The sequence below is a fragment of the Trichosurus vulpecula genome, chromosome 5 (assembly GCF_011100635.1).
Source record: "Trichosurus vulpecula isolate mTriVul1 chromosome 5, mTriVul1.pri, whole genome shotgun sequence".
Classification (NCBI taxonomy): Eukaryota; Metazoa; Chordata; class Mammalia; order Diprotodontia; family Phalangeridae; genus Trichosurus; species Trichosurus vulpecula.
Genome location: NC_050577.1, coordinates 273,185,216 through 273,325,396, shown reverse-complemented (window position 1 = coordinate 273,325,396; position 140,181 = coordinate 273,185,216). Strand labels below are relative to the sequence as shown.

The 140,181-nt window shown below is 42.5% G+C and overlaps 2 protein-coding genes across 3 annotated transcripts; both read left to right on the top strand.

Moving 5' to 3' along the window:
• Positions 1 to 67,303: 67,303 nt before the first annotated feature.
• On the top strand, positions 67,304 to 110,978 carry ACVR1B (activin A receptor type 1B). Of its 2 annotated transcripts, XM_036759337.1 has the most exons (9): positions 67,304 to 67,465; positions 88,885 to 89,124; positions 90,351 to 90,593; positions 92,275 to 92,505; positions 100,963 to 101,130; positions 101,948 to 102,104; positions 102,991 to 103,115; positions 104,317 to 104,447; positions 107,636 to 110,978. In XM_036759337.1, the coding sequence occupies exons 1-9, from the start codon at positions 67,375 to 67,377 to the stop codon at positions 107,759 to 107,761; spliced, it is 1,512 nt and encodes a 503-aa protein (XP_036615232.1). In that variant the 5' UTR covers positions 67,304 to 67,374; the 3' UTR covers positions 107,762 to 110,978. The 2 variants fall into 2 exon arrangements, with proteins under 2 accessions (XP_036615232.1, XP_036615233.1); XM_036759338.1 differs by lacking the exon at positions 100,963 to 101,130 and having other exon boundaries at positions 67,330 to 67,465; positions 107,636 to 108,788.
• Positions 110,979 to 121,435: 10,457 nt separating this feature from the next.
• TAMALIN (trafficking regulator and scaffold protein tamalin) lies at positions 121,436 to 130,448 on the top strand. Its single transcript, XM_036761404.1, has 8 exons — positions 121,436 to 121,755; positions 124,567 to 124,616; positions 125,912 to 125,966; positions 126,105 to 126,207; positions 128,581 to 128,674; positions 129,260 to 129,326; positions 129,584 to 129,650; positions 129,976 to 130,448. The coding sequence occupies exons 1-8, from the start codon at positions 121,525 to 121,527 to the stop codon at positions 130,446 to 130,448; spliced, it is 1,140 nt and encodes a 379-aa protein (XP_036617299.1). The 5' UTR covers positions 121,436 to 121,524.
• The last annotated feature ends 9,733 nt before the right edge of the window (positions 130,449 to 140,181 follow it).

Sequence of the window (140,181 nt, the reverse complement as noted above, 5' to 3'; positions counted from 1 at the left end):
TATAATCCCTACAAATCACTCTAACTTCCCAGATCAGGAAGGAAATAAGCATTTATTAAGTATCTACTATGTGTCAGGCACTTTACAAAAGTGATCTCATTTGATCTCCACAACAAGTCAGTGATATATGGGCTATTTTTAATCTCCTTTTTACAGTTCAGGATACTGAGGCATTAGTTAAGTGTCTGAAGCTGGGTTTGAACTACGCACTGTGCCCTGCCCCCAACTACTTCTAGGTTTGAGGTTCTCGAAGCAGGTACTGTGTAGCCTTAGGTAATGCCTGGAAATAGCAAGCCTGGTCAAAAGGTTTCAGAGATGAGAATTTACATCCCTGTCTCTCAATAGAAGAAGCTGTTTTCCTAAGTGCATCCTTGAAGGACTCAGACTCACTTCAGCTGAAGGTAAGAATTGGGAAAATTAATGCTCAGAAATCCTGCCCTAAATGTCATAGGACTACATCAGAAATAAGGTGTGTGGAATGGGGGAAGTATAAAGAAAAGGGCAAGAAGTAAACTATAAAAGCTGGAGAATTTGAAGGATAGGGTCTCACTCCTCCCATTCCTTCAAAAAAAAAAAGCCCTCCTTCTAGTATAATGAGATTTTCCTCTTCTCCCCTTCCATTCTTTTTCCACTCTAAATCTGTGACCCTATTTTCCTATGATCCTTTATTAGGGAGGGATCTGTAACCATGGAGCAGCATCCCAGATCCCCTAGGAGAACTACTGCTCCTATCCCAAAGAACCTCTGCTCCACTCCAGAGCCCTCAAACTCCCTTTTCACTCCTGGAGTCTTTCCTGCAGCTTATCCTCCTCCAGGTCTGGAGCCCCTCTGCCCTCAAAGTAGGTGTTATCACAGTGGAATTAGGAGAGCCAGAGAAACACCCTTCGGGCTGCTATTGATTGAGAAAGCAGGAAGTGACTGACTCAGGACTATCCAGGGCTCGAAGGGACCTCAGAGGATTGTGTTGCCTCAACTCTTGCAATATCTCTCTGAACTAGAGGAACTGAAGGAAGAGCAGAACCAGAACCAGAATCATTAGCCTTCTTTGTTCACCCAGACTATCCAAACTTTTAGAATAGGGAAAGTGAATAAGGATGCATGGCTCTCCCCCCCCCCTCTCTCTCTTTCCTCTCTCTCCTCATTTTTTCTTTCTTTTCTTATTATCTCCAGCAAAGCACCTGGCACATTGTAGGCACTTTATAAATACTTATTGGATTGAATTGAATCTAAGCAGAGGGAAAAAAATTCTGTGCCAAGGATACAGGCATACCTCAGAGATATTGAGTGTTCAGTTCCACACCACTACAATAAAGCAAATATGGCAATAAAGCGAGTCACACAAATTTTTTGGTTTCCCAGTGCATAAGAAAGTTATGTTTATACTATACTGTAGTCCATATTGTGTGCAATAGTATTACATCTTTAAAAAACTCCAATGTACATACCTGAATTTAAAAACTCTTTTTTGCAGAAAATGGTAATCATCATCTGAGAATTCATTGAGTCATATATATATATATATATATATATATATATATGTATATATATATATATATATATATATATATATATATATATGATTTTTTGCTGGTGGAAAGTCTTGACTAGATGTTGATGGCTGCAGACTGATCAGGGTGGTGGTTGCTGAAGCCACTTTTAAAATAAGACAACAGTGAAGTTTGCCTTATTGATTGACTATTTCTTTCACTTGGACATTCAGAGGCCATTGCAGAGTTATTAAATTGGCTAAATTTCAATACTGTTGTGTCTCAGGGAATAGGGAGACCCAAGGAGAAGGAGAGAGATGGAAGAACCTCCAGTCGATGGAGCTGTCAGAACACACACAACATTTATCGATTAAATTTGCCATCTTATATGGGTGCAGTTCTTGGTGCCCCCAAATAATTACAATAGTAACATGAAAGATCACTGACCACAGATCACTATGTCAGATATAATGATCATGAAAAAGTTTGAAATATTGCAAGAATTATTCAAATGTGACAGAGACACAATGTGAGCACATGCTGTTGGAAAAAATGGTGCTGATAGACCATCTTGATGTAGGGTTGCCATAAACCTTCAATTGTAAGAAACACAATATCCATGAGAGAGAGAGAGAGAGAGAGAGAGAGAGAGAGAGAGAGAGAGAGAGAGAGAAAGGCAGGAAGGAAGGAAGGAAGGAAGGAAGGAAGGAAGGAAGGGGGAAGGAAAGAAGAAAGAAAGGAAGGAAGGAAGGAAGAAAAGAAAGAAAGAAAGAAAAAGAAAGGAAGGAAGGAAGGAAGGAAAGAAAGAAAGAAAGAAAGAAAGAAAGAAAGAAAGAAAGGAAGGCAGAAAGGAAGGAGGAAAGAAAAAGGAAGGAGGAAAGAAAGAAAGAGAAAGAAAGGAAGGAAGGAAGAAAAGGAAAGAAAGAAAGAAGAAAGGGAGGAGGAAGAAAGGAAGGAGGAAAGAAAGAAAAAGGAAGGAAGGAAGGAGGAAAGAAAGAAAGAAAAAGAAAGAAAAGAAAGAAGGAAGAAAGGAGAAAGAAGAAAGGAAGGAAAGAAAGAAAAACAAGATGCTGGCCGGAAAGCAGGGACTTGCCTAGGGCTCTCCCCCAGGACCCTCCAAACACCTATAAAAATGGCTCTGAACAAATTTTAGAACTGCAGAACCCATGAAATAGCAGGGGGAAGCAGGGTTCCAGCCCAGAAGAGCCTGGATGGTCGCTGGGTAAGGTCTATCGCGCTCAGAGCTGGGAGCGGAGGGGAGCAGAGCCTAGCGTGGGCTGCGCCCAGACCAACCAGACCAGGAGCCAGGGAAAACAGGCCCTAGTGCCCTGAATCAGTGAACTGTGGCAGTTACCAGACTTCTCAACCCACAAACACCAAAGACAACAGAAAAGGTTAGTGGAAAAAGCTGCAGGGGACAGAGTGAAAGGAGTTCACAGTTTGGCCACTGCCCTGGAGGCAGCAGAGGTGGTGCAGCTACAGAACTACAGCTGCAGTTGCTTCCAGCCCCAGGTCCACGTGGTGGGAGGAATTAAGTGGTGGATCAGAGCAGGAGTGCAGAGCCTACTTAAGATCTGAGTCAGGTCTGGGTTGGCGGTTCTTAGGGGAGGAGGAGCACTGCTGTAGCAGAGCTCGTTGTGTAGAAATAGTTCTGAAAACAACAGCACATCCCCTCAAGCTTGGAACAAAGTACTCTCTATTCTACAAGCAATCATACCCTGACAAAAAACTCAAGGGTCAAGTACTTGGCAAGGGACATGGCCAGGCAGCGAAAATGGACTCAGATTCAGACTCAGACTTTGGAATCTTTCTTTGGTGACAAAGAAGACCAAAACATACAGCCAGAAGAAGTCAACAAAGTCAAAGAGCCTACAACAAAAGCCTCCAAGAAAAACATAAATTGGGCTCGGGCCATGGAAGAGCTCAAAAAGGATTTAGAAAAGCAAGTTAGAAAAGTAGAGGAAAAATTGGGAAGAGAAATGAGAAGGATGAGAGAAAACCATGAAAAACAAGTCAATGACTTGCCAAAGGAGACCGAAAAAAATACTGAAGAAAACAACACCTTAAAAAATAGACTAACTCAAATTACAAAAGAGCTCCAAAAAGCCAATGAGGAGAAGAATGCCTTGAAAGGCAGAATTAGCCAAATGGGAAAGGAGGTTCAAAAGACCACTGAAGAAAATACTACCTTAAAAATTAGACTAGAGCAAGTGGAAGCTAGTGACTTTATGAGAAATCAGGATATTATAAAACAGAACTGAAGGAATGAAAAAATGGAAGACAATGTGAAATATCTCATTGGGAAAAACCACTGACCTGGAAAATAGATCCAGGAGAGATAATTTAAAAATTATTGGACTACCTGAAAGCCATGATCAAAAAAAGAGCCTAGATATCATCTTTCAAGAAATTATCCAGGAGAACTGCCCTGATATTCTAGAGCCATAGGGCAAAATAGAAATTGAAAGAATCCATCAATTGCCTCCTGAAAAAGATCCCAAAAAGAAAACTCCTAGGAATATTGTTACCAAATTCCAGAGCTCCCAGATCAAGGAGAAAATACTGCAAGCAGCCAGAAAGAAACAATTTGAGTATTGTAGAAACACAATCAGGATAACACAAGAACTAGCAGCTTCTACATTAAGGGATCAAAGGGCCTGGAATATGATATTCTGGAGGTCAACGGAGCTAGGATTAAAACGAAGAATCACCTACCCAGCAAAACTGAGTGTCATGCTCCAAAGCAAAAAATGGGCTTTCAATAAAATAGAGGACTTTCAAGTTTCTCAGTGTAAAGACCAGAGCTGAATAGAAAATGTGACTTTCAAACACAAGAATCAAGAGAAGCATGAAAAGGTAAACAAGAAAGAGAAATCATAAGGGACTTACTAAAGTTGAACTGTTTGTTTACATTCCTACATGGAAAGGTGATGTGTATAATTCATGAGACCTCAGTACTAGGGTAGCTGAAGGGAATATACATATATACATATATGTGTGTATATATATATGTATATATATTCATATATATACATATATATACATATATACATATATATACATACTATATATACATATTATACACACACACACACACACACACACACACACATATATATATATATATATAGACAGAGGGCACAGGATGAGTTGAATATGAAGGGATGATATCTAAAAAAATAAAATCAAATTGAGGGATGAGAGAGGAATATATTGAGAGGGGGAGAAAGGGAGAGATAGAATGGGGTAAATTATCTTGCATAAAAGTGGCAAGAAAAAGCAGTTCTGTAGGAAAGGAAGAGGGGGCAGGTGAGGTGGAATGAGTGAATCTTGCTCTCATCGGATTTGACCTGAGGAGGGAATAACATACACACTCAATTGGGTATTTTACCCCACAGGAAAGGAGGAAGGAGATAAAAAGGGGGGATGATAGAAGGGAGGGCAGATAGGGGGAGGAGGTAATCAAAAGCAAACACTTTTGAAAAGGGAGAAAATTGGATAAAGGGGAATAGGATAGGAAGGAGCAAAATATAGTTAGTCTTTCACAGCATGAGTATTGTGAAAGGGTTTTGCATAATGATACACATGTGGCCTATGTTGAATTGCTTGCCTTCTTAGGGAGGGTGGGTGGGGAAGGAAGAGGGGAGAGAATTTGGAACTCAAAGTTTTAAAAGAAGATGTTCAAAAAAAAAGTTTTTGCATGCAACTAGGAAATAAGATATACAGGCAATGGGGCATAAACATCTATCTTGCCCTATAAGAAAGTAAGGGGAAAGGGGATGGGGGGAATGGAGTGACAGAAGGGAGGGCTGATTGGGGAATGGGGCAATCAGAACATATGCCATCTTGGAGTGCGGGGGCGGGTAGAAATGGGGAGAAAATTTGTAATTCAAACTCTTGTGAAAATCAATGCTGAAAACTAAAAATATTAAATAAATAAATAATGATTTAAAAAAATAAAAAATAACATTAAAAAAAGCAACACAATTACCAAAATATAAAAATAAAATAAATAAAAATAAAACTAAAAAGAAAGAAAAAGGAAGGAAGTAAAGAAGGAAGAAAAAGATCAGTTTCTACTCTTAACGAGTTTATATTCTAATTGAGGCAGGAAACAGAGGGCTAAAGTCCTCCTGGATCCAGAGGTAAAACTTGAATAGCAATCACACAGTAAAGTGAAGTGCAATAAAATAAGGTGTGCCAGTATATAATTGTTCCAAAGTAATCTGACCTAGGGTAGGAGTAAGTTGCCATAGAATCCTGAGCTTCTCTTCACCCCCTAGACTATCCATAGACTATTAGAGTTAAAAGTGGGTTACCCCATCCTGGAAAAACCTCCCCAACTCACCCTCACAGATTGCAGGTTGGATCAAGCAATTGGCTTGCAAAAGTGCTGTGCTGGGTTCTAGGGATATAAAGACACAGAAGGAAACAACCATCCTTACTTATAAGATGGTTACTATATTCGAATGAGGAAGACAACAAGGGTATAAATAAGTATATAAAGAATAAATATAAAGGAATGTGGCTTTCTTCAGGTTCAAAGATGCTTTATGCATCTACTGAATGCAATAGCTCAAGTGCCCCCACTGGTTCACTTACCTTTAATATTCAGCCAATAGACACTGCTCAAAGCAAAAGCATTAACTGAGATGGCATGGTAAAAACTGTAGCTACAAAACATTCCCCACTGCAAACCTGGGGCATACTTTCCTACAAATTCACACAGTCTCAGAGGAAAGAGTGGAAAAGCGTACATTGGTAATGTGGCACACATACAGGAAACACATGTGGCCAAGGCAACAGGCAGTTGATGAGCTTAGGAGAGACTAAGGCTGAATACAAGGGTGTGCTGAATCCAGCTCAAATCAGCTTGTGAGAGCTGATTGTTAAATTTTCAGGGTAAGCATTTAAACCTCAGAAATAGGAATTGCTACAAATCAGGCCTTGATTTATTATTTCTTGATTTTCTAGAGTTGAGAGTGTTAATAATGCAGATTAAACTTAAAAGTGTGTACATACTTTTTTTTGAGAGCTCAGTTGTTCAACATTTACCACTACTCCCCTGTATTACTCTAAGAATATGCTTGAGATAAGAAGAGTACAGTAAAAGGCCCAGGGAGTGAACTCCTTACCACACTGGAGGCCTGATTGCAGACTAACAACGACAATAATAAAAATACCTGGCATTTATATGATGCTTTAAGCTTTGCAAAGTGCTTAACATACATCATCTCATTTGAGCCTCATAACATCCCTAGCTAGATATATAGATATTTGCATAATTATGTTATTTGCATAAGATGGCCATTGAACCCAGGGAAACTAATCAGATAAGCAAGAGAGAGGTTAGAGAGAAAGAAGAAAAGGGCACCCAGAACAAAATCTTAGGGTACACTTACAGTTAGAGGGTAGGACATGAATGACGAGCCATCAAATGGTGCAAATAGGATAAGAACCAGGAGAGAACAATCACAGAAACCTAGAGAGAAGTGAGTAGCCAAAAGAAGAGGGTGGATAACAATGTCAGATGCTGTAGAAATTTCAAGAAGAATGAAGGTTAATACTTGATAAATCACTGGCAACTTTGGAGTGAGCAGTTTTAGCTGACGATGAGGGCTGGAACCTCTGACCCCAACTTATTGTCTATCCATAGTGCCTTTCAAGTTACTAATAATGGACTGCCTGTTAAACTGCTTGTCAATCTGGACAATTTATGTTCTTTATCCACTTTATTTTTCCTTTGTGGATGCTAAGCTTCTTTACTGCATCAGCAAAGTACAACTTCTGGTATCTATTATTTCATTTGTTCATTGGCTGATTCATTGGTTGGTGAAAGACTTGAACTGGATAATGAAAGAATTATTATCCCTTCACTAGGAAGATTTTGAGAATGGTCTTGGTGACAGTCTGTGTCTGCTATCCAAAGACCTGCCTGGCTAAGTGTGAAGAGGCTTATCACCACTAGGTGATGAATTTTCTTTTTGGCCATAGTGACCCAAGACATAGATAAAAATATAAAATGGCCATTAATCCTGCACTTTCTGCTTCAATGATGACAGTGGTAGAATGGAAGAAAGGAGAACAGAGGTTTCACAATTTTTAGAATGTCTTGTTTTGTTTTGTTTAGTCATGTTCAACTCTTTGTGACCCCATTTGGGGTTTAGAATGTCTACAAACATTGATTTAACTGCTGCTACACTAAATGTGCATTCTTTTTTTCTTTTAAAAATTAATATTTATTTCCCAATTACATGTAAAAAGAATTTTAACATTTCCTTTTTCAAATTTTGAGTTCTAAATTCTCTCCTTCTTCTTCTCCCTATTGAGAAGGCAAGCAATTTGACATAGGTTATACATGTATAGTCATGCAAAACACATTTCCACGTAAGTTATTCTGTAAAATACAGACAAAAAACCAACAAGAAAAATAAAGAAAAAGTATCTTTGATATGTATTCAGGCTCCACAAGTTCTTTCTCTGGAGATGTACAGCACCCTTCATCATAAATCCTTCCGAATTGTCTTAGATTATTGTATTTCTGAGAATAGCTAGTTATTCACAGTAGATCATCACCAAATATTGCTGTCTCTGTGTATAATGTTCTCCTAGTTCTGCTCATTTCACTTTGCATTAGTTCATGTAAGTCTTTCCAGGTTTTTCTGAGAGCATCCTGCTTGTCCATTACAATTACACACAACTTGTTTTGCCATTCCCTAATTGATGGACATCCCCTCAATTTCCGATTCTTTGCCACAACTAAAAGAGTTGATACAAATATTTTTGTACATATAGGTCCTTTTCCTTTTTGTTTTGTTTTTAAATCTCTTTTGGGATGCAGACCTAGTTGTAGTATTGCTTGGTCAAAGGATATGCATGGTTTTATAGCCCTTTGGGCAGAGTTCCAAGTTGCTCTCCAGAATGGTTGAATCAGTATACAACTTCACCAACAATGCATTAGTGTTTTAATTTTCCCACATCCCCTCCAACATTTGCCATTTTCCTTTTCTGTCATATTAGCCAATCTGATAGGTTTGTGGTGGTAGCTCAGAGTTGTTTTAATTTGCATTTCTCCAATCAATAGTGATTTAGAGAATTTTTTCATATGACTATAGATGGCTTTGATTACTTTGTCTTAAAGCTGCCTGTTCATATCCTTTGACAATTAATCAATTGAAGAATGGCTCTTATTTCTATAAATCTGACTCAGTTTTCTATATATTTGAGAAAAGAGGTCTTTATCAGAGAAACTTGCTGTAAAAATTTTTTTGCAGTTATGATTACCAACTATGTATTTCTCTCCATCCTATTTTCTCCATATTTATCCTATTCTCTCTCCTTTCACCCTGTCCATTTCAAAAGTGTTTTGCTTCTGACTTTTACCTCCTCCAATCTGCCTTCTCATCTGTTAACATACCCCTTTAAATGTGAATTCTTGACATAATGCTTTTATGCTGCTTGCATTTTATTAGGGGTGTGTGTGTGTGTGTGTGTGTGTGTGTGTTTTACTGCATTATGATCTGAAAAGGATGCATTGACTATTTCTGCCTTTCTGCACTGGATTGTGGGGTTTTTATGCCCTAGTACGTGGTCAATTTTTGAGTATGTGCCATATGCCACTGAGAAAACAGTATATTCCTTTTTATGCCCATTTAGTTTTCTCCAGAGGTCTATCATATCTGCCCTTTCTAAAATTCTATTCACCTCCTTAACTTCTTTCTTATTTATTTTGAGGTTAGATTTATCAGGTTCAGAGAGGGGGAGGTTGAGGTCCCCCACAAGTATTGTTTTGCTGTCTATTTCTTCCTGTAATTCCCTTAACTTCTCCTCTAAGAATCTGCATGCTATACCATGTGGTGCATATATGTTAAGTAATGATATTGCTTCATTGTCTGTGGTGCCTTTTAGCAGGATATAGTGTCCTTCCTTATCTCTTTTAATTAGATCTGTCTTTGTTTTTGCTTTGTCTGAGATTAGGATTGCAACCCCTGCCTTTTCTACTTTAGCTGAAGCACAATATATTCTGCTCCAGTCTTTTACCTTTACCCTATGTGTAACCCCCTGTTTCAAATGTGTTTCTTGTAAACAACATATTGTAGGATTATGGTTTTTAATCCATTCAGCTATCTGCCTCTGTTTTATGGGACAGTTCATCCTATTCATATTCACAGTTATGATTACTATCTGTGTCTTTTTCTCCATCTTATTTCCTCCTCTGTTTATGCTTTTATTTCTCCCCTCTCCCTTCCACTCCTCACAAGAGTTTTGCTTTTGACTGCTGCCTTCCTCAGTTTACCCTTTCTATTAATTTCCCTCCCTTATCTTACACTTTTCCCCTTGCTAGTTCTTCCCTCCCTTCTGACCCACCCCTTCTTTCCCCTTACCCCTCCTACTGCCTGTAGGGTAAGTTTGATTTCTGTACTTCTCAGAGTATGTTATTCCCTTCTTGAACTAAATCAAATGGGAGTAAAGCTCAAATATAGCTCTTCTCCCTCCTTTCTTTCCCTCTACTATACTATGTTTTTGTGCCTCTTTGTGAGATGTAATTTACTCTTTTCTACTACCTCCTTACCTCTTCTCCCAGAGCCATCCCTTTATATCCCTTAGTTATGTTTTTTATCATTATATCAGTAATTTTATACTGACATCCACAGTCTATGTGTATCCCTTTCCATTGTCATAATAACTGTACTATTCTCAATATTGACAAATATATATAAAACAATATAATCCTATATGTGGATATAAAATGTTTGCTCTTATTGATTAACAAGGTTTTTCCCCCTGTTTACCTTTTTATGTCTCTCTTGAGTTTTGTATTTGAAGATCAAATTTTCCATTGAGCTCTGGCCTTTTCATCAGGAAGATCTGGAATTCTCTTATTTCATTGAATGTCCCATTTCCTTGCCTGAAAAAATTATGCTCAATTTAGCTGAATAGTTGATCCTTGGTTGTAGTCCAAGCTCCTTTACCTTTCAGAATATCATATTCCAATTTCTCCTGTCATTTAATGTAGAAGGTGAAAGATCCTGAGTGATCCTGACTGTAGTTCTGTGATATTTGAATTGTTTCTTCCTGGCTGCCTGCAGTATTTTCTCCTTGATCTGATAATTCTTAGAGTTTTCAATTTGGGATTCTTTCAATGACTATTTTGCCCTCTGGTTCTAGGACCTCAGGATGTTGTCCTTAATGATTTCTTGGAAGATACCGTCCAGGCTCTTTTTTTCATCATGGCATTGTGGTAGACCAATAATTCTTAGATTGTCTCTCCTGGATCTATTTTCCATGTCAGTCATTTTTCCAGTTAGATATTTCACATTTTCTTCTATTTTTTCATTCTTCAGATTTTGTTTGACTGACTCTTGATGCCTCGTAGAGTCATTAGCTTCTACTTGCTCAATTCTAATTTTTAATGAATTGTTGTCTTCATTTTGCTTCTGGGCCTCCTTTTCCATTTGGTTTATTTTACTTTTTAGGGCATCATTTTCTCTAACTAGATTCTGAATCTCCTTAGCCATTTTGCCAATTTTACTCTTTAAAGTTTTGTTTTATTGGTGAATTTTTTTTCCATTTTTTCTTTTACCTCTCTAATTTGATTTTTAAATCCTCCTTGAGCTTTTCCAGGAATGCTTTTTGGGCCTGAGATCAGTTCACATTACCTTTTGAGGTTTCAGATGCAGGTAGAGTGCCCATACTGTCCTCTTCTGAATTGGTATTTTGATCTTCCTTGTCTCCATAAGAAGAACCAATAGTCCTCAGTTTCCTAGAGTTCTTCATGTTGGTTAACTTTTTCCTGGCTTTAAAGTGGATTTCTGCTTCTGGGGTTCAAGGGGCTCTGTCCCAGGCTTCTTGTCCTGGGAATTGTGGGCATAGTTATTGGCTTTGTGTGTTATGGCCTCTGGTTTCATGAGGTCTGGGAGAGGGGTAGTTTGACTGCTGTAAGTCTCCTCTTCCCTTAGTGCTGTGGTACAGCCTTTTTCTGCACTGATGTCTGATGTCTGCCACTTCCCCTGGCTGTGTGAAGGCACATCTGGGGCCCTAGTGTTGACAATTGCTGGCTCCACCCTCCTGAGGCTCAGGAACTCCCACTGTTCTGCTGAGGTAGGGCCTGCTGGGACACTTCTCTTCCCACATTAGTCTCCTTCCATTACCATGATAGGGGCCCTCTCTCCAACTTCTCAAGCTAAAAGGCTACTGAAGCCCCACTTCTGGCTCTTCTATTTCAAAGTTTCTCCCAAAATAGTATGTATTATCTGGGTTAGGGAGGGAGGTAGGGATAAGAGCTATTTTAGTTGTCTGTTATGGCTCCCGGAAGTTCAAGAAGATGCGTTTCAAACCATTAGACTGCTGGTTGCAAGCCTCTGGAGTAGTTGTTCTCGTGGCCTCAGGTGCTGCGCTGCTTCCTCCTGTAGCTCCAACAGACTCCTGTCCTGTGCTGGGAGGCCTGGATATTGTCACCAGTTTTGCAGCCCAGCATTCTCCCAGCCTGGATGGCTGGCTGATTTCCACAGCTGCTTCAGCTTTGGTGTGGTCTGTTGAAGCTCCATGTGCCTGGTGCTCTCCCAGCCTACAGATCCGTCCTGTTGACCCTGAGAACTCTCCTGGCTTGGAAATTTGCCACACTCAGTCTACAAGTGACTTCTAACTCTCTCAAATATGCTCAGATTCACTTTTTTAGAGGTATCTGACAGAATTTGTGTGAGAGCTCCTGTAAGACGCTGTTTTCACATGGCCATCTTGGCTCCACTCTTTTACTTCCTCATCCCATATTTGTGCATCTTGTTCACCAAGATATAGGAAAGATTTGGTCAAATGCCTTGCTGAAATCTAAGTGTGCTCTCTTTAGACTGTAGAGCATTTTTGTAATCTGTTAGACTAAGTAACTATTTAAAAATAAATCTCACATTTACATAGCAGCTTAAGTTTTAGAAAGTGCTTTTCTTACAACAATTCAGCAAGGTAGGCCATGCAAATATGATTGTTTTCCCTTTAGAAGTAAGAAAACTAAGACTTCAATTATAGACTGTTGAGGTCACATGATAATTTAATGACATAGCTAAGATGAGAACCTTGGAATTCAGACCCCAAGTGACGTGAACCCATCATGGCTCCTAGTGATCATTCTTTCCTTTTCTAAGTGTTCACAAACCATTTTGTTGTTGCTGTTTTGCTTTTTGGTAAATGTTTCAAGCAGGAAGATATCTCAGATGCAAAATGTCCAAAACAGAACTCTATCTTTTCTCCCCAAAATCCTCCCTTCTTCCCAACTTACCTATTACTGTCAAAGACACTACTATCCTCCCAGTCACCCAGGCTTGTAATTTCAGTATCATCCACATCTCTACTCACATTCAACCTCACATAGTCAATCTGTTTCTAAGTCTTGATATTGCTACCTTCCCAATATCTCTCCTCTTTCACAGCTGCTATCCTGGGGCAGTCCCTAATCAACTCACATCTAGACTATGGAAATAGACTTCTGGTTGTTCTCTTTGCTTCAGGCATCTCCCCTACTCCTGTCTTTCTTCCAGTCAGTTGCCAATGTGATCTTCCTAAAGTTAGGGTCTGAACATGTCACCCCACCCCCTTCTCAAGAAACTCTACTGGTTCCCTATCACTTTCAGGATCAACTATAAAATCCTCTAGGTTTAAAGCCCTTCATAACCCAGTCTCTTCTTCTCTTTCCAATCTTCTTATCCCTTATTCCCTTCTATGTACTCTGTGATTTGGTGACATCAGCCCTCTTGCTGTTCCTTGCAGAAGGCATTCCATCTCTTGACTGGGTGCATTTTGATTGGCTGTACAGCAAGCCTGGAATGTTCTTGCTTCTCACCTTTACCTCTTGGCTTCCCTGTCCTCCTTCAAGACTCAGCTCAAATCCTACCTGTGAAGGAGGCCTTTTCTAGTCCTCTTCTGGCCCAGACCCCTCCCCACCTACTGGTAGAACTCTCCCTCTGACCTCACCTTCCACCTTTTTATCTTTAATGTACATAATTGTTTGTATGCTGTCTTTGAAGGGAAGGACTGTATTTTTGTCTTTCTTTGTATCCTCAGTGCCCACACACTGAGCATTTAATAAATGTTTGTTGACCAACTAGTAAATATCTCCAAATGCCAAATGCCTGAAACGATTCTCTTTGGGTCTACACTCTTGGAAGTTATTATTTGTGTGTCTTTGGACAAGTTAACTTCACCTTTCTGGGTCTAGTTTTGCCATTTACAAAATGATCACAGTATTTTTTTTAAAAATTATCCACTTTACAGAGATTATTATGAGACCAAAGACAGTGCTCTTGCTAGAGAGAGTAGCTAGAGAGTTGGCCTCAGAACCAGGAAGACTTGGATTCAAATTCTGCCTCCACTGCATACTGACTGTGACCAGGGGCAAGTCACTTAATTCCTCAGTGCTTGAAGCAAACCTGTTGTGTCAGAGGGAGTTCCCTCATCTGGGAATTCTCTATACTGATGAAATCACAGGTGTAATCCCAATCCCCCATCCCTATTATAAGAAACAGGAACATGTCAATAAAAACATTATGAAAAGGTGAGTGGGCTATACCTTAAGAAGCTAGCAGTTTACATCCCTAGCAATACCTGGGAGAAGACATAATGACTGGGCAGAGAGTTGCCAACATGATAACTAGGCACTGAACCAAATAGCTTCTAGCATGCTTAGCTCAGCAAGATCTGGGAGGAGGTCCACTGAGAATCCAGGGTACTCCAGTCCTTTAAGGAAAGACATGCCCCTGGCTTTCTTGGTGCTCATACCAGCTCTATTTTGCTCAGCCCTAGTTCCCGAGGGGATTGCTTCCCCTCCAGATCTCTTATTAGATTTAGAACAAGGAAGCTACCATCACAGCCTGAGCTTCCCATGCCAATGACCTATAGTCCCCTGGGGGCGGAGGTGATGGCAGAAAATCTTGCAACTAGTCTGGAGGGCTGGGGACAGAAACTAAAGCCATTTCTCTGAACTCACTGTTCCACCAGGATTTTTCTGGGGGGCCAGCATCTAGCTGCTTGAAATAGAGCCGGAAGGCCTCTTGATTTTGCATATAATTTGCATAATGTCATAGACATGCAGTCTATTTTCAGGCAGATTTCAGGTTAAAATGTTGTCACTGCTGCCCCGCAGGGTGTCGTGCCTAGATTCACTTCTCTGTTCTTTCTCACCCACCCACTCATCCTGACCTAGATCCCCAACAGTAGATGTGAATAGGAAGGAGGGTGAAGCAAGAAGGACAGGCAGATACACAGAGCCCAGAGAAATGGAAAGCAGGGAGGAAAATGGTCTGTAGATACCCAAAATCTCCCCCCAAATTAACCAACAGAGCCCAGCTGTCTTGCTAGAAACATATGGGAGGAGAAGGAGGGAAGACAGGCTCCTCTCTTTGTGGAATCTCCACCATATCCTTCCCCACACCCATAGCCTAGTAGCACAGAAGCAGTGACCAGTCTAAGAGTGCAATCATCATGAAAGTAGCTGAACTCTAAGCCTAACCCTGCTTGCCCAGTGATTTCCTTGTTTGGGAAAAAGTTGCCTAGGCATATGGTGCAGTGGAAAGAACAGTGCTCTTAGAAGACATGAGTTTGAATCCTGGTGTTGACATTTATTAGCTATGGGTCCCCAACCAAGGTTCTTAACCTCTATGTGCCTCAGTTTCTACTTTAATACTTACGTTTCAGGGTTATTGTGAGGAAAATGCTTTGTAAACCTTATAGAAGTTTCAGCCATTGTTATTAAATAACACCCATTCCTCTTCCTCAGGAAATTCTACTTCTTTCCCCCCATCCAGTTTTCCCTCCTAGGCATCATTAGTATCATAAGCATCATGTTCCAATCTTTTGTTTCTTTCCCTTCCTGGCCATGGTAGTGGTTGTTATCTTGGGGCCCAGGATCTCAGCTCAGATAGCCCATCAAAGCTCATCATAATTGCTATTATTAAGAAGCCTTCATCATGCACATCCACTCTCTAGTAAGTTCTTGCGAACAATGACGTACTCCTCTTTGTATGCTTCATGATACTAGTCATGTTAACCTACACATATGTGATGCTCAAGCAATGTTTCTTGAATGAATGAATGCCTCCATGTTGGTCTGGGTCCATTGATATAGGCATTGCTCTTAGGATGATAGGATATAGAACCTTAAGGATTGTTGTCTGTGGTAGGAACAACATATACAAACACTAGAAAGTCCATGCCACAAAAACTAGGCTATATTTTCCCTATAAAGGCAATTTTAAAAAGCAATGAAACCATCCTTAAGACTTAACTGGTCCAGAAGATTAAGGGGTTAAACCACTGGTATACATTCTGGAGGCTTGAAGGGTTGGCTTTCTGCTCTATACGAATCAACACATTCTCATGAGTTTTGTCCATCTGAAACCATGTTATGTCCTTGTTGGATATCCTCCCCCCTCCTTTTGAAAAATGTTACACAGTGTAAGAATGTCTCATTTTGCATTAATTCCAAACCTGAACCACCAGACTAGATTGAGTCTATACTGGCCTGACCCAGTTATATTTGGCATAATTGGCAAAATAGGGTTGGAATGACCTCATGACTAAAGTTGGGGAAAGAAGGGAATCCCAGGCATTTAGATAGCTTAATGTGGGACCCTCTGGCCACCAAGCTTCTGGTTGCATACCTCTCAATGCGACAAGAAGAGGCCCCCACTCAAACTGGTAGGATTAGAAGGCAAAATGTCTCCATACATTAAGCAATTAGAGACAGATATGTTTGTGATTCCCAGGCCTGAAAGCTGTGTAATGATGCTTCCAGTTACCCTGGGTAACACTGGGTCATCCTTTGGGTTTCCCAGCATGTTAAAGGGGTTGGGGTGAAGGAGGGAGGGCTGTGTCAGTATGAACAAAGAAACAACCTCCACTCTTGCTCTACAGTATGTAGTTTGATTTCTATCTCCCTGGGATGTCCTTCCCTTACCCTACCAGAAATAGTGACTGTTCACACATGGTACTTAGAGGACACATACTGGCTTTGACAAACCTGAGACTGAACTTCAACTTTCTGGCTGCCTCCTGAGTTTTGTGGCAACTTTCCTGAGTACAGATGAATGAATAGCAAACCCAATGTGGATATGTTAGTGGTAGTCTCAAGAGTTCAAGAAATCAGGAGTTCCTGAGTCTGTCAGTCTGTGAGATAAAAGCATCCTCAAGGCTTACTTGGTCCAGAGGACAAATGACCAGAGTGTAGGCAGAATAGTCAGTGCTCCTCCAGTTTGAAGGATTCCCTGCTGCCATGAGACTCAACACCCTCCTGATTGGGCTATCTACAAGACTGTGTCCTTGCTGAAGATCTTTCCCATCCTATATTATTATATTCTTTTTGTAAAATATTATATGGCCTATGAATATTTTATTTTGTTCTAATTCTGAGCTTGAACCACAGGACTAACCTGAGACCAGATGAACCTGGCCCAGGACAAAGTCCAGCCTCTCATTTTATAACAGTGACCCAGAGTAGAATTTGCCCAAGGTCATACAGCTAGTAAGTGGCTGAAGTGATATTTGAATTCAGGTTCTCTGACTATAAATTCAGGGCTCTTTTCATTACTCCATGCTGCCCCCTTATCTCTCACTCTCTGGGGTGTTCAGAATCTGGGGCTGACTGATCAGAAGAGACATACATCCAACCACCAGGGTGAGCCCGTGAGCGAGTTCAGAAACTGGTAGCATCATTATGTTGCCATGGTAGCATCGCTATAGTTATTCAATTTCAGTCAAAGTCATCTAGCTGCCTAACTGGAACACACATTATTTTTGCTATTTATTCTGTCTGATTTTTCTTTTTTCTCCTGTTCCCCTCTTCTGCCCAGTCCTTCGCCCTTTCTTGATCCTGACAAAGGGAGTGGATAAAATTTCCATCTAGACCCTGATTCCTACATATGGTAAAGATTCAAGAAAATCTGCTGGGGGAAAAACTGGAAAATAGTCTGGCAGAAAATAGGTTTAGACCAACACCTCATACCACAGGTATATTACATATTGATTTAAAGAAAAGTTCCAAATGGATATATGACCTAGATTTAAAAGGTCATATCATAAACGAATTGTAGAACCAGGGAAGAAGAGAGCTTTTTACTACTCTAATTAGTGGAAGAATTCTTGACCCAACAAGAGAAAGAGATAATCACATAAGAGAAAATATCTAATCTTGATTACATAATATTTGTTTCTGCATAAACTACAGTTAGAATTATAAGGGAAACACTGAGCTGGGGAAAAAATCTTTCTAGCATATTTTTCTGATAAGGGTCTAGTATTCAAGATGTATAATAAATTGATGCAAAAGTATAAGAACAGAGTTGTTCCCTCAATAGATCAAGAGTCAAAGAATATGAACAAAGGAAAAAAATCCAAGCTATTAACAATCATATTAAAAATGCTCCAAATCACCAATAAGAGAAATTCACATTAAAGCAATTCCATGGTTCCATTTCACACCCTTTACATTAGCAGAAATGACAAAAGGAAAAATTGCAAATCCTGGAGGAGCTATGGGAGGACAGACACACTAATGCACTGTTGGGGGATCTATAAATTGATCCAACCAATTAGAAAGCAAACTGAAATTATACCCACCCACCCCCAAGTCACTAAACTGTGCATCCTTTTAACCTAGTAATACCATGACTAGGTTTATATGCCAAAGTGATCAAGGCCAGAAGGAAAGGATCACTATGTACAAAAATATTTATTGCAGTACTTTTTGTTATAGTAATGGACTAGAAACAAAGTGCCTATTAACTGGGGGAATGGCTAGACCAATGTGGCATGTGAATATAATAGAATATTATTTTGCCATAAGAAATTATGAAAGGGACAAATTCAGAGAATCCTGGGAAGACTTATATGAACTGATATAGAATGAAATGAGTGGAACCAGAAAAACAATTTATATGTGATTACAACACTGAAAAGACTATATAAAAGACTTAAGGACTCTGATCACATACAATCACAACTGCAACAGACTTACGATGAACCATGTTTTTCACTTCTTGCAGAGAGGTGATGGACCAGAGGTACATAATCAGATTTATATTTTCAAACATGGCCAATGTATAGATTTGATTTCTTGATTATACTTCTTTGTTAAACTGGAAGGCTTTAATTGGGGGAGTGTACATACCTATGGGTGCAAGTGGAAGGAACTGATAGTAATGCCTTTCTATTCCTCCCAAAAAGAGGGAAAGAACATCAGTGAAACATTTTTAAAATATACAAACAAAAAACTCAAAAATATACAAAGGAAAAACAAGCAGGACAATATTGGAGTTAGCATGTAAATTTTCTTATATATTTAAAAATGAAAGCAAACTATACATAATATTCATGGTTTCATATACACTTCTCTTTTTCTTTTCTTCTTCGTATATAGGAATGATCATAGATCACAGAATTATTGGTTTACAGCTAAAAGGGACCTTCGAGGCCATTAAGTCCAACCTCCTCAACTGAGGCTGAAAGATGTTAAGTGGCCTGCCCAGGTCACACTGATAGTAAATGTCTAAGGTGGGATTTGGGCTCAGGTCTTCTTAACTCTAGGTCCAGCATCCAAACTACTGCACTATCAGATTATATTCATTGATAGAAGGTTTATAATTTTAAAAGAAATTTTAAAGAAATCATTAAGGTAAGTCAAGAAGTTATTGTCTGCCCTGCTTTTGGCAGACAGAGGGGCTCTAGCATGCATCTGGATAGTTAACGTTTCCCATTATAATTATAGCATGCCTCTTTACCAAACTTGTGGTCCTTTCCCTGAATTCATCCAGTCCTTCTTCCTGTCCAGGTGATCTGAATTACCACTGTCTCCTTGGATTTTACCTTCTGTGAACTTCTTAACTGCATTTTTCTTCCTTTGTACTCTCCCTATCTTCTCTGGAAGTTTTCACCCTACCAGACCTTTTAAAAATTATTACCATTTTAAGGCACTTTTTTTTATTAGATTTGTATGATATAAAGCAAATACATAATTACCAGTGCTAGGTAGATGGTCTTCAGCCCTGGTCAGGAGCCTGTCAACTTCACATTTTAAGCCACAGTACCCCAATTCAAATCTCATTCTTAGACTTACACTCCTTAGTCAGACAATGAACTCTTGTCTTTAGTGGGAAATAGTGAGAAAAACACAACCTGGGCCTTATAATCTTAGGCAAAAACTTAGTTTACCTTTGGCATACCTTTTATGCTATTACCAGAAATGGTTAGTGGTCATCTGTTTTAATGGCTTGAGAAGTTCTCTTCTATGTATTAGATGTATTCCCTGAGACAACAACAGACCTCTTTATTGCTGTTATCAGTGGGAGAAGACATGAGGTCCTCAATGGCACAACTGAGGAAGAGAATAGAAGGGGAAGGTACTGTGTTAAGCACTTTTTACAAATATTATCTCATTCGATTCTCACAACAACCCTATACGGTAGTATTATCCCTGTCATACAGTTGAAGCAAAGATAGGTTAAATGACTTGCCCAGGGTCACATAGCTAGTAAGTGTCTTGAGGCTAGATTTGAACTCAGGTCTTCCTGACTTTAAGCCCAGCACTCTATCTACTGCACTCAGCACTCCCTCACTTAAATACAATTCACTGGCATGTCATGGCATCACCTCCCTGATGTCATGGTCCTCTTCCAGAACAAAGGACAAACAGCAGCAAGCAATCTACCGCTCTACCTCTAAGGAGGATGGGAGAGTGGCCATGTTGGGAAAATGAGGAATTGGAAAAGACTGTAGCTTCACTATGAGGAAGCTCCATGGAGTATGATGTAGAAGGGTTGTAGTTGTTCTGGTTTCCCAAGAATAAAACTGCTGATACTCCTAATACTATTGTCCCTTACCTTGATATAGCTCTTGAATTGAGCTCATGTTCCCAATATTAACTTCTTTAAGAGTTTGCATGTGTTTTCAAAAGAAATTGGTTTCTCTAAAATATAATTCTGTGTGTGTGTGTGCATGTGCGTGTGTATGTGTGTGTTCCAGCAGGGATTAAATGTAGATGAGAGGAATGCTATGCTAAACCAGATACAAACACACACACACACACACACACACACACACACACACACACCCCTCCAGGATATTCTCTCCTCTTTGTGTTTTGTGACACTCTTCTCACTTGGTTCTTTTCCTGTCTGAAAGCTCCTTTTCCATCTTCTTTTCTCATCTTCTCTCTTTTCTCTCCATCTTTTTGTTTCTTTATATCTTTTCTTTTCTCAACCTCCATGTATAGTGTAGCCTCCAGGGCTACTATCCCAAACCTTGATTCTCACTGGCAGGTAGGACCCCCAGAAGTCAGCTGGAAACTTATCTCGTCAAGGTTCTAGGAGGTGGTTTTTTATTGCTATAGATCACGAACCCCCATTGCTGTGTTTCCCCCATTGATTACTGGTTGATGTCAATTGGCCAACCAGACAATGCCAGCTTTTAGTTAATGGGCATTTACCAAGACTATATAGTAAGAACAGTCAGCACAAAACACCTTCCCAAAAGCTGATGGCACACTGTCCCATCTGGACCTACAGAGTCTAAGGGAAAATGGTGCCAGGCTTAAAGCCTCTGTGGCAAAGGGAATAACTCACAGCAACCTTGGCTGCCTTTCAGAGTTCACAAGGTCACCTTCTGGTCAACGAAATGAAGGAGAAGGTTCCTCTTTCCCTGCCCCCACCAAGGGATTCCATTTCAGGCTTTTTGAGTTGGAACTGGTTCCAAACTAGTTTACTATTTTACACAAGACCCACAGGGTGTGCCTGAGTCTCCTCAACTGATCCCAATACGTTTCCTGTACAGTCTTGTTTCATTTCATCTAATGACTTTCATTCTTTCCAAACTTTTAGAGCAGGTTGTTGCCACTTAGTTTAGTGTCCCTGAAGGACTGATTCCATAGAAGTGTATAGGCTTTATTCATGTGTAGTTCCTATCTCTTATGGATTGATTCAATCGAGACATTTGGGCCCTCTAGAATTATGGAGGTAATGACAACATAAATGCATGTATGTTGTGCTTTAAAGTTTACAAAGAACTTTATGTCTATTGTCTGTGTGGTAGGTGCTATTATCATTCCCCCCTGCAGATGAAGAAACTGAGATGGGAGTTTGGAACACTTCTATTAGACCTATCACGTTCTTCAACCGTTGGTCTTCCCCAAGAGTCTGTCTTTTAGGCCCTCTACTTTTCTCTCTGGTAGTCCCTACGGTTTTAATATCACTGCTAACCAAATGACTCACAGATCTATATACCCGGTCCTCTTCCGTGCCTTGAGTTTCAGTCTCACAGCACCAGCTACCTATTGGATATTTCAGATGAGATATCCCGGAGATACTTCAAACCCTATATGTCCACTGTCTTTCCCTCGATCCCACCCCTCTTCCAAACTTCTCTATTTCTGTCACAGGTACCACCATCCTTTCAGTCTCCCGGGTTCATAAATTCATCCTCAACTCTTCCCTCTCCCTCATCCTACATATCCAATCGGTTGCCAAATCCTGTTTCTATCTTCATGACATCTCTTGCCTCTAGTTTCTTCTCTCTGCTCAGACCAACAAAACCTTCGTTCAGGTCTTATCGCCTCACACCCAGATAAATCTAACTTTCTCCTAAATGGTCTCCCCATCTCAAGTGTCTCACCACCCCAGTGTACCCTTCACCCAGCTGCCAAAATCATGTTCCTTAAGCATACTTCTGACCATGTCACTCTCTTACTCAGCCAACTCTAATGGTTCCCTAAGATCAAATAGACACTCTTCTTTAAAGCCTTTCACAGCCTGGCCCCAATCTAGCTTCCCCAATCTCCCCCTCCTGAATTCAAGATCCAGTTAAACGGGTCTATCTATTCCTCATTCCATACAATACCCCACCTCTCACCTCTCTGTTTTTGCACTAGCCACCCCCCATACCTGGAATGTACTCCCTCCTCACCACCACCTCATAGCATCCCTCTCTGCCTTCAAAACGCAACTCAAGCACCCCCTTCCATATCACGCCTTTCCCAGGCTCCTAATTGCCAGTGCCCTCCCTCCTAAAGTACCTGGTACTAACTACTTTGTATTTATTTGCATTTTTCTCTTTATGCTAATTATGTTTACACATATATGTACTTGTTGCCTTTCTCACTTGAATGTAAACAGATTTAAAGAACCCTATTCCCCTGGAGGCATGGAGCCAAAAGGGAGGACTAGAGAGAAAGTCATACTTGGAAGGAGGGGTAGGGAACTAAGTGGTGCTATGCAGGGGGAATGTATAAATGGGGATGGGGGAGCAGCAGAGAAAGAGGGTCTAGCTCTCCTCCTGAGCCAAATACCACCTACCCTCAAAAAGGTTAAGATCAGGTTAACAAGTAGCTGCCTTGGTCTCTGAGCCTAGAGTCATAACCACCTCCTACTCTCTCTTCCTCCTCTGACCCAGATGAGATGATCTTTCACCTCATCTTTTCTGTGCCTCTATTTTACTGTTCTTTTAAGAATAAGCAGCTGCTTCCTTCTCAGAGCATCCAGCTCCCTCCTCTCCAGGAAGAAGCTCAAATGTATTTTTTTAGTTTCAAATATACAATCATCTTTTTCCTTTCCTTCTCTTCTATGTGACTTTCCTCTACTCTCCAGCTTCCTGATCAAGTGTCAGGTTTTCCCTCTGCCACTCTGGATCCTTTCCTCTCCCTCCAACCCATTTCCTCCCTAATGAGGTCCTGTTCCTGAAAGATCATCCCATCTGGGTCTGAGGAAGAAGAGAAGAGTCGGAGGTGGTTAATGACTCTAAGCTCAGAGGTGCCAAGGCAGCTACTTGTTAACCTGATCTTATCATTCGTCTTCACATTCATGTTCTTTTCAGAAACACTTTATTATGCTTTTCAATCTGTAGTGTGGAAGGACTCCTCCAGTCCCTTTATTTTCTCCCCTAGGAGGCTGACCAGCCATGGGGCTGAATCTAATAAGATGAAGTTCAGTAAGGACAAATGTAGAATATCAAACTGGATGGTAATGCTCATGGAGGTTGCAAAGATAAGTTTGGTCCAGGTTGCAAAGAGCTTAAAAATCTAAGAAGAGTTTCTATTTGATTCTAGAGGCAATAGGGAGCTGCTGGAGTTGACTGAGTAGGAGACTATCGTGGTGATAACTAGGCTGGAGGAAAATGCTTTTGGCAGCTTTTGGAGGAGGGACTGGAATGAGGAGAGGCTTGAGGCAGGGAGACCAATTAAACAGCATTTGTTCTGAAAAAGACCTGGGGGTTTTAGTGGATCATAAGCTCAATAAGATGCCACGGTGTGATGTAGCAGCCCCCCAAAAGCCATTTCAAATTTGAGCTGCCTTCAGAGAAGCAAAGTTTCCCGGAATAAGAAGCTGGTGGTCCCACTGTTGCCCTTCATTCACTAAGGTGAATCTGGAGCATCATTTTCAGTTTTGGTTGCCATTGTTTAAAGATCAGTGATGATTTGAAAAGTAACCAGAGGAGGGCTGCCAGGATTGTGAAGGGTCTCCATTACATGTCATATGAAGATTGGTTGAAAGAAAGGGGAGTGTTTAACCTCAAGAAGAGAATACTTGGGAGATATGATAGCTGCCTTCAAGTGTCTGAAGGTCTGTTAGGTGGGAGAGGGATTAGACTTGTACTGTTTGGACCACAATGGCAGACTAGGAGCAATGGGTGGAATTTGTAGAGTCGAATTTAGGTTTGATGTCAGGAAAGACCTTGTAGTAATCAGAGTTGTTCAAAAATAGAATGGGCCGCCTCAAGAGATCATGGGCTCTCTTTCTTTCAGTGGGGGGGGGGGTCTCCAACCAGAGGCTGGAACCAATCAAGCAATAAACATTTATTAAGTAGGAACTATGTCCTGGACATTGTGTTAAGTGCTGGAGATACAAAAAGAGGCACAGACAGCCCTTGCCCTCAAGGAGTTTATAGTTTAATTGGGGGGGGGGGGGACGACAACATGCAAACAAATACATACCAAGCAAACTATATGCAGGACAAATAGGAAATAATTAAAAGGGGAAGGCACTGGAATTAAGAGGTTTGGGGGAAGGCTTCATGTAAAAAGGTGGGATTTTAGTTGGGACTTAATTGAAGTCAGGGAGGTCAGTAGTTGGAGCAGAGGAAGGAGAGAATTCCAGGCATGGGGGAAAGTCATAGAAAATGACCAAAGCCAAGAGATGTAATGTCTTGTTACTGAACAGCCAGTTGGCCAGTGTCATTGGATCCGAGAGGGGAATAAGATATAAGAAGACTGGAAAGGGGCTAGATTATGAAGGGCTATGAATGCCAAACAGAGTTTTTTGAGTGTGTGTGTGTGTGTGTGTGTGTGTGTGTGTGTGTGGGGGGAAGGGGGTGGGTAACATGGGACCTGTGTTTTAGAAGAGTCACTTTAGTGGCTGAATGGAGGAGAGATTAGAGTAGGGACAGACTTGAGGCAGGCTGTGCCAGTGGTATCCATATGGTCTATATTTCATCTTTCTCAGTTCCTGGTTCTTGCCACTCCATGGCTTCTTCATTGCACTAGTAGAACGAATGTAACTCCCTCCACAGGTCTCACATTTGTGCTATGAGCTCCTAGCCCTTGCCCAATAGCCACTGCCTTGTTCTCTTGCTGCCATAACCTTTGCTGGACCATGGAGTTCCAAGGACCAGCAGCTGAATCACAGGCATTTTTCTGCTGCTCTCCCTCAGAAGCCATTGCTCTTCTTTGTTCATGGGCTTCAGATCCATAGAGTTATGGGAAAAGCAAGTCTTTCCTTAGCACTGAATGCCTATGGCAATTATTATGTCTAAGGTTCCTTCCAGCTCTCAGGTTCTACAAGCCTACATTTCTTATCATTCCTAAGGGAAGTGTAAGAGCAGGAATGATTCTGTGCATTTTGCAGGTAGGGAAACTGAGGTTCAGAGATGCTGGCTGGCTTGTCTTGGACCACAAAACAAGTCAGAGGAGAGCCAGAATGTCTCTCAGTATGAGATCTAATCATCTCTTTTCTGAAACTCACTCCCTAGACTTCTAGGCAGGCTGTCCTTTTCTGTGCATCCAGGAATTCACTCCCCAAGTCAAATCAGAATCTGAGAATCCTTTACAAAGAGACCGATAAGTTGCCCTGTCCTGGAATCACACAAACAACTCAGTTCTAGCTGGCTGTGAACTCTGTACTACCCAGCCCATGGTGCTCCTTAGCCTCCAATCTTCCTGGATCGGCCTGATCTTTGAGGCAGGAGTTTCCTGCTGATAACAGGGCAAAGTCACAAACACAGATAGAGAGATGAAAGAGGAAATAGGTGGGCTTGGGTTTAAATGGGTATTTTTCTAGCCCCTCCCCCCATACAAACAGATAAGTTCCCTGCCTTCTATGGGCACTGTTTTCTACTTTCCTGGATGATGGCAGGTTTTTTAAGCCTTTGGAAACAGAGACTGGGGATAGAAGAGGGAGGGCCAGTAAGCTGCTTGAGTTGGTGCTGGGGAAAAAGGGGAAGAGGACTGGGGAGGGCAAATGGTCAGGAAGCTTCGGGTGCTATGGAATCACCGAATCCAGGGGAAATGTCAGGAACAACAGGAGAAAGGAAAGACAGGTCAGCTTAGGTCTGGCTCTGTGCTCTCTACCCCCCCCCCCCACCCCCACCCCCGCCATCATCCTCCACTCTGCTTAGCTATCACTTTTCCCCAGAGGCCCAGAGCCAAGTTGTGAATGAGTAACCAGATGTTTTCTAATTAGTGGATTTCCTATAAGAAGCTTAGACTTTGGATCATTTTGGCTTCAATGCCATTAAAGAAAAAGCTCATTAATTTGTACTCAGTCAGTATTCGTGATCCATCAAGAATAACTATTAAGTTAAAGACTATGTTATGTAGTACCCCATCTGTGATGATTCTACCCTATACTCACACTCAAAGTTTGGCATCCCCAGGAGGTAGCTAACTAACATTTCCCTTAGGGTTTTAGGGACTAGGGTCTCTAGTACTGTTGATTATGAGCCCCCATAGGTGTGCTCCCCATCATCAATCAACCAATTAACTCCATTAGCTTTTAGAAAAGGGATTTACTAGAAGGTATTGAAAAAAAATAGGTGGCACAAAACATTCTCTCCAACCAGAGGAGTGTACTTTTCCCTTACACATTCAAGGTCTCTGTAAAGAGAGGGCTCAAACTTTAAGCACAATGGTAATGAAGAACACATGAAGAGAATACATGTGGCAGAGGAGTAGCTCCTGAGTTTTGGCCCTGAAAATCTTTTTCTCCATTCATAGGATCCTCATGAAGTTTACATGGGACATGGTACCAGTAGTGGATGATTCAATTCTCCACTGCTACTAGTACTGTCTCCCTATTTCTCAAGTGCCAGGGGAAGAGAAGATGCCAGATCACCTTCTAATCTCTCCAGATCATGAAATGCTCACAAAGTTGCTACCTGGTCATGTCTTTTTTCAGGTTGCTGCTTGGTCACTTCCCAATGCCTATGGCTGCTACTATCAGTTCACGCAAGGCGAAGTAGGGTCCAATTGGTTCCCCCAATGTTATATCTCCTTCACCTTCAAAGGTTTCTGGGTAACAGTAGCTGCCACTTTCTTGTAAGATTTGGGACCACAATCTTAGCAGCTGCCCAGCCTCAGTACAGTGGTGACAAAATTTCCTTAGTATCCAAATCTCCTCATTGTTTAAATCCCCTCATCCTCCAAGCTTCACCAGTTACCTTTGAGGGCTCTCTGACCACAAGCATCCTGTGGGATTTCCCAGCAGGCTTACTCTCCAATATAAGAATCCCAGTCACCTGATGCTGGATGGGTCATTTACACAGCTGGTCCCTGGGATGCTGCCAGTTGCCACTTGCCAGTTGCCAGAGCCAAGCTGGGAGATTTTATCAAGGAAAATAGCATGGATGTCTTGAGACCTGGGTGGATGACTGGACCACTTGTTATACTAACTCCTCATTCCCCTAATTATCTACCCACTTCATAACACAGTTTAGTATAAATAAATGTTTTAGAAAGTGATTGTGTACGTTTGAGTGATCTGTCTCAGCAACCTAAAGTGAAGGGCATATCTATCGCTGTTACTAGATGTCCAATTAAAGGTTCCTCTTTCAGGACACCCTGCTAGGGTGACCCATAGGATTGTAGATTTAAAGATGGAAAGAATTTTCAATATCATCTAGTCCAAAACCCTCATTTTACAGATGAGGAAATGGAGGGGACTAGAATGGCTAAGTATCTCCCCCAAAGTCACACAGGCCATCAGTGTTAAGTCCATCATTTGAATGTAGGAACTCAACCTCCCTGTTCAACACACTTTGTGCTGGATCATCCTGTCTCCAAATGGACTGGATGTTCTGACTATCCCACATAAACCAATACCTGTGGTCTAGTGTTCTGCTAATAGTACTCTAGAACCTCATCACTATGGCAATAATATCTCTATGGAAATTTTTTCAGTTGTTTTTCAGTCATGTCTGACTCTTCATGACTCCATTTGAGGTGTTCTTGGCAAAGATACTGGTGTGGTTTGCCAGTTCCTTCTCCAGCTCATTTTACAGATGAGGCAAACAGGGTTAAGCGTCTTGCTAGTAGGTGCCTGAGGCCAGATTTGAACTTAGGAAGGTGAGTCTTCCTGACTCCAGGCCTGGAACTCTTTGTACTGTACCACCTAGCTGCCCCCTATGGAAAAATGCAAAATTTCAACTTGGGACAATAGTAATGTAGCTCTTCTAGAAGGAATAAAGACTTTCTCAGCAAAAAGTCCACAGTGTTGACTTTAAGGCCTGGAGGAGCATTTGTAGCACAGAGCAATTGAAGGGGAGTGGGGTGCTAACTCTCTAAGGGGGTGCTAAGAGACAGAGACTCTGGCATGAGGAACTGGGAGAGGGCTACTACTCTTTAGTTTCTCTAACATACACACTCATATTCTGAAATATTCCAATGGATCTGTGACTTCATTGATATAGGTATTCCTGCCAACTATATAGATTGAAACCCATCTGTGCCCACCCAGCCTATGAGACCCTTGTCTGTGTCCTCCCATAAATTTGCCCTGGGGGTCAACTCAATGTGTTGAGGTAGGGATCGGGAAGGGGGGAATCATGCTCACTTCCTTTTAATGTCCCATATATGGTCTCTCTATTGGTTGTCCTTCATTTTCACTGTGATCATATCATCTTTTTTCCTTATAACTTTCTTTGATGACAATTTTAACTTCAGTTCAGTTCAGTTCAGTTGCAACCACCGTCCACCTCTCCACTAACTTCCTCACATTCTACCTTTTTATTAGGTGTTAGGTGTTAAGGGGGTCTTAGAAATCCATAAAGGTCTTGATTAAATTTATTTGTATTTTAGAAAAACAGTAGACTCAGGCTTTGCATTTCATTATCAGAGCTGGGGATGTAGGTAAGGGCTTTGGAGTGAAAAATAGGAAAGTGCCTCTGGGGGAGGGCAGGGTAGGTGAAGAAATGGACCAGGGCCTGGGAATAGAAGGATGCTGAAAAGGAAACAATTGTTGGGATTGGGGATGGGAGAATGGAGTAGTAGCTTCAGGGGAGTTGCTTTTTCCTTATCCCTTTGTAGATATTGTTAATCCTGCCATCTTCTATTCCATCCTAGATTACAATTCTGGCCAAGTAAAAAGCAGAGATAGTATGTAGGAGGACTGGGGGAAGAGGGCACCATATACCATCAAAGGCAGGACTGATATAAGCAGATGATTTAGGCAAATCCTCAAGTAGAAGAAATCTACAGTAGGCAGAGAGCAAACATAAACTGAAGAGACAGACCAGTGCAAATATATCTGCTGAGTATCTGGGAAAACCAGTCGCAGGCAGGCACTCAGTTGTCAAGGCTCAGTGAATCCATACTAGATCAGGAAGTTAACTCTAGGGAGTGCAGGGAGCTGACTGTTTGGCTCACCCTGTATTCCCAAAGCAGTAGTCCTTTTGTGGCAGCTGCTGGTGTTCCTCTCTCCATATCGTATGACACATTGATGTGATCTGCCGCACCCCTACCTGAGTCACCTCAGCTCATCAAACTTTGGATTTATGCAAGGGAGAAATTCTAGGGAGTAAGGAGCCAAAGGGGAAGGGGAAGACTAAGGGCAGGGAAGTCCCAAGTGTCAGAAGTAAGGAGGGAAGGCCAATTCCAGTAACCATGGGGCTAAATAAAATAATTCTTCTGGGATGACTATTTGTGTATAAGAGATGTATGTGTGTGTGTATGTATATGTATGTATGTATATGTGTGTATATCTATCTATATTTCTCTTTATAGATAGATAGATGGGTAGATAACTAGGTTTGTTCTGAAAATGCAGCACAAAATTCCCTGTTAAAAAGGTAGATTGGGGCAGCTAGGTGGTGCAGTGAGTAGAGCACCAGTCCTGGAGTCAAGAGGACCTGAGTTCAAATCTGGCCTCAGATACTTGACACACTTACTAGCTGTGTGACCTTGCTCAAGTCACTTAACCCCAATTGCCCTGCCTTCCCCCCTCAAAACAAAACAAAACAAAAAAAACAACAAAAAAAGGTAGATGGATTGTATATATGGAGGGATGGGTAGTGGCAGTGGTCCTTCCTATGAGTTCCTGCTTTCCCACCTGGCTTTGGTTCCTGACCTAGCTATATTTGCATGCCTATCAGGAAGGATTTCAGGAGATTTGTAATCCCAATATTCCCTTAAGTCCAGCTCCTCTAGAGAGTTTTGGAGTAGAGTCCTCAACAGGTATTTGGGGGATGCATACTCACAATGAAGATTTAACAGTTAAAAGAAATTTCCTACTCTTAAGGCAGATACTTATCTGAGACCGTGGACCTTTAGTAGTCACTGGGGAGTGGGGGGGGGGGGAAGGAAGGATAAAAAAAATTAGACTTAATCTTAGCCTGTAAGATTTTTCTGGCTTATGTTGACTTCCTTACTGAGTATGGTGACTCTTAGGCCTCAACTATTCACTACAAGTATTGTACCTTTCCCTGCCAAGGAGAGGCTTTCTAGGCACTACACCATAGCAGACCATAGCAAATAAGAGATGATCCTGAAGAGACTCGGTGTTGAAGAAGAGGCTAATTAGCTGAAGCCACACAAATTATAGTAAAGAATAGCTCGAAGACTAGCAGAAATGTTGCAAAGAAGAAGGAAAACTTGGAGAAGAGAGGAGCATGATACTGTTGCCAGAGAACACTCATGGTTTTGTAGCATCTGAAATGCTAACTTCCCTAGCCACGCATGTCCCCTTGTAGCCTGTGTCCCTATGAGCTCCTGGTAAAGTGCCCCTTCATTCATGTGTTAGCTGAATATATGCCTTTCCCAACTGGTGGTAATGTGTAAGAGAATATACTTTATAAGTTAATGGAGTCAAATCAGGGGTGAGATAGAGATTCCTTTCTTCTCACTTTATTTGCCATGTTTTTGATTAAATATCTTTTACTTTCAACTAATATGTCCTATGTTTGGCTAATAAAACACAGCAGTAAGGACTCATCAGCAACGACTCAAAACCATGTCTTTAAGTGAGTGCTGACCCACAGAGTGCTGCTTTTCTAGGGGCTCAAGTGTGTGAGCAGGGCCCAGGGTTCTATTTATAAATTGGGAACTGATCATACTTCAAATCAAAAGACCTGCCTTAGGATTGTGAAGGAGCCAGGGCTAGAAGGCTCCAAGGGAGCTGGGCATCAAAAGCTCTTGCCTGTGTTCTTCCTGAGGGGAGAAAGGCCCAGTTGCCTACTTATATCTCATCAAAGGGCAGACATTAGTTTGTCTCTGTTTCAACAACCTGGCTAGCAGCTCCTGTGGCGGTATAAGATTCACCCACAGCCAGCACCCAGAAAGCTGCCAACAGCACAGGTTCTTCTGATCTGCTTAATTAAGGAAAGCAAGGTGAAGGGGTTGACGAGCTTACTTTTAATTCAGCATTCAAATATCATTCAGTTAGTTCAGGGAAAAAAGCCAGCACCTTGAACTTCGAAACAAAATGCAAACAAATTACAAACATCAACAGACTTTGTCTGATTCAAATCCCAACACATAGTTACCATAGTTCAACAAAGTCTCAGCATCCAGGTTTACAAGCTGGAGGGCTCCTTAGCTACAGCTGCCCGGAGTCTCCTCATCAACACCATCTCCAGAGCCCTGCACAGACATCAAACATCATCTGAATCACCAGAGCTCAGGCTCTGGTGATTGGTTCTTGAGTTGGCCCCTCCCCTTAGGACCCTGGGAGGTTCACATCCACATGGATTACATTAACATCTAATGGGGTTTGGGCCTGGGGCTTAGCACCTAGTAAAGCTCACTGAGATAAATTGAGTCACTCAAAGAAAACAAAGGCCATTCTGGTTACAGTCTCCCACCCCCCCACCCGGACTTCGTTCTTGTAAGCAGTGAGCTGATGTTTCTCACTTCCCTGCTTTCCCCAGTCTCAGCTTGCGTGAGGAAAAGAAAGTCAACTTCTGCTCCTGGCTTTCCTACCTCTCTAGCCAACACAATCTCTGTCCCCAAAGGAGGAGATTATTTACATTGAAGTGTGACACTGCTGGTGTTAATGAAACCTTTGGCTCTCTCTTTTTTTCTCTTTTGGTTTTTACTTTCCTACATTTATTTATTTTAAAATAAGGATTGGGTTGTTTTGTGTGTGTGTGTGTATGTGTCTTCTGCTTTTTATCACAGTCATTTACAAATACACCATATCCCTTCCTATCCTTGAAGCCTGCTTTATAATAAACAAAGTTAAGTAATGGAGTGGATATGTCTGGCAGTACACGTAACACATGGCCTTGTATCTGGCTGCTGAGAAGAGGGAGTTATGTCTCTTTATCTATTCTCTGGGACCCAGACTGGTCATTATGATTGCCATTCTTCCCTGTGCTGCCCGACCCCCTCCCCATCAGAAGACAGTTTCCTCCTCTTTCCTAACTCTACCCAACCTTTGCCACTCTTCTGATCAATGCTTCAGTCTGCAGGCCTATGAAGTGAGTTACGTTACATGGTTGCCTTAGCAACCGTCAAGCACAATCAGATACATCTGCTTTATGATGCAAAAGATCTTCCTGGAGGACTTGCTCTGTATTACAAAATCTCAGCTAATACCACAAACTGTCTTCTAGAAGGGCCAGTATCTCTTCCAGGAAGAAAAAAAAAATTAAAACAACATTTATGTAGAACTTAACAGGGTTTTAAAACAGTGGTGCAAAGTCATTTCAGAAGATAGGGGGAATGTTTAAAATTTTTGAGAAACTATTTTTAAACACTCTCAAGTGTTTTCCTGGAACACTCATTTACACTCAAACAATTTATATGCTAATTACAAATGATTCTCTTTATCATTGAAAGCTGGGTCTCTTGATTAGGGTGGTGCCTGGCTATATTTGAAGGGGACAGCTTGGGCATAAATTGGAGGGATGTCTTTTGTGTGCTTTTTTTATACTCAGGCATATCTGCCTGCTTTTTGCTGTCATGATAACTTGGAAAGAACACGTCTGGTGGGGTTTGGGCTGCAGTGGGGACCTGCATGGGGGGATTTGAGGGGCTAGGAGAGAGGGAGAGAGAGGTCCCCCTCAGGCTCCTCGACTAGCATCACACCTGCTCCAGTCCAGGCTTTCTGAGTGAAAATGAAGGGAAAAGAGTGGAGGGGGCTGGAAGGGCTTGGAGGAGGAGCTGCTTAGTCACACCTCTAAGTGCCAGAGCTGGGAATCAAATCCAACACAACCGACTGATATTTCATATCCATTATCAACCTTGACCCTCATAACAACCCTGAAGGTTGGTCCTACCGGCAATAGTATGTACTTTTTGGATTAGACCTGTGGTTTCATTAGTTTAGGGAACTCTCAGGTGAGAAAATTCAATGTAGGTTAGCACCTTCTCTACAACTTATGGTTGTAAAAAGCTGCCTGGAGACACTACAAGGTTGTGTGAATTGCCCTGGATCACACAGCAAGTATGTCAGTGGCTGAACATGAACCCAGGTCTTCCTGGCTTTAAGGCTAGCTCCCTATTCACCACACCACATTGCCTCTCATAATACAGCACCCCCTACCCCATGTAATGATGACTCTAAATTCACTCTCCCAAAGCAAGGCTAGCTACATCTTCCCCTCAGGATTCTAGAGTATTCCTGAAGAATAGGAGTGTCTCTCCCTAATGCTAGTGGTTTGAACCCCATTCTTGTGTTTTTCTTTCACTGTTAGCCAGCAGTAATTAGTGCACCTGCTCCATTTAACCAATTAACATCACTTATGTCCTACAAAGAGATATTTACTTTGAGAATACAAAAAGAACAGAATTATAAATATTTCTCCCCTGCACTTGGGGATATACTTTTCCCTACAGCACACTGGTCTCTGGAGAGCACACTTAGACTTAATGCATTTTCTACGAAGCATTCACCCTGTTGTAGTCTAGGCCTAGAAACACAGGGCAAAGGATTAGGGTCTGCCTCGAAAGAATTTGATAATTCAAGCCTTCTTTGGGTCAGAGACAAGGTTTATTGTGTGGCCAATAAAGACAAGTGGGGATTTTAAGAATCTTCACCATTTGTGACATCAGAGAACCAGACTTTAAGAATCTGAGCAATTTAACAGGGACAAGATGGACATTTTTATACAGAAAGACTGTGGGGAGATCTGGATAGGATTAAGGAGTGGCAAATAGCCTGGGGTGGGGCCAGGTGCAGACAATGAGGGCCACAATGCAAGGGTAGTTAAAAGGATTATTGACTGGGATGGGGGATGCCTCAGACTAATGCCAGAGACTGGGTTCAGGGGCTTTGGGGTCCAGGTCCCAAAGACATGGTTTTTTCCTTTTAGGGTTTCAGTGCAAATCCTATCCCCATCAACCCCACCAAGCTCATGTCCAAATGCAACCTAGCCATGGGATTAGCTTGAGTCTCAGCTACCATGAGGTTTGATCTTTCCTAAGGTCCTTAAAATCTGGCACGAATTCTTCTCCCAGACTTTCATGCAGTGGAAATGCATCAACCTCTCCTTTCCCTTTTCCCTTATATACCAATGAGGAAACCAAGGCTCAAAGAGGCAGCATGGTCACACAGGAGTGTCATATTTAGGATCTGAACTCAGGTCTTCCTAATTCCCACTCTAGTATCTATTATCTACTAAATCACATTTCCTAATTACCTAGTAAGATCCAGGTTTGGAAGGCACCATACACATGTGAGCTATTGTTATATGTACCTAAACTATCAAAATCTTTTTTTTTCTTTACATATTTCACTCATTCTTCATCAATTAGTGGTATCTGTGAAACTTAGCATTTCTATCAGATTCTACTTTTCTTTTACAAGGAAAGAAACTGAGAAGGTAAGTGAGTTCCCCTTAGTCACACACCTAGTAAAATGATAGATTTCAAACCCAGGTGTTCTGACTACAAGTCAGGAGCTCTGTCCACTGAATTTCTTATTAAGAACCCAAGTTAATACTGGTGCTATGTAGTTGACCAAGATACTCACCTGTAACAGATGCACAGGGAGAGACTCACATGTGTTAAGTTTAATAGGGGTCTCCACCTATAAAGAATGGGGAACTACATGTAAAGTCAGCTGGGTAACACAGATTCCTTCTTACCCTATCTTGGTTCATCTTTGCCTCAAGGACTTATTCCTACTGGGTCTAGGAGTCAATTTACATGTACCTTAATAATCTCGTTCTGATTATGACTCTCCTATGTATGGAAACTTATGTTGCCTTATGGGTACTGTGTGCCTCCATTGCATTTGTTGATTTCTGAGTAGCATCACTCTCTGTTCCTCCTCCCAGGCACTCCAGGAGTTCATACCAATGAAATTGCAGATCCAATCCTTCTCCTTCATAAAATAAGTTGATGGTTCTAACAAGAACGGAGTTTCTTCTCACCTTCTTCCTTTTTGTCTTTCCCACAGATTCCTCATAGATTCTCATAACCTACACATACTTTCCCTGAATCCCATAAGGAGAATTATTTCATAGAAAGACACTTCAATTGTACTCCTGACAGACAGCACAAATTGACTTTCCCACAAGAAAAGTCTATTTAACAGTAGATATGGTCTCAACTGAAATTATTCTATCTTCGATTTGTCTATCTGTCTGTCCATCTATCTGTCTGTATAAACACATATAAACACATATACGTACATAGTGTGAAACAGGGAGAGAGCAGTGAGCAGGGGGAAACAGTGTGTTTGAACAGGAATCAGCCAGTGTCTTATGCTGCTGAATGCAGAGACAGAATCCCTTTCTTTGCTTGAGCTCAACTCTTTCCCAAAGGGCAAAGAAATCATCTAGCAGTTTAACAGAGATACAAGTACTGCCTTATTTAATAGGTGAGGGAAGTGTAGTTTCCCCTAGCCGTCCTCTAGCTAAGCTCCTCTTAGCTTCCTACTAACATGTGCGCATCGGTTTTTGAATGAAGAAAGTGCTCTTTGCTCTCTAGCATGCAGTACCCATGGTCTACGTATGAGGAATGAGGCCTGGAAAGAAAGAAAGAGCCAGCACACAGAGATCAGAGTGCTCTTTCCTTTCTCTCTACATGATGGATAAAAGGAAGAATAGCTGCTCATTGCAACTTCCACCTTCTTCCTCTCTAAAACCCTCCAGAATACACACACAGTTCTAGAAATCTAGGTTTCAAATATGTTACCAACTGGTGAACTCTGGGATAGCCATCTGCTTGAGTCTCTCATCTCCATAGCAATACCGACATTCCACTGTGATGAAACTATGACAACAACAAAAAAAGGCTCAGACATCTAAAACAGGAGATTGGGGGCCCCACAGTCCAAAGCAGGACCCATAACTCATAGAGGGCATCCCCAAAGTCTCAACATTAGGATCCTCCAAGGAACTTAGCCTAGTGCTCTCTATGCACATACTAAGTGTTAAAAGAAATATTTGTTGACTGAATGGAGCAGCCTAGCCTTAAGAATATCCTTGATTATTTTTTTCTGGATGTTTCTCTATCTCTCTACAAACTTTACTGACTACTGACTCTTCCTGTTTCTCCATTGTCATCCCTACTCTGGCCTCCCAGGTATCCTAAGAGAGATAACTTACCTTGTCCCCTCATCCTGCCATGTCTACTGTACCTCAGTGTCTGGTTCCCAACATCTAATATATTTTTTCTCCTTTCATCTCTCCATATCTCTACGCACTCCAGAAGACAAAACTTGGTTTTCTAGGGTTTATTTGTAAATTTTAGAAACAATGTGCTATTTTCCTCATCTGCAAAACCAGTATGCTAATACCTGTTCTACCTATCTATCCCCATAGGGTTGTTGTGAGGCTCAGACAAGATTAAGAATGTGTGTGTGTGTGTGTGTGTGTGTGTGTACACACACACACACACACACACACATATATATATATATGTATATATATATACACACACACACATATTCAGTCTGTCTATATGTCTCTCTGGTTATCTATCTGTATAAACACATATAAATACATATATGTGTATATATATCTATAGATATATAGATATATATATGTGAAACAAGGAAAGAACAGTGAGCAGGGGGAAACTGTGTCTGAATTGGAATCAGCTAGTGTCTTGTGTATGTATATGTGTATGTGCATTTATACACACATATGCACACATATGTTACATATATACAGTTATATACACAAACAGGCAGCTAGGTGGCCCAGTGGATAGAATGCTGGGCCTAGAGTCAGGAAGACTCTTCTTCCTGAGTTCAAATCTGGCCTCGGACACTTACTAGCTGTGTGACCCTGGACAGGTCACTTAATACAGGACCTGTATGCGTCAGTTTCCTCATCAGTAAAATAAGCTAGAGAAAGAAATGGCCAACCACTCCAGTATCTTTGCCAAGAAAACCCCCAAAAGGGGTCATGAAGCACTGGACACAACTGAAAAATGACCGAACAAAACCAACATATACACGAATGCATGTAACTATATGACTATCTCTGTGTGTATGTATGCACATATGTACATATGTATGTATACACAAATATGCACACACGGTGACTTAGGCATTAAGTAAAGTAACCTTAGGCAAGTCGCATTAGGAAAGTCATTTCATTTCTCTTGGGTCTCATTCTCCTCACCTGTAAAAGGAGGGGTTTAGATGTAATAATGTCATTGTATTTATGATCATCATGGGCATGCAGGCATGTGTATATGTGTATACGTATAAATATAAAGTTATGTGCAACAGTATGTATGTATATATACATGTGTACACACACACATGCATATACCTTTACATGCACCATGTAATGATACACATATATATGCATATATACCTTTATGTATACATAAGTACACAATACATATATATGTATCAATTCCTATTATCGGTTATTATTACACATGCAATGACATTACAGCTAAACCCCTCCTTTTCCAGAGAGAAGAAGGAGACATTTGTAAGGTCACACAGGTAGCAACTGATTGAATCAGTTTTCAAACCCAGCTCCAAAGACTTTTTCTCAGCCCAGTCCCACACTGGTCTTTATTTATTTACTCATTTATTTCTTCATTTATTATTTTAGGGAAAAGGGGTGGTATACTTTGTTTGGACACAACAGATGCTTCTCTACCAACACCCAAACAACCGCCCCCCACCCACCCACACATACATAGAGTTATGCCTAAACTTTCCACCTGAATCTTTAACTAAAATTTCCCCAGGATTAGATTATTATTAGATAGATATTGTTATTAGTCAATAACAACCTTATCGAGGATCAGAACATGATGCCACTACATCCCTTGTGACCTCAGAAGACCTCTTCTCCACTATACCAACCTCAAACCCTTCAAACACATTTTGGGCCCATCTGTTTGCTGGCTCAAGCTCATTTTCCCATTTTACAATTTCAGGCTCATTTTAAGATAATCAGGAAAGCTCCCGATTTGAACAGCAGGTTTTTGGTGCTGTGTGACTCCCTAGATACAGACTGGGTAGCTAGGTGTCCAAGGGCACCTAGGTGACACAGTGGATAGAGTGTTGGGTCTGAAGTTAGGAACACCTGAGTTCAAATCTAGCCTCGGACATTTACTAGCTGTGTGACCTTAAGCAAGAAAGGCCTCATGGAGGAAGCAACACTAGAGAGGTACTTTGAAAGATGATAAGGATAGGAATAATATAGACTCAGAGGTGACCCTCAAAATTCACAAAAGACAGCCCCTTTCTTTAGAGAAGAAAGAGAAAAGAAGTTGGATATAGTGCAAAGACAGAAGCCCAAGCAGGATTGTCGGACTTAGGGTAAGAGCTCTTGAAGATCATTCACATAAATGAAGAACCTGAAAGCCAGCATGACAACGAGACTTGCCCAAGGTCACACAGAAAGTAAGTTACTAAGGCAAGATTCAAACCAGCTCCTCCAATCCCAAACAATCTGTTTTCCACAATACCAAGCTATGTCTTTAAAATCAGAGTAGTATCTACCTTTCCCACTGAACCCAGGTACCTAGTAGCAAGAAGACAGGTTCAGAAATCCCCTCCTGTAGAAGGGGTCTCAGCTGGCCCTGAGGCAGCTCTGGTCTTGCAGCCAGTGAACGGGTCCTGAGAACGCTCACTGTTTAAGGACAGGGTTATCCCATGGTGGCCCAATTGGAATGCTGGGCATGCTAGGGATTAAGGAGACTGACCCAAAACTGACCCTTGGAATTCTTAGGAGTGGGAATGACCTGGGCGCAGGCTGGTTTTCAGATTGTTATCGATGTGGGGGAAAAAACGGTCATGAGATGGCATAGATTTGATTTCTTGGCACTGGCTGAAACTCAACTAGATTTAGAAATGAGGGAGTGATGCCTAAGGTTCAGTGACCTGGGAACATTTAGAAAGTAATGGAGGGTGAAAATCCTAGGACCAAAGGGACTTTCTGGAAAGCAATGTGGAATTATGCATATAAAGTAGCTAAAGTGAACATTCCTTTTGACCCAGAGATTTCACTGCTTGACAGATATCCTGGTCAAGTTACTTAACCCTCCTCAGCCTCAGTTCCTTCATCTGTAAAAAAGAGGGATTTGGATTTAATGATCTCTAAGGTCCTCCCCAGATCTAAATCTGAGGTCATTAATAAAAAGAATCCATATGTAACAAAATATTTACAGTGACATTTTTTGGTAGTACCAAAGAATTAGAAACAAAATAGATGCTTATATTGATTGGAGAATAGCTAAACCAGTTGTGGCCCACAGCTGTAATGGAATATTATGGTGCTGTAAGAAAAAAATTAATATGATGAATTCTGAGAAACAAGGAATAGCTTACATAAACTGATGCAAAGCGAAACAAGACGAGCCAGGAAAACAACATAGAAAATGACTATAATGATACAAACAAAAGAACAACCAGAAACAATCAAGTAAATGTTACAAAATGGCAAAGGACAAGTTTGATTCCAAAGAAGAGACATGAGAAGATGCCTACCTTTCTCCGCTCCTTTGTAGAGTTAGGTAGGGGTGGAAGAGAGTCCTCTGGGTGAGGAGCATTAAATATACAGAAAATTCTTACTTTACATACGTGAACCATTCTGTAGACCTCTACATAAAGTGATTTTTACATAATAAGGATTTGCTCCTACTCACCCACTTCACTTAGTCTATGTAACAAAGGCATATACAAAATAATATCTTTATGCAAGTCATAAAAGGTACTAAAATGCAGACATATTAAATATTGTGCCATGATAATAAACGGAATTATGAAATGAAAGGTAAAGTTAATGATAAAGTAGTGAAGTACTGTACAGTAAAGTTAACATAGATGTGCACTATGTTGCCCCTTCCCCACCCAATGCACTCAGCCAGTATGGTTGGGTGTACAACTTTTTTTATGAAGCTACCAAAAGATGTTTAGACAGTGGCTCTCATTTTTTCCTCATACATCTGGCAATAGCAAGCAACATTATCTTTCAGAATTCTTTACATAAAGTTGAATTTGTGTAATGCAAATTTATGTAAAGCAAGAACTCTCTATAATGTCGGATTTTTTTCAATGTATTGATCAGTTTTGCTGAATTTGTTTTTTTCTTCCTCTTTTTTTGCTTTTTAAATTCTTTGTTATAAGGACCGACTTACTGGGAGGACCAGTGGAAAGGACATGGAGGGGCTGGGGAAGGCACAGAATCTAGGAGATATAAAAGATATTTTAAAAATCTTTTTTTAAGTGAAAGTTTTTTTTTTTTTTAAAGAAGGTGAAAGTCCCAGGGCTAAAGGCAAAAGGTTCCTTTGATGACTTCCAAGTAGAGTGGTTAATGTTCCAGAACACTGGCAGAGCTCAGGAAAGCCTAACCCCCCAGGGCTGGATCCCTCCCCCATTCCCTTCTCACCCTCCCAACTGTTTTGCCCACCCCTTCTGTAGGTCAACCTCCCCCACTGTGGGTCCCTCTCCATATCCATCCTTATCACTGACCCTATCTCCTAAACATCTGACAGCCCACTTAGCACAGGGCCTGGCACGTAGAAGTGCTCAATAAATGTCTACTGACTGACTGACTCCTGCACACCCGTTTGTCTCCCCATGCTCTACATTTAAAGATCCACCTCCCTGGTCATGCTATCCTTCTCCTTAAACCCTCCCTTAATCTCACTGTCCCTTCCACTGTCCACTTCTCCCATTCCTTCACCACTCCTGGTACGTCCTACCTTTGACCTCTCCTTGCCTCCATTTTTTTCCCCTGCTTCCCTTCTTCCCTCTATGATCCTTCTGGCTACCCTGTCAAGCCCCTGCTCATTTCTGTCTTTGTTTATACTGTTCCTCTGCGTATAATGCCTTCCCTCTCTTTGCCAACCCACGCCCAGTATTTCCTCTCAGGCCCACTTCTTCCAACCCTGAATATGGAGCCATAAGTTTTCAATAAGTTTTTGTTATAAGTTTTTGCTCATGGTGATAGTGATGAACTCACCCCAAGGCAACTTTTTAAGTCTCTCAGGACTTAATGTAGGTATCCTGTAGAAGCAAGAGTACTTAAAGTCAGTTGACCTGGGTTCAAATCTGCCATCTATTAACTATTAGTAATTATTAATTTATTGTTATATTAATTATAAATCTTTAATCCAAGGCACGTTACTTCTCTCTGAACCTTAGCTTCCTCGCCCTGTGATTTCATCAGATGAAGAATTCTTGATTCAGAAACAATCTCAACCAATGAGGAACATCAATTCCTCTTTAATTTGTAGTCTTTTAGAGCTGCCTTGGGCATTGAATGGGTGAGTGATGCTTCCATGGTCATGAAGCTATCACATGTCAGAAGCAGGATTTAATCTCGGGTCTCCTTGACTTGACGGTAAGGCCGGCCATATTGTCTATATTCACATAGCCGTGTTACCACCATTCAGACTTACACACGCTCTCCTTTCCTCATTCATAAAGTGGGAGGGATAACTTTGCTAATCTATCTCCCCAAACTGTTGTTAGAAAAGTGCTTTGCAAACCTTAAAGTGGTTACGAAACACGGCTTATCATTCTTTCTTCCAAGTGGATTTGGAATAGGTGTCTAGTTGCTTTTGCGGTATAAATCGTATATGGGGAGGGGGGCGGCAAGGATGGCAGTTTCTACTTCCTTTGTAGCTCCCAGTGTGTTTGCTATAGTGCTAACATTTAATAAATCCTTGTTGAATGAATGGAGAGAAAGAAGTAAATGGGACAGGGTTGAATTTTCTTTGTTCAAGGGGAAAGGAGATAACTTGGTTCACCTCCCCACCTCCCAGGAGAGAAGCCAATGGGATGTCTCCATATTGGCTATGGGAACCAGCCTTAACCCTCTTTCCCCACCCCCTCTTCCATATTGTATTCCTTAGCTCCCCCCTTTCCTCTCTGTTCCCATACCCACAGGGACATGGCAGAGTTTAGTACCATTCCCTGTTTTCTGAAAATAGAGAAACAGAAGGCAGAGAGGGTGTCTTGGTGTATAAGTAAGAAGCATCTCTTCACTGATTCAATCAGGATTCCCCAGAAAGGTGGCCCCAGGACTAATCATCATTCCTTAGTTTGGTGCATCCCAGCCCAGCATTACAGCTGATTTAAGCAAGGAGCAAATTGAAGGCCAGAGGACAAGTACAGAAGGGAGGCAGAGAACACAAAAACATTCCTCCAATCTCTTCTCCCCCTTCTTCCTCACACCAGCCCTGCGTGTGTGTGTGTTTCTGTTGTCAGGAGACTCATTATGTGGGATGGTGGAAGGGGGGAGGGGAAGATGCCTAAGGGGGTGGTGGGTTGAGCCCGTCTGGCTCTAATCCAGTCCCCCTCTCAGGTGGCCCCCGTGGTTTCCCATGACAACACTGTGCCTGGGAAGGGCCAGCAGGGAGAAATAGAGCTTTTACTGTCAGGAGAACTTGGCCCCAAGCCAAAGGCAGGGAAAGCCAGAACAGAGGACAGGAGTGGGTCAGGAGTAGTGTCGAGCATCGAGGAGCTGCAGAAGGAGGGGAGACAAGGCTGGGCCCAGTGGAACCATATTTGTAGATGCACATGAACCCAAGTGATAGGGCTTACGAAGAGAAGTTATATCTGCCCAGCTATGTGAGAGGAAGGGGGAGGAGAGAGAGAGCTTCTAGCTAGTTTTTTCTTCCCTTAGGTTAATGTCTCCATCATGGATTTTCCCCTTGTTCAAATTCTCAACTTCGCCCAGAAGCTACCTGGCAGAGGCCACCCTCCCAGGTTGAGAACAGGCATCTGATGCTCACACTGGGTAGCCTCATCTTCTTTTACGTGTACCCATGCAATCACCCTCCTTGTTGGGGAGAGCTGAAGCAGAGGCCCCTCACCACTGCGACTCACTGGGTAGGGCCCCAGAAGAGAACAGATTCTAATGGGTATCCTGTGCTTCTGCACTCCCTGAGAGAGGAGGGAGACCCGAGCCACTGGACACTCTTCCTTATGGGAATTTGCTCAGTCTGCCTTCTTAGACATTCTCCTCTGCAGTCCGTATTCCTCAGGAACTAGGTTCTGGGATGAGCCTGACATCGTAGTCCCTTATCTCTTTACTAGACACATTACTTGCCCTTTCCAAGTTAGTTGTGAGACTCTAGATTGCTTTTCTTTTCAATTCAGTGGACCTTTATAGAGAAAAATGTTTGTTAGCAATGCCAAGTCACAATAATGGTCACTCCTTGATTTTTAGTATTCTCTTTCTCCTCAAATTACATTCTCCTGAGCACAATGAGTAGAATAGAAAACCCTTGAGGGCAGGGCTCACTTTTTCCCTTTCATTTTGCCTTTGAAATGAGGGTTACATGGGCAGCATCATTACATCTCCAGAGCCTGGAACAGTGCCCTGCACGTAATTGGCACTTGATAAATGCTTGTTGAATTGGATTTTTTTTAAACAGAGAATTATTGGCAAAGAGCACAGACCTACAAGCATGCACACCCCACCTACACACTCCTCACAGACACCCTGTAGGAGAGCAGTTGCCAGGAAACAACTATAGGGAGCACTCAGGCCTCTTTCCCAAAACGAGAATGAGGAGACAGACAAGGGGAGCATATCCTTCTGTTGACTCTCCTCCAAGATGGTGGGCTGGGGCAGTGGTGGCCCAGGAAGCAGGTAGACCTGCCATCTCTGCTCACTTTTAGCAGACCCATTGGAACCAAAAGGCCCCACACAAACTCCTTCCTTCAGGGAGGGACCTTTCTAAGCCCTTTACTGTGGAACTCAGTCTCAGTGGACTAAATGTTTCAGCCTCCTCCAGCCAGTCTGCTGATACCATCCATCCTGACCTAATTAGCACAAGCCATGTTTCTTTCGGTAAGGTGATTTGAAATTCAATTTCACCAGTCTTTTTTTCACCTAATGATTTTCCAGTGCTAAAATAGTTGACCTGGGACCTTTTCTTAAGAAACACCACAACCCCCTATATACAGATTCCAAAGAATAAGTGAGAAGAGGGGAACATGTACCTAAAAGAAACAGAAGATTGGTAAAATAGGGGAGGTACAGCAAGAAGATAGAAATTGGGGAGTGGGGTTGGTGAGGAAAAAAAATAGGCAGGCAAGAGATGGCCAGAAAATCGTGTTTACCTATCTTGTCTCCCACCTCTCCTTTTGATTGTAACCTCCGTGAGTATAGGGGTCAGGTTATAGGATGTTAGACTCAGAAGGAAATTTAGAGATTACCTACTCAACCCTGTCATTTTTTGGGAGAAGAAATAGGTCCCAGGAATTAGAATGATTTTCCCAAGGTTATCATATATGTAGTAAGTAGCAGAGTCTAGATTTGAGCCTCAGCCTCTCCTCAAAATCCATCACTCTTTCTATTATATCCCCATTCTTCCTCCATTATAATCCTGGCCCCCCCTCCATTGTGCCATCCAGGTCCCCTAGCCCATTCAGCATACACACTGTGGGCACTCAATAAACGCCTGTTTGAAATGATGGCAATCATGATGAGATTACAACGCAGTACTTTGTCTGCAAAGTCCAGACTTCTGTCTCTACCTCCCCCTGGGAATTTCATAAATAAATCACTGGAGCTGTTCCAGCAAGAATTTAAGGGCTTATGTGCATGCATGCATGTGTGTGTGTGTGTTTCCAGAAACACAAACGGCTTCTACATGATGCCTGCGTCTGCAAACGCCTAAGCAACCTCAGAGTGAAGGGGAATGGGGGTGGGGGCTTCGGCTGCAAATAAGAGACCAAGACAGATACTAAGCAATTTATACTGGCAGCAGGCAAGTAGAGAGCCCTTCTGCTGGCTGCAGGTGACATGAGCTCCAAAGACCGCCTGCCTCTGGCTCAGGTAACTTAGACTACACCTCCCCCAAATCGTCTTCTTTGTTAGTCTCCTCTCCCAGATGTTTTTTTAAGTGCTAGGGTCTTAGAAGAACACACAGGCCTGTATACACAGGTTCACAAACACACCCAGTTCCCCTAAGGCCTTTCTGTGGAGGTAGACACCTATGAGAACCATGGTAGGACACAGGGAAAGAAAGGTGGGTGGGGTAGGTAACCTCATGGGTCTGCAGTCAGGAGACTTGAGTTTGAACCTGGCCATGTATAGATTTAGAATAGAAAAGGACTTTATAAATAATTGAATCCAACTTCTTTATTTTTAAAAAATAAATTTTCTTTTTATGTCCTATTAACAAGCATTTATTTTCTCTCTTTTCTACCCCCACATTGGAAAAAAGAAAGGGAGAAAGAAAGAAAGAAAGAAAGAAAGAAAGAAAGAAAGAAAGAGAGACAGAGAGAGAGGGAGAGGAAGGAAGGAAGGAAGGAAGCTAGCTCTTGTAAGAAGTATGCCTAGTCAAGCAAAACAAATTCCCACTTTTCCATGTCCAAAGATATATGTTTTGTTCTGCCTCTTGAGTCTATATCACCTCTCTTTCAGGAGCTGAGAAGCAGAATCACCCCTGGAAGCCTGGTTAGTTATTATATTGATCACAGTTCCTAAATCTTTCAAAGTTGTTTGTCTTTGTTATGTTGTCGTCACTGTATAAATTGTTCTCCTGGTTCTATTCACTTGACTCTGAATTAATTCATACAAGTCTTCCCACAATCCCCTCATTTTACAGATGTAAGTATCTAACCTCATGAATGCCTGATGCCCTGTATTGGCATGATGTTAGTTGCAACTCTTTCTATGGATGGTGTTGGGGGGCTTTTATCTATTGGGATAACCAAGCTTTGCCAGGGACCTAACACAAGAAGAAAAAAAAAAAGAATAGGAATTAGCTCATACCTTCAGTCATTCCACAAGTATTTGTTGAACAGTTATTAATATCTAGCCCTATTCTAAGCCCTGGGGAGGCTACAAGAGAAATGTGAGGCATGGTGTTTGCCCTCAAGGAATGTATGATTTATGAATAATCAAAAGGAAAAGACTTATTAGCCATGTACCCTTGTGCAGAGGTCCTGTCCACTAGAGACCTACTCTGATGCCTTGCTGGGATCCTCCCCATTCCTGCCCCCTTTCTTCAAGAGAATAGGTACCCCTCATATGTAGACACCAAAGAGCAAAGGGAAAGAGGAGATGCACATCTCACTGTTTTGAAGAGATGGTAGGTGAGTAGATTCAGAATCATGGAGAAGATGGGAGGTGATAGGTGGGACAGAAAATAGGTAGGAGGTCCTACCATACTCCAAAGCAATAGTTCTTAATCCATCATATCTTGGTTCCTTTTGGCACTATGCTGAAGCCTATATGTCCCATTTCAGACTCAAGTTTTTAAAAGCATAACACAAAATCCATAGAATGACAAAGATGAGTGAAAATAAAGATGGAATTTTTTCCATCCAATTTCATGAACCCTTAAAATCTATATACAAACCCTTTGAGGACTGCCTTGAGGGTCCATGGGCCTCAGCTTAAGAACTCCTGCTCTAGAGGCTTCAAGGGAGGGAGCAGTCATTCATGAAACCCACTGTGTATTGGAAGGGAAAGGGAGAGAACAAGGAAGGTAAGTGAGACCTTTTGGTGGTACAGTACCATAACTCTGGTATTTCTGGGTGGCTTTCTTTGTGTATTTGTGTTCCTGGTATGTGTCCATGGGGAAGTTTTCTGTGCTTCTGCATATAAAAGGTCTAAACTCTACGTTTCTCAAGGTCTTGGACACAGAAAATCTTGAAGGACTGGTATCACAAGGCCTGTCTCAGCTATGTCCTTAATGATAGCTTCTGAGCTTGTCTCTGGTCTCTCAGAAGCACCCATGTCAGAGGTTATAGGACCCTTACAGTCAGAGGTCCTAGGACTAGACAGACAGAGATATCACTCTTAGGTCTATACCCTAAAGAGGTCAAAGAAAGAAGAGACAGACTCATATGCACAAAAATGTTTATAGCAGCTCTTTTGGTAGTGGCAAAGAACTGGAGACTAAGTGAATGCTCATTAACTGTAGAATGGCTAAAATAAATCAAGGTATATGGATGGAATATGCTGAAGAGGATGGTTTCAGTGAAGCCTAGGAAAATTTGTATGAACTGATGCAAAGGGAAGTAAAGAGAACAAGAGGGGTCTATACTTGTATAACAACATTTTAAACACAAGCCATTTTTAAAAGATTCAAGAAATTTGAGCAACCATTATTCCAGAGGATCCATGATGAAGAATGCTGCCTACCTCCTGACATAGAGGTGATAGACTAATATGCAGGATGAATCACATATTTTTGGACATAACTAATATGGGAATTTGTTTTGACTATACTTATTTGGTACAAGAGTTTTGTATTCTTGAGTGAGGGGGTGGAGTAGTTGAGAAGAAAATAATAAATGCTCAACAATTTTTTAAAAAGAAATTTATTTCAAAAAGTAACACCCAGAATAGCATCTTTCTTTACTGTCATATTGGAGGGCCATGTAATCATCATCATTGACATGTATATCATAGGATTAAAGATAGAAGGGAACTTGATTTCCATCTAGTGCACTATCCACTATACCACACTGCTTCTCCAGGTAGTATTTTAATGGCTGGGGCCCTTGATGAAAAGGGGGTGCCCTTTGCTGAGGGGATGTCAATGTTCTGAGGGGAAGCAAAGATTATGGTTAATTGCCTGACAGGGGATACTTCAACTTTAACAGTAACTTTAATCAATCAACAAACATTAATTAGTTGCCTATTATGTGCTAGGCTTTGTGGATACAAAGACACCAGTGAAGCAGTCTGTTTTCTTGAAGAGCTTATGTTCTAACATTCAAGACTGCGAATAAGACTATTGCTTATATACATAGAGTTGTTCCACCAATTGAGGTCCCTTTTGGTCTGGGAGGAGGTGGGGTTGGTGGAAACTTTCCCAAAAAAGATTAAATGAGGACCTCCAAGTGACAGGGACTGGGAGGGGGGGGGTGCGGAGAGGAGAGGATGCCCCTCCATAGAGATTGGCATAGCTGACAAAATGTTTTCATCCAATTTCATGACTCCCTGTTAGACCAAGATAGAGGAACTCAGGACTAATAGGAGCAGTAGGTACCAATGGATGGGACAAGAACACCCTGAGACCATGCAGCTGGGGGTCAGTGGGTAATGGCCGGGTTCTTGGAGATGACCATATTGGGCTTCAAGTGTACTACTGGCAGGCCAGGGGCTGGGACAATAGAAAGGAGCCTTGTGGAGGTTGAGAAATGTGAGACTAGGCTAATAGAGGTGAGCCAGAGCCTTTAGTTTCCTAGGGCTCAGCAGGGCTGGATGCTTGGGATGTGGTGGCCCGGGATACCTAGACTGATTTGTCTATAAGGCCTTGGTAATGTATTTTTTTTTAGCCTGGGCTCTCAAGAGAAGCTTTCCTACCACCCAAGACTCCACTGTACTGACAAGAATCCAAATCTAAGGTCAACTAGTTGGAGGGCCAGGGTCTCACAGATTTCATGAGAGTTAAAGTGGGCTAAATCATTAAAGGAAGCTCTCCAGCTGAAGGGAATTCCAGCAAGATTGGACATTGGGCAAGGAAAATTTACATGTGCCCAAGAGGCCTTCAAGGGATAGAAATTGGGCTTCTTTTTCTTTCTAGTTTGGACCCTCTCATTTTGTATGGCATTGAACCTTGGACCTTGGTTATCACTGGTCTCCTCTGCATTATATTTTTTGGTTCTGACCATGTTCTGATTCAGATAGAACCTCTTGTCTCAAGCTCTCCAGCTTCATATTTTTTAAATAAATTTTTATTGATAACTTTTTTTACATCACCAAAATTTTGACCAGTATCCTTTGCCCCTCCCCCTTTCAGAGAGACACCACATTTAACAAATCATATTTTTGAGGACAAAAAAAAATCAGCAAAACTGATCAATATACTGCAAATGTCTGAAAATGTGTACAAGACATCCCACCTCTACTAAGGAGTTGGGGTAGGATGTCTTCTCATATGTCTTCTTTGTGTTTTTCAATATTTGCTCTTGAGTATGTGGTTGAGTGTGTGGTTGTTCTTTCCATTTACGTTGTTGCATTCATTATGTATATATGTTTCTTGACTCTGTTTACTTCACTTTGCATCAGTTCATTTAAATCATTCCATGTTTCTCTGTATTCATCAAATTTATCAATTCTTACAGCACAGTAATATTCCATAATATTCATGAACCATGACTTTTTAGCCATTCCCCAGTTAATCAACCTTTATTTTGTTTCCAATTTTTGCTATCACAAAAAGTGCTACCTTAAATATTTTGGAATGTATGGAGACTTTCTTCTTATCAATGACCTTCCTGGGGTATAAGCCTAGTAGTAGAAGGGTCAAAGAGTATGGACATCTCAGTCACTGTATTTGCATAATTCCTAATTGCTTTCCAAATAGTTATATTAATTCACAGTTCCACCAATAATGTACCAGTGTGCTACTCTTCCCACAATCCCTCTAACATTGACTATTACCAACTTTTGTCATCTTTGCCATTTTGCAAGGTATGAGGCAAAACCTCAGGGTTGTTTTGATTTACATTTCTCTTATTAGTGATTCAGAACATTCTTTTGTATGGTTGTTAATAGTTTGTAATACCTTTGAGAATTGTTTGTTCATATCCTTTAACCACTTATCTACTAGAGAATGGCTTTTGGTTTTATACACATACACACACACACACACACACACACACACATTATTTATATTTTGTGGATCTCTCTAGCTTCTTAACTTGTCCACCCAGTTCTTGAAGCTGGCCTATTTACATAGTGATCCTGACCAAAGTAGACATAAGAACTTCTTGATTCCCCCTTTTTCCCTCTCCCCAAACCAAGGAGGTCTGATCAACACCAAGGGCCTCAGTTGGTCTTGCCAGAGGTGTCCTGATGTCCAATATTACTGACTAGCATTCTTTTGGCTATAAACAGGCTGGAATGAGTGGCCTTGAGTCACAGGAGCTGGGAAAGGCCTCTGAGGGATAAACCTTTCCAAGTTTAGGCCCTTCTTCAGATGAAGAGACCACAGAAAGAGAAGATATGAGAGCCAGCTTTTCTCTCTTGAAAACAAAACAAAACAAAATAAAACAAAAGCCAAAGATACAACTGGATCAGAGGAAATAATTGGAGTAGTCCTTGGTTCTGCTAAGCCTCTTGGAAAGACAGGAAGACCAGACAAAAGAAAAGCCCTCATGTTAGGTTAGGACACACTGAGACAAGGTTATGATAGTATTTACGAAGGGTATATGTACAGAGCCAGCCTCTTAGAGGGAAGAAGACCAGGTTCAATTCAGTAAGCAGAGAGAAGTATTTACAAGTCCTAGCCACTTTTCCCAAACCTCTACCCACAGACACATTCAGAGGGGCCCCTCTCTTATGGGAAGAAATTAAAAGGGAACAGGAGTTAGAGGTGGAATATTGTTCAGGGGTATGCTAGAGCCACCTTGAACCTGTAAGAGCTGATTGTTAAATTTTTAGTGCGAACACTTACATCTTTGTAATTGGCAAACAGCTACAATTTAGAGCTTCAATTGTTGTCTTTTTTTAAATTGACCAGACTTAAGAAAGTGATAAAGAAAATGTTAATAATGCAGATTAAATTTAAAAGTGTGTTGTGCATGTTTTCTTTTTTTGGAGAGCTGGTTGTTAAACATTTACCAACATACCTCTGACAATATAATCTCAAGGAAGGAGTTAGAGCAGTTGGGTTATGAGGCAGGAAGATCGAGATTTAAGGAGGAAAATCACCTTCCTTCTACTCTGAGGTTGTCTGAAGGCAGCATGTAAAAGCAGAGAGAACCAAACCTCAGTTTAGTGTGTGCTATCAGACTTGCGGAGCTGTAAGCCAGAGAGAGGGAGAGCCATAGAACCAGGTGGGTTTCCACTCAAAGCAGTGCAGCTTCGGAGGTCTACTATAACTGCATAGCTTTCCTTACATGTCTGTGTCTCCCTGTAGTATATGAGCCACCAGGGAGATTTTATGTACTAGGCTTTACTGTCAGTTGCCCAGAGATTTGGGCTGTAGAGCACATCGAAGCACAAGAAGCTGATGACTTTGGCTGCCTCCTTGACGATACTTTCTGAGCTTTTCCATATTCTCTTTGATGTACCAGTGCCAAAGGTTGTGGGATCCTGGCAGCAAAAGGTTATCGGATTCTCGGAGTCTATTTCAAAAAATGCTATAAACAGATAGTAATAAGGTCCTGTACTAGGGAAATGGCAATTAAGTATTTATTAAGTACATACTGGGCAGCAAGGGGACAGTGGATAGAGTGCCCACATAGAGTCAGGAAGATTTATCTTCCTGAGTTTAAATCTGGCCAAAGAAATTTATTAGCTGTGTGACTGTGGGCAAGTCAGTTAACCTTGTTTGCCTCAGTTTCCTCATCTGTAAAATGAGCTAGAGAAAGAAATGGCAAACCACTCTGGTATCTTTGCCAAGAAAACCCCAAATGGGGTCACAAAGAGTCAGACACTACTGAAAAACAACTTAATGATAAAAAGTACCTACTATGTGCCAGACATTGTGCTGGGTTCTGGGAATACAAAGACAAAAATTAAACAATCTCTGTTCTCAAAGAGCTTATATTCTATCAGAGGAAGAAGATATGTAGATAGATAGATAGACAGATAGATAGATAGATAGATAGACAGACAGATATAGATATATGTAGATATATAAGCATGTATAAGATAAATACAAAGCAATTTCTACAGAGCAGGGTTGGGTGAGATCAAGAAAAGCTTTGTGTAGAAAGTGGTGTTTGAACTGAATTCTGAGGGAGTAAAAGAGGCAGAGGTGAGAGAGAGTATACTCCAGGCATGGGAGAGAGCCAGTGCTCTCTCCAAGTCCCTCCCAGCATCCCTAGTGTTTTTTTTTGGTAAGCTTTTTTATTTTAAACTTAAATACAAAATACACAGCAGATCAAAAGAAAGGATTCAATATAAAACAATAAATTTCGATTTCAAGAAAACCTATATAATAAATACTACACATTATTTTCAAAGCTGCCTAGCTTTTCTTTGCTTCTTTGTTGGTTTTCTTTTGTTCTCTGCTGTGTACTTTTTACTTTACTTTTTTCCCCTCCCTCTCCCCACCACCCTAAAAAAGGCTACAATTATATGTAGATGTATATACATATACACAGATATCTACAAACACACACATATATACTCGTACACATATATGTAAGACTATACAATGTTTATTTCCTCCTATCATCTGTTACTCTGAAGGTGGACAGCATCTTCCTTCATAAGTCCAAATCTTTCCATGTTTTTATAAACCAACCAGCTCATCATTTCCTATACCACAGTAATATTCCAACCCAATCATATCCAATCTGAGAGACTGTCTATGAAAGTTCCCCCCCCCAATTTTCCACATTCCTTCTACCCTGGCTACATAGGTTTTATTTATATAAGAAAATTTTAATTTAAAATAACTGCAATTATCCTTTTAACACTTCAACAATGCTCTCATCTCATGATATAGTTGAAGGTCTGATACTGCTGAATCTATTTCCTTTACATCTTTTTTCCCTATTTTTTAAAGTTCTGACATTTTGTTCCTCCAAATGAACTTTCTTATTATTTTTTAACTCTAATTTCTAGCTAAATTCTTTCTAATTGTTTTAGTAACTTAATTGGGATGACAGTGAATAAATAGATTAGTTAGGTAAAATTGTCATTTAAAAAATTATATTGGCTCTACCTATTATTTCAATTATTTAGATCTGAGTTTATTTGTATAAAAAGTTTTATGTTTGTGTTCATATACTTCCTGTGTCTGTTTTGGCAGGTATGTGATCATGTATTTTATACTGTCTAGGTATTTTAAATGGCCTAAAACAATATTGAATAATATTGCTGACACATAGCATAGTTTCTCTATTTTTCACTTTTGATTAAATCTATTTTAACTTTAACTTTGTCTGAGATCATGATTACTATTCCTGCTTTTTTTACATACTAAATTCTACTCCTGCCCTTTATTTTATTTTTGTGTGTATCTCTCATTTTTATAATGTTTCATGAAAGCAACATATTGTTGAATTCAAACTTTTAATTGGCTGTTTCCATTTTATGGGTAAATTTGTCCCATTCACATTCCAAGCTACAATTACTCGTTGTGGTTTTTTCCTCTTTCTTTTTTCCTCACTATCTCTCTCACCTTATTTACCCTATCCCTCCTCAATCTTCTGCTTTATTTCTACCACTATCTTGCCCTCCTTTCCTTAACCCACCCCTCTAAAAGTCTCTCCCTTATCCTCTGCACCCACCCCATCCCCTTGCCCTCTTATTTCTTTCTGAATTTTTGTATCAATTTTTCCTTTTATGCTTCATTTGTATAATTACTCCTTTTTATCTCTCCCTCTACAGTTTTATTTTTTTTTAGAATCACTCCATCAGGGAGCCAAGATGGCAGCTGAAAAGCAGGGACTTGCGTGAGCTCCCCGCCAGGTCCCTCCAAAAAACTATAAAAAATGGCTCTGAAAAAATTCTAGAACTGCAGAACACACAAAATAGCAAAGGGAAGCAGGGATTTAGCCCAGGGCAGCCCAGATGGTTGCTGGATGAGGTCTATCGCGCACGGAGCAGAGGGGAGTGGAGCTCAGCGTGGGTGGCGGCAAGACCAACCAGACCAGCAGCAGGCTAGAACATGCCCTAGCACCCTGAATCAGTGAGCTGTGGCAGTTACCAGACTTCTTAACCCACAACACCAAAGACAACAGAGAAGGTTAGTGGGAAAAGCTGTGGGGGACAGAGTTCGAGGTTCGGCCACTGCCCCAGGGGCACCGGGGGAGATGCAGCTACAGAACTACAGCTGCAGTTACTTCCGGCCCCGGGCCCACGTGGTGGGTGGAATTAAGTGGCGGATCAGAGCAGGAGTGCAGAGCCTGCTTAAGATTTGCATCAGGTCCGGGTTGGTGGTTCTTGAGGAAGGAGGAGTCCTGGTGTGGCAGAGCTGGCTGTATAGAAATAGCTCTGAAATCAACAGCGCATTCCCTCAAGCTTGGAACAAAGTACTCTTTGCTCTACAGGCAGTCACACCCCGATGAAAAACGCAAGGGTCAAGTAAGTTGGCTGGGAACGTGGCCAGGCAGCAAAAACGGACTCAGATTCAGTCTCAGACTTTGGAATCTCTCTTTGGTGACAAAGAAGACCAAAACATACAGCCTAAAGAAGTCAAAGAGCCTACACCAAAAGCCTCCAAGAAAAACATGAACTGGTCTTAGGCCATGGAAGAGCTCAAAAAGGATTTGGAAAAGCAAGTTAGAGAAGTAGAGGAAAAATTGGGAAGAGAAATGAGAAGGATGTGAGAAAACCATGAAAAACAAATCAATGACTGACTAAAGGAGACCCAAAAAATACTGAAAAAAAACATTGAAGAAAACAACACTTTAAAAAATAGACTAACTCAAACGGCAAAAGAGCTCCAAAAAGCCAATGAGGAGAAGAATGCCTTGAAAAGCAGAATTAGCCAAATGGAAAAGGAGATCCAAAAGACCACGGAAGAAAATACTACCTTAAAAATGAGATTGGAACAAGTGGAAGCTAGTGACTTTATGAGAAATCAAGATATTATCAAACAGAACCAAAGGAATGAAAAAGTGAAAGACAATGTGAAATATCTCATTGGAAAAACCACTGACCTAGAAAATAGATCCAGGAGAGATAATTTAAAAATTATTGGACTACCTGAAAGCTATGATCAATAAAAGAGCCTAGATATCATCTTTCAATAAATTATCAAGAAGAACTGCCCTGATATTCTAGAGCTAGAGGGTAAAATAGAAATTGAAAGAATCCACCAATCTCCTCCTCAAATAGATCCCAAAAAGAAAACTCCTAGGAACATTGTCGCCAAATTCCAGAGCTCCCAGGTCAAGAAGAAAATATTGCAAGCAGCCAGAAAGAAACAATTTGAGTATTGTGGAAAAACAATCACGATAACACAGGATCTGGCAGCTTCCACATTAAGGGACCGAAGGGCTTGGAATACAATATTCCGGAGGTCAATGGAGCTAGGATTAAAACCAAAAATCACCTACCCAGCAAAACTGAGTATCATGCTGCAAGGCAAAATATGGATTTTCAATAAAATAGAGGACTTTCAAGCTTTCTCAGTGAAAAGACCAGAGCTGAATAGAAAATTTGACTTTCAAACACAAGAATCAAGAGAAGCATGAAAAGGTAAACAAGTAAGAGAAATCATAAGGGACTTACTAAAGTTGAACTGTTTTGTTTACATTCCTACATGGAAAGATGATGTGTATGATTCATGAGACCTCAGTATTAGGGTAGCTGAAAGGAATATGCATATATATATATATATATATATATATATATGTGTGTGTGTGTGTGTGTGTGTGTGTGTATACATACATATACATATGTGTGTGTCTATGTGTGTATATGTGTAGGTGTGTGTATATATATGTGTGTGTATGTATGTATATACACACAGAGGGCACAGGGTGAGTTGAATATAAAGGGATGATATCTAAAATATAAAATCAAACTAAGGGATAAGAGAGGAATATATTGAGAGAGGGAGAAAGGAAGAGATAGAATGGGGTAAATTATCTCGCATAAAAGTAGCAAGAAAAAGTGGTTCTCTAGGAAGGGAAGAGGGGGCAGGTGAGGAAGAATGAGTTAATCTTGCTCTCATTGGATTTGACCTGAGGAGGGAATACCATATACACTCAATTGGGTATCTTACCCCACAGGAAAGAAGGAGGAAGAAGATAAAAAAGCGGGGACGATAGAAGGGAGGGCAGATGGGGGGAGGAGGTAACAAAAAACAAACACATTCGAAAAGGGACAGGATCAAGGGAGAAAATTCAATAAAGGGGGATAGGTTAGGAAGGAGCAAAACATAGTTAATCTTTCACAACATGAGTATAGTGGAAGGGTTTTACATAATGATACGCATGTGGCCTATGTTGAATTGCTTGCCTTCTTAGGGAGGGTGGGCAGGGAGGGAAGAGGGGAGAGAATTTGGAACTCAAAGTTTTTTTTTTAATTTTATTAACCATTTATTGAGTTTCAGAAACTGTTTAACATATCTGAATAAAAATGAGCCATCAAGGCTTTCCTGGGACAACATGTCTCTTATGTGTGCATCAAATAACATTAAGACTCCATGACAGACATGACTAGAGAATATTTTGATCAGTGATCTGCTGACTAATAGGAACAAGCAAAATCCTAAACCTGGAGATACATTTTTGTTCAATTGTTCACCAGTGTCATGGAAAATGCCTTGTCTAAGGTCCAAAAGAGATGGATTTCCCATCAGTAGGTTCTTCAAATGTTTTTACTCACATCATACACATTCCTATGATGGAACTCAAAATTTTAAAAACAGACATTCAAAAACAACGACAAAGAGAAAAGTTTTTGCATGCAACTAGGAAATAAGATACACGGGAAATGGGGCATAGAAATTTATCTTGCCCTACAAGAGAAGAAGGGAAAGGGGGATGGCAGGGGAGTGGGGTGACAGATGGGAGGGCTGACTGGGGAATGGTGCAACCAGAATATACGACATCTTGGAGTGGGCGGGAGGGTAGAAATGGGGAGAAAATTTGTAATTCAAACTTTTGTGAAAATCAATGCTGAAAACTAAATATATTAAATAAATTAAATAAAAAACAGAAGGTAGGGAAAAAAAAAGAATCACTCCATCATACTCAGCTCAGTTCATGCCTTTCTTTCAAACTATCCAAATAACAATGACAATTATATGAGTACTGCTAATATTTTCACATATACAAAGTAAACTATTCGACTTTACTGAGCTCCTTATAATTGGTCTTTAATGTTTACCTTATATTTCTTCTGGATGTTATATGTCGAATTTTCCCTTAAGTTCTGGGGGTTTTGTCACAAATACCTGAAAGTCTTTCAGTTCATTAAATGTCCATTTTTTTTCCATTTAGGATTATACTCAACTTTGCTGGGTAAGTTACCTTTGGTTGTAACCCCAACTCTTTTGCTCTATGAAATACAGTATTTTAAGACCTACAGTCCTTCAATGTAGTAGCTGCTATATCTTGCATAATCCTTATTGTAGCTCCTTGATATTTAAATTGTTGTTTTCTTGTTACTTTCAATGTTTTCTCCTTAACCTGGGAGCTTTGAAACTTGGCTATGATATTCCTGTAAGTTTTCCTCTTGTGATCTGTTTTAGGTGGTGATTGGTGGATTTTTTCTTTTTCTCCTTTGCCTTCTTGTTCTAGAAGTTCAGGGCAATTTTTTTTGATAATTTCTTGTAATATTGTATCAAGATTCTTTTTTTCTTGTAATTTTCAGGAAGTCCAACTATTTTTATATTATTTCTCCTCAATCTGTTCTCTAGATCAGTTGTTTTTCTGATGAGATATTTCACTTTCTTTTCCATTTTCTCATTCTTTTGATTTTGTTTTATGATTTCTTGGTGTCTTAGAATGTCATTATCTTCCCCTCCCAATTCTAGTTTTCAAGGAATTATTTTCTTCCTTAAGTTTTTGATTCTCTATTTCCAGTTAGTTGACTTTCTTTTCATAATTTTCTTGATCTTCTTGGACTGTTCTTATTTTTTCCCCTAGTTTTTCCTTGTATTTTTTAAGTCCTTTTTAAGTTCCTCCAGGAACACTTTTTGTGCTTGGGACCATTTGACATTTCTCATTGAAAAAGGAGTGGCTTTTTTTAGCTCCATTATCTTCTGAATATGAACCAAGATCTTCTCTATCCCCATAGTAACTATCTATGGCTGGGTTCTTTCTCCTTTGTTTGCTCATTTTTATTTATTTATTTTTGTTTTATTTTGTTCTTAGCAGCTATTAGTGTAATCAAGTTGTAGTCCTGAGGTAAGAGAAATGATGTTCTGAGACTTCTTTCTGTTATTTTCTGAGGTCTGTCTTGGGGCCCAAACTTGGGCTCTTCTCTCCACTACTGAGCCATAGTTAGGGCCCCAGTCACACTGTCCCCAAAACAATCTTGCTCCCTGCAGTCTCTCCAGTGGCTGCAAACTACAGCTGTTCTCTCTGTCCTCTGTGCCCCAGAAATGAAACCAGGGACTCTGCTCTTCTGCAACTGTCCACAGCCACCAGGGTCCCTGGTACTTGCTATAACATTCATGAACTAGGTGCTTGCTTCTTCTCCCCACAGCCACAGCCCAGGATACATCTGGTCAGCACAACTGTGCTTGGAGGCCTTCAATAATGGAAGGTTCTTCAATCTTCTCCTACTCAGCGGTCAGACCCATATCTCCAGCGGATGCTGCTCCCAGGGCTAGTTTTTTTGTTGATTCTGCAGAGTTGGCCTGGGGGTGTTTACACCACTCAAGCCAAACCTCTGCCCCTGGAAGTTGAGTCTTAGGAGGACAACTGCTTTACTTCATTTCTGCTGCTCTAAAGTGATGCTTTGTCTTTTTTTTGTGGAGGAAATTTGGAGAGCTGAAAGTTTTCTGACTTACTCTGCCATCATCCCAGAATCCTCTCTCCTGTTCCCAGTATTTTAAGGTCTCCAGATACCTGGAAAAGGAGTTACTTGGAAATCGGTTACTAAATCCTCAACTTTTGGACTAAGCAAAATAAAGTCCATCATAGAGAAAACAGGATGGACTATGCAATATGTAACAGGACTACCAGGTAGTCAGACTGGTGCCAACAGGCATGGACTCAGTCTGTGGGTTGTGCCAATCAAGCAATATAACCAGAAGGGACCCTAGATGGACAGTTATAGTTATTTTCACACAGAATTTGAGACTTGGGAGGTTAGTCCAATACATGAAAGGAATACTCTCTGTAACATACCCAAGAAGCTGTCATTTAGCCTCTTATGAAAACTTCCATGAAGGAGGATCTCACTACTCACAGAAGCAGCCTCTCAGACTTTAAGACAATTCTAATCATTAGGAAGTCTTTACTGACAACCAGAAATTTGTCTCTTTCTAACATCTGATCATTGCTCCTACTTCTGCTCCGTGGGGCAAAACAACACAGGTGTAAAACATCTTTCACGTGACAGCTCTTCAAATACTTAGTAGCATTTGTCTTCTCTGAGTCTTCTTCTCCAGATTAAACATCCCCAATTTCCTCAACTTAACCTCATGTGTTATGGACATTAGGCTCTTTACCACCCTTCTTGCCCTCCTCTAGGTGTTCTCCAGATTATCAATGTCCTCCTTAGATCCCCTTCAAGGTTGTGGTGTCCAGGACTGAACACAATACTCCAGATGAGGTGTGACCAGGGCAGAATATATAGGGATTCATATTTAACATCACCACCTTAGTCCTTAAAGGTCTGCCTCTCTTAATGCAGCCCAAAATTGCATTCACTGTTTTTTGGCTTCTATAATCACACTGTTAACTTATAGTGAGTTTATAGTCCACTAAATCCCCTACACCTTTTTCAGAAGAACAGCTATTTAACCACGTCTCCCCCACCCCATCCTATACTTGTGAAACTGGTGTTCTGAATCTGAATGTAAGGTTTTGCATTTATATATTTAGTCTTAGTTTCATTCCTGAGTTCTAGTCTGGGATTTTCAACTGAACCACACCTCCAAACTTCCCTCTTATTGTTGAGGGCACCACCAACCTCCCAGTCATCCAAGCTTGCAATCACAGAATCGTCCTGGACTCCTCCCCCTCCCTCACCCCACATATACAATCCCTTGTGAAATCATGTAATTTTGTATTCACAATATCTCCTTGATATATCCCTTTCTCTCTCTCATATAGACACAATCCTGGTTTTGGGCTTCATCACATCTCACCTGAACTACTGCAATAGCTTTCTTGCCTTAAGTCTCTCCCCACTCCAATCTATCTTCCATTCAAATATGTAAGTCCTCTGTGTGGCATTTAAAATTCTTCGTAATCTATCCTCTTCCTACCTTTCAAATCTTCTCACATAACTCCCCTCCACATACTCTACAGTCCAGTGACACTAGCGACACTCAATATTCCTCCAACACAATACTACATCTTTCATCTCCATGCCATTGCACCATCTTTTCCTCCTGCCTAGACTATTTTGCCCCTTCACCTCTGCTTCTTAGTTTCCTTGGCCTCTCTGATGGCTCAGGTAAATCCCACCTTCCGAAGAAAGCCTTTCTTTGGCCCCATAGCTATTTATGCCTTCCCCTCCCTTGACTCTATATGTAATTTTGTACGTACTTAATTATTTGCATGATTAGAATGTAGGCTCTTAGAGAACAGATACCATTTTTGCCTTTCTTTGTATTTCTATTAGTCAACATATAGTAAGTGTTAAATAAAGTGTTGGCTGACAGACTCCATAAAAATATGCTTAACACAAGAAACTCATAAATCCATATTGACAAACAGAAGTAATTTTTACACTATGATTATGTTCTTCTAAGAGGCTGAAATTTAAATATCAAAATATGAAACAGGTTTAGGGAATGCAATTCACATTTCACCTCAGCTCTGCACTGTCCAAACAATTCCATCTAGGAACATGTATTTTGGTGGTCATCTTCTTTGAGAAAGGTATAGTTATAGAACACTTCTCCTGCTTCCAGTCAGCTCTAACAGGTGGATCTGTAAGTTCCAGACCCCTGGAACTCACAAGGTTGCCCCCACAGCTGGATATTTCCACTGTGGGTTTGTTGTTCAGTCAAACTCTGTTCAGTGAAGTGATACAAAACAGAAGAGGCGCCAGGAGCCCAAAGTCCAAGTCCTGGTTTGCCTAAATCAACACACTTTATCTGTCATCTGATTACAGCCTCCATGATGTAGAGAAAGGAAATCACTCCACCCCATATGTGGGTGTGCCCAGGGAAAGAGACTACTTGCTTTATGTTCCATAGGATGGAAGGAAGAGAGAGAGAGATCAGAAGATTTCTCTCCTTATTAACTGATGCAAAATCCTATTACCTACCACTTCCATTGGAGGTTTCACCCCAAAGTGCTAGTCCATTCATCACTGAACCATATGTCTACCAAACGATAGCCAAAGAGGAGCTCCAGGAATGATACAAGGAATGGCCCATCCACATTCATGTCCCATGTTTTATAATAAGTAAAGAAACAAAAATTAGCAAAGCTAGCTGATGCATCAACTTCTTCTCACAGTGTAAACTGTTCTTTACCTGTAGTCCCTACTATAAATGGAAGGCATTTTTCCTTATCAATTCTCCAGGACTGAGATTGTCCATGTGATGTTATCAAGATCTGACTGCTTTTTAGTGTTATTGTCATTTACATTATTGTGTACGTGTGTGTGTGTGTGTGTGTGTGTATATCTTAGTTCTGTTTATTTTGCTGTGTATTATATATAATTTTGTATGATTGTATAATAATATTAACAATAATAGCTAACAAGGTAAGTTGAAGAGAAAGAAAGCACTCAGAACTGTGGGGAAGGATTGGGAGTGGGAATCAGGGAGGGATCAAGAAGAGGGGACACCTGAGCTAAGTCTTGAACCAAGATAAGGAGTCTGAAAGCACAAAGAGGGAGAACACTTCAGGCCTGTGCAATTGTATGTTGCAAGAGGATGGAATGTTGAGTTTGGGAATAGCTAGTGGTCCAGGCTGGATGAACACAGGGTCCTGAAAAGTATTTATATAAAATAAGATTAGGAAAGTAGGCTGGAGCTAGTTTGTGGAGGGCCTTAAACATCTGTTCAAACACAGCTTTGGAACTTGCACTTTGGGCTATACTGCCATAATTTGTGAATCAGTGAATACAAACTCAGGTAGCCCATTCTATCTGTTGGGTTCCCAACTATCAAACCATGCTTCCAGCCATCCACCTTGGTCATCTTCTTACCACCTGCCCAGCTAGCTATGTGCACCCTTCCTTTCTACCTTTTGTTCTGGGAACCATAATGAAACTATCATCAGCATTGTTTCTGGAAGGAGCAGACCAATCAACACCTCTATGGCTCGCTCCACTATACTGCGTGACTTCCCAGAACAAAATCATTTTCCTTGGACGTGGCTATCCTATGTATGTTGTCTTCCCCCCTCTACCCGCCCCCCAATTATGATTCAAGCTTCCTCTAAGCAGGATCTTTTCTTTTTTGCTATTTGTATTTTGTATTCCATCTGAGATGACCCTGATTCCATTTCTAATTAATTCTATTTTTCTAATCCTGATTGTCTTATTATGAAGCTGTGTTTTCACCTTTCTTTGTATCTCTAGCATTTAAAACAGTGCCTTCTACATAGTAAGCATTGGTTAAATGCTTGTTAACTATTTGTCTCCTCAGCACTTAACACAGTGCCTGGCACATAGAAAACATTTAATAAATGCTTTTTATTCATTCCTTCATTCATTCATCTACTATGTGCAAAACATTGTATGCTGTGTGTGTGTGTGTTGTTGAATTGTGAAATAGAGAATAGCTAGATACATAGTGGGTAGAACATAGGAGTTATAGTAAGGGAGGCCTGAGTTTGAATTCTGTTTCAGACATTTACTAGCTACACGATGCTGGGCAAGCCATTTAACCTTTGTTTGCTTCAGTTTCTTCAACTGTAAAATGGGGAGAATAATATCACCTACTTCCCAGGGTTGTTGTGAAGAAAAATGAGATGATGCTTATAAAGTACTTAAAGAACTATATAAATTAAAGCTATTATAAATAAGGTGAGGACTAATTATTGAGGTCTTGAAGGACAGGTAAATGAACTTGGACTTGAAATGGGCCAATTTTCAACAGTACTGGCTTCTTTTTGAAGCGTCTAATGAAAATTCTTAAGACATATGAAATATAGATGGAAATGGATAACAATAAGAAAAAAGGAAACGGATCTTGATTCAACAGGAAAGATGATTTTGAATGGCACCAGATAAAAATGTGGACTGGGGAGTTTGTTCCTGGTATTCTCCTACTACCCTCATCAGACCCCTTTTCCTCTGTTCTGTCCTTAACCTGACCTGCCCCTCCCCTCATTCTCTGCACATGTCTTGTGACTCGCTCATATTCTTAGCCAGTAATGAATTAATCTCTGATAAGGTATTAATAAAGATATCAGCTAAGGAGTATTCCCAGAGGACATGTGCATTTTTGAACAGTATGGCGAGAACCCCAAAAGATGAGGAAATTGAACTAGTAGTGGACAATAGAGACTCACTATAGATTCTTGAACAGGGCAGTACCATGAAAATGGTGGTTCATGTCTGGACTTGGGTCAAGAGAGACTGCAAGCAGAAAGATCAATTAGATGATGAAACAACAAGTCAAGTCAATAAATCAATAAGCATTAATTAAGTACCTTTTACAAGCCAGACACTGGGCTAAGGGCTGGGGATACAAAGAAAGGCAAAAAAATTAGTCTCTGCTTCCAAGGAGACAGGAGTCTAATGGGAGGAGAAAACATATATTCAAGTAGGTATAAGCAAGAGTTAGACTGAATAAATTGGAGACAATCTCAGGGAAGGCATTAAGGTTAAGAGGGATCAGGGATGGTTTCTTGCTGAAGGTTGGACTTCAGCTGAAACTTGAATGAAGTCAGGAAAACAAGGAGGCAGAGATGAGGAGGGAGACAGCATTTGACACATGATAAGTACTTAACAAATGTTTTATCCACCTCTCTCTGTTTCTCTTTGTCTCTCTGTCCCTCTGAGATGGAAAAGCTTACTCTTATGAAGAGGTGAAGGTGAAGATTCCAGTCAAGATCCAGTAGGTGGCAGCAAGGGGAACAGCCCAGTAGGGTACAGGGAGCAGCAGGCAGCTCAAAGACAGAATGCATTACCCAGTGGGGAATGGGCCAAGCAGACAGCCACACCCATTGAAGAACCAGCTTAACAAGCGCAGCACAGTGATGTCACTAAGAAACACAGGACACTGAAGCATCAAAGCCATGAGTGGCCCTTACACACCTGTGCCCTACTTGTGTCCCTTTTCCACTGATGGCATGTGTATTTGTGGGAGAATGTGTCCCAAATTTATGGGGAAAACATTCTATTGATATTTTCTTTTCTTCCCCATCCCCTCTCTCTTTTCCCCTTCCTTTACTTCCTCACTTATTGTTACCTCAGCCATTTCTCCATACCTCCACCTCCACCAACTGAGTCTTCCCTTGTGAGAAAGAATAACAGTTATGGTATCATTTTTCTTACCATGTGATTTCATTAAATGCCTTTGTATTGAACTAACTGTGTCTTCTGAGTGGCTAGTAATAGTAAACACATCAGTGGGGGCTCATGAGCTATACTTTTGAATAGATGCAGAACTACAGAATACCTTGAATCTATGACAGCTTTGGGTATTGGAGTGGGCATTACAGGGGTGGGGTGTGGGGGGAGTACACCTGTATGTTACAAGAATAATGATACATACATGATCTGCTTGCCATGTTGCGTTAGAACAGGTGGGAGGGTCAGATTGAAGGATGTAACCACTGAAAAGTCTCAGTCTTACAATCTCTGTGCTTGGGCGAGGAGACTGTGGTACATCTTGGTCACCAGGTCTAGCATTTAGGTTCTCCAGACTGTGGGACTGGAATGTGGCCCCTGTCTCTCAAGTCAGCATGGAAGTACAATTATTCTAACCTCTTCTCAAAAAAAAGTCAGTTTTTTACAGAGAAATAAGATCTTCTCCCTTTCCCCAGAGACTAGGATACCTGGCATACTACCTCTTAGAATCTTTAGAATCTTTCAAAGTTTAGTTTCCATAAATCCTTCCCTGATTCTTTACTTTTTCTCTCTATCTGGTTATTATTGCTTTTCTCTTTCCTAAGCTTCCCTTGTGTCATATACAGATAGACGACAGATAAATAGATTAAAAAAATCATGAAACACTGTGCTAAATACTTGGGATACAAATACAATTTTTAAAAAGTCCCTACCCTCAAAGAGCTTACATTCTAATAGGGGAAGACAACGCATAAAGAGGAGCTAGAAAGTAGCTTGAAGGAATGCCCAGGGGACCAAAGCTGCTGTTGAGGAGATGGAGAGAGAGAAGTCCAGAAAGTGAAGAGTGGTGCTATGAATGAAGTAAACATGGCCTAGGTGCCTTATAAAATGGTAATCAGGGTGGAAGACTCGCCAACCAGAATTAAGGGCTGTAGGGAGGCAGTATTTCCAGGGTAAGAAGGCTGCTGGCAGGGAGATAGACAAATCTGGGGAAGCCAGAGTAGAGCTGGGAGTGAAGATTATGTTTTATTATATTATCTTTGTATATGTTATATTCTTCCAGTTCTTTGAGAACAGGGACTGTTTCATTTTTTTATCTTTATATTTCCAGTGCTAAGCATAATACCTTGTACAAAAATGTTGCTGTTGAACATATGCTTTCATTGGTATAAAGAACGATCAAATTGTGCTTCCATATAGGTCCCATTAGTTTCCTACTACGCTTTTTTACTCTGTTCATTAGGAATGCCTTGCTCATTCCTGTCTTCACCTGTTGAAATCCTATCTATCCTTCAAATCAGCAGCAAAGAGAGGATAGGACCTGCCATTAGAAGAGTCTGAACATGGCCTCAGTGGCTTGGTAGCTCTATGATCATAGGACAGATAGGTTACTTAATCTCCCCCAGCCTGTTTCCTCAGTTGTAAAATGAGGATAAAAGTTGTACTGATTCAGAGAGTTGAAGGAAGTGCTTTGCAAACACCATATAAATGTAGTTATTATTAATATGAAATCTTAGCTCAAATGATACCTCCTTCATGAAGCTTTTCTGGGTTCCCATCCTCCTCATCCTCACTAGTCGAAAAAAGATCTTTTCTTTGCTTAGACTTCAAAAAGCACTTTGTTTATAGTTCTCTAATGCATTTGTATTTTGTATAATAGTTCCTCGCTTGTGTAAATAGATTCTGAGCTCAATTTTGTCTTCTTTCGTTTTTTACATCGCATTGGAGGTTACAGTGCTCTATCCCATAGTGGGTACTTAAAGGCTTTAAGTGAATTGAATCCAGGCAGCTAGGGTCTTTCATGGCGGACACCTGGCAAAACACAGGCCAGTACACGGCCAAGGTTATATTTGCTCTAAGGTTAAGTACAGAGAGAAGGAGTGATTGGGAGTTCTGTTTTAGATATGTGAAGGACAGTGGAGATGAAGGTGTATGCACATGGAGTGCTTTTCCGGTGCACGGGAGGCAGGTGTTCCCATGGGTACCATTGGCTCAATGTCTAAAGCACTCCCTGGGACCAGACCAAAGGTACTGTGACCTAGACGTCTTCACCATTCATACCAAAGGACACCTACTGTAATTCCTCGGATGCTTCCCTGGGGATTGGGATAGGGGAAATCTCGAGTCACCACCCCCCCCCATACATATATATATATACACATACATACACACACACACACACACACACACTACTAGTTGACCTTTAGGCAGCTCCCAATGTGATCCTCCCCACAGCCCTTCTAAAGTAACACGAATATTATCATCCCTTTGACAGGAGGAAACGAAGGCTCAGTGTGACTCCAAGGCCAAGGGTCTTTTCATTACGTGCACTACCGCGACCCGGGGAGATCTCCGGCTGGTGTCTGGTCACTCACGCATCTACCCACGGGATGGGCGGAGACTAGGATCAAGGGCAAATAGCTCCCGCACGCAGCTACCTTAGACAGGGACTCAGGTGTCCCGACCCCTGGCACCGTGTGCGCGCGGGCGCGTGTGTGTGCGTATGTGCACGGCAGCGCCGGTGTGACCCACTAGTGCGTGTGTGCGTGCACCGAGGCTCCGGGCGGCCAAGGTCCCACAGGTGACCGGCCCCCAAAGTGCGCGCTCCTCGGGTTCCCAGTCCCCGGCGCGCAGCCCCGCGCGCGCGTACACGCACGTACCGTGGCACCGCCTTCCCCGCTCGCGCTCCTCGCCGGTTCCTGGAGAGGCAGAGACCTCCGCGGGGCGCGCGCGCGCTCTCTCCGCCGCTGCCGAGCGCGGAGCCGCGCGCCCCTGCTTTAACCGAGCGGCGCTCCCGCACGCACACCCCTTGCCCCTCCCTGCGGGGGGCGCCAGCCCTCTCTCCGCGCACGCGCGCCGCAGGCGGGCCCCGCGCGGCCGCCGGGACAGCACGTGCGGGGAGGAGGCGGAGGCGGCGGCGGCGGGCGCGCGCGCGGGGCGGGCGCGGGCGCGCGCCGGGAGCTGCTGGGCTGCGGCGGCGGCGGCGGCGGCGACGGCGGCGGCAGCGACGGTTACTATGGCGGAGTCGTTCGGAGCCTCCTCCTTCCTCCTCCTGGTCTTCCTCCTGCTGGAGGGCGGCGGCGGCGCCGGGCCCCGCGGGACCCAGGGTGAGTCCCGGGGAGGGTGGGAAGGGAGAGCCGGGAGAGCGGGCGGGATCCGGGGCGAGGCCTGGAACCGAGGCACCCCCTCCCTCCCTCGTCTCTCCCTCCGCCCGCCGGGCCGTCGCTTGACTTGGCTTGGCTGGGCTCGGCCCCGGAGGTTCGGGGAGCCCTGCTCAGCCTGCCCGGCGAGGCGTGGCCGCCGCCCTCCAGGCCTGGCCAGGGGAAGGGTCTCCAACCCTGACCCCCGCCCCGATGGGCCAGGGTCCCTGCCCTCCCCCCCGACACATCCAGAGGCCAGGGTCTCCATCGTCCTCCCTACCTGCCCATGTCCTGGGGAGGGGAATAGCTCTGACCCCCTCCCCCATTACACACACACACACACACACACACACACACACACACACTGTCACACTCGTCCAGGAGATGGTGTATGGAAGGACTGAGGAGGGTGAACCTAGGGCTCGAAATTGGGAAATGTTTCGCACCCCAGAATAGGGCAACGAATTGACGTGTGTTAGAGTTGCTTCCCCCCACCCTCTACCTCCAACCCCAAGGGCCCCATTCATTTAATTACTTCGTGGATGCCTTTCATTCGAAATCTTGATAAAAAATCTAAAATCTATCTACCTTTAACCTCCAAGATTACATAAAGATCCGAGGGGAGGAAGTTCTCCCACTGCCCTTGGCCAAGATTTCCCTCCTCCTCCCCCAAGAAAGAATTGACAAACAAAAACTTACCTTCTATGCCAAACAACCTTATGCCTTCTTGACAGACATTCCCTTCCGCCACAACAGGAGATGGACATGTTTCAGCAACACTATCTCTTGTTTGTGAAGCCCTTTGGTTTGAGAGGCGCCATTGAAATCCTAAAATATTATTTAGTTTAAGGGATAATCGATTCCAGTGGTTTTGCCATAGGGATGGTGGGTGAAGATTCTGTCTGAATTGAAATGATTATTGACCTGCAGATTTGTCTGGGAGGGATGATCGGGACTCTAGGCTAATAACAGAATCTGCTGCTTTGAATTCTCAGCAACCACCTAGCCTTTCAACAATGGAATACAAAGTGTGTGTGTGTGTGTGTGTATATATATATTTGCTAACACTGTTTTTCCACTAAAGATGACAGTCCTGGCTTTCTTAACTAACCCAATCAAACAGAAAAGGGATCATTGCACTTTGAGTCTGAAAAACAGTTTTATTATCTTTGATATCTGGTCTTGCTGGTAGCTGGTGTGTGCATTCGGTCTTTGTTCACTGCACTACAGCTTCTGTTCAGTGTTTCTGTTTTCAGCGTTCTGTGTTTTCTTCCTTATTAATGTGTTGTATAGGCAACTACTCTGTGTAGTATGATTCTTGAACACAGTGTAAAGGTGTGTGAACAGACACTGACAGCATTTGTGGTGAAATGATGACTTCCGTGAATAAGGAGATTTCATGGGAGTGGGGTGGGAGGTAGTTACAATGGACCATGTTTCTGGAAGATAAAATGTTATTAAGAAAAAGAGCTTGATTTAACCCCTGGTTTGCTTGTTAGGATATTATGAATAACTCCTTAAGTTTCTTTCACAAGGATTTCTATTGTGTTCTTACTGTGTCAAACATTGTCTTTTTTAATGTCTGTTTTGGAAAGTCTGAGTAAAACAATAAAGTACCCACTTAAAATGTTTCATTGATAATCTAGCTTGTTCTGAATGAGCAGAATGTCTGATAGGAGAGGAGAGGGGGTTGGGCCGGAGTTTCTTTTTTTTTTTTCTTCTGTTTCTTTTTTACATTAGAAAATTGGTTGTATGTCCAGCAGATATTCTCCAAGGCCTTAAAACTTCTTGGCCAGACACTACAATTTTTTCCGGGACACATCTAGTTACCCGCAGTGAATGCACCGGAAACCACTGTTGCAAAAGGATTAGAGTAGAACGTCAGTTCTGGGAAAGCAAACTATGGGCCATGGGGTGACAACTAGTTGAATCTTTTCTCCTATATGTATGTCCATCATACATTTATTTTATCTGTATTGAATGGGCTAGAAATAGAGCAGGGTAGTTCTAAAGCATTTCAGACCTTGCCTTGCACTCTGTAACAGAAGCATGAGTAGTGTGGGAGGATGTCCATTTAATAGAGAGGCTGGTGGGGCACTGGGACCTTTGTACCTTAATAAAATGCTGACAGTGGGAAGGGGAAGGAGTTTGTACTCTGATAAAGTTGTGGCACAGAACCCGCTTGACTAGGAACACCATGCTTTTTCAGATTCATCTGTGGAGTTCGCATTTCTGTACTGTAATGTTTAAAAATAGGAAATTATTTGATTTAGGAGAGGCAATAGAAAAGTGCACTCATTTCTCAAGATCAACAGAAACCTTAGTAGTAGAGATACTAGGAATTCTGATAGGAAAATAATGAAACTTAGGGGAACCTATTTAAGATCTCATTTGAATCCAGATGTCCACTTAGCAACATAATATGCCCAGTAAAAGTGGGTTCTTAGAACAGAGAATAAGTGAATCCATAAGTGAATCATTGTCTGTCCATGACTTTTATCTGTCCAAAAAGGCTTATGGAAGACATGTATTAATGGGAACTTGGAGTGGGAAGACTTTTGCAATACCAGAAGTTTTCTCCCTCACTGGTTGTCCTTGAGCAAGTTTAACCTCTGTGTACCTCAGTTTTTCTTTCTATATTGTAAAGGAAATGATACATGCTGTTCTTTTGGGACATTTGTGAGACTGAATTACTGATATCCAGTTGGCCTGGTATTTTTAGATACAGTTTCTGTACTTATGTGAATAAGCCATGTTGGGTTACTTTTTATCTTATCAGGGCAGAATAACTGCTTTGTGATTGAAGGAAATACCATTTGTCACAGTGTTATTTCTTTTTATTTATGCATTTTGGCAGGCTACTTTCAGATTCTTTCAAGTTAATCTCTGCCTTAGAGGACAGGTCTTTAACATTTGTACAACTAGCTGTGTACCTAGGCCATCTGAGATTCTGGAGGGAGTGACCTGCTTAGCTTTATTGGTTTGGCACCATATTATTTATTATGCAACTCTGGGTATGTTTATGGCACTATGTAAATGTTACATAAGAACATACAACCTTAGATTTGGGCCAGTTGGTAACTCAACCAGAGGAGGTTAGACTGAGAACTTCATCTTAAAAGGTTCCTTGGAATGTCAGAGACAAGGGTGTGATTAAAACTACTCCTTTCATGGGAATTTTTATTGTGTCTTTACTATGTCAAAGACATACTATGTCTTCCCCTGATAATTTGGTATAATGTTCCCTCAGTGTCCTCTAGTACCCTAGTTCATAGGGGCACAGATTTAAAGCTAGAAAGGACTTTAGAGATGGTCTAGTCCAGGGGTAGGGAACCTTTTGCCTTGGGGCTGTGTGTGGCCCCCTGGGTCCTCAAGTGCAGCCCTTTGACGGAATCCAAACTTCACAGAACAAATCATTTTGAGCATTTATTTGGATTCAGTCAAAGGGCCACATTTGAGGACCAAGAGAGCCACATGTGGCCTCGAGGCCACAGGTTCCCCACCCCTGTACAGTCTCTTCATTTTACTTATGAGGAAAATTAGGCCTAGAGAGGTTATGTGCCCAGGGTCACATAGGTAGTGACAAAGTGACAAAGCAAGGATTTATCTCATTTTCCTTCATTTTCTGTCTTGGCAATCTGTTTAACCAGTTCAACTTTACACTGTCTTCTACCTTTGAATTCCTTGCCCCCATTGTCCAAATTGCTGCTGCTTATCCTTTTCCAAGTCCCAAACTTGGATTCCCCTCACCATTTCTCATCTTTAGTCCTACTTCATGCTGCTGATGACTGCTGGCTAGAAATCACATATCCCAGATGCCTGAATCCACTACAAGTTTATTTTATCTAATCTCACTTGGGCCCTCTCTGCCTACAGGGCAAACCTTTAAAATATCTCTGATTCACCTTTTATCACACTCCCCATGAGATCTGTTCCAGACCTTTCCTTCTTCTCTCAAACTATTTACATGACCCCTCTCCACTTCACTCTCCAGGGAGGACCTAGTACTTAGACCAAGAAAATTAAGGCCGTCTTTCATGAGTTCCCTCTTGTTGTCAGTTCCACACCTCTTATCTCCTCATCATTCCCCATTGTCTCTGAGAAAGATGAATCTTCTGCTTTCCAAACTTCTTATTCCCTAGATTCTCATCCCTTCCTTTCTCTTCCAAGCACTTGTTCTGTCAGTCATCTCTTCTACTCTCTCCAATCTTCCTTCACTCCTTTTCCACTGGCTCCTTAACTACTACCACCAAACATGCCCAGATCTCCCCATCACAAAAAAACAAATAGACAAACAGCCTTTCATTTGATCCTGCTATCACTTCAAGCTTTTTGTCCTATGTACCCTCCCTTTCCCTGCCAAGTTCCTAGTAAAAGCCCTTTTCCTTCACATTCTTACCTGTCTCTTTCTTGTCAATCTCTAAGCTAACTTCCTACCCTACCTCATCACTCGACTGAAGTTGCTCTTTCTAAAAATCTCTTAATTGCTAGATCCAATGGTTTTTTCCTTAAAATTTTATCCTTTTTGACTGTTCTACTGACCACCCCCTGCTCAGGGATATTCTCTGTTCCTTGAATTTCCATGGCATTGCTCTCTCTCTTGCTTCTCCTCTTATATATTTGACCATTCCTTGGTCTCCTTTGCTGGACCATCATCATCATCATCATCATCATCATCTATGTTCTGTTCTCTATTTGGTATATCCTATGCCTGTGTACTGGGCTCTCTTCTCTATGTTCTCCGGGTAATCTTTATCAGTTCCCTTGGATTCAGTTATCTTTATGCAGATGACTCAATTCTATGTATTTAGCCCTCATCTCTCTTCCGAGCTCCAAGTCACTAATTACCTGTTGGGCATCTCTAACTTGATGACCCATAGACGTTGCCCAAAAAAGAACTCATTATCTTTCGCTTAAAACACACTCCTCTTAACTTATTCCTTGCTTCTGTTGAGGGCAGGAGCATCCTTATAGTCACCCCAAGTTCACAAACTTAGAGTTATCCTTGATTCTTCTCCTTCTTCCTATTCCCCCCACCCCCATCTCCATATCCAAACAAATGTAAAGTCTGTTTTCTACCTCCACAACTTCACTCACATAGCACCACTCTAGCTAAGGTCCTTATCTCTTCTTGACTACCGAAGTACTCTTGTAATTGTTTTCACTGTTCTATTTTCGAAACCTTCTTCAATCTGGTATTTTCAGGGGCTGCCCCCCAGGAGAGAATACTCTCCCTCCTTCTCTCTGCTTCCTTCAGGCCTCAGCTAAAGTCCCACTTTCTGCAAGAAGCCTTTCCTGGTCCTCTTTAATCTCTCTCTTGATTATTTCCGGTTTACCATATATATATGTGTGTGTGTGTGTGTGTGTGTGATATATAGATATACACACACATATACACATATATGTGTGTGTGTTTGTGTATAGTTTGTACATAGTTGTTTGCGTGTTGTTTCCCCCATTGGATTGTGAGCTCCTTGTTATCAGGGGCTGTTTTTTTTTTTGCCTTTCTTTGTATCATCAGCGCTTAGCACAGTGCCCAGCACATAGTAGGTGCTTCATACGTGCTAGTTGAATTCATAGACAGCTTTCAAATAATATTCCTATTTGACCGTTGCTTCCTGCTCATTAAGCCTCAGTGGCTCCCTATTGCCTCTGCCATCTACTAAATACTACATATTTACAAACTCACAATCCGGCTCCATTCTGTTTTTCACATTACTTCCCTCACATATTTTGTTCCAGCCAAACTGTTCAACTTAACGTTCCCAATACATGACGTTCCATCTTCTGCTTCTTTGCCCTTCACCTAGTAGAATTCCTAGCTCCAGGCAAGGCTCAGCCCGAGTGCCACCTTTGATGGGAGGCCTTTTCTGGCTGCAGCTAGGGCTTCCTGCCTTCCCATCGCATCCCTGAAATTACTTTGTGTTTACTTCATATAAATTTTGAATTTGGCTCTGTACGTTGTTTCCCCAATAGAATGTAAGTTCCTGGGAACAGGAACTGTCTCTGCATCTCCAGTGCCTGGTCCAGTGAGTCCTAGGAGGCACTTAATAGTTGCTCAATGACTGGAAATTGAATAACATTCTTTTGAAAATCCTGTTTGAGTGACTGACTTTTGGTGGGCTGTGATATTATAGTCAAGCTAATTCCATCCCAGGGAGCTCATTGCAACTCTTACTGCCACCACATAAATCAGTGAATTGGTGAGATCTGCTGCTGCTGCTGCTGCTGCTGCAGCAGCTTCCATCAGAACTTGCTGGAGAGGCTTGTCAGTTTGAATTGCATTTCATTTCAGGCTGTTCTTAGGAGTAACTCTAGTTCATGCTTTTCTCTACCTATTTTATTTAATTCTAAGGCATAGTTGAACCCAAGCTAACACTAAGGTTCATCTCTTTGTGTTGTATTTTTATTTTTAAAATCTGTCCTTTACTATTTATGGATACAGTCCCTACTTGGAATACCACCCTTGTTTGGACTCCTGTGCATTTTTTTTTGTAAGATGGAATTTTTATGTAAGATGATTTCATCTCATTTTCTCTTTGTATTTTTAAAAAGTATCCTAAAGCATTTCTTCCCATCAATATCATTGACAGTAATAGTGCTACAGGCATCTTTGCCCAGTCTAGGCAGAGCTAATGGGGAACAGTGAAACCTTTAGAATAGTCAGTGCCTCCAGAGATAGAAGAAGAGTAGCTTTCACTCCCAGTCACTCCATGGAATCTCCCCAGGGTCGTCTTCATGGGCCTGTGCTAGTGCCTTTTCTTAATTTTCGCTTTCCTCAATGTTTACTGAAGACATGGTTTACAAAAATTTTCCCGAGATCTCTTCTAATTTAAACTTGGTACTCATATATAGTGGAGAAAACCTGACTTTTGCCATATGACCTCAGGCAATTCCCTCCTATTGGACCTTAGTTTCCTCAGCCATAAAATGAAGATATTTGACTACAGGACCTCTAAGGTTTCTTTCAGTCTTAATATTCTATGAGCCTTGTAAATGCTATCTTTCCAGTTTTCTCTCTACCTGCAGATTCCTCTATACTTCCGTTTTGATCTTTTGTAAACAAAAAGCACGGTATAAGAGTTTGCTGAACTTCTTGTGCCGAAACATTAGCCAGAGTTTGATTTCACCCTGAAACATCCATTTTAGGACATTATCTTATAAACTGCACTTTTTCTTATGTTATTTTTTCCCCTTGGGAAACCACTTGGGTTTGCATGTAGTCCCTTTCTGCCTCGGTTTTCTCTCAGCCCCATTCTCTCACCACCAGTTGTTTTTGCTGGATGCTTAGAGCTTAACATAGTGAAAACTGCTTAACCCTTTGCTTGCATCATCAAACCAAACCTCATCCAGTCTGGTCACAGATAAGCCAGTCGTCCTGTTCATTTAACTCCTCTGTACCTGTTTCCTTGTCTGTAAAATAGGAGTCATCGCACCTCTCCTACTGCCCTCTGATGATTGTAGGAGCTACAGAAAAGTAGAATCTATTTGCTCTGTGATGAATTAATAAGTGAAAAGTGGTCATTTGAATCCAGGTTTTTTATGTACTTACCATTCTTATCCCTTTCCTTTTCCATTACCCTGAGTCTTTTGGGGATCTTTTAAGGGGAAGATTATTTGGGCAGTTTGACAGTGAATATTTTAAATTGAGAAGAAGGTTAGCATAATGGACTCGAGTCAGGAATACCTGAACTTGAATCCGGAACCAGACATTTATTAACTGTGTCAAGTCAATAAGCATTTATTCAGTACTGTGGGGCAGCTAGGTGGTGCAGTGGATAGAGCATTGGGCTGGGAATCAGAAAGTCTCATCTTCGTGAGTTCAAATCTGGCCTTAGACACTTAGTAGCTGTATGACCCTGTGCAGGTCACTTGACCCTGCTTGCCTCAGTTCCTCATCTACAAAATGGGTAGGAGGGTTTTTTTTTTTTTGGTTCTGTTTCTTCTTTCTCATGATTCATTCCATTGGTCAAAATTCTTCTCCACGACTTGACTAGTGCATAAATTAATTCAATGCGAAGTTATACATGACAGTTATATGAGATTCCATGCCGTCTTGGGGAGGGAGGGGGGAGGGAGGGGAGAAAAACTGGAACTCAAAACCATGTAGTACCGTGTGTGGTAAACTAAAAATAAATAAAGAAATTCAAAAAAAAAAAAACAAAATGGGTAGGAGAAGGAAATGGCGATCTATTCCAGTCTCTTTGCCAAGAAAACCTCAAAATAGGGTCAGGAAGAGTTGGACAGGGCTGAAGTGATTGAACAACAAAGATGGCACCACACCAGAGCTGGGAATGCAAAGAGAGGCAGAAAGAGTGCCTGCCCTCCAGGAACTTACACTCTCAGGCGCGAGATAGTCTTCCATCATCGGTGGGGTCCAGAGGCACAGAGAGTCTTTACAGTTGACCTGACCCTGGGCAAGCTATTTAACAGCTCTAAGCCTATTTCCACTTCTGTGAAATGGGAACAGTGATGTCTACTTCACAGACTTGTTGTAAGGATTAATTAAGATGACGTACATGAAGCACTAAGTGCTATATAAATACGATCTGATATTGTTAGATTGCTTAAATTCTTAATTGAGTCATAGTCAAGGGAGTCAAACTATATTTCAGCTAATATCTATGGTGTATCTAGGTGCTAAGTCTGCTGTAAATGCTTATTAATTATCTGTGTATACGTTTGCATATTTTAGGCCAGAGATTATATAATAGTAGATTGTTGTTGTTGTTCAGTAGAGTCCAATTCTTCATGACCCCATGGACCGTAGTATGGTCGGCCCATCTCCATCATCTCTTGAAATTTGTCCAAGTTCGTGTTCATTGTTTCCCTGACACTATCTGTCCATACCATCCTTGCCATCCTCTTTTCCTTTTGCCTTCAATCTTTCCCAACATCAATGTCTTTTCCAGTGAATCCTGCCTTCTTATGTGGCTGAAGTATTTAAGCTTCAGCTTCAGTATTTGACCTTCCAGTGAATAGTCTTAATTAATATCTTTGAGTATTGACTGAACTCCTTGCTGTCCAAGGGACTCCTAAAAGTCTTCTCCATCCCCACAATTCAAAAGCATTAATTCTGCAGTGCTCAGCTTTCCTTATAGACCAAGCCATTTAAATAAGTTAATTCATTTAGTCAATCAAGATTACCCTAGGATGCAGAATTCCTTCTATAAAAGAAACATAAGTTGTCCCTGCCCACCAAGAGCTTGAAATCAGCATGTTTTTCTGCTCCTTGGTTGGTGAAAAAGCTAAAGAAACCTGAATAGTTCAGTTACAGCTCAGTGTTCTTTATCCTGTTATTCCTTACAAAACATCCAATCCTTATAAAAACCAGCTGTTGCATGAGTACGTTTTAAAGAAAGCATATATTATCTTAGAATATTCTTTAAGAGAATTTAAAGTAGACCAAAGCCAGGTGGCTGTAAACTACACCTGGGAAGTAGAAATTATTTTGTTGTACAGAGTCTTCCTTTGAATGGTGTTTGCCATATTGAGATTTTACCTATCATCATATGTTCCAATTTTATCTAACACAAGTTTCCAGATCCATCTTTCTCTACTTACCAGAAGTTAACCAACTATTACCTTTTTCCCCCCTCTCCAGCTTATAACATCTGTCACTTTCATTTCCATCCCTTCAGGTATAACATCACATTTGTACTGCCGCACTTTTAGTTTCACCTCTCTTCACCTCTAATATTCTGCCCACGAGTCCCTCTAATAATTCTGCCGAAGTTCTCTTTTTGAGCCACTTTGAACAGGATAGCCATCTCTTCTTCCTTCTTACATCACTTCTCATCTCTTAATCTGTTATCTATTTATTTTTCTCCAGCTGTCCTATTTTTCTTTTCATCCCTTGCATTTAGGATAGTATCAGATTATAGATACTTAATATTTGTTGCATTTATTAAGCTATATTAGCTTTCTTCTCACCAAAGCAACTAACCTAAGCCTTTTTCTTTCTCAAAACTGCATCCCCGCTGTCTCTAAAATACTTATCCTTAGTATGGTAAGTAGGTCAGGAAGAAGATACCTTTCGTAAGCTTCCGTGTCAAATAACTATTGTTGCCCTGATAGACCAGATAAAATAAAAGCCACACAGAGGTTGACTACAGAAAAAAGAAAGTATTCTTTGTATTTTTTTTAATTGTAGAATAAAGTAAAGGATGGTTGTTTTCTTCTCTTTACCTCACTCACCTCCTTCCTAGTGCTTTGTACATAATGGATAGTTTATTAAATATAATGGCTGTGTTGATGGTCCTGCAAAGACTGGGGGTATTCCCTCATAATGATTCATTCCATTCCTGTCCTACCATGCCACTCAACCTCCCAGGCAGCCACAGGGACCCTTCAGGATGACCGTTCCTACCCTCAGTCATAGATTAAGTTGCACTGACAGTTCTCCTTAGCATAAATGCCAAGCATTTATTTGGGAAAGAACAAAGCTTTCATTCTGTAGACCTGAGGCTTAAGGTTGAACTTGTTTAAACAACTCTCTAGGGTTGGGTTTGTTTCCAAGCAAAATGTCAGAAAGGTATTGTGTAGAATGGATGCAGTGCTGAACTGGCTTCTCCAACACCTCTTTCATGTAAACTCCGTTTCTAGGCCCTCTTTTCTAGATAGGAGCAAACTAAAGAACCAGCTTGTCAAGTTCTTATTGTCAAAACTGGATTTTCCCTTACTGCTGAGCTTCCTTTATTAAGTTAACTGTATTTTTCTTAGATGCTCTTTAGCCGAAACAGGGAATATATCTTGGTTGGTTCATGAAAATCCTCTCATATTTTGGATTTCCAAGATGCTACCAATTACACACTCATAGTTTGATGGTGAGACATTTTGTATCAGTCTCAAGGAGCTTTTGATTATTTTTCTTTTTACTGCTATTTGGTGATTCTAGTGAAAGAGGAAAGATAATTTAGAAACTACAGATAAAGGAAAGGTAATTTCTTCTGAATTTTTTTGATTGCTGAACTTTATTGCTATAAGAATTTCCTACTCATAACTCTGAGCCTTAGTATAGGATAGTACAAGTTTCTTCAAAATAACTTGGAATTCAGGAGACAAGTGAAAAGAACATTTAGCTTGAAATCAAAAGATCCAAATTCAGATTTAGACTCTGTTACTTCCTAGCACTGTGGCCATAGGCAAATTGTTTAATCTCTCAGGGCTTCCATTTCCTCATCTATAAACTGTGGATAATTTCAAATTGTTTTGAGGAAAGTGCTTTGTAAAACTCTAAAGTACCATATAAATGTGAGCTATTATTATTACTTTAGTGGTTTTGTGCAGGAATGCCAAACATCATGGAACTGAGTTCATGATTGTGGGACTGTAATTCTCCAGTCTTCTATTTCTCAGCATAGCCATTTTTTTTGGTGGAAATTCTAGCATTTGTCTAGGCCATTCCTATTAACAAAAGAGGCTTGTGCACTTACCAGTTTTCCTTACTGAGCAATATCAGTTTTAGAAACCTAAGGAATAAAATGGATGAGTTAGTATACCTGGCGGCAAGTGACAATTTTCATGTAATTGTTTTCTAGGAAACTTGGTGGACTTACAGCTTATAGGCTCTATAGGAAGGATGGAGATGGACAAATAGGAAATACAGCCCAGTACAACACCAATAGTAATGGAATGAAAATCATTGCCAAAGTACTATGGAGTCTCTGCATGGCAATTCCATAATTGTATGATAAAAATGTGCTAGTAAGGATATGCTACAGACCACCTAGCTAGGATAGTGAGATTAGGGTGGAAATGTTAAATGGGATTGTGGAAGCTATAGAATTAGTCCTGGCAGTAGTAATTGGGGACTTTAACTATCTAAACATAATTAGGCAGAATTGGAACAAACCGTGGACCTAAGATTTTTGACTTATTCTGAATAAAACTTTACTTATTTTATAACCCACAAGGAATAGAAATATACCAAACTTGATTCTAAGTAGTGAAGAAGAACTGGTACAGAGAGTCATTATGACTGATTAAGAAAAGAGAAAGCACAGTATTTACCAGACCACCTAAAAATGTCTTATTAAAAGGCCAGGATAAATGTGTACCAAGGATCAAAATGACCTGGTTGGAGGGAGTGGGGGCAGATACAGTACTAAAGGGGAGATGGAGAGTAAAAAAGGTTCTTGCAAAGGAAATTGCATCTTTCCAAAAATGGAAGGCTCTTCCTTTTGAGGCACCTGGGAAGCCAAGAAGATTATGAGACATATATCCTACAAGGGATTCCAAAGCAAGTAATCAGGTTATCTTAAAATACACCAGAGGGGAGGGAACCATTTTAGAGAATCAGTGGAGCCACTTGGTGATCATGGTGCAAAAGGTGCTTTCAGAGATGCAAAAGAAATCAAAAAGTTGCAAGGAATCACTTGCTTCAGTACCATACCCAAATTATAGACTAAACAGTGTTGAATGCACAGGATTCTCTAGATCTAATCGATAGAATAGATTTAAATAAATTATTGCATCCTCCCTAGGGTTTCAAAGGAACACAAGGGTAAAATTGTAGAGTAGTACCGAAGTGTATAACCTGTTGCTATAAATGCCAGGCAAGCCAGCCTCGCTGGCAACAGGGCATCCTGAGGAAAAGAAAAGAAGTAGCATATGCCAGGCAAGTCAAACCACTACCATCACTGTGACCACCATCTCCCATTGGATGCTAATGGAGACAGCACAGGTCCATGAACCAAGAGCCCTGGAAATAGTGACATTAAATAATAACATAAAAGAAGCGGCATTAACATCTGCTTAGCTGCTGCAGCTTAAGGACCATGAGACTTTTCCATCAGACTTGCAGCCGAAGCCTTCCACATATGTTTTCTCCTCCATTAAAATTTGGATTTCTTGAGTGCAGGGACTGTCTTATTTTTCTATTTGTATCTCCAGTACTTAGTATAGTGCTTTGGACATTAAAAACACTTAATAAATGATTTTATTCACTTAAGTAACTGCTCTGCCAATGCACTGGTAAATTCTATTTTCATTGGGAATGCTTGAAAGCCTTCTATTTCATTAAATAGAAGAATTTCATTCTATTTCTCCTCCCTGTAGAATTATACTCAGTTTTGCTGGAGAGGTTATTCTTGGTTGTAATCCTAGGTTCTTTGTCTTTCAAAATATGTTCCAAGCTTTCCTTTCCTTTTAGCAGTAGCTGCTAAATCTTGTGTGAGCCTGACTGTGGCCTCTGAGATCCTTGAATTCTTTCTAGATGCTTGCAGTATTTTTTCTTTGGCCTGAGAACTCTGGATTTTGGCTATAACATTTCTTGGAATTTTCATTTCAGGGTTTCTTTCAGAAGGCAACTAGTGTATTCCTTTGATTTCTACTTTGCTCTTTGGTTCTAAGATATCTCATCATTTTTACTTTGTAATTTCATGAAATAGGATGTCAAGACACTTTCTCTCTCACTGTCACTCTTGCTCTTACTCTCTCATTACTGAGTATCAGTGGACTATTGTCCAGTGATTCTTAAATTATTTCATCTCAATCTATTTTCCAAGTCACTTATTTTTCCTATAGAGTTTCTTCTATTTTTTCAGTCTTTCAACTTTATTTTATTATTTCTCGATGTCTCATAAAAAGTTATTAGTTTTTGTTTGACCAGCTCTAATTTTCAAGGAGTTATTTTCTTCAGTAAAGTTTTGTGACTCTTTTACCAAGCTGTTAATTCCCTTTTCATATCTTTCTTCAGTAGCTCTCATATGGATTTTAAAATAAAATTTTAGTGACTTTAACTCATCTAGGAATTCTTTTTGTGCTTATGTCTAATCTGCATTTTTTCCTTTGAGGCTTTACTTATGGATGTATTCATTATCTTCTGTGTTTGAGTCTTGAGCTTCCCTCTCCTCATAGTAGCTTTTTATGATTGTGCTCTTTTTTTGTTTGCTCATTCATCTAGCCTGCTTCGTGACTTCAAACTTTATGTTAGTATTGGGCTCTGCCAACTTGGGGGGGGGGGAGGGGATGTCTGACCTAAGTGTCTGCTCTTTTACATACTCCTGCTTTCACAGCTCAGTCTGGGGACCTGCAAATTTTCACTACTACCAAAAGCAGTGTGAGCTGGGAATGGGTCTGTTCGCTGCCCCGCCCCCGATCTGAATTCTGCAAGTTGGGTCTGTTGGCTTCTGTATAGTTGAATTTTAGTAGACTGCTGTTAGACTCAGTCATTGTTAGCCCACTGAGAGGTTCTGCAGGTTCAGAGGGACTGAACTGTGGGCTCCCCTTTGGCCTTAGTCTCCTGTCCTGATTATTCCACTGGGGCTAATGTGGTTAGCTAAAGGTTAGAACCAAGTCTCAATTCTACTCCTGGGCTCAGAGCCACAGAGCTAAGTTTCCGGAATTTGTGCCTTGCAACTGTTCCTCTCCATCCTGAATCTTTGACCTGGAAGTGGGTAATGGGTGTCAGAGTTGTTATGTGGCACCTGTTCTTGTACCCAGTGTTAGTTTGGTGGTTACCTAGGATCTCTTTCTTTTTATTTCTTTATTTTATTAATTTATTTTAAACTTAAATACTAAAACTTAAGTACACAATAAGAAAAGAAACATAAACATAAATTTAAATATTAAAACAATACAAAATAAGAAAAAAAAAAGCATTGTCTTGTGCACAGTAGAATGTGAGAAGATTCAAAATATACAGCAATAAATTTCCATTTCAAGAAAGTCATGCTATAGCTTTATTTCTCAAGAAATGCTATGTATTGTGTTCAGAGCTGTCCATCTTCCTAGGATTTCTTTCTGTCCAGGTGCTCTCTTGTCTCGCTTTCAGTCCTTGGTCTCTGGAGTGCTCCTGTCTCACTGCTGCCATGCTGTACATCTGCCTAACATTGTCCTCAGATCTCTTTGTCTTTCTAAGCTGCCCTGGGCTGAAAAAATGACTCATTGTGACTTTTTCTTGGTTTTCCTGATCAGAATTCAGTCTGGTGTTTTTTCTAGCTTGTTGTGGAAGAGATGTGCTGGGTGATCTAGGCAAAAATTCTTCTACTCTACTCTCTTGATTCCATCTTCTGAACTAGTAGAATGTCATATGATTTCTATCTTAATGAAAAGTTCTGGAGGAGATCCTGTAATACTTGTAATATATGTAATATGTGGTAAAAGATGTCACTAAGGCATAGGACAGGGACAGGACCTGTAATTTCATTGGTAGAGGGAACTTCAGTCTCAGAGAGTTGCCTATACATCTCGGTAAGAGGTTCAATTCAGGTTCACACGGACAGGATATCTCAGGGGTAGGAAGGACTTGAATCCAAGTCTTCTGCCTTCCAGGCTGTCTGTCACTAAGCACTTAAGCAATGGAAAGACAACATGATTTCTGGAGGAAGCAAGCAGTCTAACCTATTAGAGTTCATCAGAAAAGGGTGTGTGTGTGTGTGTGTGTGTGTGAAAAAAGCAGATTCATTTCATTGTGGAAAAGTAAAAGGTAAAGCCTTTGAGAGGAGAAATATTACATGCTATACCAGGGGTGGGGAACCTGCGACCTCAAGGCCACATGTGGCCTTTCGGGTCATTGAGTGCAGCCTTTTGACTAAGTCCAAGCTTCACAGAACAAATCCTTTTTTTTAAGGGGATTTGTTCTGTGAAGTTTGGATTCAGTCAAAGGGCTGCACTTGAGGACCTAGAGGGCCACATGTGGCCTTGAGGCTAAAGGTTCCCCACCCCTGTTATACTATTAGGATGATGAGTGCTGATCAATTACTTACAATCTGAGTAAAGGACCCATATGTCATTGTAAGTTGCTACCTGAAGATACCAGCCCAGAATGTTTTCAAAGGGACAAGAAATACAAGAGAATGCTAAGCATTAGCAGAAAAGTTATTAAAAATCAAACAGAAAACATTCTCCCTTTTTACAAAACCTTGCTGTAACTATACCTGGAATGTTAGGTGCAGGTTTGGTTGCCCATCTCAAGAAAGACATGGAATTAGATATTGCAAACCAAAATAGCAGGAGGCTAGAAAGCTGCTATATGAGCACAAACAGGTAAGGATTCTCCTCTACCCTGTCTTTCCTTTTCCTGCCAGCCAATTATTTGCCAAGTCTTATCGATTCTGTCTCCATAACATCTCTTCACTTATATAGTACCACCTTAGTTCAGTCCCTCATCACTTTTTACCTGGACTAATGTGATAGCTTACTTGTTCTCCCTGCCTCCAGTCTACCCCCTCTCTAATCCATTCTCCACAAAACCACCAAATTAATAATTCCTATATAATCTAGGTCTGACTATGTCACTCCCCTGCTGTGGAAGCTTCACTAGCTTCCTTTTGTCTCTAGGATAAAATACAAACACCTCTGTTTGGCATTTAAGGCCTTTTGCATCTGACTCTTGAGACATAGCTCACATTACTCCTTTTCATGCCTTTCTGTTACTAATGAACTGACCTACTTGCTGTTCCTGATACTCAATATTCCATTTCTCACCTTGGTTCCTCTACCCATGCTTAGTATGTTCTTCCTCCTGTCTTTGTCTTATAGAATTGTTAAATTCCTTCAAAGTCCAGCTTAGGTTCCACATTGTTTGGGAGAGTTTTCTTGATCTAGTATTTTTTAGTGCTCTACTCCGCTCCCCAAAACTATTTTGTATTTTTATATATTTTGTATGAGAGGAAGCTGTCTTCTAGGTCTGGAATACGTGGGTTCAAGCCCTTCCCTTGATACTGAATATTCTAGCTGCGAGACTATGGGCAACTCACTTAACCTCTCAGTTCCCTAGGAAACTTGGCCTAAGACTATAAACTGGAAAACAGTTGTTGATCTACCTGCCGGGTAGATGGAACTTCCTTACTATATGGCTCTGTATACCAATAACATCACAGGCATAAACTTTAAAAAATGTATATACCTATGTTTCTTCGTATGTGTTGTTTTTCCATAGTAGAGTACATCCCTTGAACATACCATTCCTTTTCTGTCTTCATATCCTGAGCACCTAACATAGTGCCTAGCACATGATAGGCATTCAATAAATGTTATTGTCTGGAGATGTGATCATGGTCTCTAAAAATCACAAAAGGAGGGAATAAGATGATTTTTTTTTGTGCCCTAAATCTTAGAATGTGAAAATTAGAGGAACTCCTTTCAAACTTGAAATACATTTAAGGCAAATAAATCTAACCCTCCAAAATGCTGTTATCTACTATGTTATGTAACAGGTCACAGATTTAAAAAAAAAAGAACCCCTAAAAAAGAGATGTTAAGGAGCATGGTGTAGTAGAGAGAGCTTTGGATTTGGAGTCAAAGGACCTGAGTTCAGATTCAAGCTCTTCCATTTATTGTCTGTGTAACCGTGGGCAAATCACTTAACCTTGCCTAGTACTCAAGAGTCCTTCTATGTAAAATATGGGGGTTCGATTGAATGATTTCTGAGATCCTTTTTCAGATATAAATCTGTGATCTCTGATAGACTGCAAATGTTAATACTGTAGTTTCCGAAAGTCATAGGTTGATTCTTTGGTGACCATTATGGTGAACTTGGAAGTTTTGAGACTATCTCTGATCTTTTGGAGTTGATGTCAAGGAGAACACTCATGCCTTTTATGCTTGTTTCAAAGTAGATTACTCAGTTTGGATGGACTGCGCCTCTAAGCTGGGTAATGCTCATGAATTTCAAATCAAGCAACAGAAGTGATCGATTTCCTCCTAGGGTATGACATTTGGTAAGGGAAAAGAGGTTTTTGCTTTCCTCGTTAGTAATTACTTTTTAATGTTTTGTTGAAGCCTGGCAGTGAATTAGATGTTTCAGCTAATATACAGCCAGATTCTGATTCTACCCACCGTGGGACTTGTAAGCCTTTTTCAAAACACTGGCTCACTTGGAAACTGTTTGCATTTTGTTACCAACCAAGTATTGGAACCCCATTCAAATTCTGCTGGGTTGCTTGTGGCACACCCAGGTTTGACTAGCAAGCATGTTTAATAAGAGATCTTTGTAAAGGAAGCATGAACATTGACTGTTTTCTAACATGTAGTAGCCAGACTGGTTTAGTTAGTCACTCTGGTTCTGATTTTCAAGCTTCTTTTTTTTTTTTTACCATAAATCTCATTGTGGAAATAAGAAATGTGTATGGTATGTGTGTGCTAGTTGTGTAAAACTAGAGATATGCTTAAGAAACAGATTGTAAGGGTTTAGCATCTATGACTCAACTCTTTTTAATTTCCTGGAGAAACTTAACATCTAGGTCCAGGTCAGTGAGAATAATGAATCCAGTGAACTGGTCCCATTATTCTATTTTGCAGTGCATATTTTCATTGGGCTGGAATCAATTATCATATCTTACATAAATATGACTTTGAATAGTACAAATTGCAACCAGCTTAGTGGTACAGTGATAGAGTCCTAGGGCTGGAATCAGGAACGCTTGAATTCAAATGTGGCTTTGGATACTCACTAGCTATGTGACCCTGGATAAGTCATTTAACCTCTCAGTGCCTCAGTTTCCTAATTAGTAAAATGGGGATAATACCTTACAGTGTTGTGAGGATCAAATGAAATGATATTTGTAAATCACTTAGCACAGTGTCTAGCACATAATAGGCACTTAATAAATGCTTGCGTCTCTCCCCCCAGTTCCCCTTCTGCCTTCTACTTCACGGGATTCATTATTTGAACTAATCAGGACTAACTGATACATAGTAAACTTAAATTTTAAAATAATTTTGTTATCCTTTATTATATTTATCAGTGAGCAGTAACAATTTTAAAAGCATAGCCAAGTTTCTCTTTTAATTGAAATCCAAGAAAATATTTGTAAATCTAAAGCATTATTTTCTATGTAGTATCAGTGATCTAAGCTGCATGAATTTTTTTTTTTTGGTGGTTTAATTAGGAACGAGTGTTTTGGAATTTTAAACAGTGATGCTTCCTTTTTTCCTGAGATTCAGTTTCTCTATCTTGTCCCAGGTTGGAAGTGCAACAGCTACTGTGACTGGCCCCTCTCCTAAACAGCCTGATGGCCCCCTTCTCTAAGGTGCTCACCATATTGGTGACAGACTTAGTGGACATCCAGTCAGCTTAGTCCACTGTAGCTCAGAAGCCCTAGGCTGAAGCAGTCCACCAGCTTCAGGCTCCCCACTGAGAGGGATTATAGGCAGTTGCCACCATGCCCAGAATCTTTTCAGATTCTCAATTTATATGCAAATATTTTTTGTGAAGAAAACCTTTATCTGAGCTACTGAAAGCATACTGTAGCACTAAAGCTTTGTAATCCCAGTGAAGGTAAATATTTATAGGTGGGCAAACTGAGGCTCAGAGAGTCTAAAAGTACTTGCTGAAAGCATTAGATAGCAAACTCAGCAGGGGAGGAAGAATTAAAACTTAGACTTCCTAACTTGCAGTCCAGTGTTTGTCCAGTCTGGAATACATTTCACCACTTTTGTTCTTTCCTGTCTTATGCCAGGATTGCTTTAGGAACTTCCCAGAAATAACAAGCCACATGTGGGTGTTTTATCTCCAGAATGATTCACTAGAAAGAGGCCACGTACTTAACTAAAGGAGAGTAAGAATGAGAATGACTCTTGTCTGGCTAACGCCAATAAATGATGGACAGTAGAGTGCATCCTTTTAAAAGGCCACTTTGCTTTTGGTCTTCTCTCTGTGCTCAGAATAGTTGCCTGTTAAAGTTGTTGGTTTTCCCTTTCTCATTCCCCAAAATAGAACAAATGTGACCTATGTTCAGGTCCTAACTAGCAAGAAATAGGCTTTCCAGTCTGGAAAACATTCTGAGACGAAGTTTTCCATTTGACACCATGAATTAGAAGTCAATATCCACAGTTTTTCAGGAAGGAGTATTTTTTTTTAAACTTTCCCTTCAGAACCCAGAGTACTTTAAGCAGTTGACAGTGCTTGAATGAATAGTTGGTACCCTCAGAATCTTTCCTGGCATCCTTCAGTTTCTCCCCAAAGGCTTCTGGTATATGACAGAAATCTCTAAGTTTCTACTTATGATAAAATTGGAGTGTATGAAAACAAAGAAATGGAGGGAAGGGGAAATTAAGTTAGCAGGAAGGATTAAGAAAGGAATGATTTGGAATAGGAGTTGAAAGTTTAAGAGGAATTGACTTTTAAAACCTGTCCTTTTATTTGGATCTTTTAAAGAGTTACTGCTTGAACTCTCTGCCTTAAACACAGACAGGCATACAAATCATCAGCACAACATAGACCTTTTAAGCAGGTAGCTGCATGTTTTAGAATTTCTCCTGGGAAACAGGTATCTGATGAAAGATTGGGGAAAAAACACAGAAGGTTATGAAGTTGTCTATATTTTTCGCCAGCCAATGTAACCAGGCCAAAAGAAGATTCTAGGATATTGGAAAAGACAAAGATAGATTGTATCTAAACAGGAGCAAGATTTGGAGTGGCAAAAGGTGGGGAGAGGACGGTATCTTATGAGACTAGTTATAGGCCTTGGTTTGAATTCAGTCCAAGTTGACAGTGGCTGAATTTTACTTCTATTTTATTGCTAATCTGTGGCCCATTTCCATCTGTTAATGGGTAAGTGCCTCAGTCAATATTAGTAGCCCTAGCTTAAAGACCTGGGTAGGCAAGTCCAAAGTCTTATTTTTGTGTTAAGAAGTCAGGATTAGGGTTCAGTGTTGAGGAGACAGTATTGTGGGGAGATCTGGTTGCTGCTGTCTGTGCTATTTCTGTTGCATGAATAAATAAAAAATTTTGGATTCCAGGACTGTTGAACTGACTTTCAGAGGCACCAAATTAATTTATAATACTTTATATGTCTATAGAACACACTTCATGCTTAACAATTACATCATTCATTACATTCTTCATTTTAAGCCCTTAAGGTAAGTTTTTCAGTATGAGACAAAAGGAAAAAATACCAAGGGGCCTGGTTGTGTGTATGAACAAGGGAAAAAGAAAGATGATTAGAGTTGGTAAGCTCAGTGAAAAAATTTTTCACATAACTATTTTGTTATGGTTATTTTCTGTTTTAGTTCTTCCTTTCGTGTAGTACAGAAAAGCAAATCACCTCTGCCCCCAATCCAGAAGCTACAAATAAGCATAAGGAAAAACTCTTTGATGGTGGCACCTAAGTCATACTCAAGTATAAAAAAAGAAAGGAGTAATTTGAAATGGGAGTTCCAAGTATAAATTTTGATCAGAAGCTAGATCAGAAGCTAATTTTCTTCATATCTCTGACATAAAACGTGGTACTTTGGGGAGAGCAGTAGGATATAGAGAACTTGGTTTATGGAGTAAGTCAAAAAGCTGTTACCAGATTAGGCTAATATCTTCATGTCCCCAGCTCAGTTTATAACAGATAGATGTAACTCATCTTTATGCCCTGTGGCTATTTATATGAATAGGGATGTTAAAAATTCAGGATTCCCATTACCAACATCTAGTCCTGATTTTCCAACAGCTCTGATATGTTCATGTACAAACTGTGTGAACACCAACTACACGTGCGAAACAGATGGGGTCTGCATGGTTTCCATTTCCAACATGGATGGGATGGAGCACCATTCTCGAACCTGTATCCCCCAGGCTGAGCTCGTGCCCGTAGGAAAGCCCTTCTACTGCCTCAGTTCAGATCATGTTCGAAACACACACTGCTGCCACACGGACTTCTGTAACAAGATTGACCTAAGGGTGCCCAGTGGTGAGTGAATATTCTTGTTGAACCAATGATTATTGTATCTTTGGGAGATGGGGGTGGCTGAATATGTAATTTCATCTTTTCCAATGTACTGCGACTCCTTTGATAGATGAGGGGGGACCCTTGTCATTTCAGTGTCCCCCAGGATTATGAGGGAAGCGATCTCAGTGTTTGAGGATTAGGGATTTGGTGAGGAGAGCACCAAACCTTGAATATAGTCTCAATGGAAGCAGGGCTTGGTGAGCAGTCACTGCCACCCAGAAGAAAAAGGAATGTAATGGAACAATAACAGGAAACTGGTGAAAAGTCAGCCAAGGTCAGTCAGTGATAGGGATGGGAATGGGCTAGAGGCAGTAGAGGTATTCAGTTGTAGGGATAGTTTGAGAACTAACTGTTGTTGAGAATAGAAGTAAAATGAAGAGAGATGGAATATGGGAGTGGGCAGCATAAACAGCTGTGAGAAAGAAGGCACATTGTCAGGAGAGAGGGACGATATCTTCCCATTCTCTGGAATTTTACACTTTTTAGCACAAAGGGCAAAGACTTTTGGAAGCCCCCTTTATTGGGGGTGTAATTAGAAGGAATCTTTCCAACAATAGTTAGGAAGGGAGAAGGAGAAATAGAGACTAACCTGGTATGAGAGGAAAATGTCAAAATTTTGAAATTATTTGGCAGAGAGGAGTTGGTATGCCCAAATACTGTGGACTATGAAGAAAGTTGCAGATTTGCCATATTATTGGGGCACCCCCAACTTTAGTCAGATGTCAGAAGGGATTATTTTCTGAGAAAGTTTGAGAAGCTCTGATCTAGTGCACAAGAATTATTGGTTAAGGAGCTGGCTCAACAGAGACTGAAAGAAGAAGCCAGAGGAGGTAGTAGCAAGATGGGAAGGAGATTGTGTCCTTTTTCAGGGTGTTTTATGGAAACACCAACTCTTGTTGGAGAGATTTCTTCTAGTTACACCCCCAATAAAAGGGACTTCCAAAAGTCTTTGCCCTTTGTGCTAAAAAGTGTAAAATTCCGGAGAATGGGAAGATACTGTCCCTCTCTCTTGACAATGTGCCTTCTTTCTCACAGCTGTTTATGCTGCCCACTCCCATATTCCATCTCTCTTCATTTTACTTCTATTCTCAACAATAGTTAGTTCTCAAACTATCCCTGTAACTGAATACCTCTCACTATTTTACTTTATCTCACTATTTTTTTATTCCACCTATTAAATCTCTCAGGTCACCTGAAGGACACCCCATCCATGTGGGGTCCTGTGGAGCTGGTCGCTGTCATTGCAGGCCCAGTGTTCCTCCTTTTTCTCATCATCATTGTCGTCGTCTTTGTTATTCACCATCATCAACGGGTTTATCACAACCGCCAGCGGCTGGACATGGAAGATCCCTCTTGTGAAATGTGTCTGTCCAAAGACAAGACACTTCAGGATCTTGTCTACGATCTGTCTACTTCAGGGTCTGGCTCAGGTACAGAGTTCTCCAGGGCATTGTGTCTGTGGTTAGCCTGAATTGTTGTCTCCCAACAGGGTAATGTGTAGATGGGGTAGGCTGATCATCCTGTGTTTGCTTCTACCAGGACTGTGAGTCACTTGGTATTTTTATAACTCCCCTTCCTCGAGAGCCCCATGTGTAATAAGGTAGCAGGGTCACATAATTTTTTTTTATTTCCTAAGATCTCCCAAATTAAATATAAACGACTCTTCATCCTGAAAATGCTATCACTTCTAGAATTTAGCGTTTATGTAGCTATTAACATTCTGCTGGTTCTGTCTGAGTGAGGATTGTAAAAAGTTAGTTGGTAGAACACTGTTCAGCAGACACTTTGAGCATGTGCAAAATACCCATAAGGTGGTAGTAGCTAATCATTGATCTTGCAGTATCTACAAGGTGAATTTAAGGACACTGAGTGTTGAAGCTTAGAGTTGGTCTTTGGTGAATTATTTACTGGTACCAGTTGCCCTAGGATTTTATGACAGGGGTTTGAAACAGGCAGCCTGTTCCATATCCTGAGTGGCTTGCTGCTTACCTGACTAAAGCTTGCTTCATCAAAGGAATCAAACAGGAATTTGACCCCCAGCATTAAAATCTTAGGATGAAGTTATTAAGACTCTTCAGACCTTAGGCATCTACATGATTGATATGGGATCTGTTGGGTCTAGACAGAACTACAGGGAACCTAAGAATCTTGACAAGAGTGTAATCTTCCATTGTTGGGAAAAAAAAAGTGTCCTTAAAAACCATTGTTGTCACTGCATCAGATATCAAATATTAGAGCTAGAGTGGACCTTAGAGATCACCTCTGCTGACCACCTCGTTTCATAGGCAAGGAAGCTGAAAGAGTGACTTGTTCAAGATCAGTGGGATTTGAGTTTAAGTCTTCTAATTCTAAATGCAGTGAAGATAGATGGCTTCTCTCTGACAAGTTGGGTTTTTTTTTTCCTTTTGAAGTAAATTTTAATGTGTTATCCCATTGGCAGGGCAGTTGGCATTGCAGGGAAAATAATATTCGGGCAGGACAAAACTTCCCCCCCTCAAAGTAGGAGATATTTTTAGGTATAGCAGAGCACTCTAAAGTGTCTCACCTTTATATTTTTAGAATGTGAGAAAGCAAGAGAAAATATACGGCTGGGTCTTTGGAAAAGTGTCCTCTGTTCTAGTTTTATGTGCCCCACACCACTGCCCTCTAGTGGAGGAGGAAAGCTACCAGTGGATGGCTCTGAATGTTTTCATCCTCCAAGCTACTTAGCTCTCTCTTCACCCTTCTTTAGAGACCTGATCATCTCATGCTCTAGTTCTTCCACCAGAATGCATGGAGCAGAAAAGAGTGGGCAGATGGGGAGATAACTGGTTGTATCAGCTGATAAATGTGCAGTGTTAAATGCAAATCTTTTGACCCGTATACTAGATTGGTTACATTCACCTCTCACTTTTCCTAGGAACAAAAAAGAGAAGAGGCATGGATAGTACAAAACAATGGACACTTATATTCGTTTCCCACTCTTCTCTTCAACTCCAGTCTCCTTGGCTCAGTCTTACGATAGCTTGGAATTTAGCTGGAAATTTGTGAAGAGATTTTAGATTATCATAAGAGATATTTGATGGCTGGAGGCCTACAGTTTGGTATCATCTTCTCTTCTTTGGTCCGCAGGGTTACCACTCTTTGTCCAGCGCACAGTGGCTCGTACAATTGTCCTACAGGAGATCATAGGCAAGGGCCGATTTGGGGAAGTATGGCGTGGCCGGTGGAGGGGTGGAGATGTGGCTGTGAAAATTTTCTCTTCCCGGGAAGAACGGTCTTGGTTTCGAGAAGCGGAAATATACCAGACTGTCATGTTGCGTCATGAAAATATTCTTGGATTTATTGCTGCTGACAATAAAGGTAAAGGACTGGGTTTGGTATAGGGTGGAGGAGGAATTATGTTCCTTTCTAACAACATTGCTAGATGAAAGGGGCACCAAAAAAAATTCATACTTAACACAGCTGTAGCTTTTGCTTTATTCAGGAAGGCAAAGATCTGAACAAGTAGTTAAGACTTATTAATCCCAGATGGAATAAGATAACCCCAAATGGCAGTTGAGCGTTTGAATGATCTAGAGCAGAGGTGTCAAACATGCCCAACCAGATTAAAATGGAGTTGGAAAATATTTAACAAAATAAATGGAAATGCAGTACAATATAGATAATGTTAATATGTGGTTTTCTAAGTCAGTATTTGGGCCATGGGCATCCGTACATGCAGCTTTACATACAGTGGTCCTGGTTTCTATTTGAGTTGGACACCACTGATGTAGAGTAATTAGCTCTATAGATTTTTTCTAGGGGGGCAGGGAAAGGAGAAAACTAATCCTGGAAATGTGTCCAGCCTGCATTGTAGACGTGATCCATTCCTGGCTCTTGGGTGTTTCTCACATACAAGGCAAGTCACTGGGCCTCTTTGTGCCTCTGTAGAGGCGTACCCAGAAGCAAAGGTCTGCCTTCTTGTAAAGTGGGAACCCTGTTACTATTCTTCTCAGCCCTAGAGAACTTCTGAGGTAACTTGAGGAGTTAGTGCCTCACGTTTATGGGAGGTGCTGAATGTTTCTTGTCTTCTGCAACAACAGCAGGCAATTGTATTCCTCACACTGCTATGAAAGGTAATGATATCTTTAGCTACCACAAGGGGGAAGAGTCTTCGATTCCCAGACAAGTAAGGAAATGAGAAAGAACTTCTTTATTTGAATGTGTGTTCTTAAAAAAAAAAAATCATATTACCACCCATTGTTACAAATTTTAGGTCTTGAAACAGAAAGGCAGAAGAGTTTTCCTTTGAACTTAATAGTAGGAAACCCAGACTTTAACTGTGGACGACAGTTATTGTGTAAAGAAGTGGGAGCTGGTATTGGGTGGGCCCTTTTTTGGCCATGAGAAGCCAAGAGTTAGGATTTTTTGGAAGCTACTCCTTTTGTTGAAACTGCTGACTGTGAACAGGGATTTAGCTGTTGAAAGCTATATTAGATCTAAGGAAGAGAAAATCTCTTATCCCCTTACTTAGTATTTATCACTTTCCTAAAAAGCCTGGAATTTGGGAGCCCTGGGTCTAGTCCACAGCTCTTCCACTGTTAGTGTATCATTTATCCTTTGTAGTTCTTGGTTTGCTCGTGTGTGTGTGTGTCTGTGTCTGTGTCTGTGTACTTCTCAATTTTCCATTAAAATATTATCATAATCTCAAGTTTCCTCCTCACAAATATCCAGGATTGATTTTTTTGCCTTTCTTTGCCCCACTAAAGCAGGAAAACCATGAATAAAATGGATTAAAACCATAAATACTTTTATTATCTGAGGGTACTGAATCATTAACAAAACAAGAAACAGGTCCTACCAGTTGTAGGCAAGTGTTTTCTTCATACTGCTTTTTGTCAATGATATCCTTAGCTCCAAATCACAAAACAACATATTGCCAAAAATTGTAGTGCACTCATTAAAAAAAAAGCCAACCTATTTCAACAATTCCTGTGTTTATATTAGATGAAATAAGATATGAAATTGAGGAGCTACTAAAATTTGAAGGGGGAAAATGAAGATCTTGCCATCATTGAAAATTATCATTTTATGCAAAATCTAGACATTATGCCTTATAACAAAACATGACAAAAACAGCACTGCTCCCTCAAATAATTTTGAAAAGGGGATGGACATATACTGGAATTCAAAAAGCTTTTTTTTAGTTTGACAGCATGAGTATTATTAGCAAACCAATTATACAAAGAAAAAAACCCAACAAAACCAGAGTGACTTTTAAAAGCTAGTATCTACTATAATCATCACAAACAAATGCATTCTCCAACAGTGCTTGACAGAAAGTATAAAAACATCTCAGGACCTACACACAGCAGTTGATGTGACAGTCATTGCCACAATAAGAGCAGTAGGAGGAAACATAGAGGTCTAGAGCAGTCCTGCTGAGATCAGACTTCAGTGGCAGAAGTGACTTGGAAGAGCTGCAGAAGGGCATTAGAAGATCACACTAATACCTGACTGGTGCACTTAGTAGGAAATTTGAACACCAGTTTGCCCAATTAAAGGCAACAAAAAAGAGATAAGGAAAGAAGAAAAACAAAAGAATATAAAAATTTTAAGTTTCTGCAATCAATTAGTAAAAGTCCAAAGGATAAGACAATAAAAAGGACTCAGAATAGTGCAAAGAAGAAAGCAAGCAAAGTAATACTAACCAAAAACACAATTAGAGAAGCTTGAGAAGTAAAGCAATCAGAGGTGAAGCGGCTTCTGAAGAAAGATGACGGGAAAAATGACCCTAATTTCTGGTCACGAGAAGGTACAACCCAACAAAAACTCAAGTTGGGCCAAACCAGGAAAGCTTGTTCACACAGTGAAAACCATAGCTGTTATTTTAAGGGAGGTGAATGAAACTCCAGCTTTTGTGCAAAACCTGAAATTGCTGGGGCCAGAGAAGATCCATAATTCTTGGCATAGATGCCTCACATTGGCACATGAATTACTAGCATAGCATTTTGCCAGTTTACTCTCAGACACAAGTCTAATCCTTGTGCCTGATCCCTTCTCAGTAGAAAGTAGTACGTATCTATTACCAAAAGGTGAGAACATCAGTGATCCCTCCAAATATAGGCCACACTCCTATGAACAGCACCTTTATCTCATGGAATCTTTCTCCAGTGACATCAAAATGCCATTTGGACTTAAGCATAAAATTTTTAAAGTATGTCAAGAAAAATAGAGACTAAATGCTTTGAGCTTGATCCAAAGGTTTCATCGAATAAGTAGAAGTCAATACTTAACGAATATTTTGGTCTTCTCTGGGTGAGACACATGAAGTATAAATATAGGAGCAAAGGCTATGGCTGTATATGTTAAGATCCTTATTTGTATTCTTAGTGAAAGCTAGATGGGAAGAATGTGTTTAAAGCAATTAGCATCTGTCCAGTACTAGCTTTAATGTACAGCTTTGGAACTTTAAAATGAACTATGACAGATTTTTAAAGTATTCCTCACCAAAAAAACCCAAAAAACCAAAACTCCTATACAATATTAACAAAACGCAGGTTCCATCAGCCTAAGGTAAAAAGAATATTCTTAAACATTCTTAGAGTACCTGTAAAACAACACTTTGGGAACAAGCAAACACTACTTACTTGAGCAGTGTAGTAAGGGCTAAGAACAAGTACATGCTACTGGATTTGTCTAATATAAGTGAAAGTGGCTTGCCTCTGGATGCAGCTTATGAAGCTAAGATTCAAGAGTGGAATCAAAAAAGCTTTCGATGGTCCTTTTGTATGAACTCAAGCCAACAATATGTTAATAAAGCATTGTGCAAATACCTGAGTTAATGCGTATTTGTTTATGGAAATAGCAGAATTTATGATGATAACTCAGGACCAAGTCATTGCCACTAGAAATTATAGAAAAGTTTTATCCTTAAGGAGCCCAGAATTTGTGATCAATATAGATTATGCAAGGAACTGGTAGAAGTTGTGCATTACTATAAGCTATAAAAATATAGTTCCTAGAAAGACAGAATCTGGTGTCTAGAATTATTCAGCAGAAGCTAATTGTCTTTAATGGACTGACAGATGACAAATTCCCATGCTACAAATATATATATATCAATCAAGTGCTAAGTAACTGTTACATGTCATGCACTTTTAGGTACCAGGGATACATATACAAAAAATAAAACACTTCTTTCTTGCAACAGGTTTACATTCTAATTGGAGAAACAATTACACATAAAAATATATGCAGCAGTCCTAATGGATTCACAGATTTCTATTACTGTAATGGAATCTTACTGTGCTATAAGATGGAGGTGTCAAACATGCGGTGCATGCCACATCAACACTTCCAGGGCAGTCCAAACCAGATTAAAATATAATTGAGAACTGTTTAACAAAATAAGAACACAATAAAACCTAGATAATGTAATATTTTAAAACTAAGTCAATATTAGGCCTGCAGGGATCCTTATGTGCCAATTAGTGACCCCCATTTCTATTTGAGTTTACAACCATTGCTATAAGAAATGATAAATGTGATGAGTGCAGAGAAGCATGGAAAGATCTATATGAACTGATATAGAATGAAGTAAGCAACACTAAGAAAATAATATACACAATGACTACTACAATATGATAGAGAAAAATAAATCCCTCCCCATATGAAAAATGAATGTTGCAAAATTATGGCTGAAACGAACTCCCTCCCAAACTACTTTATGTTATGTTGGGAGGATGAGAAAAGACTTCATCCAGAAGATGGTCTATGAGTGCATTTCCAGGAATGGGGAATGGCCAGCAAAAAAGTACAGTGATGGGAGATGGAGTGTCATGAGGGAAGAACAGAGAGAAGGCCAGTTTACCAAGATCATAACTGTGGGAGGGGGAATAATGTTCAGTGAGTCTGGAAAGCTAGTTTGGGGCCAGATTGTATAGAGTTTTCAAAGATACACAGGGGAGTTTATAGTTTAATCCTAAAGGCAGCTGAAGTTGATTGAGCAGGGGAGTCATGTGGTCAGTTCTGTACTTAAGGAAAATTGTTTTGGCAGCTATGTGAAGGATGGACCAGAGTGGGGAAAGACTTGAGGCAAGCAGACCAATTGAAATAACCTAAGTGAGAAGTAATGAACTAAGATGGTAGTGGTATTTTGAAGACAGGGAGAGAGAAAGGGTCAGTTGTGAGAAATATTGTGAAGGGAGAAATGGTAAGGTGTTGCAACTGATTGTATATGTGGGGTGAGGAAAGGTGAGGAGTCCAGGATAATGCCAAGGTTATGAATTTGAGACACTATAAAGATGGTGATACCTTCAACATAAATAGAACATTTTTGTAAAAAGGGAGAATTTTGGAGGGAAAATGAGTTCAGTTTTTGTGTGTGTTGAGTTAAGATGCCCCTGGGACATTATTCTGGGCTGGGCCTCAATCAGTAGTTTAGATTTAATATTGGAACAAAATTAGACACTCATAGGTCATTTAACAGTTAACAGATTTTCTTAGCAGGAGAAAGATTCAACAAGGCTAGGCAGGCACTGATGATACTTTGACAAAGGTACTTTGGACATGTGTCTTAGTCATGCAGATTTATTTATGATAGAAATTCAAATCATTTGGTCATTGCCATCAGAAATTATAGAAAGCTTACCCCTTTAAGAGCCAGGACTTGCTAATCAATGCAGATCATGTAGTGAAGTGGTAGAAATTGCATTATATCACTGCAAGTTGCAAAAATTTAGCATCCATTGTATACCTAGGAGGGAAGAATGATCAGGTGCCTAAGATCATGTACCAGAAGCTAACTGTCCTTTCTAAATAAAAAAAAGATGACAAATCCCCACACTACAAATACCAGCCCCTCAAGTATCTTTACAAATTTAGCAAGTAAATTATACTAGAATTAGAACATCATTCCAGATAGAACCGTTGCCCATAACTGCATGGACATAAAATTAATCTATAAAAGTTTAAGAACCGTGTTTTAGTAGGCATTGACCAGTCAAATATTCATAACCTCCAAACTACGTGGAATGAAAAGTGTTTAAAATATAGAGACCAGAAAAAAAAACCACATGGGAACAGGTAAGGTAAATGTTACTACTGTCATCCTGTCACCTACTGGAATTTTTCCAAGGTTACTTTCTATAGAAGGTGAGCTTACTTAATAATTCTCCTATTCAGTTAGAAAAAAGTCATTTTATCTATTTGTGCAGTAGTCCACAGTGACTTATCCTCAGTCTGTTTCTCTCTGAACTTTGGTGAGAAAGATGAAAATGAGATAACAGTAATGATGTTGAGAATGATAAATTGCTCACGCATATTTGATGATTAAAGGTTTACACGGTGTTTTTCTCACAACAACCCAATGAATAGCTGTAGCCTTTCCAGGGAGTTGGCTGTGAAAAGTAGGAGAGAAATTGAAAGACCTTGTGGCACAAGACCTAATAGGTTTCATCAGATTGATACTGTACCATTGATGATCATCTCATCCTTGAGTTTGTATCTCTGGGTAGTTGTGTAATTAGTCAACATTAGTGTGTTGCATAATATATTTTCTTCCTGTCTTGTTTATGAAAATTTCATGCAAGAATGAAAGGCAGTTTTGAAGGCTAGCTGTTTCCTTTTTGTGTTTCCTTCTGTTTGATGGCTTCTTGTTTTGAAATTTCATTCATGAAAATAAATCCTAGTCCAAAATCCAAGAACTTAGGTAGTCAGGAGACCTAAAAATAAATGAATGAATGAAACCTAAAAATATGCTGACTCTCAATTTCCTTTTCATTGGTTTTTCAATTAAGCTGAATTTGTGAAGTGAATGAGTGAATAAACATGTAGTAAACTTATTATTATTATCTTACTATGTGGTAAATACTGGAGATACAAATACAAAAACCTTTAGGGAGCTTATACTCTAATGGAGGAAATAACACACATGGATTGTGGTTTCTAGTGAGCAGCATTTTGATCTGCAAAGTTACAGACATGGTGCTTGGAGTCTTAGAGGAGTAGATTGGCACAGGCACATTCCTTTCAAGAGAAATGGCAAGGTTGATTTGATCACAGTTCCAGAACTGGAAAGGGTAGGGTAAGGCAAGGCAGCTGGTGAGATGACGACCGAGAATTAGTAAGTGAAGTGGAACTGAGATGGGGCTTTCCTGAAATAGTGTTGCCAGATAGGCAGTCACAATCAGGAAAGCAGTTCCCTAGGGTTCTTCCAAGGTCTGTTCTCTGGTGTGAGTGGAGGAGGTGAGGAGGCTATAGCTGAGTTGATGTGGGTCAGCTCCGTTGTATGTACTGGGTCCACTCCGAATGTATGTCCTCAGATCTCAGCTTATCCCTCACTGTAGCAAGTCAAACATTTTGTTATTCCCTAATTGCTTTGCTATCCATTCTCCCGAGTGACTGTTCCAAACATTCACAACTCTGCTCGAGCCTCCCCTGGCACCCCCTGCTGCCACCACCTTTTCAGCTGAGGACTTTGACTCACTTCAAAAAACTCTAGACTGCTCTAAGAGATCTCGCCCTTGTCCCCTGTTCCTCATCTCACATCATAGCATTCATCTTCCATTATCTTCTTCTTCACTATGGTCTTGAATGAAGACTTTCCCCTTGCCAAGGCAGCCCCTCCTCATGTACCTTTGATCCTATCCTCCTTGCAGCTGCTCACACTATAATTCTCACATCTTCAGTCTCTTCCTGTCTACTGGCTACCTACAAATATGTCCACGTCTTTATATCCTTAAAAAAAGAAACCACAACACAACCCTCGCTTAATCTAGCATCCCTACTCTCCCTATGTACTATTCTATATCTCTCTTGAAAAAGCCATCTGTACTTGGTTTCTCCACCTCCTATCCTCTCATTGTCTTCTAACCTGTCCAGCCTCTCTCCTCCCAGTCCCCATCTCCTTGGAAGGTTCTTCTCACTAATAGTGGGCTCAGTCTGCAAGGCTCCGTACTGGGCCTTCTCTGTTTTGCTCTGTACTGTCTCACTTTGTAATCTTATCAGTTCCCATGGATTCATTGATCACTTCTATGCAGGTGATGCCAAGGTCTGTTTATTCAGATGTCCGGTGTCTCTCCTGAGCTGCTGTCAGACATCAGCAACTGATTCTTGGACAACTCCAACTAGATATCCCATGAGCCACTTAAACTCAACATGCCCAAAACAGAATTCATCTTTTGCCACAAAATCCTCTTCTCTTCCTCACTTCCCTGTTAACTGTTGAAAGTACCACCACCCTCCTAGTTATCCAGTCTCAGCCTCAGTGTCATCCTCTACCCCTCTCTCTCCTTATCCTAGTCCATTGCAACATCTTGTACATTTCTTTCTTCATAACATATACAGCCCCCTTCTCTCCACTCCCACTCCAGGGTGTCAGCCATACTACTGGGATAACTTTCTAACTGTCTAAGTGCCTTCTCTCTGAGACTACCTTCAATTTATCCTTTACATATCTTGTATGTGCATAGTTATTTACATGTTGTCTCCTCCATTAGACTGAGATTCTTGAGAGCAGGGACTAGTTTATGCCTTTCTTGGTACCCTAAGAGCATAGCATAGCACTTGGCATATATTAGGTACTTAATAAATGTCTAGTTGATTGACTAACTGGCTTCCCACTTTGTCTTTTCCTCACTCCAATTTATCCTGCATTTAACTGGCAAGGTGATTTTTGTAAAGTGTAGGTAACTGAAAAATGTGGAAGGAATCAATATAAATTTTGCAAACTAATAAAATTTATCTCTCTCCCATTCCTCATATATTTTCTTTTCTGTCCCTTTCTCTTCCAATAACTATGACTTTCTAAAAATCCTTCCTTGGTTCTACCTGCAGATAATGGTACTTGGACCCAGCTGTGGCTTGTTTCTGATTATCACGAACATGGTTCCTTGTTTGATTATCTTAACCGGTATACAGTGACTATCGAGGGGATGATTAAGCTGGCCTTGTCTGCTGCTAGTGGGTTGGCACACCTGCACATGGAGATTGTAGGTACCCAGGGTAAGTGGCCACAACCAAGGAGGAAAGAAGTTAGGTAGTCCTTGAAAGGACTGTATCTTCCTGATTTTTACCCCCAACCTAAAGTTGTACACTGCTAAATAAATAAGTAGCAGCTACCAAAAGAACTAGTCTTACCTCTCATTAAACTGGACTGTATGAATCTTATGCCTAGTATGAAGTAGGCTAAGGTTTATCTTCTGTTTAGACCTGCCCTCAGATAATCAAATAGCGTAGCTATTTAGTTACCTATCATTAGGCAGTAAGATTTTGGGATCTGTTGGCAAATATTTATTGACTATCCTCTAGGAAGCCTATTAAAGGGCAGGAACATAAAATCTAATGATATAGATGAGACTGATGAACATGCAACCAGTAGGGATATCTATAAAGTAATTATTTAAATGTGTCAAGGAGGAGAGCTAGGTCAGGAATATGTTGGTAGGTTGGATACTGCTGATCTAAGAGTACTTGCTGAAGGAGGTAAACACAAACCTTGAGCTGTGGTATGGTATTATCCTGTAAACTTGTCAGAAAGCCCTAGTCTTTTGCAGACTGGTTGGTGTCTTCTGTTATGGCTCAGTTGATCATCAAGGAGGTAGCCACTGCCGGCTTTGATAATGGACAGATTTTTAAGAATTGGAAGGGAGCTCAAACGGTTGTGTAGTCCAGTCCTTACCAGAATGCATGAGTCATCTGTTAGGTCTTGGTCCTATTCTTGGCATATACGTGCCAGAGAAGTCCCCCTTGGCCCGGTCAGGTAGAACTTAACCAACGGTACTGGCTTTGTCCTGTTAAGAGATCCTATTTTCTTTGCCAGGGAAGCCTGGAATTGCACATAGAGACTTGAAATCAAAGAACATCTTGGTGAAGAAAAATGGAATGTGTGCAATCGCTGACTTGGGCCTTGCTGTCCGTCATGATTCAAGCACTGATACTATCGACATCGCCCCAAATCAAAGGGTGGGGACCAAGAGGTATGGAGAAAAGCATGGCTTTAGACTGAACAAACAGTATGTATTAACTGGTCCCCTCTGTGAAGAGCTTCATCAAAGGAAGAGAAATGAAATATAGAGAAAGATGTGGGTCCTGTTCTTAGAAAACCTAAAATCCAGTTGAGAAGGCAGGATACATGTGGGGGAAGGCATGTTATGTACAACAAAAATAAGTGTAATTTCAGTGAATTCAATATAAATAACATTTAGAAGCTACAAAACTCTGGTCAGTAGTATCATATTATCTAAGTTGAAGGTGCTCTTTGTATCTCTGTTGACAATTATATTTTGTAGCAGGTGGGGGTGGAGTTAAGTGTCTGTGATATAAAAATGAAATGTATCAGTAATTTTTTTTCAAAGAACATGTCAGTTATCCAGCTGCACAGTGCTATATATCCGAATATAAGAGGGCAGTTCAGACAGAAGGAACAGCATAAGCAAAGGCATGGAGGTTAGAAAGCTCAGAATACAGCAGGTAGTATAATGTGGCTTTTATTTTATGCCAATTCTTCCATCTCCTACCATCTGCTTAGTCGTACCCACATCAGTGTTTTCACAGTCTGGGGCTCTCTACACTAGGAGTGGCAGCTTAATAAAACTTCCAAAAGTCCATGATGAAAAGACCAAAATTAAATCCAAAATACATTGGTGTTTAAAAAATTCAGAAATTGATTATTGTTCAAAACCTTTGTAATCTTGTGAAAATGGAGATCATAATTGTGTCCTTCCTTCCATTACCAAAGGGGCCTTGGAAAGTACCTTCATTTGAGAAGAAAAAATCATCAAATTGACTGTGTTACCGAGGAGGGAAGTAGATTAGCTATGTTCTTCCAGAAATCACCATGTTCTCTTCCCATTCCCATTTCAGATATATGGCCCCTGAAGTGCTGGATGAAACCATCAACATGAAACACTTTGATTCCTTCAAATGTGCTGATATTTATGCCTTAGGGTTGGTGTATTGGGAGATTGCCCGAAGATGCAATTCAGGAGGTACCCCCACCTTTTGGTTTCTTCCTCAAAAATTCCAGACTCTTAGTTCATCCATGGTCGATGATGTTTGACTGCTCCCTTTTCTTTTCAGGAGTGAAATCACACTCCCAGCTCTCACCGTAGGGATGAGGGTCTTACATCCAGGGCTCTCTAGCAGACTTTGTTAACTTCCTATTGCAATTCTCTCATTAGGTCATTGTATTCTATACAACATTGTCTCTATTAGGCCACAGCTACCTGTGGAATTTAGGGGTTATTCTGGGTGAGTGTGGCATAGCACTAGAGATCTTCCCTGAATCTAGTATTGCCTACTCTCATTTTTTGGTCTCCAAGCTATGGATATTGCATATCTCAATGCCATTCATAAGGAGAGTGAAGAAGAGCTAATGAATGGTGAAAGAACCTGAGGAACCTTCTCTGCCCTACGATGTGTGGTCCCTTTCCCTGCACCCTGCCTCCTTACAGGCTCTAAGCAGAAGCCTTTCCCCACTTGTGTCCTGCATCTTTAAGCTTTTATATTCTGAAAGTAATGAGGACCTGTAATCCTAAGTCACAAATGGCTTTGATATTCCCAGGATAACAGTAGGTTAGACAATTTATAAATAATATAAATAATATTTTTATAAATAATGCAAATATTAGAACTTATTTTTACAAGTTACCTCTATTATTCTATGCAAAAGTATGACTGTGGAAAAGCTACTTATTTATTGTACTATATTTCCTCTTTAAGACTGGGCTAAGGATATATTTAAAATGGCGTATGTTTTGAGATAATAATACCACCTTATAGTTATATAGTGCTTCACTTTGTTTTAACAACAGTCCTGTGAGGTAGGTTCCCATTTTACACATGAGGAAATTGAGGTTCAGAGAGGTGGTGACTGACCCAGGATCATGTTAGATCCAGGAATCCAATCCATGGATCCTAAGAATCAAGACCACTTCTCTTTCCATGCTGTCCTCCTGCCTCTTACTTTCTCAGTGAAGGTCCTGGATACTCGGAGTACAAGCTTCAAATAATTCAAGTGCTTCCCACAGAGTTGTATCCCTTCCCTAGCTTTTAGTACTACATCAGCTTGCTGGGTTGCTTTGTTATTGTTTTCCTAGAAAATCCCTTAAATTGTCACATTGATTTCTGAGAAAATGTCAGTCTGCTTTCTTGCTGAGAACTCAGGTAAATCTCTCTGTTTCTACCCAGGAATCCATGAGGAATATCAGCTCCCATATTATGATCTTGTGCCCTCGGACCCTTCCATTGAGGAAATGCGGAAGGTAGTATGTGACCAAAAGCTGCGGCCCAACATCCCCAACTGGTGGCAAAGTTATGAGGTAGGGGGCTTTGCTGCTTCCTCTTGTTCTGTCTGCCAACTTCCTTTACCTGAGGATAAGGTGTCTCCAACTTACAAAACCAAATTGCCATGAGGTATGGGGGTTAGCTGACCTGTTGGTGCTATGTACTGAGCATTCTATGAGGATAAAATCGATTGAGTCTGGTTGCTGTACAGGGTGAAGCCAAGAGAGATCACAAAAGAGGAGATGTAGTTCCTGTTCTTGGAGAGTTTGAAATCTAAAGGGAATTGACAAGACAGAAGAAACATAGAGCAGAGGGAGTCCATCAACAAGCATTTATTCAATGCCTCCTATGAGTCAGTAACATGCTAAACACAGGCACAACAATGAGCACTGTCCCCATGAGCTCACATTCTAAGAGAAGAGGCACCATGTAAGTAACAGTACACAAAAGATCATACAGAATAGATCGCAGGCAATCTGAGAGGAGAAGGCACGAGTAGTTGGGAGGACAAGGAAAGCCCTCCTGTGAAAAGTGAGGCTTCAGATCTAGTCTTGAAGAAAGCCAAGGAAACCAAAAGGGGGTGATGAAGAGGGACAACCGTGTAAAGACCTGGACGGCTAGTATTGCTGAATCACAGAGTGCATGGTGAGGAAGAAGATTAAAAAAAAGGGGAAAGCTAGGAACAGCCCAGGGTATGAAGGGTTTTTAAGGGCCCAGATCAGGGCGGGGTGGCATGGCCATGCTTAAACTTTAGAAGAATCACCTTGGCAGCTAAGTGAGCGATGGACTAGAGTGAGGTAGGGAAGCCAGCTAGAAAGCTATCACAGCAATACAGGTGACAGGTGATGACAGCCCTGGGGTGGCTGTGTGGGCAGAGAGAAGATTTTTGCAGTGGTTTGGATGGGTGGGGTGAAGGAGAGTAAAGAGTTGAGGCTGTGAGCCTGAGTGACTGGGAGGATGGTGGTACCCTAAACAGTGATGGCGAAATGGGGAAAGAGGAGAGTTTTCTGGGTAAAGATGACCAGTTCTGTTTTGGACATATTGAATTTAAGATAGCTATGGGACATCCAATTGGAAATATCCAGGAGGTAGTGCTTGTTGTGTGACTGCAGCTCAGGAGAGAAACCAGGCATCTGGATAGATAGACCCTGGAATCATCTGCCTAGAAGGGATCATTGAATCCACGGGAACTGATATAATTACAAAGCAAGATGGTATAGAACAAAGAGAGAAGGCGCCCATGCTCTTTGACCTACAGATCCCACGGGTCCCAAGGAGGTCAGACAGAAAATAAAGTTCCATATGGAAAAATGAAAAGCATTTATTGAGCACTTACTGTGTGCCAAACATTGTGCCAAATTCTAGGAATGCCAGTAGAAAGCATGACAGTCCATGTCCCCAAGGAGCTCATGTTCTCAATTGGGCAAACTAATGCATATTCATAAAATTCTTTGTGGTAGCAAAGAATTGTCAATAAAGTAGATACCCATTGTTTGAGAAATGATTGCATGAAGTGTGATACGTGAATGTGATGGAATATTACTGTGCCATATGAAATGGTGACTGTAAAGAATTCAGAAAAATATGGGATAGCTTATGTGAGCTAATGCACAGAGGAGGGAACAGAACCAGGAAAACAATATATTCAGTAGCCATAACAGTGTAATTAGAATCAGCAAAACAAAACTGGAAACTGTGTGATTAGAATGACCAGAGAACAGATCTCCCTCCCTCCTTTGCAGAGGTAGGGGCTAAAGATGGGCAACACTGAACATCCTGTCAGATGCTGTTGATGGAGCATTTCGTTCTGCTGAACTGCTTTTTTGTTGTTTTCTTTTTGCTAAAAAGAACGGCTATCTTGGTAGTGATATGCTGTATTTGGAAATGAAGTTGATTAAAAAAATAGCAGTATATCAACAAAACCTTTTTAATTGGAGACATTTTAAAAAGTTGATTTTCAAAGTGAGCAATGAGGCCCTAACTCCCTGGAGTATGTGAGCAGTGATGTAACTGGGATACTGAATGCAGGTAAGAGTCCTGGGATCATCATCCTAAGTGGGAAAATAGTGCTCGCGTAACCTCATCTCACAACCTGTGCCAATAGTATAATACCTATGGTGACCCCTTCCCGGAATTGTTGGGAAAATATGTAAATCTTAAAGTGCTACGTCAGTGGCATCTGTTGTTACTATTACTGTTATCATTACCATTTGAGGAAATTCAGGGAATAACTGACCAGACTCAAATAGCATCTCTTTGTCCATTTTAAGAACAAACCTCAGGGACATGAATTCTTGACTTTCTGTGTCTTGGACCCCTTAGGCAGTCTGGTAAAGCCTGTGGAGGCCTTTTTGGAATAATATCTTTAAATGCATAAAATAAAATACATAGGATTACAAAGGAAAACAATTATGTTGAAGTAGTTATCAAAATATTTTAAAACAGGCCCCCTAATAGAGGTTAAGGATCCCTGCCCTAGTGGATATTGCTGAAGCTAAGAAGCATCTTCAACTTGGCTTACATTTTGGACCATGTGTTCTGTTGCATTACTTGGTAAAGCAAGTACTTCCCCAGTGAGGTAGGGAAAGTCAGGACAATACCCCTTCTACCTCTACCACCGCCTGCTTCTCCTTCCCCTCCTGAAGCAACAGGCTGCAGTTTCAATTTAGTTCTGAATAATCCTCTAACATCAGACTCAGTCTAATTTTAAACACAGTTACCTCAATCAGGATAATTAGCTGCAATGTAGAATATACATTGTGAATTTTTAAAATCCCAAGTGACTTTCCCCCACTTGCCAGAATGTTTCTAGGCTGCCATCTCCTGCTTTCTCTTAGATTGTGGCATGGGACTTTAGATTCATTTTAATGTTAGCCTGAGCAAAACAAAATTAGGTGAATCCATTTAAAACTTTATAATATGTAATTCATTCCAAAACTAAAAAGAAATACATTTTAGATAATTTGATATTTTATATCATTCAATTTATATATACGATTACTGTGGGCATGAGAAGGTTCCTGTTGAACCTTCAAGATCCAGGATATACCTCTCCTCAGCTTCAGCTCTAGAGAAGGGTCAGCTCAGAAGCTGGTAGAGCCAGAAGTAATAAGTGAAGACTGACTCCTACTGAGGCACTGGACTGAGGAGGAAATAGTGGTAAGAAGACATGTTCCTTAGGCAGTGACACTTGTGCATATTTTGTGGTCTCTTCCTCCCTCAGGCGTTACGGGTGATGGGAAAGATGATGCGAGAGTGCTGGTATGCCAATGGTGCGGCACGCCTGACTGCCCTGCGCATTAAGAAGACTCTTTCACAGCTCAGTGTGCAAGAAGATGTGAAGATCTAGTCCCTTCCCTACCCCGTCCATATGAAGCTCTGGGCATCCAGAACCACACAGAAACCTGCCATGCTAGAGGGTAATGGAGGCCTACCTCTCGTTTCTGCCCAGCCCTGTGTCCCAGGCTAGCCTGGCGCATAGGAGGGAAAGAGCCTGGGAGAGACGCTCTCGCCCACTTGGGGTTTGAGACACATATCGTTTTATGTTCACCTCCTAATGGCATGGAGACTGGTGAGCTATGGTGCCGAGGACTCAATGCCAAGCTTATAGCTTTCTTCCAGTGGAAAGCTAAGCCCAGTACCTCTGGTAGTCTGGCTGGGAACTGTTACAGGGACAGCTTGGGAAAGGGCCGGGAAAAAGTGAAGATGGCTTACCATCACCAAGCTGCTGTAGAGTTCTCTTGTGGGAGCCTGCGCACAGCCCACAGAAATGGCCTAGAGGAACCGAGGTGACGCCCCCTCCAAGGGGCAGCTTGGAGCCAAATGCACGAACACCTGGAGGAATCATCCACGGAGATGGAAGAGGCTGCCTGTTGTGTCCGTTCTAGCTGTGTGTGCATGTGCGAAGGCGTCTCTCCCTGTGCCGGGCCCATGCCATGCCCTTACACGTGTGTGTATGTATCTGTGTGTGTGTGTCTGTATGTGTGTGTCTGTCGGTACGCACTTAACTGCTTGAGCTTACTGTGCATGTGCAAGTCTGGGTTGCAGTCAGTTGTCTTTCAGTCTCAGTGTGCTGGTGCCTCTTTATTCAGTAGTAAGCAAAATATTGTTTCTCCAGGCTTCCCAGGGAGGCCTCTGTCTCTTCTTCCCTGGACTAGCCCCCTTCACTGGGTGACCCTCTCTGCCTAAGGACTCTTCCTTTTTCCCTTACAGCTGACTGCCCTGCCTCACTCCACTCCTCCATTTCAGACTTTGGAACCAAAGCTGGCACAGATTGGCCATTTTTGCTTGGTGCCACACAGTTGCCTGTGGGTGGGGAGAAAATTTGAGGTCAAAATACGGGGCAGATGAAGGGTGGGAAGGGAATCTTGAGTGGGGTGGGAAGGACTGGGGAATGGGGTGAGGGAGGTAGTACTGTGCCCAGTGGCGATTGAAATCTCAGCCAGACCAGGAATTTTACCTTCTGCAGCACCAAGAATTAGCTGTGGAAGGTAAGGACCCAGAACTTTGGAATCAGATTGGAGCACCCCATCCTCCTTTTGTATCCTAGATCCTGGAAACAGCAGTGTATATTTTTGGTGGCGGCTGGGTTAGTTTTGGGGGTGGGGGGAGGGAAGGGAGGGTACTGCATGGGTTTTGTTTTACTGGATTATTTGATCAAGGTGGAGGACATAGGAGAGATTTGCATCCATTTCAGGGGCCCCTAGTAAAGACAGGAAATAGTTTGACAGGACCCTTTTTATTTAATCCGAGCATAGCATTTAATGAAGTCTAGAAGCAAGATTGTGGGTGGTGATTTGGCCTGTGTCTCTTCCGTATATAATAACTCTGAAGCCATAACTTTTAACTGGAGTGGTTTGATTTTTTTTTTGTTATTGTTATTGGGAGGGTCTGGATTTTAACTTTTTTTAATATTGTTAATTGTTTGTAAAAGAAAAACCTCTCTGTGTGTGATTACCTCTCAACCTATTTGTTTTTAAAGAAATCACTGAAAAAGAGAAACCATCCAATCAAATGCACACAGCTTAATCACACTGGAACTGTTTGTTATGTGTACCTGAGCCTGTACTCAGCATTGAGAACTTCCTCCCTGCTTTGGGGTCCAATCCTCCTTCCCTTCTCTTCAATACTACCCTCCCTCCTCCTCCCCCCCAGCTAGAGTGGAGTTTCCTGAACTGTGGCCAGAGCCCTTTACTGGTCATATGACTGGTTACACCCTCTCCTGAGCCAGGAGGCGGACCTTACATGCAGACTGAACAGACTGATTTTGCGGAATGGCGGCTTTGGGACATAAAGACATTTGGCTTTGAGAGCTTTTGGAGCCAGAGGTTACTGCTCATATTTGAAAAAGTCCTTCCTAGCCATTGCTGGAATCCTTTAACTTTTTATCCCTCAAATTGGCCAAGAGCCAGTTGGCAGCACGTCTTGAGTGCCCAGTGCCCACTTTCTACAGCACCTGTATGCCAAGGGAGACCACAGAGCAAAGAGAAGACAGCAGCCAAGATACCAAAGGTGAGATGTGTGGCCAAGATTCGCTTAGTGATCCAAGCCTCAGGTTGGATCTGGGACCCAGCATCCCAGATTAAATGCCAGCAGGATTACTTTAAGAGTTACCAATCTCAATAGGCTACATTCATGCAAAGGTCTTCCCTCCCTTCCTTTCATTCCCTTGTCTCCAAGGGGAAAGCTCTTTGCCTTTGCTGACCAGTAGAATCCCATCTCCTCCCTCCCAGTAGGCCAATGCCAAAACTGGTATGGTTGAGGGAGGTAGACCCTCTCCCCATTAGATCATTAGGGTGACTGCCCAAAACCCCTCTTTTTCTTCCTCATATTTATTTTTCTGTTGTGTTACTCCTTTTCTTGCATTATGGAGTTTCTCCCCATTCCCTAAACACTTGAGGCCATTTGGCCAAAGATAAATCTTTTAGCACTTCACTTTGTCATTAGCATCATCAATTTACCCCACGTCTGGCCTCCAATTGACCTTCCCCATAGCTGAGCTTTGGGAGCTGGAAGCCAAGGATAATGATAGGAATTTAAGACTCCCAAGGCCACATTTATAGCTAGCTAGCCTTCAAGGTCTGTCTGATGCCCTTTCTCCGACTAATGACATCCAAGTGGATCCTGAAGCACTTAACCAGCTCCCCTGGTCGTTTCATTTTTGCTCACCATCCCCAGAGTTCAGCCACCTCAGGGGAAGAATGTGGCAGCTGTTTGGGGCAACCCCACTAAAATACCACCTGAGAGTTAGGGAGGGACTGAAGCTGTGTCCTTGGATCAACCAAGGCTAACCTTGATCCGTAGGATTGCCCTGCACCTTTGGATCCTTGATTCGCAGACCAAGTTCAAGCCCGTTCTTACGTCGCCATCAAGCCCTGGAACGGCTCCTCGGTACTTGTTTGTTATTTTGTACATTTTATTAGAAAGGACTGTAAAATAGCCACTTAGACACTTTACCTCTTCAGTATGCAAATGTAAATAAATTGTAATATAGGAAATCTTTTGTTTTAATATAAGAACAAGCCTGTCCAATTTCTGCTGTACATTATTAAAATGTTTTATTCACAGGGCTTTTCATTTGCTATCAATCACACGCATGTAGGGTTAAATAGTGGTTCCAGAATTGACTCTAGCTTGGAAAGAACCAGTCTCTTAAACTTGCACAATCATTTTTCCCCAGCCCTTTGGTCAGATAGACATTTCTCAAATCACAGCATTTTGCTGTTCAGTGTGCAAAGTAAGAAGACATACTAATTACACAACCAAAAAACCTGCTAGTACTGTGTATTGGGCCTCACTGACCTTTCTGACCCTTCCATTTAAAGGAGAGAATCTTTTGCCCAAGGCAGGGAGTACCAGCAGCAAAGTCAGGCTAAGGAGGACAGTTAAGCATCATATTTCCTTGTTTTTCTGTTAGCTGAAATATTTTACAGGCTTTGGGGCAGAACATAGGACTTCTCTTTCCTAATTTGGTTTGTTTTTCTCCCTGCATAGTTACCTTCTTAAACAAGAAAAGCATTTCCCAGACAAATTTGTGGGGAGTTGCCTAGGTGGATAAGTGTATTTGTAGGCTCCTCTTTGGTTGTGAGTGAATGTCATTTCTCCTCTCCATCCCTAGTTTAGAGAGCCTAGAGCAATGAGTCCAGTTGTGGGTTTGACAAGCTAATATTCTCCCTGCTGGGCTTGCATTAAACATTAGACATTTACCACATGAAATCAAACAGCTTCAAGGATTGTATACATCCTAGTACACCATGAGATAAGAGCTCAAAGTGTCAGCTCTCTTTACAAATGAGGAAATGGGTCCGTAGAACTGGAGTTACTTGCCTACATCACAAAACTGATGAACATCGGCAGACTTGAGACTTACAAATCAGGTCTTCTAGTTCCAAGCCCGGTACTGTTCTTAGTTTTAAAAAAGAAAGAAAAAAAGAAAAAACTTCATGCTTCAAAAAAACAAACAAACCCAAAACACTTGTTGCCATTTCCTGGTGAATACTCCCCCTCTCCCCCAGTAGAGCCTTGGCTTATCTATTACATTCATATATTGCAGTTAAACTATTTCTTAACTGATGGACACTTCACGTCCATTTTTTTTTTGCTGCCATAGAAAGTGTTACACGAGTTTTTTGTTACATATAGTATATGACTAGTATATACTCCAGAGTGAGGCTAATGGGTCAGCGGGTATGAATACTTTGATTCCTTCTCAAAAGGTTCCAAATTGTTTTCCAGAATGACTACCAATTCACAGCTCTTACCAGCAATGTGTTAATGTGCCTCTCTTCTCATAGCCCTTCCAGTACTGACTCTTTCCATCTTTCATTGTCTCTGATAGTTTGAGTATGAGGTAGAAACTTACTGGTCTGATTTTGCATTTCTCTTATTAATTTGGAGCTCTTTCTCATGCGAATGTTGATCATTTGCATTTCTCAAGTGTTCCTTCCATTATGATGTGCTAACTCCAAGGAATTTGGAGCCAGAGGACTTAGTTTCAAATCCCTTTTCAGTCACATGCTACCCACGTGATTTTGGTGAGTCCTTTATCTCTTGGGGCCTCAGTTTCCTCATCTCCAAAATGGGAGAGTTGGACTGGACGGTCTTGAAAGTCCTAACTTCAAAACTATGATCTCTCCCTCACAACTCCAAACCTATTGCTTCCAGTCATCTGGGAGGCTTATGGGTGAAGATTCCACATGTTGTACCTCACATTTGAATACATTATTCAAAGTGGACCCTTGTGGTAGATGCATTCCTTAAGTCTATGCTTAACACGTCCTTTCATGGGACCAGCTTTGTGCTCTTCTGATGTCTTATCCCAAAGGATGCTGCCTGCTATACACACCCCATATTTTTATCCTCTTCCCATTCAACCCAGCCTCACTCTTCCTAAGTCCTTCTTTGCCTTGAATCTTTTACCTGGGATTTAGAAAGGAATACATGAATCTGCCCCCATTCCTCAATTTTCCTTCATATTCCCCTGGGCATAAGGAATGAGCCTCCTGGTGCTTTCTATCTCCCTTCTAGGCACCAAGCATCTACATATCTAAGTTCAGTGCTTTAGTGCCTGCCAAATATTGCCATCCCTGGTCAGGGTAGAGTCAGTCATGAAATCCTTGATTTGAAAAAACTTTTGAGGTCCTCTAGAGCAGTGTTGTAAAACTCAAACTAGAAATAGAAAACTAAACCGTACATAAGGATCCCTGTGGGTTGCATGTTAACTTAGGAAACCACAATATTAAATGTTGCTGTTTTTAATACATTAACATTCAAATCAGGAACTATGTTTTAGCCTGGTTCAGGCCACACTCAGGAGTGTTGTGGGCCACAGTCATGTGAGACACCTCTGGTATAAACCAACATTCTTCCCAAAGCAAAATTCCCAGTGTTCCTGGATGGTGGTCCTATAGCCTCTATTTGAGCAGTTACAGTGTCAAGAAATTCACCAAGTGTTTATCATGCCCACAAATACTAAAGCACCTGCCAGGAGGCAGCATGCTTCTGCAAATACCATTGAAACCCAAATCTGAAAACTAATCAAGCGTCCATTTATCTCAAATATAAAAATTTTAGGCTGCCCTTTGACATTTCTTAAAAGAGGCAATGCACATTGGCAGAAAGCCAATAACTTATAATTAATAATAATCATGGATGAAACTGAAAGACAAATGATCGAGGATGGAGGAAAATTTGAGATAGAAAACAAGACTCAGGTTAAATAATTTTACCAAGGTTACACAGGTAAATGGTTTTCTGACTCCAAAGCATGTACTTTTTTAAAAATTCAATTTTATTTTCAGGTCCACATTTCCTCACACTCCTTTGAGAAAACAAAGGAACACAGAAGCCATTACAAACAAGGTCTTTCTTGAAACACTTCTTTGATTGCTTGAAGTGGGATGTTGGGGTGGGGCAAGGATGTCCTTGGATAGTCCCATTTACTCTAGGATCCTCAAGTTATGAACTTTATAGGCATTAGTGTGAGACCCAGGGCCAGATGCAGAGTCTTGGCTTAGGTTCCAAAGGGGATTTTAGAAAGAGGAGGAAATCCAGACTGGGACAGATAACATCCAGGGGCCAAGCGGCTTCTCTGTTGTTGGTTGGTCATTGTTCAGTTGTGTCTGACTCTTTGTGACCCCATGAACTTGTCCGTGGGCTTTTTGTGGCAAAGATATTGTGGTTGTTGGCCATTTCCTTCTCCACTATGGCCCCATTGTAGAGATGAGGAAACCAAGGCAAACAAGGTTAAGCGACTTGCCCAGGATTACACAACTAGTAAGTGTCTGAGGTCAGATTTGAACTCAGGGTCTCCTGACTCCAGGCCTGGCACTTTATCCACTGGGCCACCTAGGTTCTTTAGTCAAGTTCAAGGAACCACAGAAGGCCAAGCAATATAGGTGATGGGGGGTGAAGGAGAAGGCCAGAATTAATCATCAAAAATGTTTATTTGTTTTTAGATTTCAACATTCACTTTTAGAAGATTTGAGTCCCAGTTTTTCCTTCCCCCTCCCCAAGATGGTATGCATTCTGATATCAATATACATTTCCACATTAGTCATGTTGTGAAAGAAGAGTCAGAACAAAAGGGGAAAACCATGAGAAAGTAAAAAAGAGAGAGAAAATAGTATGCTTCAGTTTGCATCCATATCCATAGTTCTTTCTCTGGATGTGGATAGCATTTTCCATCATGAGTCTTTTGAAATTGTCTTAGATCATAATCATCTAAAATTAACCCCTATTTGAGCACAATATAGTTCAGAAAGATATGACTCTGCCCTACGGGGTGGGGGGAGGAGTTCACAGTTTGATATTCAGAGGGGACAAAATCCTTCCAGACTGTTAAAGTACAAGACACCTTGAATTAATCCAGGAATAAGCAGTAAGATATTCATCATCAGGGACCTCTGATGTTTACCATGGTGAGGCCAAATGGCCTGGAGTGTTCTGTGGCCAGATGGCGGAGCTGGGCAAAGTTGAAAGATTCACCTTGTATCAATCATATAGCTCCCTATGGAGGGGTGGGACAATATAGTACTCTGGCTCTGGAGGTGGAGGACCTGAGTTCGAATTTCACATCTGTCACTACCTGTGTGGACTTGGCAAGCTCCTTCCCCTCCCTGGGTTTCAATTTTCTCATCTGCAAAATGAAGTTAGACTGGATGATCTCTGGGGTCTCTTCCAGCTCCATGTGATCTAAACTTTTCAGGAACAATTGTAATGACTAGATGATGGGCTAAGGACATTTCAGGCAGATAGCTTGAAGAGCGAAAAGGAACAAGTTAGGTAGTGACATGAACAGGTGGGTCTAAAAAGAGTGAGAAGCAGCTGAAGGAATGACCTGAGTGCCTGAGTTTTGGGACAGGGCTGTCCTTAGATGTTTGGGAGAAGGGAGAACCACTGTAAGGAGAACATGATTAAAATGGTCATTGTGTTTCTACTATCCTGACTTCCAGAAGCTGCCATCTTTAAGTGGCCTCTGAAATCTCACCCTGATATTCATGCCCAAAATGGGGGAGGAGAGATGTAAGTAAGGATTGGGCATTCTGGAAGACAGTGCCCTGAGGAATGCCAGAAGAGACCCTTACTGGCAATTACTAAGCGGCCTTAACATCTTCCACTATGCCCTTCGTGGAGGGAAGGAAAAGGAAATTAAGTGCCAGGGTTCTTAGGTCCCTGTAGGTTGGGCAAAATTTATAATGTCTCCGCTTTCAGAGACTACCACACACACGCTCTCTCCCATGGAAGTCTTTGGCCTTAGGAAGTCATTGAGAAAAAACAGCTCCCAACCCACCCAGCTGCCTGCCAGCTGTCGCTTCTTCCCTGGATTGGATGCCATAGAAAAATGCCATGCAATTCAGGACCCAGCCCCTCATTCTTGGTGGAACTGACAACCCAGCTGTTTTCTAAGGCCTTCCTCTGCCAACCTCCTAACAAGTAGAAGCAGCCAGGGGCCAATGCAATCTGGAATCCAGCATTGGAGCCCTCTGATTACCCATTCAGAGTCCTGGGAAGACCAAATTCCTCTCTCATTTGACTTAGAGTTAGGATTTAAGTAGTGGGAAAATGACAACAAAAAAGTTTTTTAGGTTCCTTAAGGAGCCAAGGAAAAGAGGCCTGGGACCGGAATTTACTGACTCCATGACAGTAGCATCCCTAATCCAAAGTAGCAGGAGGGAGTTTCCAACACCTAACCCTACTCCTGGCCTATTCCCATTCTCTAGGGTTCATGACTAGCCCATTTTGGGTGACACAACGAATTCTGAGTATTTTCCAACCTTGTCTTTTCCCCTCCCTCCCAATCCCAGCCCTCTCTCCTGATGCTTCTGTTATACTGAAGAGGGCTCATTGGGAAGAGAAGACATGTCCCTTCCTTTGAGAATTCCCAGTTTGATGGGAGAGACAACACAGAGGAATCTATCCAATTGTGCACAGATGCATGACTGGGTGATTTATAAAAGAATAAATCTGAAGGAAAAATCCACTTCTCTAGACAGCACATTCTACTCTTTCCTAACTTAGAAATGTCTAAAGCAGCCTCTGCAGTTTCCATCCCCTGATTCTAATTCTGTCCTCTGGGACCAAGGAGAGCAAGTCAGACCCCTGTTCTAAATGACAACCCTTCAAATACTTGAAGATCGCCATCATGCTAGACTCCCCCTGCCCCCCCGCCCAAAAAAGCCTTGCTTTCTCTTAGATTAAAAATGCCCAGTTCCTTCAACTGTTCTTATTTCATGTTTTCAAGGCCCTATGCTGGTTGCTAGAAACTTTCCAGTTATTTCACCATGCCATGTTTATATTGAAGTACATCATGGAAGTCTTCCTGAAAAAGGAAGAGCTATAGAGAAACAATAGGTTGCCTTCCATGGCCTCTCGATGTTTACTAAGCACTTAATATATACATTATATTTACTCAGTTCTCACAAAAGGAGGAAGTTAAATGGGAGTGACGGCATTACTTGGGCTCCCTGTCTCAGGGGAGATTGGAAGAGAGAAAACAAGGAAGAAAATTCTGGCAGGAAGATACAAAGTGAGATACTGTTATTGGTTTCTCTTCTGGCCTACCCAAGTAGATCCTGGGGCCTGAACCCTAGGTAGGTGGTGCAGGTATTCTATTTTAATAATTCAAAGATCCGTGGTTGTATTGTATGGGTCTTCCCTCCACAGAAGCAGATTGCAATTTGCCCTATGGGTTCTAGTTAAGCCTCTCCAAATTTAACTGGGCTAGGCCTCATGGGAGTGGGGGGGTGGGAGGGGGCCATTGGGTAGTGCAGTGGATAGAATGCCAGGCCTAGAGTCTGGAAGACTCCTTTTCCTGAGTTCAAATCCAGCCTCAGATTCTAGCTGTGTGACCCTGAGCAAGTCACTTAACCTTGTTTGCTTCAGTCTCCCCATCTTCAAAATAAACTGGAGAAAGAAATGGCAAACCATTCCAGTATCTTTGCCAAGAAAACCCCAGATGGAGTCACAAAGAGTTGGACACAACTGAAAAACAACTAAACACAACAAAAAAGTTCTGGTAGGACAAACCCATAATCCTTCACTGGGCTCATACTTAAAGGCTTTCCAGATTGCTAAGACCTTCTAGAACTTGTACTTCACTGAGGAAGCCTTATAAAACCCAAGATCTCTTTCACCTCCACACCAGGAATCAGAGGTAGACTCCAGTATAAGTATTATTTCCATTCTACAGATGAGAAAACTGAGGTGCACAGCAGTTAACTACCTAAAGATCTTACAGCTTAAGTGGCAGAGCCTGAATATGGACCTGAATATGATCTCCCGCCTCCAAGACCATCATTCTTTTCAACCATACAATGTTTAGAGGCTAGGCCAAAAGAAGAGAGAGAGAGTGAACATCGGGAGTATGCTGGGCTCCCCAGCTTCAGTGATATTTAGAGGGCATGAAAAGGGATGAGAAGTCAGAGGTGGGCAAGAGACTCCAACCAAAGGAGAAAGGGGAATAAGACACTGGTCAGCCTGGGGAAGAGAAAGCTATGACAGCTGAATGACAAACCCCAAGAACTGCTCAGGATAGAAGGCATTATCTTAAGAAGGATGGACTACTTCTCCCTTTGCCTTTGAACACACTAAGAGAAATTAATTTGAGCCACTGCAGGGTACAATGAGGTTAGACTGAAAGTAGAACTCTCCAAAGGTCTCTCTCATAGAATCACAGAATGTCAGAGGTGGAAATTTAGAGATTAGCATAGTACAAGTCTAATATTTTATAGATGAAACTTGAATCCCACAGTGGGGAAGTGATTTGCCCAAAGTCACACAGTTGATTAGAGGCTGATAGTGGAAAGACCACCCAGATGCTTCAAGAGATCCAGATTTTACACAGTTGTGCCACTTATGTGACCTTATGGGACAGCTGAATGACCTTGGTCACTTGTCTACTCTGGATCTCTATAAAATGAGGGGACTGAAGAAAATGACCTCTGAGATGATCTCTGAGATACCTTCCAGCTAAAGTTCTACATCTCTAGTTCTACAACTGTCTCCAGAACTAGGTGACTGAGAGAAGCTTAAAGACCAATTTAGATGTCAGAACGTAAAGCCCTGGGGTCAGGGTAGAAAGAAGTATGAGGCTGTGGCATATCTTTAAAGACGACAAACATTCACAGCTGTCTGGCCTGGCTGGAAGCAGAGAGATAGATGGATGAGAAAATCCTCTCCCAGCTAGGGGTTTAGTGTTTCCTGCAGAGGAAGCCTGTGGCCTGCAGAGGGAACCACTACTCTATACCAGCCCTATCCTTGGTGGCTATGGTCTGTCTCAGGGGCTAGGGAGCTTTGTTTGCCATAGGAAAGGAAAGGAGAAGTCGTGAAGATGGCGGGAGGGAAAAGGGAGAGGGAGACATAACAGTTCTTCTGGCTTCTAGTATAGGGATTGCAATGCTTTGTGACCTGAAAGTAGCCCACGATCATCAACGTAACTTGGGAACCTAAAAGAAACCAGGCGGTGGGCCAAACAAAATGGAGTCTCTCTGCCCTGCCTCCACCCACCCAGGCTTTCCAAAAGGTCCTTCTGTGGACAAGAGGCTAATTTTGAGGCAAGTGTTCTTTCATTTCGTGGGATCGTACACTTAGAGCTAGAAGAAACCTTAGCCATCAGTTAGTCCAGACCCTCCTCCTTTACAAATGAAGAAACTGAGTCCCAGAGAGAGGATAGAACTTGTTCAAGGCCTCATAGAGAACCAGAATTTAAGAATACTTCAAAGGACTAAGCTGCCTTTGTTGACATGGAGCATCTTTTTAATCCGGAAGGCAAAGACAATAGAGATAGGTGAAAATTTTTATTTCAAAGTAAAATTATAAAATTTTTACATCATTTGACACATCTGGGAATTAGAATGTGAATAAGAGGAAAACCTGGACTTAAAACACCTGTCTTCTGATACCAAGTCCATTGCCCGCTTCACTCCCCCCAGCCTGCTTTCATACCAAGAGGGTGGGTAAAAATCACCTCTTGAAGTTTCCTTTTAGTAAATTTGGAATATGAGTTCAGGCCTCAGAGTCCACTAGAACAGTGGGAAAACTGGAATAGAAACCAACTTCTTCCTCTCCTGCGTTTCTTCCTTCCTCCTCCCCACCACACACCCCCCTAACACAATCTGGAAGTGGCAGCAGACGTCTGTGAGGACTGCTCTCGGTACCAAGAATTGCTGCTCCACAACAAACCTTAACATTGCTCCCACCAGCCCTCAGCCTGATGGCCACTTAGTAGCACCTTTGGAGAGGAAGAGGGACAGGAGAGAAGTATTGAACAAAACCTCATACACTCTACCCTGTGTCTGGGCTCCAGCCATTAGCACCTACAGCTTCACAAGGATAGAAGGAATATCCTCTGCTCCCCTGTACACACACCTAAAAAGAAAGGAAAGGCTTTCTTTCCCAGTTCCAGGTGCTTTGAGACTGACTGGGGAGAGAAAAAGGGACAAGTAGTTCATCTACCCCAAGCACTTCCCTGCTTTCTGGCTCAGACCCTATTCTGGCAGAGGTTGGGTGGGAATGAGTTTCTATTCTCTCCTGTAGCCACTGGCCATAACAGTCACCTCTTCAACACTACCCCCCAACTTGCCCTTTTAACTTCTTACTTAGGGTCCACATAATGTTAGAGGCTACTGGGCCATCCTACTCTATCCAGAACATCATGGCATCGTTCAAGAACTGAGTCTAGAACAAGGTCAGAGCCAGATCAGAACTCCTTCCCCAGCCCTAGGGTCCCTTGCCCTACTCTTCCCTGTCAGCTGCTTCCCCAAGAACTTAGTCAAAGGGTTTCAAGCTCTATGCATCCAACCTGTGGGAGCTCCAAGTAGTTCTGTGCAGGAAACTCAGTTTATTTAAAAACCTGTTTATTTATTCATCAGCCCTTTCAAAGGTAGACACCCTGGAGGTACAGATCTGACATTTCCAAGGAACCAGGAGTTTTTCCAGGTGGAGTCAGGTCAACCTGACACATGTAGGGACTGGGCTGCCTTTGGATCGGTAAACTCCCCTTTCTGGACCTTGGGTTACTACCTAATTGGTAACATCTAGTGGCACAATGAATAGAATGCTGGGTTTAGAGCCAGGAAGACCTAAGGTTAAATCCAGGCTGAGACACTTGCCAGCTGAGTGACGCTGGACAAGTTACTTAACCTTTTCCTGCCTCAGTTTCTTCAACTGTAAAATGAAGATAAAAATAGCACCTACCTCTCAGGGTTGTTGAGATAAAATGAGATAATATTTGTAAAGTGCTTAGCACACGTAACCTGGCACATATTAGGTGCTTAATAAATGTTTATTCCTTCCTACCCCCTGGCTCTTTTCTCTCCTCTTCTCTAGCCTCTCTTCCCAGGGGTAAAGAATTCCTTCTAGCCTATCCTCCCACCCACCCACCCCCAAACAAGACTTTGGCACCAGTTAGCCCTCTGCTTTCTTCCCATCTTCAGCTTCCAATTCTGATCCAGGGGGGTTGGCCTGGTTTCGGTGGACTTTCTGTTTCCACCCTCTGTCTGACTCTCCTTGTTTCCATCCCACCCCCAACTCAGCTTCTCCCTCCACCACTTTCATCTTGGACCCTCCCCAAACCAAGCAGACACGGCGACTTCCCAAGAAGCACCCCTCACACACCAGCCATCCCCTTTCTAGCTTTCCACAGCCCTCTCCAGGGAGTTTCTCCTCCCCCCCATCCCTCAAATTTCTTCCCAGAGATACCCCACGATTTCATACTTCTTCATAGAGACCTCAGCCTCCTCCCAAGAGCCCCCTTTTCTGCCTTCCCTGTTCTCAGAAGGATGGAAAGGTTTTGCCGGGGAGGACTGGATACCCACTTTCTCCACGGGTGGGCGGGGCTTAGCTCAGGGGGCGTGGCCTTGCGATGTGGTGGGAGGGGCTTCCCTCGTAGTAGGAAAGGAGCGAGGTGGAGCCTCCGGCTCTGGGGGCGGGGCCCCGGATCGGCCAAGCTCCGCCCCCTAGTCGACTCGAGGGGCTTATAAAGAGAGCCCACTGAGGAGTCCAGGCCCCCTCTCAACCCAGAGGAGAAGCGGCCGAACCTCGAGCGGACTGTGAAGCGGCGCCTCCTGGAGGATCGGCCGCGGGCCCTGGAGATCCCGGATCTCGGCCACAGCCATGACCCTCCGCCACCTTAGGAAGCTGCAGCAGAAGGAGGAGGCAGCTGCTGTGCCAGACCCTGCAGCCGCTGCCCCGGATCAGGGGGCGGCCCCGGCCCCGGCTCCAGCCCCGGCTCCAGCCCCGGCCGCCTCCGCAGGGGAGGAGCTGTACGCCGCGCTCGAGGACTACCACCCGGCTGAGCTGTACCGCGCGCTGGCGGTGTCCGGGGGAACCCTGCCCCGCCGCAAGGTGGGCTCGACCGGCAGCTCGCGCCGGGGGCCCCCTGGTCCTCGCGCTCCTCCTCCCTCCCCCCGCCCAGAGCCCTGCTTTGCTGCTGCTGCTGCTGCTGCTCCTCCTCCTCTCTCCATCTGGCTTTCTCCCCCACACCTCCTCTGTTCCCCCCTCGCCTCCCATCCGTCTCGCCCGCACATTCTAAGTGTCTGTACGGTCTGGGACCTCCCCACTCCTCCTCCCCCCTGGGAACTCTGCACCCCCTCACCTCCTTCTCCCTCCCTTCTCCTTTCCCTCGATGTCTTCTATCGATCCCCGCCCCGCCCCCCCACCCTTTACCTTCCCTACTCAGAACTCTTTCCTCCACCCCGCCCCATCCCTTCTCTTTTTGGGACTCTTCTTCCTCTTGCCCCCACCTTCCCTGCTTGGGACTCTTCTCTTCCCCCTCCCCAACCTTCCCTGCTCTAGACCCTTTCCCTCCCTCCCTCCCTACTCAAGACTCTTCTTTCCCTTCCCGCCTCCCATCCCCACTCGAGATTCTACGTTCCCTCCCCCCCCATCCCCATTGGGGACTCTACTTTCTCTCACTGCCCTCCTCTTCCCCACTCCGAACTCTTTAACACCCTGACCCCATAGGAGACTATTGGCTTAGAGAGCTTGGTGCTGTTTCCTCGGGGGCCCTCTCTGGATTCTTGGGCTGGGTTCCTTCAGGGCTTAGTGTGGCGTGGGGGGAAGGAAGTCCTTGGCGTCCCAGAAAACCTGGGAGGGACACCTCTCTAAAGGCCGAGATGGGGAAGAGGGGTCCCGAAGGAGGCTGCGGAGTCTGTTTTGGATGTGGACGGGAGGCAGGGAGTATTGGAGATTGCCCTTTCGCGTACCCAAGGGCTCTGTGTTACAGAAAACCTATGGTCTTGACAGTAGAGAAAGGGATTGGAGAAGGGGTATCCGGCTCCGGAGCTGGATGTCCTGGCCTGCTGACCCGGGGTGGGGGTGGTGTGGGGTGGAGATCCGGAGCCACTGAGTCCCCAACAGTGGCCCCTAGTCTCTTCTCCAGAGCCGCCGGGAAGGGTGGGGGGGGGGCGTCTTTGGGGCAGGAAGGATGCGAACCACGCCCTCCTTCACCCGGGCCCCACCTCCAGTCCTCAGAAACTCTAAGGCTGAGCCAACTGTAAGACCCAGAGAAAGAGAGGAGGGAACGATAGAAAGCTCTTCAACGAGTGCACAGTTCAGGTTAACAAGGTGGAGGCCTTAGATCTGGACTGGGGGGCCGGGGGCATTCACAACGCAAACCTTGTCTTCTTTCCTCCCCGCCACGGGTGCCCCGAGCCCCACCCCCACCTGCACCGCCCCCTCTCCCCCACTCCCCACAATGAATGGCTTGTTACATGTTAAGAATTTGCATTTTATGAAAATCAGATTGGGAAACAAAGAGGGCTCTCTCTGCCACCCCCACATCGAATTAAGAAGGACCCCTGCCCTGGGCTGCTTCTTTCCGGGACATTTCAGTGAAATACAGGGAGGGGTCACCCCTTAGGGGCAACAGGAGGGGTGAGGGAGAGCTAGGAGAGGGAGGTGTTCTGTAGTTTGGAACAGATGTGGTAAGGGGAGGAATAGTTGAGTGGGGGCACTAATCTGTTGGGAGGCATTTTAGAGCTAGGATGAGGGTGGGCATGTTGTTTGCCAGTCCCAACTCCAATAAGTAGACTTGAAATTCCACCTCCAAACAAACACAACTATTTTGGAGAGGGTCGGGCTGAGTTGGCCATAGTTGAGTGAATGGTCAGGATGCAACCAGGTCTTCAGAGCTGGATTTTCAGAGGGCTGCTGGAGCACCTCTGGAGGGCCCTAGGGTCCCTGGGAATCGTCAATACCAGTTCTCCTCAATGTGGCCGAAGGTCTCCGACTTGAATGAGTCAGGTGGGAGAGTAGTTAACATGGTCAAAGGCAGCTTGCCCCCACTAGGAAGGTGGAAAGCTTGGGTTCTAGTTAAGATTGCATTGTAGGATGGATGACCCTTGGCCCTTGGGTCAGAATCCTGCTTCTTTCTCTGCCTCATCTGAGAAATGCTCCCTTTCACTATTCCCCCACTTTGGAGTCAGAGGACTTAAGTTTCAACCCCAGCGGTGCTACTTAGTAGTTGTGTACCCTTGGCAATACCCTTGTGTACCCTTAATATCTCTGATACATTATCTCTGATATTAAAACAAGTGGGTTGCACTAGAACAACTTTAAGGCCCCTTCTAGCTCTAAATCCTATGATTGCTCCCCTCAGCCAGAGTTTCCCCTGTGATACAGTGGCCTCTTTGAAATAATGACAGGCCCTTTGGCCTTCATTAGGGTAGCTGGCTGGTGGTTTGGGCAACTGGGAACCCAGAGGGTCAGAGGCATCCCTCTGTCCCTCTACACATGCCCTGAGACAACTGTTGGTCATAGTCACTCCAGAAATACTTGCTGACTGGGAGCTTGGTGAACACTTGGTGAAAGGTGACCTGAGAATAAAGAGCATGGCAGGAGGTTTGGCTCATGGTCTGATTTTGGCCTTTACTTTCTCCATTCTTCAGCCCTGGATTCATGTCTCTTTCCCCTAACCCCATCTGAAGTAGAGAGGGTGGATGCCAGGATCAGGGTCCTGAACTACAGTGTCCTGCTCTGAGGCCAGGGTTCTCACCATGTACCCTGTTGGCACCTGTGCAGGCGAAGTCAGATCTTGCCTAACCCTCTCCCCTCCCTACTGATCTCTCTCTCTCTCTCTCTCTCTCTCTCTCTCTCTCTCTCTCTCTCTCCCCCCCCCCCCCTCTCTCTCTCTCTCTCTCTCTCTCTCTTCCTTAGGGCTCAGGTTTCCGATGGAAAAATCTCAACCAGAGTCCGGAGCAGCAACGGTGAGCTGGCCTCCCCTTTCCCAGTCTCCTGGCCCACTTCTCCCCATTCAGGGAGGAGTGGGCCAGGTGGAAGAGTGGGCTGAGTGAAGGGGGTGGCAGAGAAGAAGGGAGTGGGAAGGTTTGAGTCATTGGGTGTTCTACAAAACACCCTTTTCTCCTCCCCCCCAGCACTTACTGCCACATCCCTTTGGCAACTTTGGGGGCTGGAATGGGAGGTGGAGAAGCTGGGAAAGAGGGAGAAGGGGTTGCCTGCAGAGCTCTGGGAGTGGGGGCAGAGAATGAAAACAGCTCTGACTGCCTGCCATCCACCCACCCTAGATGATCTTTCCAGAGCCAGTTCAGCATAAAATCCTAGAACATTCGCCTGGGGAGGCCCTAGTTCTGCCACTTTTATGGGCTGTGACCTTGGGCAAGTCGCTTAACCCTATTTTACATATGAAGAAACTAAGTTTCTGAAAGGTTACTGTTGGCTACCTACTTCATAGGAGTGATATGAAAATCCAGTTAGTTGATGTATGTAAAACAGGAAATGATGCCAGGCTATTCAGAACACACTACTGATCTCTGGTGCTTCAGGCTGTGGTCTTTTCCTAACCTCAGAAAAAGATTCCACAGACCAAAGGACAGATGAGCGTTGCTCTCTGGTTTCCCCTGCCTTTACCCTCGGAGGTGGGCAAGAAAGAGCCTCTGGGGATTGGGGGGCAACGGGGGAGTAAATGTAACAACCTGGGGGGTGTACTCTCATTGGAGCTAAGATGTCTCATCTGCTACGAGGGTTTTTACATAACTTAGAACTTGGAGGGGTCACCAAGGCAGCTTTAGTTCTTCTGTGGGAGGGGTAAAAGAGAAGGAAGAAAGGGGGTGGAGTGGGGGTGTGTGTGTGTGTGTGCGTGCGCAAAGGAAACTGGTGGGTCTGGATCAGCTCCAAACCATTGTGTCCAGCCATTCAGCTCCCCCACTGTCCGGGAAGGGGCTGGCGGAGGCTGTTCTCCTCCCAGCCTGTCACATCTGGCACACTTCCCCCCCAACCCCCTCCTACTTGCACAGTGGGAAGGCCCAACCACAGCTGGGCAGGGCAGGCTGGGAATTGGGCTGTGGTCTCCAAACAAGCCTGATTAGGGGCCAAAGCTGTGGAGCAGATACTCCAGGGAGCTCAAAGTTGAACTCTTGTTTTTGGGACCACTGATAAAATAGGTGGGAGCCCCAGGGACAGTGTCTAAAGCTCCCCACCCTCCCTCCCACCACCACAATAGCCTGTTTCCAGTGTTACAGCCTAATGCTGTTGTCTCCTGCAGGAAAGTGCTCACATTGGAGAAGGAAGAAAATGAAACCTTTGGCTTTGAAATCCAGGTTGGGAAAGAAAATGGTATTGGATGGGAGTGGGGCTGGAGGACTGAGTTGGGCTCTTTGAAGTGAGGGAAGGTGAGGCCTGGGTTACAGTGCTCATGCTGGCATCCTGGAGTTAAGGATTTGATTGGGCTATTTCAGACTTATGGCCTTCACCATCGAGAGAAGCAGAAAGTGGAGATGGTGACCTTTGTGTGCCGAGTTCATGAAGCCAGCCCAGCCCAGTTGGCAGGACTCACCCCAGGTGAGGACTCAATACTGGACTTCGAAGCAGGGAAGGGAATACCCCAGGGAGATGGGCAGGGCAGGGACATGGCTCTATTCTTTTCCCATGAGATGCTGAAAAATAGGGTGTGTTGGGCAATAAGGGTGAATCCTATTTGCTAACTGGGATAGGCTGAGCCAAGGTGCCTTTCCTATCTCCTTACTTTTGGGGTTGGAATGTCAGCCAGCCCTTTCTTTAGGAAGGCCTGTCTTTCCCTGACACACCCTCTCCAACACTTCTGCTGCATGAAATGTATTAATAAACATTTATCCTGTATTCAACAATGGAGATAGAAAGAAGAAAGATAAAAGTCTCTGTCTTCAAGTTTTATTGGTGCCTTTGGATTTTACATCACATTCATTTGCAAACATACTCATCCTCTACTAAGCAAGGCCTGCCTTGTAGTCATTTTTTAATTGGCAGAGCCAATCTACACATCTACTATGTCTGACCTCATATGGAACACTTCCATAAATGAAAGGAGGAAGGCACTGATTTTCTTCAAGACGCTTTCTCACACATTATCTCCTTTTTACCTGTGTGACCTTAGGCAAATCACTCCAGACCTCAGTTTTCTCAATGAAAATGTAAAAAGAGGAATCCAGACTAATGATCTTTGCATTTCAGATCTTATGGTTCTATTTCAGTCAGCAAGCATTTATTAGGCCCCTACTATGTGTCATGCACTAGCAAATTTATTTCTTACCTGATATGAAGTGGACAGGATAATGCATCTTCATTTTGAAAAGTAAGCCATTCAAGAGGGCTGCCTAGGTCATGCCATGAATTAGTGGAAGTGAAGCTAGGAAGTGAAGACGATTGGACTTGTGATCTGATCTCCAAGGTCCTACCTAGCCTAGTCAATGAGGTTGCTTAGGTGGAGGTGGAGCAAAGGTTACAGCACTGGGCCTGGAGTAAGAATGATCCGAGTTCAACCCTTCTAGCTGTATGACCCTGGGTAAGTCATTTATTCTCTGTCTGCTTCGGTTTGCTCAACTATAGCAACTACACAGGGTTACTGTGACGATCAAACGGGCTAATATTTGTAAAATGCTTAGTGAAATCCCCAGCACATAACACTTTATTGTTGTTCAGTCCAGTCCAACTCTTCCTGACCCCACTTGGGGTTTTCTTGGCAAAGATACAGAAGTGGTTTGCCATTTCCTTCTGAAGCTCACTTTACAGATGAGCAACTGAGGCAAACAGAGTTAAATGACTTCCCTAGTGTCTCACACCTAGTAAGTGTCTGAGGCCAGATTTGAACTTCCTTGTCTCAGGCCAGGCACTCTACCCACTGGGCCACCTAGCTGTCCATTACCTAGAAGGACCTTGGTAAATGCTTTTTTTCCCCTTCCTGTGGACTTAAAGCCTAGGTCTTTTGCTTCCCAGTCTAAAGTTCTGCTTTTTTTAAGTCATTTCTCCCTCCCCAGCCCTGCTGAGAAATGGGTTTCATGACAAGTTGTGGGCTGAGCATAGATAACCAAAATGGGGGCAGCAGAACCCCAGAGGAGAAAGGGTTGGAAAGGGCTCAGCCATCAGGAAGGAGGGCTAGGCCAGAGGCAGCATATGGCCTTTATTCTCTCAGCTGGGAGGCCTGAGACAGGAGAAGCAGCTGAGAAAGAACCTAAGGCTGAGAGAAAGCAGCAGCTGTTGGAGCCAGTGCCAGGTGGAGGTGGCTGTGTTTGGTGTGGGAGAGTTTGGGGGTGGGGTGGGGGTGGGAGCTGACTTCCCCAGACAGGTGGTGGAGGTGAGAACTTCCTCTGGGCTACTAGCCAGGCATCTTTTAAATAATCTCCCCCCAACCTTCTAGGCTAAAGAAGGAGAGAAAAGAAATATCCTGGGGGTGGGAGAGGTGGTTGTTGTTCAGTTGTCTCAGTCATGTCCCGACACTTCCATGACCCCATTAGGGGTTTTATTGGCAAAGCTCCTGGAGTGGTTAGTCATGTCCCTCTGCAGCTCATTTTACAGATGAAGAAACTGAGGCAAACAAGGTTAAATGACTTGCCCAGGGTCACACAGCTAGTAAGTGTCCAAGGCCACATTTGACCTTAGGTCTTCCTGACTCCAGACCCCACATTTTATCCGCTGTGCCACCTAGCTGCCTTTTTTTGTTTCCTTTCACACTCCCAGTCCCCTAGCCGTGCTGAGCCCCATCTGTGTGGCTCAGTCAGAGAACTTGGGTTTAAGTCCCAACTGTGTGTGTGTGTGTGGTCCTGGACAAGTCACTTCTCCCGTGTAGAATGTAAATAATTCTTGCTCTGCCTCTCTCAAAGAGTGGTTATGAGGAAAACATGATAGGTAAACTGTAGGACACTTTGTAAATTGAAGCTATTTATTATCTGTGCTGCACAGGAGATACCATTGCCAGCGTGAACGGTCTCAATGTGGAAGGAATCCGGCACCGGGAGATCGTGGACATCATCAAAGCCTCTGGCAATGTTCTCAGGCAAGTCCAGGCAAACCCTGAGCACCCCTGCTTAGGGCACTGCTATCTAAAAGCTAGTGAAGAAAATATAGAATCTATTAGAAAGACAAAGTGCCAGAAAGGAAGAAGAGGAAGAACAGAATGCCTGGGAGGGAGAGAGAGCCTCTGTCTGGGAGGATTAGACTGCATCTCACTTGGACTTTGAAGGACTGGTAGGCAGTTTAACATGTGGGCCAAGGGGCTGGAGAATAAATTGTGGGTGTCAAACACCCACTAGAAAGCTTACAGTATTCTGTCCAAGGGGAGTGAGGAAGTTGGGTTTGACTGAAGCCTGGGGGCTGGGGAAGAAAAGAGTAGAAAGGCAGGTTGGGGGGCAATATGGAAGAGCTTAATGCCAGACATAAGGAGAGGTGAGGAGTAATGGTGGGTGGGAAATGCTGCCATGATCGTAGGGCCCTGGAGAAAGACTGGTCAGCTCAACTCAGCTCTGGTTTAGTGGTTTGGAGCAGGAGACAATTCTTAGTAATTTGCTGGGCCCATAGACCTTAAGATTTATCCTTCCATTTCTCCTCTCCCTTTCTGCCTCCACCCCACCCCCTTCCCCAGACTGGAAACAGTATATGGAACCTCAATTCGGAAGGCAGAGTTGGAGGCCCGGCTGCAGTATCTGAAGGTAGAAAAGGTCCAGACAACCCTGACCTTGGTCCACGGAAGCATCTTGCTTCCTCCAGCCCTTGGGAAGCCCAGGCTTCCTCAACCTGGGATTCCCTGGGCCCCATCCCTTTTGAAGGGAGGCATCTATTCATCCTTTCGCAACTCAATGTGCCTTCTATTTCTCCTGGCCCTTCAATCCTTGCTTCCATTGCCTCTGTCATTCCCCCCTCTACATCTGTCCACTCAGTCTAATGAGTGGGGCATCCTCTTTTGCAGCAAACTTTATATGAGAAGTGGGGAGAATATCGATCACTGATGGTTCAAGAGCAGCGACTAGTGCATGGTGAGTAAAGTCCTGAATAGTTGCTCACCCCAGCCCCCACCCCCTCCACCCAGGTCCTGCCTGTCCTTCAGAGGAGGGGGGGCAAGTTCTTGAACAATTATTTATGCCAGGCCCTCAACTTCACCCAGGTCTTCCTCGTTCTTCTGGTGAGAAGGGAAGGCAGCAGTTCTATCCTTTAAGGAATGGTTCCCTTTCCTATAGTAGATTGTCCCATTCACCTGTTTCCTTTCCCCTACGCCCCCACCCCAAGGAATCTGGGCCATCTGGGCCCCAGCCCTCAAACTTTCCTCTGCTATATTCCCATGCCCTGCCCCCTCCTGCCCAGGTATCGTGGTGAAGGATCCCAGTATCTACGACACCCTGGAGTCCGTCCGCTCCTGCCTCTACGGGGCAGGCCTCCTCCCGGGCTCCCTGCCCTTTGGACCACTGCTCTCCGCCCCAGGCAGCTCCCGAAGCAGTTCAGGCCAGCCCAGAGAAGGCTCTGATGACTCAGTCTACCACACGTGCTTCTTTGGAGGCGCAGAGCCCCCAGCCCTGTGCCCTCCAACCCACACCCAGGCTCCACCCCCACCCCCGGCACCTCGGCCTCTGCTGAGTCGAAGTGCCAGTGTCAAGTGCCCAGGACCCGGAGGAGGCGGGGGTGGTGGCACCTTGGGCCAGCTGTGGACAGAGGCTCGGGAGCAGGGCCTGTGTGGACCTGGGCTGCGCAAAACTAAGTACCAGAGCTTTCGCCGGCGGCTGCTCAAATTCATCCCAGGACTGAACCGCTCCTTGGAGGAAGAGGAGAGTCAGCTGTAGGGGGGGCATGGGTCCTGTGGTGGCCCCAGCAGAAAGGGGGGAGGGGGAGACTAAAGTTATTTATTTATTTATTCATCAGTTCCTGCAACTGGGCTGGAGGAGCTTGAGTATTGAGCAGGGTTGGGGTGGAAGGGCTTTGCCTAACCGGCCCTCCCCTCCAACCCCACCTCCCCCCTGCCCTCCACTTCTCAGATCTGGCTGACCTCTTGGAGGAAGGAGCTGTTGAGAGGAGAAAGAGTTTTGTGACCCGGCTAAGGGGTTCTTTCTGATAGCCCTTTGGAGAAAGGAGCAGGGCATTTGGCTATCCTGGCTGGGTCTGTGGAGCAAAAGGCAAAGATTGGGGGATCTATGTGTGAGGCTTATAAAGTATAAGCTTCCTTGAGGGGGGCAGGGCCTAGTTCCTGAGCCTGTAGTGCCTTGGGGGTATGCCCTGCACCCTGGATGGAGTTCCAGGAATTTTGCCCCACACATTGGCTGCTCCTCAGCTTTACTGTGCCCCTCTCCTCTCATCTCCATTCCAACACCTAGTTCAGCCAGGGAGAGGAATTACCCAAATTCTTCCCTTCCTCTCTTCTCTCGCCCCGGGGGCCAGTTGGAATGGCTTACATTTCCTGGGGTTCTGTGGGACTGCTTCTAGATTCATGCTCCTTTTCTCCACTGCCCTTGGTCACTGAAGGGCTTGGGATCCCAGAATGGGTCTGTTAATCAGTGAAGTGGCTTACTTGTACTTATCAGGGCATTCTAAGAAGAGATTGAGGAGGGGAGCTGTGAAGTAGGGCTCATCCTGGGAACTTTATCACACCCACCTGAAGGACTGAATTAAGTGGGGGGAGGGTTGTGGGGGGAACAGACTGTTTCAATGTTCTACAATTTGTTGCTTCTAAAGGATATACTATAAAAAAGACTTTTTTTCATTTGTGTTGCTTGTTGACTACTGGGGGAAGGGAGGGAAGGAGAGCTAGAAGGGTAATGGCCCCTAATCTTTCTATATTTTGTATCTCATATACATTTTTGCTACAGCTTTTGGACCTGACCAGGACCCATTGTGTAGAGAAAGAGCCCTGGGTTTGCTCTTAGAGACTTTTGAAAGGTTTAACCATATTCAATCCCTTTTCTTCCCTGTCCATACCATGAATACAGTTCTTAGTTTCAGAGAGATTTGGACTCTAGTTCAGCTAAGTGGCACCATGGATAGAGCACCCCACTTGAAGTCAGGAAGACTTATTTTACTGAGTTCAAATCTAGCCTGAGACATTTACTGGGTGTGTGACCCAGGAGCACTTAATGCTGTCTGCCTCAGTTCCTCATCTGTAAAATCAACTGGAGAAGGAAATGGCAAACCACTAGAGTGACTCTGCCAAGAAAATCCCAAATGGAGTCAGGAAAAGTCAGACGTGACCGAACAAAAACAACCAGCTTCATGAGAGGCTCTATAAGGAAGGGGTTTTTAACTTGGGGTCCACAGATCCCTTCTGTGGGTAGATTGAAGGAGGTCCATGAATTTATTTTTTAAAAAATATTTTGACATCTTTTAATATAATTTATTTCCTCTGTAATCCTATGTATTTTGTTTATTTTAAAACAAGAATCTCTGACACAAAAATGTTGACCTGTGCTATAAAGGTTCAAACCTATTCAATCCCTGCTCTTCCCCATCTACACCATGAGTATTCTTGGGTTTTTAAGACCTGGGTTCAAGTCCTGATCTATTTTTCACTTAATTGGGCAAATGATCTGGGGCAAATCCTCTGTGGGGAGACCCTCTGGGTCTCCATTTCAACCCCTTTAAAATGAGGATGTTAGGCCTATAATAGTCATTAAGGTTTCTTCCAGCTTTGATATTCCATCACCCTGAGTTGATAGGTTTTTTTTAAATTAGTGATTTTTTTCTGCCCTTTGTTCCCCAACATTCACCCTGGCCAGCTCTTACACTTGAAATACACCCCCTCCTCCTCTTGGCCTGTTGAAGTCATCTTCCTTCAAGCCTGGTTCAAGCCATACCCCTTCCAGGAAGCTTTTCCTTCCCTCTCCTCCCTTCATGAAAGTGTCCAAAGTTCTGGAGAACTTTGTGTGAATCTCTTTTATCCCCATCACTTTCCAACACCTAGAATAGTTGCTCCTCCACAGGAGGCAGGGGAAATTATTTAAATCACTCTTTGAGTGACCTTTAATAAGTGTGCTGAATTTAACTGGGGGTTTAGCTGAGCGGGTCAGCAGGCGCTCTCTCTCCTCTCCTCTCCTCTCCTCTCCTCTCCTCTCCTCTCCTCTCCTCTCCTCTCCTCTCCTCTCCTCTCCTCTCCTCTCCTCTCCTCTCCTCTCCTCTCTCTCTCTTTCTCTCCCTCTCCCTCTCTCTCTCTCTCTCTCTCTCTCTCTCTCTCTCTCTCTCTCACCTCCCCCCATGGGATCCAGAGGTCTCCAAGTGATGAAGCACAATTTCCCAATTCCTTCTACTTCTTTCTCTTTATTGGAGAAAATTTTGTCATTATGAGATCCCTGAGGAAAGTCTCTCTCTTCTTGACCTAAATCTGTCCAATTCCCTCCAGGTCTACTCTCCCTTTAATCCCACCCTTGGATTTGGACTTTGACTCAAGTAAAAAGGACATTGGTCCTCGTATCTCTGTCTCTGATGCTATGAGTATGACTTTGGACAAGTCCAGGGGTGGGGAACCTGCAGCCTTGAGTGCACTTGTGGACCTCTAGGTCTTCAAGTGTGTCCCTTTGACTGAATCCAAACTTCATACACTTGAGGACTTATAGGGCCGGTCACATGGGGCCTCAAGACCGAAGATTCCCCACCCCTGGACAAGTCACTTAACCTCTCAATTTCAGTTATAAGAAAACTGTAAAATGATTATACTTGCATTTCCTACGGTCACAGACTTGTGAGAAAAGTACTCTAGAAATAAGTTGCCCTTTGAATAAACTGTCTATTGGCCCCAATCCAGGAGCCAAGATTCCAATCTGTTTGGTTGGGTTAGAGTTCTAGCTGGGCTACCTGTGTCTTCCCATCCCCCTCCAGGTCTCACCTGGAGAAACAACACAGTTGGGTAGGGAAATGGAGCTTCTGAAGGGAGCTGGGGTTGGTCTTTATTTGAACAGCTGGTCTGCGGTGGTGGTGAGCCTCTCCAGCTGGGAGGAAGGGGGAGAACTAAGGGGAGAGGGGAGGTCCTTGCAGTCTCTAGGGAGAATTATTAGGTGGTACTCTATTCCTTTGTTTCCCAGAGTCCCACGCTTCTGGGTGGCCAGCTGCCAGGCGATCTCTAAGCACCTTCAGAGTGTTGCTAAACTGGGAGGTGAGAAAGGATTAATCCTCTCCCCCTCTAGAGAGGATTCCCACCCCCAGATGGGGGAACCCAGATCTTTGGCCAGCCACCACTCCTGACTGCAGCCTCCCCGCCACTTTCTGACCTTGTTCTCCCAGGAGATGAAGTTAACTCAGATAGGAGGATTAACAACCCCATAGCAACAGGGCAGGTCCCCAAGGGAGGAGAGAGAGGCAGATGAGGCTGTTGGGTGGCATTTGACTGTGACACATGGTGGGTTCCATGTTGGGTGGGTTTGGAAGCTGGGGGGTGGGGGGGAAGGCTGAGCATCACCTCTCAGCTGATCAGATGACGAATTGGCACCGAAAGCCTCCTGCCGTGTAGGTGGGTGACAGCGAATGACTAATGCGGGAGCTGAGATGCTTAAAATTAACCCAGAGAGTGTGCTCAGTGGAAGGGGGTGGGGAGGGGTGTGTGTGTGTATGCACAGTGAGAGGGGGGTAGGGCAGAGGGATGGGGAAAGAGGAACAGGGACAGGAGAACCAGATGGGATTCTTCCTTGTCACTGAACTTGTCTCCTGTTCCCCTCAGTAGTTTGGGGGTTCTGTAAGCCATTGAGTCCTGGCAATTCACTTTTCCTACTCCTGCCCCTCCATCCATATATTCAAAGAAGACTAGATCCTCCAATTCTTTCCCATGCCAAACAGCTGGACACAACTTTGAGATGTAGTTCAGGCCTAAGAGTCTCCTAAGTATACAGCTCTCCTGACTCCCAGGCGCTGAAGTGAGAGCCTGATGTCATCCCCTACCCCTCTCCCCCCAAACCCTGGTTTTGCATCTCTCATAAGACACTCCATATCAGCCCATCTAGGTAGTACATACTCTCTAGGATAGAGATCCAGAGGAGGAGACACAGGTTCTGTTCCTGGGAGGATTTTAGTCTGAGGCAGTGTGAATAGTAATTAATAATAATAATTGTATAGCATTTGAAGGCACAAAAGGCTTTACAAATGTAACCTCGTTTCATCCTTACAACTGTAGAAGTTAGGTGATATTCTTATTGCTACTTCTCTCTACATTTTGCAGATGGGGAAACTGAGGCAGAGAAGAGCCTTACCCAGGGTTACAAAGCTAGTAAGTATCTGTGTTCGGACTTCAGGCCCTATCAGACACTCTATCTACTGTACTACTTATGGAAAGAGCTCTAGATTTAGAGTCAAGATTCCAAAATAGCCGACCTAGCCCTTGGGCCAAGGTTTCCTGACTCAGAGTACTGAATTCTTTTTGCACTGCCGTGTATATCATGGCTGCTGCTAATGCATCTGGCAAAAGTTCTCATTTCTATTTCCCCAGAGGAGTTGAACTAAAGCCACGGCAAGGACAGTGGTTAGACTTCAAGAAGAACTTCTGAACTGTCATGCTAGGCTAGGGAAGTGAGGGAAGCAGGCGGCGACTCCTCAAGCTCAGAAGAAATAGTTCTGTCTGTTTGGTTTGGGGAAAAGGATGGCCTACAAATCCAACACCACCAGGGTGGGTGCGGTGGGACTGTGCCCGTGATCGGGTCAGGGTGCAAGGGAGACCAAGAAGCTCGAGGAGAGCATCTGAGCACCTTGGAATCAGAGTACAGTATTCTTATAAAGTGGATTAAGGAGAGGGGGCCATGAACTGAATTGTCTCCTGAGATGTTCATTGAGAGCCGGTGTCATCTGCCCCCTGGTGGTGTACATTGGATACTGCTCCTCACAATTCAACCTTGTATGTAGAAAAGATTGTCCTTCCAAACTCATCAAAAGTCCTAGTATTTAGAGCTTGAATGACCCTTAGAGATGATCTAAGCTGGGGGTGGGGAAACTGAGACCTCGAGGCCACATGCGGTCCTCTAGGTCCTCGAGTGCAGCCCTTTGACTGAATCCAAACTTCACAGAACAAATCCCCTTAACAGAAGGATTCAGCCAAAGGGCTGCACTCGAGGACCTTAGAGGGCTGCATGTGGCCTCGAGGCCTCAGTTTCCCCACCTCTGATCTAGGCCAATCTTCCTATTTTAGGATGAGGAAATTATGACAAAACAAGGGAAGGGCATTGCCTAGAGTAACACAGGAGAGAGGCATCATGGCATAGGGAGCCTATTCCTTCCTCTCTATCAGACAGACCCATCTCAGGGCTACCTTCCAACACTCCCACTCACACAGTCCTTCAGACCCACCCAAGGCATTCTCATATGTGATTGTGGGGTTCAGGCCTGCATTCAGGTCCAGCTTCTGACACATACTGGCTGTGTGTCCTCTCAGTATCCAAGTCAACTGTCCAAGACTATGAGTTACAGAACAATTTGTTGAATCTGTATTGCAGAGGGAGCTTCCTCACCAAGAGTTACTTATAGCAATGAAATTTCAGGCCTAGACAAAAATAAAAAGGAGTTGGGAAACATAATCTTAAGGAAAACTCAAACTCACCCAGAAAAAACATTATAAATGCTATAGCAAGCTGCCTGTGCTTTTGGTGGGAGTTCTGGGTGACACTGGACGTGCCTGAATAGCAGCCCATACCTAGCTTGCTTTTTACTTCCTGTAAAAAATGAAAACAGATTGCCAATTAAGTAATTGATTAACCAGCAAGGGAGAGCTGGAGGGTGGTTTTTGGAGCAGAAAGTGGATCTACGTTCTTATCCAAGTATCTTTTCTCCTTGAGCCTGTTTGATCTTGCCTTAATTCTTTCTCCAATAGATCTTCTCCTGTTAGCTTAGAGAAGTTATCCTCTCCAACTAGGTTCCAGCCTGACACATCAAGTGGATGTGCTGATTTGGGAAATTAGCAACTGCCTCTGTGTTAGGAACTGAACTGTTAACACTGTAAGAAGATTCTATTACGGTTTCAATCTGTAATGGAATCAATGAAGGGTAGGCCTTAATCAGGTCAATTGGCTGTGCCACCCTTGATCATCAGCCAAGGGTTTTCAACAGAGTAACCAGTGCACATCTATCCGCTAGCTTTCCTAGAGGTGTCTGAATCCTTACTGCTCACCACAGAGTGACTCTTTACTCCTAACCTCTTAATCTCCTCCCCACTCCAACCACCCAGCACTCCCGTGGCTCCTGGCACTGCGAGCTCATTGATTTTGATTCACTTTTGACACTGGGGTATGGAAAAATAAAATGGAATATCACTCTAAAATATCAAAATTATGGAAATCTTTATCTGGCTCTATTCCCCCATCCCTATTCTCTGGGAGATCTGCTCCATGCTGCCCAGCTCTCTTATATATTCATTCCACAGGCAAGCCACACCATGGCCACACACGATCTATTGTACAAAGACAATGAATTCAATGCTTGTTAAGAGCACCTCAATCTGATCCACCTCCCAATGAACTATCCTTCTCTGATTGGGGGTGGTAGGGAGAAGAGGAGAAGGATTAAAGAAAGGAGTTACGTGGCTGGAACCTCCTGGAATCAGTTCTACAATCTGAGAATAAGGGGGAAAGGTTTTGGGGTTGGGAGAGGGAATCGGGAATCAGTCTCCAAATTCTGTAGTGATTGAGGTTTCCCTGTGATTTCCAGTGCTACTCCTACACCGATTCCATCTTTGTGTCTGCTCAATGGCCTGTCTCACTAACCCATTGACTTGGTTCCATCTCTGCCTCAGCCAGTGTTGCTCTCCGAGATCTGGCCCACATCTTCCTTAGATGTGCAATGTGGAAATGTGCAACCTGGAAACCGAGAGCCTTCCCCCACTCCACTTCTAAGTCTCTGCTTCTCTGCTCCTGGATGCATGGATAGAAAGAGAATGGCACTCTAAAAGGGAAGATTCTTGGGCCAGACAGCCTTTTGGTTCTGCCAGTCCCTGGCATTGCCTGGAGGAAGGGCTGACATGTACACTCACATCCAAAAACAAGCTCCCAACTCTGAACCTCTTATGTGATTTCATCTATTCAACAAGACCACCTTGGGTTATTTCCCACTTTCAATGTCAGTTTCCCTTTTGGCAACCCTCAAGGTCCCTCAGACTTCCACAGAGATGAAGCATGTTGTAGATCCTGCTTTATTTGTTACGATTAGGTTGGCTTAGCATAACAGTTTTTGTTTAGGGGATAGGGTTAAGGGCAGACAAGTCATTAAATATTTATTAAGCCCTTATTATGTGCCAGGCATTGTGCTAAGAACTGGGAAATACAAAGAAAGGCAAAAACCCTATCTCTGCTCTCAAGGAGCCCACATTCATTCTAATTGATGGTGGAAACAACACACAGAAAGCTAGGTATGTAGAAAATCTATATAGAGCAGATGGAAGGTAACCTGAGATGGGTAGATTCTGGAAGGGAAAGTGAGAACCAGGAAAGCCTTCTTACAGAAGGGAGGATTTGAACTGAGTCTTTAAGGAAGCCAGAGAAACTTCGAAGTGGAGGTGAAGGGTCAGAGCGTTCTGGCCATCGGCAGCAGCCAGTGCAAAGACTTGAAACAGCAAGGACAGAGTATCTGGATTGTAGGGTTTGTGGAGGGGAATAGTTTAAGAAAATTGGAAAAGCAGAAAGGGGCCAGGTTAGAAAACCTCTAAATGCCAAACTGAAGACTTTATATTTGAACCTAGAGGTAATAAGCAGGGCAGTGACATGGGCAGACCTATACTCTGGGGGAAAAAATCATCTTTGCTGCTGTCCAAAGGATGGATCAGAATGGGAAGAGGTAACAGTCTGGTTAAGAGGTGACAATAGGGTCGTGGCTGAGTGAGCAATATGTGAAGAGATGTTACGAAAGTAGAAAATCTAAGGGACTTCTTCCCCTCTTCCCTCCTCCCAGAAAGGTTAATCCTTCCCTCAGCCCCTGCCACACTCCCAGGGACATCCTCCCACCCTCCCCTACTTCTCTCACACCCACATGGGACATTCTCATATTCTCATACATAGCCACCTACAGTATCGTGCTCCCTACTTCTATGCTACGCCGCCACCCCCCCTCCCCAGGCACGCAATAAATAGACATTTGCTCCCATCACTATCATCACCATCCCCACATGCATCATTAAAGCCACTCCTCCACAGCAAACTTCTCTCTACCCTTAATCATGCTCCCCCTCACCAACCCTTAGCTTCCATCTCAAACCTCCTACTAAAGAACTAACTCTTCAGTCCCACTCAATACCCCCTCCCCATTCCCAAATTCCACAGCAGTTGGGGAACCCAGGGAAGGGTGAAGTTAAGATTCTTGGGATGAGGGTAAGTACAGAACCACAAAGTAGCACTGCCCCCTGCTGGAGAGAGCCCCAAATGGATCCACTTTCCTTCACTGCCCACACGCTCTCTTTCCTTCCCATCCACTCTCCCTTCTGTTCCTCTCGCCATTTCTGTACTCTGCTCTAGTGTGACCTTGTTCTCCAGTCCTCTCCTCTTGCCTCTGTTCTACAGACCCACCCCCACTCTTCTGCTCCAAAATCACCCACCCAGGGGTCTGGATGGCTGCTCAGGTCTCTCCCAACTCCAAAATTCCATGACCTTTTTTAGTTTCCTTTCAGGATATTCTCTTAAATAGCCCCAAGTCAAGAGTTCTTAACACTGGGGCCGTGGATAGATTTGGAAGAGTCTGTGAACTTAGATGGGAAAAAAATTAAACCTTTATTTTCACCGAACTTTTGTCTCCTTTGTAATCTTATATATTTCATTTTATGTATTTAAAAACATTGTCAGGAGAAAGGTTCCATAGGCTTCACCAGCCTGCCAAAGGGATTCATAACATGCAGACAAGGTTAAGAGCCTCCACTCTATGCATTTTCTCCTGGGGACTCACGATCTCGTAGTTACATTGACTACGGAGGTCAAAAGTGACCCAGGGATTTTCTACAGATAAGGTAACGGAAATCCATAGATGGGGAGTGATTTGGGCGTAATCACAGATTGTATATGTTACAGAAGCTGGACTAGAACCCAGAACTTGAGACATCTAGATGCCAGAGTGGACAGAGCCGGCACCAGCCCTGGAGTCAGGAGGACCTGAGTTCAAATACAGCCTCAGTCACTTACTAGCTGTGTGACCCTGGGCAAATCACTTAACCCCAATTGCCTCAAAAAAACCCACCTAGAATCCACTCTCAGATCATTGTGAGGATGTGAGGATGGGCATTGTGGTGCACACCTGTAGTCCCTGAGGAGGTTGAGGGTGGTGGATCCATTGACTTGTTGAGTTCTAAGCTATATAGTAGGGCTAAAACCAACTCAGTATCCCCACTATATTTCTCCCCAATATGAGCCTCCAAGAACAGGGGCCTACAAGGCTGCCTTGTAACTGTCCCAGGTCAGAGAAATGGAGCAAGTTTAAGCTTCTATGTCTATCAGTACTGGGATCAAGCTCACGAGTGGCTGCAGTCCTTCCAGCGTGGGCAAGGCCGAATTCTCCTACCCACTCATGGTTTAAAAAACTACCCTGCTCCAAGGTTTGGGGGGGTGTCTTAGAATAAATCTAATGGGATTAGAGGATTGAAAT

What these genes read in the sequence shown, in the direction of transcription:
- ACVR1B (XM_036759337.1), top strand. Translation starts at nt 67,375, where the DNA reads ATGGCGGAGTCGTTCGGAGCCTCCTCCTTCCTCCTCCTGGTCTTCCTC. An exon ending in TATTGCTGCTGACAATAAAG is followed by an intron (nt 92,506 to 100,962) that starts GTAAAGGACTGG and finishes TTCTACCTGCAG; the next exon opens with ATAATGGTACTTGGACCCAG. An exon ending in CCGAAGATGCAATTCAGGAG is followed by an intron (nt 103,116 to 104,316) that starts GTACCCCCACCT and finishes GTTTCTACCCAG; the next exon opens with GAATCCATGAGGAATATCAG.
- TAMALIN (XM_036761404.1), top strand. Translation starts at nt 121,525, where the DNA reads ATGACCCTCCGCCACCTTAGGAAGCTGCAGCAGAAGGAGGAGGCAGCT. An exon ending in GAACCCTGCCCCGCCGCAAG is followed by an intron (nt 121,756 to 124,566) that starts GTGGGCTCGACC and finishes TCTCTTCCTTAG; the next exon opens with GGCTCAGGTTTCCGATGGAA. An exon ending in CAGAGTCCGGAGCAGCAACG is followed by an intron (nt 124,617 to 125,911) that starts GTGAGCTGGCCT and finishes TGTCTCCTGCAG; the next exon opens with GAAAGTGCTCACATTGGAGA.